At 35.6% G+C, this 144179-nt stretch overlaps 2 protein-coding genes across 4 annotated transcripts; one reads left to right on the top strand and one right to left on the bottom strand.

Annotated features, from left to right (window-relative positions):
• The first annotated feature begins 51595 nt into the window (after window positions 1-51595).
• Window positions 51596-96776, top strand: LOC121425969. Its single transcript, XM_041622101.1, has 7 exons — window positions 51596-52437; window positions 56902-56990; window positions 69650-69791; window positions 88941-90751; window positions 91401-91649; window positions 92371-92584; window positions 94870-96776. Exons 1-7 carry the CDS (start codon window positions 52374-52376, stop codon window positions 95136-95138), a joined length of 2838 nt encoding a protein of 945 aa, XP_041478035.1. The 5' UTR covers window positions 51596-52373; the 3' UTR covers window positions 95139-96776.
• Window positions 96777-110556: 13780 nt separating this feature from the next.
• LOC121425948 (nuclear receptor subfamily 1 group D member 2-like) lies at window positions 110557-136024 on the bottom strand. Of its 3 annotated transcripts, none has more exons than XM_041622091.1 (6): window positions 135368-136024; window positions 119584-119696; window positions 118969-119113; window positions 118222-118436; window positions 117357-117765; window positions 110557-113635 (listed from the first exon to the last, which is right to left on the bottom strand). In XM_041622091.1, exons 2-6 carry the CDS (start codon window positions 119689-119691, stop codon window positions 113436-113438), a joined length of 1077 nt encoding a protein of 358 aa, XP_041478025.1. In that variant the 5' UTR covers window positions 119692-119696; window positions 135368-136024; the 3' UTR covers window positions 110557-113435. The 3 variants fall into 3 exon arrangements, with proteins under 3 accessions (XP_041478025.1, XP_041478012.1, XP_041478018.1); XM_041622078.1 differs by having other exon boundaries at window positions 135375-136024; XM_041622084.1 differs by lacking the exon at window positions 135368-136024 and adding an exon at window positions 131931-132054.
• Window positions 136025-144179: the final 8155 nt, after the last annotated feature.

Here is a 144179-nt window from a genome sequence, read left to right as displayed (position 1 = left end):
TAACGATTGATACGAGCGCGAAGCGCGAGCAGAAAAAAAAATCGAGATTTAGACCTAAAAGTGGGCCACTCTGTTCATGTTTTGTAAATCATCAAAAGGATGATTAATATGGCGTCTACCTACATTAATAATGCGAGCACAAAGCGCAAGCAGAAAATTTTTTATATTGTGATCTGAAACTAATTTAAATTAGAGAACAAGTTGGGTATCTGAATAAACATGCGCGATTGTGTTTCATATTTAGACCTAGAATCTAGGCATTCTGAATACAACTTTAATCATGAAAATCATGAAACTTTGATAGTCCGATCTGAAAAAAGGAGTCAATTTCAGCTTAATATTTCTAGCACTTAGTAGAAAAATTGTAAGGTTGATATGGATCGCACTTAAAAAAGAGCTGATATTATTATTACTTTGAATTTTGACATAGGACCGGGACATCCTTACGACATGCCATCATATGAAAATGATGACTATCTTCCTATTCATCTAAATAAGCGCGAGATGAAACAAAGGGACAATTCAATTATTAAATTGATATCATATTTATTAATGCCTAATGAGGGCGCGAAATCTGATGATATCATGGCATAAAACTGGACATTTCACTTTTGTGATTATGAATAGAATGCATCAGTTTATATATTTTTAACCATTAATGCGAGCGCAAGTCGCGAGCTATAATTTTTGATAAACTGTCATGAAAAGGGGATTTTAAGTAGTTTGTTGTATAAACAAAATTGAAACATTTATATAACTCGCCAATCAAAATGCGAGCGTGCAGCGCGCTAGCTGATGCGTCTTAACAATCAGACCAGAAAAGGGATATTTTGAAAACTTTATGGATTACACAAAAATATAGGTACCTGATAAATCAAAATTTGCGAGCGCGTAGCGCAAGCAGCAAATGTTAACATTCAAACCATAAAATTGACATTTTTACAGAGCACTTTTTAAAAACCAATTGTAAATTACACAAAACAATGAAAGTTCGATTTCCGAGGTGAAATATGTGTTGTATATTGTTTTCCAAACTTGATATTCGAACTCCATATTGAACAAGATATGTAAATCACCTAATAGGCAATGTGAGCGCGAAGCGCGAGCGAAAGTTTTATATAGTTGCACGAAAGATTCTTTTTATTTTCCAAGTCTTCCCCTCATCTTATTTTATGCCTTCGTCGTCTTTGTCTTCCTTTTCTCCTCTCTTTTTTCATCCTTTTTCCCTTTCTTTTCTTTTTTTTTTTTTTTTTGCTCCGCCAAGGGGGGGGGCTCGGCCCCCTTGATCCGCCTATGGGGACAAGGGGTGGGGAAAAAGGTTATCAACGCCAAAGTAAGGTCATCTCGTCCCAAAATACATGTTTTATTTCGATTTAGAATGATGTATTTCTATGATTATCAAAGACCAAAATAGTAGGGGGACATTTGATATTGTGTCCCCCTACTATTTTGAGTAGGTGGGACACGTCCCCCCTGGGATTTCCGCCCATGATGTAATATCAATGGGAGTGCGAAGCACGAGTGATTTTTTTTTGGGGGGGGTTCAATTTGGTTAAACTTCTCACCAGAGTAGGCCCTACTAGAATATTGTGAACGGGAGCTGTAGTTTCTGTACTGTTGTTTTAGTATACCCTTCAATATTATCAATGATAACCTCTAGGAAATATGCAATCTCGACTAATTATCCCCATCAGTAGCGTATTTATTCAGCATGGGTGCAGGGGGGGGGGCAAGGGCACCAAGATAAAAAATAAATGAAATGGGGGGGTAGACGTTAAAGAAAATCTGAGATTTTATTCTTGAAAAACACATTGCGGTTTCTCGCAAGGCCTAAATAAATAATGAGAACGCGAAGCGCGATCTGATTTTTTAAATAGAATTTTCCTGTATTTTATCCTGAAAAGCCTAAGTCAGGGACGGACCCAGCTTCCGCCAATAGGGGGAGGGGCATTTTTTCACCCCATATTTTCCCCGATCGCCGCTCAAAGTTGATTTGTCCAAGTGCCATAATGAGCCAACAATTTCGAGGGGGCTCAATATGGGCGTATCGCATAAAATTAATAAGAAGTTGGCAGTGAGCGAAGCGAGCAAGCAAATATGTTGACACTTTTATTACAAAAATACAAGGTTGTGATAGATTTTGACATAATATTTGGAAAATAATAGTATATTTCATCCTAATCCCTTTCCTTTTCTCTCTATTTTTTCTTCCTTGATTCTCTCTTTTGTTGGGGGGGGGGGCAAACGCCCATGTCCTCACAGTCATTTCCTAGATTTACTTTATAAGCAACATAAATGTGTTATAATCTCATAAGCCATATGCAAGCTAAAAATTAAATTTCATGTATATTGTCCTGAAAATTTAACATTCTGGGCAATGTTTGAGAACCTGAACAGGACGCGTATGTAACTAGATAATTACCATGAGCGCGAAGCGCGAGCAGAAATGTTAAATATTATGGACTGGTCGAAAAGTTAGTCATCAATACGATACATATTTCAACGATTAAAGTGAAAATTTTTGATATTCCAACCTAAAAAGATGAGATTCAAATCCCCAATGGGATATTCGACATTCATTTCCATCTCTCCTTTTTATCTTTCTTCCCATCTTTCTCTCTTTTTAATATTATTCTTTTTTTTTTCTTTTTTTTCTTTCTTTTTTTTTCTTTTCCCTCTTCCTCTTTTTTCTCTTTCCCCATTACTTATCTTTTTTTTTTTTTTTCCACTTCCCTTCCACTCTCTCTCTCTATATTCTTTTTTTTTCCCTCTTCCTCTATCTCTCTTTTTCGTAATTTCTTCCCATCTTCCTCTCTATTTAAAATATTCTCTTTCCTCTTTTTTTCTTCTTCTTTTTCCTCCTTTTCCTTTCTCCTAGCTTTCTTTTCTTCTCTTCCTTTTCCGTCCTCTCTTTTTTCTCTTCTTTCCCCATGTTTTCTCCCTTTTTCTTTGTCTTTCCTTTCCCCTCTTACTCTCTTTTTTGTTATCTTCTTTTCATCTTCTCTCTTTTTTATTCTCTCCTTTTCCCCTCCCCCTCTTTTTTTGAGCGGGGGGAAGGGGGGTGAGCAGTTCCCCCTCGCCCCCCCCCCCCCCCCCCCGTGGATCCGCACCTGATAGAACCCATGGTCTCGTATCCTTTGACCTTTGGACCTCTCGATGACATATGATATATCTGATCATAATTTTACACGCACTGCGGAATATCGGACCCGCGGTCTATCGGACCCACGGACTATCGAACCCGCGGACTAACGGACCCGCGGTCTATCGGACCCGCGGTCTATCGGGATGTCCCATTAATTCAGTTAGAATGAAATTAAATCACATTGTTTCATCCTCCCAGAAAGGCCTTTAAACATGTGTTTCTTAAAATTCCACTGATATCCTCTTGGGATGGTATAAGTAAAAATAGTGATGAATTATTGAAATTCATTTGAACTCCAACTGTTGAATAGTATCAAATAAGATTCTATGAAATCCCACTTTCTTAAGCATCAGTAAAACAGAAACAAACAGTCTGATTTTGCTTTGCTTTGGAGATGGCTTATAAATTGTAGGTACAGGGGTCCGTTGCAGAAAGAGTTTCGTTTAAACGCAGGTAAAAAAAATCAATTGCAAGTCCCAAATGCGCGCTGTTGATTGGTTGAAAATCGAGTTGCGCATGATCTTTAGAGCTGCGATTGATTGCAACTCTTTCTGCAACGGGCCCCTGTTCCTAATAATCATAATCAACTGCTATTTCATCAATCTACATGTTACATGTTACAGAGTAGGAAATATATTTTTTATTTTATAGGGGTAACTTTTTTTTTCCACTGGGACGATTCTGAATTTGGGGGCTATTTCTTTCATTTGAAGGGCTACTTTTTAGGGATAAAAATGTAATTGTGCATTGAAAGTGATTATTATTCTCTTCTGCCACATTTAGAACATTAATTTTCTAAATAATCTTGAATATTGTTTGGAACAGATCTTGTGGGTGAGTTGAGAAAGAATAGTCACCCCAAAGCATGCATTTCGGGGGAATTTCAGGGATGAAATCGCCTGTCATCCTTCTGTATTTCCTATGCTGTGCATGTATTACTAAAAACTTGAATAAAATCATATTTTCATTTCAGAAACCAAATGGATTACAATAGTTACAAACTGAAAGTACAACTGAGAGTCCATCTGTTTGAGATTATGTTCTTACAAGATTATGTCTCATATGAAAAGAATTATTTGTCTGTAACCAAATAAATCACCAAATCAATATGCAGTAATGCGCAAACTGCAATTTCAGCAGTATTGATGGAAGAGCAGAATGAAAGGCAAATGAAATCCTCCAGATTGGACATGGCAAATTGGCTGCTGAGTTTGATTTAAAAAAAAGTTCCAATTTTCTTTAAAAACTAGATTCCCTTGCTGATTGTCATACATCTAGTTTCCCTTGAGGATATATACCATCCAATTTGTTAAGAATAAAACCATAATTCAGAAATAAGAATCACATTACATGTTATCAGTACATGACTCTCCACTGTTATTACTTCACTAAATCCGGGATTGTTTAGCTTCATGATTTATTTCCTATTTTTTGGTTAACATGGTCACAAATCTGACGCCACTCATCTCAAATGGTATTTCTTTAGCATATAGCTTTACATAATTTGATATTCGTGTCCTTGGGTGCTACATAACCATTTTTGTGTAAATACCCATTTTATTGTTCCTTATGTGCATTTTTGGTATAAAATTGTGGTAAAATCTTTTATGTTTTTCCTGAGTTTCTTTGAAATCATGAGTGTTCTAAAATGCTATCACCATCATCCATAACATTATTAGTAAATAATACACATAAAATATATACCTGTTCTCTCAAAAGTAGATTTATAGCTTTCTTTTGTCTGTGTGTGTGTGTGTTTATTGAGAATTGAATTAAGATTCAAATCCTGTTCATGAACCTTAGCATTAATTACAATATGCAGCTATTTTAAGCAACCCAAATCCTGCATTTTGATTGGTCAAGATCAAATTTGTCACAGATTCCTTGCATTTTGTCATTGACAAGTTTTCTGAGAACAGGCCACATATCCTTTAATGAAACTCTTTCTCTCATCACTGCTGTCTCCCATGGCATGTGTAGTTGACAAAATGAGTAAACAGAAAGTGTGGTCAGAGAAAAAAACCGCCTTCCCCTGTTTGCCGCTGCTGCTGACGCAAACGATAAATTCTGGCAATAAACGTTTGTCCACGAGAGGCAAAGATTGCTTATCGTTGGATCGGAAGCGTTGGGACGGATCTACGGAAGGAGTGCTCGACCCTAGGTAAACATACAAACACCGTAATCGCTGCTTCCTTAAGACCGTCTACCCATCCTAGCTCACTCCTGACATCACTCTTTATATATAAATGGATCAATAAATTGTTGTGATTGCTTAATTCTTACATTTTATGTAATTTGTGTGTTTGATGTAAAGAAGACCACTGTTAGAGGGAAACTTTGTTCAAATCCGGAATTCCCATAGGCTTTGTAATAGAGCTCCAGTTCTAGTTGATGATAGGGCAACTTAATAATTTAAAATCATTTTTTTAATACGTGCAGACTTCAAAAAATTAATTATTTGCTGCAGTAAACTTGAACAAATACATTATATCAAACATCCAGTCTCTCTTGATGTAGCAGAATGTGATAGATAAAATGACTCACAAAGATTTATGATTGCATCTTTGCCTTGCTGCTTTAGTATTAGCCTAGATCAGAAAAAATTTAGCAAAAGTGTCATACCCATTGATCTCTGAATTCTGTAGTAATTATAGGTTTTATACATGTGACCACTGGTTTCAGTAGGCAATTGGTTAATTCCTAGTGCCCAAGAAGGCAAACTGTTTTGGTTCCATGACGTTTGCTCTAGGGACATTTGCTCCGATGGAAAATCTGTACATTAAGCCAAACATAAAACTTTACCTCGATAGCTAAACTAACCATAATCTTTATCTTTACATTATTTTGAAACATAAATTCTATTACAATCTTAACTCTAAGCCAATGCCCTCTGGGATGTTATTATGATTTGAAAAAGTCTTTGTCATTATGTGTTATTTTTCTTTGAATCAATTGAGCAAATTAACTTTGCCGTGGTATACAAGTAGCTGAAGCATCCTGGCTGTGGTCTCCTAACAAAAGATTATTCTTTGGCAGCACATTATTCTGAACATCCTCTTTCTTTATGATTTGTTGATGTTCAGATGACTTTCTTTACGGGTGGAAAACTGGGTTGATGAAGGAGGCTGGCCATTTTTCCCCGTTCATTTGCAATTTTCAACATTTCTAGCATTTCAAGACTAATGGATTTTTACTTCAGATAATGTTATCCGATACGCCCTATGTCCTTGATTGCAGGGGCTTATTCCCATGCTTTTCGTTCTCAAGAACTTTTCTGTTTCTCCTCGTCTAGTCTTTCAGGAGGGCTTCAGTGAGGAGAGTGTTTTTAGGGATGCATGATGTTTTAAGATAATGGCAGATATTGTCATTTCATCAAACTCATGAAGGCTAAAAAAGAACTTGCTTAAAGCCAAGTACATTTCTCCTTTTTCGTTTCTGCAATAAAAACCCTCTTTCTTGCCCATTAATGATAATAATAATATTTCGGATTTATATAGCGCTTAATACATCGGAACAACGTCTCTAAGCGTTTTAAGATATATTATTACTGCTGTCATGGGATCCTTGCATGCCCGCATACAATGTATGCACCTTCTCCATTCCCTGGGGAGCACTCCAACAAGGGTTCAAAGACTCAATTGCTAGGCACACTGCATAGGCTTTCACATCCTACCGGGTATTCATTTAACACCTGGGTGGAGAGTGGCAAATTGTGGATTGATGCCTTGCCAGAGGATGCTAGGCCATGGTGGGATTTAAACACACGACCCTCTGATTACAAGGCGAGAGTCAGAACTGCTACACCATGATGCTTCCTCTGTTCATTTCATTCCGCTTTCCATTCATCTGTTCTTTGTTGCCAACAATATAGAACCAACAATATGTGTTTTCTATCACAAGTGGATAACTGTTCTGAATTATTTCACTTAAGTTGCTCATTGTTATTCTGATTTGGTTTGAAATACAAGTTTTTAAATTGATGTGAAGGAAACATAAAACATTTTTTTCTCCTTCCACATATCATGAAGAAAAAAATTGTGAGAATATTCATTTGGGGGTTCCGCCCCCGGTAAATGTGAAGCGCGTATTTTTTTATATATATATCTGTCTTCTAAAAACAACATAGGAATGATAGATTTACTTTCTATATTTGTTTAAATAAATTGAAGTATTCCTTTTTGAGGGGAGGTCAATAATTAATTTGATTTGTTTCATTTGTCATATACTATTTTTTTAAATGTATTTAAGTTTGCTTTATTTAATCAATCTGATTGATTTCTCTTTTTTTTTTTTTGTTTATCTTTCATGTCCCTTCTTCACCATCTACCTTGGATAATCAGGTAAGACATGTTTAGTTATGACTCCATTGTTTGTGATGTCTAATGATATGCCAAAGTCATGTGGAAAAAAAAATAATTTACTTTATTTTTATATCGTCAAGTCCAAGGTGGTATCTGTCATTACTAAAGTGAAAATTTTTGAATGTTTGAATTAACCAGTTACAAGATGAATTCAATGATATGCCTTGTACAGGGACCATCAGGTTTCATTACACAACATAAAAAATTCTGAACTATTTAAGCATGTTTTCATTGTGATATTAATATTAACTTCTAAGTTCTATCACATAATTTGGGTGCAATGGTGCTATTTATTGAGAGCTGTTGAGTTTGCTTTCTCCTCACAAATGAAGAGATAAAAGTTTATATTAATTATCAGTAGACATTTTCTGACCTAGTTTCCTCGCTGGTGTAACCGGTGGTCAAAGAATCATTTATGTTTGTGCGTGTGAATAGGATTGATTATATGAAAGTTCTTTGAACATTCTCAGAGCAGAATTTGAACTCTTGTTGAACGATTTTACCTTAATTCCTACCCCGACAAAACACAGAACAAGTGATGTGTATTCAAATTTGCTTTTGATCTTAGATTTGCTGATACATTACCAAAAAAAATGTCTGATCTTCAATTCATCTATCTTCTTTACTCAAGACCATTCCTTTCTTTCGTGAAAAAAAACCCCCTTACGCTGCAATGAATATTTTTCTTCCTGATAATTCCCGGCGGAGACAGTATTTTGCTTAGTAATGCTCCAGTCGTGCTTACCATCATGGGTGCAAAAGACCGGTCTTTTAATGTGCACCCATACTGTCTCCTGATCATCATCCGTTGCCATGGTAATGAGTCATTTGACAGTGCATCTCCACTAACACGTCACTTCCTCTTAACAAGTGACATAACGTCATTGCATTTTCGATTTAGTTTGGGAGAGGAATAAGCAACAAAGCTGAAATGGTCATAATTATGGCTATGGCTATCTATAGGGGAAAAGTTAGTTTTATTTCTTTTTGCTTGGACAAGGTCAGTATACTCAGTACACATTTCAGTACCTGAACTTCATAAGAAAACATACATATGTCTTTTATATCTTAAAACAAGGTAAAAACATAAAAATAATTGCTTTTTGGTGATTATTACCTGAATTTGAATCACGTCATTTTGTTTTGCTATTCCATATTCTGTTTATAAAATTGATTATGAGTAGAAGTTGTTAGATTGTGACAAAACTAAATGTATAATGGTGATGCAAGACATGAGCAGGCAAAGAAGTATGTAACAATAGAGAGTCATTGCAATGCATACTACATATGTTTACAGCTCTTGCTTATGAAATGCACTCTGAAACTCATTAGTGTGAAACTAAAGAGTTGTATATTCTAAGGAAGCTGTATGGACGGGTGCACATTACTTCTTGTGACGTTCTTTCCACCGTCCACCATTCTGGTTGTATGAAGATTTGCGATATGTAAAGCCTCTGGCACACACATCGATCATCTCCCCTTTCTCTCTGTGTGATATATTGGACGTTGGTTTCAAAACCACTGGCCTTTCTCTGCGGAGGAAGAGAATTCATGATATTGCAGGGCATCGCCAAAGGTTGTCAAGTTTGGACTTGGCCAGAATGTTAGTTGGATTATCACGGTGTGAAACGTGATAGTGCCCTCTTTTGTTGATTTGTCACCTATCTCTGGTTCTGGCGTCGAGGCGAGCATTCGTGCGCTCATCCTCTCCGCATATGATTGCCATGGATTATAAAGATCGATAAATGGCAAACCTATAGAATTTCAAAAGGGTTATTACTCTGAAAAGGGGGGGGGGTAGATTTCCTCTTTGGTTATTGCAATTTCTGGCTGAATGTTACAATAGATGGGAGAGGTAATGATTTTTAATTCCTCAGAATATTTTCATGGCCATCTCCTATTCATTTGTGCTATTTATAAGTGACTGAGCTGAAATGTATTATAAAGTGCATGATTGATGTAAACTTATTTATGTTATAATGCGATGAGGATAGTGCCCTTATGAGATGGAGATGTAATAGAAATTGGTACACAATAGCTTGCTGACTTTGGTAGTGCCTGCCAATACAATTTGAAATATCAGCACGTTCATGATAGATAACATTGTATTCAATTTATTCATTTCTACATCTGAGAAAGATCAGTCTTTTCTTCAAATAAAGAATTTGTCTTAAGACTGAATTTCAATTGATTTGAAATCCACTATTGGATTTCAAGGATGCTGACCTATCAATTTCCTTGTTAATAAGCAGACATAAATATGAATTTAAGAATACATTTATAAGTTTATTGCCAGTATCTCCAACATAACTAGCAGGGTTAAGATTCCTGCATTACCAATTTTTCTCATTCAGATATATATAGAGTATATATATATTTTAAAGGGTTTATCGCAACATACCATTTTCATCATGAAGTCTGAACCACTTTCTTCCAAAAGTAAAAACCAATATCTTTATGGAAAGTTATATTCATGTAGTATACCTTAAAGACTGGACATTTTGATAGACACCTTGCCACTGAATAATGTAGGATATAGCCTTAACCCCTCCAATGACGTGTCAAATACCAAATTAGGTAAAATGGAGACTGAAGTTCGTATAACCCACTTCTTTCTGAACTTGAATTGTCGATTCAGATCAACCAGACATATCTGGCAAACGAGGAAAGACGTCCCGGGCATGGTTTGGCACCTGTTCTGAAGGTTGGGGCTAATTATTGTCTAAACTGTTATTTTTGAAGTGATACTGTGTCCTCAAGTGTTAATCACCTGTTGGGGTGTCCCAGGTTTTTCGAGAAGCTATGACTATACATGGAGTAACAGTCTCATGAGGTGTCTCTGATGATGGTGGTAATAGGATTATCCTTAAACCGTTTCTCTACAGAGTTGGCTGTAATGAGTTGGTATAGGCAATTAGGGGCATGCTCCAAGGTTAGCTTGCGGATGTTGCTGTTATAGGTGTCCTAGATTGTTGTTGTTGATGCAGCCATCGATTGGGTAACATGTTAAAACATTACCCCTGGCTGTTATCCCATGGAAATGATCCATGGCATCGTTCACACCTGGCTTCATGTTGCCCCACACGTAACCCATCTCTTCCAATCCCATCACCCGCATCCTGTCCACCTGGGCATTGACCTAGCTCTCCACCGGGGTTGAATCCACGTCCCATCGCCAAACTCCTCCCCCATCACAGATTCAACCTAATTGTTGGCGGCGCCTCCTTGTCTCGGCCCATTCGCAGCTGAATATCTATGATCATGATCAATGCGGGAACTCTCCAGAAGAGAAAGGGGTTCAGATGGGGGGATGGGGGGGGGGGGTTCTTGGTTGGGTAGGATAAGAAGGCAGGTCAAGAGTTGGCCCTTTTTAAAACTCTAATATTGTCTATCGTGTAAACCTTATGCTAACCTTGATAAAGGAAGTGTGATTCCGGGGGGGGGGGGGGGGGGGGAGGTCTTGGTTGGGTAGGATAAGAAGGCAGGTCAAGAGTTGCCTTTTTTTAAAACTCCTAATATTGTCTATCATGTAAACTTGTATGCTAACCTTGAGATATCTAATAATTCTAGACATGCTGTAATACACCACTTCTAGAATTAGAGTTATATTCTGTGGATTTGTGATCCCTGTGTTAACCATCTGAAAATGAAATCATATATACAATATGGTGATATTGATCATTAGGAACACGCTTCTTGTTGAGATTAAACATGTTCTATTTTCATATCTTATGCTGATATAGAGTCCCCTTCAGGTCATAGAGAAGTATAAGTTTCTGCCTTCCTTTTTTTCATCCTAATGATTCATGATAACCTTAACCTTGCTCTACCCCTGCAATAAAGGTCCGCAAAAGTGTGGACTAATAGCAATTATTCGCTGATAGCCTGACACCTATCCATGCTGTGTCATAGCTCACCCAACAAACGCCTCTATGGTTAACGTCTTAATTGAGATGACATGCCAATGACTAGTTCATGCCAATATTTACTTTGTCGAAAGTATCAGTTGAAAAACTGTATGTCCATCTGCAATTTTTGTGTCCTTGTGTAACTGTGTCTGCAATAGCAGAAAGGGGGTTAACTTTGCAATCGTCCGTTTTACACTAAAAACATATAAATAATCCCCCACTCTAAATTTCTAGGATTTTACATTAATCCAGAGAGGCTCTGAATAGTGGCCAGTTGATTATATTTTGTTAATCTCAAAGATTTCTATTTTAATTTCTTCGGATTTTGGCTACTCATTATTCACAGAATCTTTGGACATTTTTGTTTTAAATCATTCAAATTAAGAGTACAGCTTGATCTATTTTCAGTCATCAAGTTTACCTTTATCTTCTATTTTCATCCAATATTTTTGTCTCTCTATTGAATTACAAAAGTTATTTTGTTATAAATGAGAGCCCCTCCTAGTTTGCGCCTCACAGTAATAAGACTCTGATACAGATCCATCAATCCATATAATTATTAGCAGATCATCCCCATCATTATATTATCTTTTAACCTATAGAATATTGTTGATTCCCAGTGTATCCAGTCTAATATTGCTTTTCTTAGTTGATACATAACACACCTGCCTTGGATACATAGGAAATCTCCCAATCTTCCCCCAAAGACTAAATTCAAGGCTTTATTTTGCCCATAAAATCGTTTTCTGTTTCTTTTCACCCAGCGAGCCATCTCACCCGATATCCAGATAACTTTCTTCATTTTCTTTGTTGCAAACCTTTTTCATTCAAGGTGATATCTTAAAAAAAAAATGGGTTGAAGGACATTATAGACCAGAACAAAAGCTTAAACAAACTTCTTTCAAGAACCTCAACCATCATTGTAATATTTGTACACTTATAATATTTGTACAATTCTAAGTGGATTGTCAGGTGATATATTTGCCTGAATGATATCTAATATACTATATCAAACTCCAGTAAGGGCTTGCAATTCAAAGATACCATAGTTGTCACAATATCAAATATCAGTTGCGTGTCGAGAAAAGAGAGAACAGGATTTTGAATAGGACCGGGGATATATTACTAGTAAAACAATGCTGCCTCTTTGACAACATTGTAGAGAGACATTTTCTGGTTTTACAGTCCTTTTTTTTCTCTTAAGAATGATTTGGATGGTATTCAAAAGAATGAACATTTATAGTAGTTGACCTCAAAGTGTTATGAAGTATGTAAATAAGAAAAGAATCGTCTGCCACCCCTCGTTTTGAGTAGGATGGTGAATGTTAAATTCAAAAGGAAATATGATAACTTTGTTTGGTATTAATGCTTTCATTGTGAATGTTATTTATCTTCATCAATATCTATGCTATGCTCTGAGGTATCATTAGGCTTGCTACTTCTTGATTTGTTTTAATAAAAAGATTTTTATAATAAGATTTACCACATTTTTATAATAATTTTATTTCAGCCAATGACAATGATGGATTTTAATAGTTTTAACTGTGATTGCAAATCTGTTGTATCACTAGGTGTATAATGGGGCCCCTGAACTATATACATTTAGGAAATAATGCCTGATAAAGCATGATGCAGAGTAAAACTTCATAACTTATATTCTGATCAAAGACAGGTCACCATTTCTCTTTTTAAATTTTTTTCTCTGAATTAAAGTTGAAGAAATTAATCGGTTGTCTAACGATGGATCAAACATTTGATCCAAACATGTGATCCATCGTTAAACAACAATTAAACAATTAACTTCTTTCATCACCACGATGAACCTCTTCCACATCATTTTTTCAGTATTTCTTATTGACAATTATTCATGAGCTCCATTTAGCAATTTGCGTCCGGACAATATGAATTTTTATTGATAATATATTTGTGATAAGTAATGCTTTACTTTCACCATTTATTCAGCCTCATGTTTCAAAATTAGTCATTCATGAAATAACATATGTTTAAGCATTTGCATATCATAATTAAGGATTAATGTGGAAATTAGAAATTGTGATCATTCAAGTAGAAACACGCATTGTGTATGCAATTATGTTTGGAAACCTTAACACCGATTCTAATGTATTATGAATGTGCCCTCCTACCGGCATGTCGACCTTGATTAGAAATTAGCATATAACATTTAGGCTTAATTTATTAATTGGAACTAATTTCAGGGTCATCCAGGCCTCTCTATCAATGGATGACCTAATGCTGTACTTTTGTCAAAGAGTTTAACACGAACGTTTTATTTTGTTTCCCATCTAAGCCTGTAGATTTTATTTGCATTGCTGTGGTCTGGTGAACAATCAGTTAGGGGGAAGCTGAATAGGCATAAGAGATTACTGAACAATGTTGATGATGTTAGATAGCTCTTTAACACAGCATGTATCAGACACTCGACAATGACCATGTTTCTTTAAAATTTTACACGACACTAGAATTATACAATGACTTTGCATGTGTACATGATGATTCAAGGTGTTTCTTTAATTTCATGCAGTCGTGAAAAACACAGCCATTCCCTTTATGCTCTCATTATTGTATAAGGTTAATGTCATGAAATCCTTCAATGGAACAAAAGAAATTGCTCCAACATGGGGAAAAATAGTAATTTAGTGTATAGCTAATTTTAGTTTTAAGTTCAATTTGTGAAAGTGCCTTAACCATTCATGAAAATTAATCAGTATTTATTTAATTGGATATTCTTAGATGGTATAGGCCACTTTGTTCAATCTTTAATGAATACATTGTTAAAGTCTTGTGTTTGTGGTATAATGTTGATCAGCCAAACAAGTAAAGAATATTAAATAAACAAGGTTTGTATCAGGATATATCTCACCAGCTAATGTCATTTAAGAATTAATTATTTGTCATCCTTATAATAACACTGCATAATATAAAAAATAATTTAATTTTACAACTCCCATCACTTACACATGTTTGTATCTTTGAACCTCATAATAATACTTTTGACATGACCTTTCTGGGTTTCATCTAACAATTGTGCTTTTTCATGGCTTGTTGGATCATGCAGGTCATATTTTATGAATAGTTTAGATAGCTCTTAATGCATTTCTGCTCATAAAATGTTATAAACCTGAAGCTATAGTGAGAGAGAGAGGGGGGGGCGTTGGGACTCTCTAGTTGTAGGTTGTGTGATGATGGTTAAAATCCATCCTTGCCCGCATCTTGTTCTTCTCCCTGATCAGCAACATCTGATACAGTTGCGGGACAGGTGATGCCAGCTATCCTACCCCGGGATCCACGTGGCAGGTTCTGGGATGACGTTGCCATGGCAATACAGTCGGCTTATCCATGCAAAAGTGGGCCCCCACTCCAGAGTTCTGTGCTATTTGCATCACATACTGTCATGCTATGTGATTCGATGTTACGAGCTACTGCTTTCCTGTGTTATTCCTCACCCTTTTACAAGTACTTTACTCTTTCTTTTTCTCTCTTTTATAGATTGACTATTCTGCTTTTTTCTTTTCCTTTTGTGTTTTAGTTGCTACATTAGTTCTGTATTACAAGTACAACAATTTTTTGGTCTAATTTCAGAAACCAATCTTTTCCCCTCTTATCATGTACAACATCAAGTGGACAGTGCTACAGATATTCAATCTTGACTCTGAGCAATGTCAAGGTAAAGCCAATTCAGAACTAATGTACGTCTTGAATTTTGTCATGCAGTTACACCTTTAAGCTTTTAAAGTTCTTCTGCCATGTAATAAACCTGCATCTTTCCCCCACTTCTTTTCCTGTCTAGTATGGATTTAGGGGCACTTTCCCTACGTGCCACGTACGGCACTCGGGGATGTCTACCTAGCCAGTCACACAAAACAAATGTTTTCCTAATGGGTGAGATATTTTTGTTCTCCTTCTCTTTTCCGAATAAATCGGGATGTGGACGTGTGCTGATTGAAAGAAAAGTTGACAAAATCTAATTTACTCTTTGTGAAGACTTCCTAGTTTCCCCTTTTTTTATTATGTTACAAATTTAATTGAAATATGAATTGAAATATGAATTCCAAGCATTTATTGTAATATTTTGAAGAGGTTGATGGGTAATAAAACAGTATATTGAAAGTCAGGTGATTTTGTGACAAGGGACATGTAATGTGGTTATATATGAAGTGGTGATAATGTAATATTATGTATTATATCCCTTACTTAAGATTGTTGTATGGCGAGTGTACACAAGGCGAAAAAGAATAGTTTTACTACGAAAAATGGTTGCCATGAAATAGTCCTTGCTGACGTCACGCATAGTCCATTTTTTCCCTCGGGAAAAAGTCTGCATCTATTTTAATTCATCCAAAAGTATGAGGGATTCATTATGAGAGATTATACTTTGAACCTTTCTTTGTCAAGGTATGGAGTTTATTAATTATTTAGAAAGTACTATAGAAAATATAAGTTTATTGCTGCCTTATAATACTTTGAATTACAGCAGCTACTATGAGATCAGGGGAAACCCCAACTTTTTGCCGACAAATTCATATTATTATTCAAGGAAATTGCTTTGCTAGAATTTTCTGTAAATGTGCAGACTTTTGATCTAGCAAAAAAAAGTATTGTATTCTGTTAGCTTTGCATTCGCTCAAGTTGTCACTTTTGAATCTTACAAGAACGAATGCAGTTCTAAGAATAATCTTGTTTCTGTGGACGAAGACATCAGAGAAATGTAGAATGAAGTTGACTACAAACGGAGTCTTAAAAGAGACATTCTACTTGAGGTCATTCACGTGCCTCAGAGAATACGTTGACTCTTCCAAGAGGGAATATGTTTGGTATAATGTGCTTTCCACTTTGCTTCGAGCTGAATAGCCTCGCCAGATGAACTTCACAGTGGGAATCGAAGAGGAGAATATGCATAGGGGCCTAGACAGTTCTACCACCTTATCTCTTACCCTTTACTTTACTCATATTTCATTCATTCATTCCTTTTTAACTATTTTGCAAAAGGCAATCGTGTAGCCGTAGGACAATGGATAATATTGGATTTTGAGACTGTAAGGTAGATCCTGACATTTATGTCAGTGATGATTTTGCAAAGATCAGGAGTTTGTGACTTTTTCAAATCTGTACAATACTGTTACTGCATAGTTTTGTGAGAGGTTGAGATTAATGTTGCTAATAATGATTTTTTTTTCATCGGTTTTTATGTATTTATTCATATATTTATTTGTTTTTTTATTAATGCCTAATTATGTATATTATGGAGTACAATTAGGAGTAGGGCTGTTATGAAGTGCATGTTATTCATAAGCTGACAATTCAGACATAATTTGCAGAGCACGCTCCTTTCAGTGCTATAGGTAATATTTTAGTGAGACTCAAAATCAACGAAAGATGATATGAATTATTAAATACGTATTTTTAGCCATTTCAGCTGTGTGAACATGAGAAGTACAATAATTAAATGAATGTTCAACAGGAAAAGTGCTACAACACCATGACCAATCAAATGTTATAAGATTAACTTCCCATTGTTGGAGGCAGAAGGGCTTTGAAATTGAATAATATGCCTAAGTACATAATGTGAAGACAATTTGAAACAACCAATCTTGCCAATCATGACAAGGTAGAATTTGGGCTTTCCACCTCTCCTTCCTGTCTTTCTTCCCCCACTGTTATTCATGTTGATTGGCTTTGACCCCTCAAGTGCACACTCGAGAGGAAGTTAAGATGTGCAAACCTTGAAGAGTTTGGATTTGAAAATGGAGAGACACACATGTAGAGGCCTAATGGCACCTGGCCTTGAGTCTGTGTGGGTATTCTTACACCACCACCGTGACATGACTGCATTTTTGCCAATCTATAAATACCCTCACGCCCGCCGCCCCGTGAGGATGTGGGTACATGAGACTGTTTGCAGGAAGCGAGAACATGGACCAAAATGCAATGTATTTGTTATTCTGATTGAGAACGACATTTGAAGAATGGGTAAATTGATGGGTTCTTTACTCTGCTGTGATAATGATGTTGTTTAAGTAGATTGAGTGACAGCTTTTCAGAAGGGATGAACATCTTTTCATATCTACAGGCTCTACTTCTCTACATTTCATTTCAATGACTTTTTTTTCTGATTGTTCTTCCAAATGCCCATTCCTAATTTTTATTAATTACAATCTGTCATTGAAAAAGCCCTATTGATGTGTTCACCTATTGACCATCATCTGCAGAACATTTAAAAAACACCTTCATAATGCACTCAAGAAGCAATGGACATTTTTCACCTAGTATAAGCAAAACATGAACTGGTACTTTTTTAATAAAATGGTACAATGAGTTGTTTGGCTTCATCTACTTTTGTGTAATTCTTTCGAGAGCACTTGAAGTTATGTTTAGAAATATATGCACTTTCAAATGTCTTAACGGTGGGGAGGGAAAGATTGTCATCATGAGCAATATGTATGGTTGTTTGTGAGAGTTAATGGAACTATCTTGAAAAAGGGCCTTTGCCTCCTTGTAACCTTGAAGATGATTCTTAGTTTGCGGTCAAGGAGAAAGAAATTGGGAACATTGGGCTACGAAATAGGAAACTAAGATGTGTCCAGTTGGACCGGAGTTGATGGTACATGCGAGGGAAGGAGATAAGCGCAAAGAGTATCAAGTGATCTTGTATGAGATACATGTCTTTACCCTCCATTAATCGCCTCTTCAGTGCAAGTAAAACATTTTAGGGCAGATGCGCTCCAAGTCCCCTGAGGGCTTCTCTCCCGACAGTCAACTCAATGACGCCAAGCGAGCCAATAAGTTCCTTTCTGAAGTCATCTAGACTTTGTTCCTAGATCTGTTGACTTAGGTATGTTTCTTTCCCCCTTCTAGTCCCCATTCTTGCAACTCTATCTCAGTGTTCTTCTGGTATCTCTTCCCTTTCCATTTACGTCACTTTTTATCTTGTCTATCTCTATATCCCTTTTCCTTCAAAGCTGCTTTTTATCTCTCTCCTGCTACCTTACCACACACCATTAGGGATTTCATTTGATCTGCAATGCTATTTACTGGATGTATGCTAGAAATGTTGTTACATTAGTTGAGTCGAGTGTACTGTTTGGTGCTATGCATGGTGAATCTTTGGCAATCTTTAAAGGAACAAGAATTCGGTTTGTATACCTGCTCTCAGTCCTTCCATCTCTATAAAATCTCTTCACTCTTTTTCTCTCTCCTTCTCACCGTCTCTTTTTATCCCTTTTATTCTTTATCTCCCCTCGAGACCACCTCGCTTTCTTCATTTCTCTTTCTCATAATCTGTATGAAAATGTTCTCATCTGCATGCTTGCTCTTTACTTAATTGTCTCCTTCTATTTCTCTGTTTCTCTTTCCCCTATCTCTCTCTATCTATCTAGTACTATTCCCGTACACCCAATTTTGTCAGTTTCTTCCATTTCTTCGAGTCGCCCGTCCAATCCTCCATTTTTGTTTTGCCATGTCCGCCAGCCATTGCCAGACTCCTCTATTGCCTTGACCATACAAACCAAGAACATGAATGTCTCGGTCTCCCTGTCCAAACCTAGCTAACCAAGTTTGAACAACACTGGCTCGGCGGTGTTTGTTCAAGAGGGCATCCGTTTCTCTCCCCGTCTTGCAAACGGTAACGGAAGACGCGGTGGTGAGTTTTGTCTGCGCAAACAGTGCCCCCTCGCTATTCTGCGTTGTTTGAGGATCGTATTTCAAGGTTTAGAAACAAAGCAGGGATACGTTGTATATGGAAATTTCAAAACTGCTTTTTATTGCATCACAGGCTACAGTGAAGTTCTTTTCATTGACAAATAATATCATATTCTAACATACGGTATATTCTATAAAGATATAATACAGGTCATAGTAGTAAAATTGGTTTAAAAATATGAGCATTAGTGATTAGATGGTATTTCCTGATTATTTTTAATTGCTCATTACAATGCTGTCGTCATTGGACTTTTTAATATACACTCTATTATGATTTTTGTTTTTGTTAAACCCCCATCACAGCTAAATAAAAAAAGGTATTCTACCTTTTGGTATCATAGCCTACTGGTAACCTATGGCAAGCGAGCTTTCTCTGCCGCAGCACCTTCTCTTTTGAATAATCTATTAAATTTAAGAATCATATCATATTAAAAGACTTTCAAATCCAAACTGAAGTCTAAATTTTCTATCAGTATCAGTTCTTAGCAGTAAGACACTAATCCAAACTCCCTTTTCCTTGTTTTTCTGTATTAAATATTTTGAGATAAACGGCACTATGTAAATGCCTATTATTGTTAGCCAGATGAAGTATTCATACACCTTAAGTCACCACCATGAAAACCAGCTACCGAGTCTGAGAAGAGAAAACTACTGTCCTGGTTTTAAAGTTTAATTAGATTAGACTTCCAACCAGATCTCTTTCAGGTTTAGCCACCAGATCCCCAGCAGCACTATAACCTTGTTCAACCCTCTCAAAGTGTGGTCCTGGGATAAGATTACCTGGGACCGGCAACAGTGCGGTTCCAATCCCTCTGTCAAACATGATACCAGCAAGACAAAGTTGACCTTGGCATCAACCAGCCACAGGCCAATCTGAAAGGTTTGCCCAGATTTAGTCTTCCAACCAGTGGGGTGTTCCACAAAGATTTTAGTGTACTTTGTGCTTAGTGCCAATGCAAATATGATATTTATATTGCATGACATCATTAATGAATATGCAGTAGCTCAGGTCCTCTTTTAATGTGTCATAATGCATTGCAGTAGTTCAATTTTTCTTCTAATTTATCCTTCCAGTTCTTAGAACTTTGGACTTTCACCAGTTTGGTATAAAATTTGAAAATCAAATTTTTGACCATGGTCACCATAGACCAAGTACTTTTTTTCTGAATCATGATATTTCACATTTCTAGAAAGAAAAATAGAGAGGTTAAAAGACAATAACAAACCTGATCTGTGATGTGCTATAAATATTAAGGCATGGTCACACCGCCCGAGCATTGTTGGAGCGGTCGTGGAGCGGTAGGGAGAGGGGGTCGAATTTCGCTCACAAAATTGGGGAAAAATAAAAACAAAATAAAAACGGTGATGATTTTTTTTTCTCTGCTCCTCGACCGCTCCAACAATGCTCGTGCGGTGTGACCATGCCTTACATCCACAACCAGCCAGACTCCTCCTAAAACTGAATACCTTTAGCTTTTGCTCTATGTAAAGTAACTCAAGCCCCACTTTGCCTATAATTATTGTTATTGTGATTCCACGTCTGAGAAATGTGATGCACCTTTACCCTTTGGGTTTGGAGCTTGAAAAATAGATTTTGTCTACTTCTAACATGGTATTTGATAGTTGACAAAGAGACTGATATTGCAAGGTATTGATCAGATTCATATTGATGTGAGTTCTCCCAATTTTTTTTCTGTATCCGAGTGTAAAATGGATCCAATTATTTGTTGAACCATGAATTAAGTTTTAATCTTTTATAAGGAATGTACACCCAAATAGTCTAGATGAAGAACACCAAGTTAGAGAAAAACAATACTGCAAACAGTTGGTGGAAAATGGGGATTGTTTTTAGTGTACCTGCGATATACATGTATTCCCCCCAATTGTGACCTGAATGCTATGTTATGATCAGAGTTACTCAGTAGTTTTCAACTTCTCACTTTGAAAAAAAAATGTTTGTAACATCTACTGTATGTGCCTTTAGTTATTGATTGTAATTTCTTTACTATTTTATTTCAATTATTCCTGGTCTTCCCGTAGGCCATCACCAGAGTGAAAACTGTTGCAAAATGGATCCCAGCTTCCAATCAAAATGGCAAACCTTTCATATCCCTACATCTTTGCAATCTACTGTTAATCAAAATGAAGCCCGAGACATATGAAAGCAGAAGGAAGAAAGGAGAAAATGCGTTTGTGATATCAACCTTAATGGTTTCCCCAACAGATAACAACTGATAAAAAATAGAGAAGGGAATCAAAGGAGAAAAATCAGATTAAAATCTTCAAACTGGAAATTGGCAATATCTGCTGAATCCTGGTGGGAGTTCTGATATCCTCAAAGTGTTTTTCCATTCATGCGCAAAGTCGACTCTTTGGAGATTGCTTCCCGCGAATACATATGCATCTCGGCGCGGCCGGGTTTCAGTCCGATCGAAACTCTAGGAGGGGATGGCGGCTTGGGTTGCAAACATGAATGTGAAAGCCAAGGCGCATTCGTCAAGATCGAATCCATTCTCTGTCCGCTGTTTTTCTAGCTTTCTTCTCGATCTCTCCTCTTCCCTTCTCTCCTTTCCCACCCTCACAAATGGGATGCTCTTTCCTTTGCTTTCTGCTTCCCCTCTTTAACCCCCTCTCCTTGTCTCTTTAAGTCACCCTTTCCTGCGTTTTTCCGTGGCCATCTCAATTTCTACTTTCCCCTCTTTCTTCCCCATTTTCATGAAATGTTTAAAGCAATACTTGTTAAAGTAGGTCCTCCCCTCTTGCCAGGCTAATGTTGACTTGTTCTGCTAATGGATCCATTTCTTTTTGTTATTTCTCTCCCTCCTGTTTTTGTGTGATTTCCGTTTTTCGTGAATATCGGCGTACAATTTCATCTGATATTTTGATGGCAGTAGAGCTCTTCTTGCGTCATCGTGTGGCCTGTGAGTGGGTGTGTAGTTGTAAGGAATATATTCTCCCCTCCCCCGTCTTTCTTTTACTAACTCTCTCTCACATCACTCCCCTCTCTCTCTCTTTCTTCCCCCAAGTTTATTAGATGTATACCAATGTTTTTGTGTGATCCTACAAACCACATAGATAGAACTCAATCTTGAAATCACTTCAATGTCAATAGTTCTATTATTCTGTCTATTCTCAGTGGATATAAATTCTTTGGAAATTAGATTCAGCATGCACTTGTTTTCAGTGTATAATGTTACGTGTTGCTCCATGAATTATTTATCATTCATTCATAAACTTTTCTCCTGGACAACCAAGAACTTGCATTTGGCACCCTAGCCACAGTGTGCATTAGCCCAGTTCTTCTACATCAGCATTAGATATTGCTACAGTGTAACTTTGTACATTTGAATCGAGTAAATACCATTGTTAAGTTCAGAATTTGTCCAGTCTCACTTCCCAAAGCTATTATAAAGAAACTAAGAAGAAACTCCAACACTTTCCAGTTTAAGATGATAGGCAAGTAAGCTGTTGGAAGCTTTTTATGGTAATATGTCAGAAATGACTTACAATAAATTTAAACTTTTAGTTTAATTTTCAAGTTGAATTTCATTATTTCTAAACTCAAATTTCTCACCAAAGTTAGCAGTCATTTTATGCAATGAGTGATAATTATTGAAATATATTTAGGTTTTGATGCCCTTTTTGATATTCAATAAGTGTCATATCTGCTAGATTTGAATACTCTTCCTCAGTTTTACTTTACTTAATATATTCAAATGACAGTAAGGATAACTACATCATGTGTTTAATGAAATGACAAATTCTCAATCACTTTTATAAGTGATTGTTGATATAAAAAGTCTTGAATCTTTTAAAAATGCCCTAATGAAACACCTCATCAACCAAACTTAATTGAGGTGACGAACCAAGCATTTTCTCTCCTCCTCTTTCTCTTTTCTCTGTTAAGGTTTAAGACATGATCAATGATTGGTGTGGGACTTTTTTTTATTCATTCATTCATTGCTTTTGATGTTTTATTATATTATGTATTTTACTTATGTAAATATCTATGTTATACTCATTTCAGTTGTATGTTCTTCCGGGGAGCAACCCTGTACTGGTTATCTAACCTTTGTAATCTCCCCGAGATATGTTTATATATATATGTATATATGTACTTGTCTAAACAAATTCAATTCAATAAGATGAGGAAAAGGATCATTATAGTGCACTATGCATAATTATGATACTATCTTACTGGAAAATAAGTGGTAAGAAGGTTCAAAGGAGGTCAAAGAAGGCTGGAAGCAGGGAAAGAAGGACTAGGGAGGAAAGGCAAGGATGAGAAATTGGTAAAGTAATTACTTTGCCCCACCTTATTCAGGACTGCATCCCTATTTGTATCTTTTCTTGGCGTCATGTAGGATAATATCTTTATCAGAACCGTCATCAAGATGGAGCAAAGTAGAGATGTTCTTAGAGACACAAAAACAGACAGACAGACAAATATATTGGTAGATGAAGGGAGGATGAGAGGGGAAAGAATGGGATAGAAAAGGTTGAATTTGGAGAAAGTTAGAGTGAGATAGGAGGAATGAAAAGAAAGGAGTAGTAGGGGAAGAGATGGGTGGAAGAGAGAAAGGGGGGGAGAAGATTTGACAGGGTGGAAAGAGAGAGAGAGAGGGAGGATGGGAGAGGTACTTGGAATAGACCTTGGCCTAACATCTGAAGAAATTATCATTTTATAACTCAGAATGGTAAGTAGTGAGAACCAAATGAGTAAGTAGAAATCTGGTAAATAATAAGCAAAGTAACCGTGAATATATAAATCTTCTCCATAGAAAATTTATAATGTTGGTCAAGGTTGTAAAGCGTCAATGTTGGATAAAAGTCTATCTCTGAGACAGGAAATATATTCTTGTATGTGACTGAAATTTGCTGAAGAATGTCATAACAGGGTTAGCAAATATAGAAAGAATACTCCTGGCAACTGAAAGTACAGTATGGATAGCATGAGGCATGCGAAAACATGGAGGTCAAGATACTTGAAGAAGCACAATCATGACATGATTCCAATATGTCCAACATCATGTAAAAATCATTACTGGGCTGGATATTTAACCAGATATTTGCTGATAATTTGTTTTTTCCATCAATTCTGAGAAAATTCCCTTAAAGACCGTTCCTCCACGCACCCCATCACCCACCCTCCATTGCCGGGGTTTATTTTGATGCATGATCTCCGCCCCTCGTTATACGATTTCGTTTAATGCGAGCCGACATATCTAGATCATATGCACCCTCCAAACTCCAATTAGAGGCCATCAATCTCTACCGAGCATGGATTTATTTATTTATCTATTCCATCAGTCAAAGACGACATTCGATGATGAACAGACTTTCTGTAGTAGACAAGGACCTAAGTCCCCTCGTTCAGACCTACAAAATTTGCTGTAAAGCATTATGGATTAGACTGTCTAAAGATCTGTTAAGACATCCATTATTATGGATTAGTAGTCTGGTACTTAATTTATTCTTTGTGAAATTTGAATTTGGCCTCTGAACTGATTTAGTGCCCTCTGTTGTCGATTTTATTGTCTTTAATGACCTTTTAACACTGATCTTATATGTATATATCAAGTTACTGTATGTCTCAAAGACTTATATGGAGACTGTCTCATTCTATTTGTTAGAAGTAGTTTTATACAGACACAAGTCAATAATTGTGTCTTGTATGAGAATGAAATCTTGTGTATTTGAATTTTCCAGCTTTTTCTTATGTAGACAGCCTGAATTTATACAAGTTGTGTAGTTCTGCGTTAAATTTTTGGAAAATTGAAAAAAAAATGCCAAGCTTGTTATCAAATTGTCATTATCTAAAGGTCAATTAGGAATTTAAAAAATTATTATGGATAATTTTCAGCTTAATATCCCTGAGTTATTTTGAGAGAATAGAATACAGAATAACTGAATGGAAGAAAAACTATCAAATTGTGGTTGTTATTTGTGCTAGTAAGATAGTCAAAAACTTTTACGATGAATTCCATGAAGATAATTGTAGAAATAATGGAAATGTTCTGATAGATTGATTATTTATGTAGGTCATTTTCAATTTTTCATATTCCAAATGTTTGTTAGATTTATATTTTTATCAAATATTTTTTTGTTCTTTTCCATTATTGAATTTCATATGAAATTTTAGTGTTAATTAAGTGTCACAAGGGGGCATGATATATAATAGCTATATATGCATCCCATTTTCTATTTATTTTATATTCTAAAGAATATTTGGTAGGTTGTGTATGTAAGTATGGTGGGCAATCTCTGCCAGAAGACAAGTGCTTAACTAGCATTTGATGATGTTTACTGCTTAATTTCACTATATTGTTTCCTCCACCTGTAAGGTATTAATGTCATTAGGAAATTACATTTTATTGATACGTTCCGATGAGATGGTTCTAGATCTACAGGTGATTTGGATGAAATTCTATAAAAATTACTCCTCTCCAATCCTCATCGTCTTCTCATTTTGTAGACTTCTTTTTCTTTTCACCTGAAGAAGCAATAACCCAGTATTTTACAGACAATAATATACTTTTCTTTCTTCTTTGACTGCGTCATAGGAAGGAATGTGATTAGATGCCTATGGCTTGGATGGACTAACCAGCTTATGTTTCAACCGGGATGAGATTACCTAAAGAGTTTAATTTAGGGAGGGTTGGACATGGGTAAGCCTATACACTCACACCCCTGGGGCTAGGCAGCTTACGATGCTCGATTAGCTAGTTTCTGCTGGTTGCCCGACGGGGCAATCACCTGTGAAATGGAGTTGCCCCTGTTGGAATAGCAACAAGAAAAGTACCACCCCCCCACTAAAAGTAAGAATGGATATGAAAATTAAGGAAATACGAAGAATAGAAGAGGAGGAAAATATCGAATATGTCGTCAGGAAATGTGCATCGTCGATCCTATCTGACAAATTTATGATTCGTTCAGGTTTAAAGGAGATTGAAAATAGATTTCGGAGAAAAAACAGTGTTGCATGTAAGTTTGTTTTCTGGATCTGATACTTTTATCATATATTCAAGATGAAAATATTCATTGGATAGATAAATACATTTATTTGAATTTTCTAGGATCAAGGGCTTGGTGGGAATCCTACCCCTTGATGAAAATGTAATTTCACTTATAATCAAAAACTTATAATTTATTCATTGATATTTTCAAAGTGTGTCAGGTATGCTATCAGCTCTAAGTAATGTGTCTCATGTATCCAGAAAATCCAGGATCAATATTTTAATGCTTTCTGTACTTACTCTTATGGCTGAGCATAAATATAATGTTCCCTGCAGTTGGATATATGCATGGTATGTGAAGCTCAAAATCATCTTACAAATTACCTCCTTTCTAGTTTTATGTCTTAGGTGTTATTACTTGGTGGTAGTTTGTAAGGTTTCATTCCATCCGGATGGATTATTGAATTTCCCTATAACCCCACCTGAAATCTTATAATCTTGGTTGGAGACTATGTATTTCCCTAACATTGCTATGAATATTGTAGGGTTTTTATGCAATTGATAATGTTCATTACATTATAATTCAAAGAAAACCAAGTTTTTACTAGTTCGTCAGCAAATATTTTCACACATCAAAGTATTTTTTACTTGGGTGTTAGAAACTTCACTCTTTACTTTTATCTTCTGAATGAGTGTAAACTAATCAAGGGAACTAAAACCTCTACTAATATTTCTCAGAAATTAAAGTTTAACTAGTTGTTTTCTATTGCTATACTTTCAAAGTAGGTCATAGACAATCTTTCTAGATTCTAAGCTTGAAACAAATTTTAAGCTTTGGTTCCACCCTTCAATCTGAATTCATTCCATTCTGAATTTCATTCTTACTGTCAAGTACAGGAAACAATGTTAACACTTGAATGTAAGTGTCAAGTGCACTTGGGGGATTAAATACAAGGTCAATATCCTGGCACCCATACCAGAGTTTTCCCCTGCGTGGGCTATCCCAATCTGGGTCGAGTTAAAGCCGTGTGAAACCCTTCCTGCCCGCACCATCCTCTCCTGGGCGAAAAAGTTTGAAAGAATGCCAACTATGTCAGCAATGCTGTGAAGGTAATTAATGTGATTGGTTGATTGCTTGTGTCACATGACCACATTGATAGTCTAAGTGTGGAGAAATAGCTGTGATTCCTATTTGACCCCTGGTTTATATCCAAAGCAGGGAAAGGGATTTATTTCTCTTGTTTGGTTGTTACATCATGTGTATGAAAAAGATATGAAACTGTGGGATTCTGACTGATTTGTGATATAATAGCAAGTTAATTCTGACTTTATGCCCTGTTAAGATTCCGTTCGTGGGCAGATGAAATAATTAGTTGGTCAGTTTATTTGTACAAATAAATGATGTTTTGAAACTTCAAATATAGTGAGCTTTTTTATTTTTACCAAAGTTACATAGGGAAATTCTGTCTCTTCTCCCCTCTTCTTTCCTTAATGTCTAGTCCTTTAAGATTTTCTCACTATTTTTCAGACTCTTTCGTTAGTTTGTAACAATAAATGTGTTGCTTTGTTCAAAATTACATTATTCTATATCAATGTTGATAAACTAGAGAAAAGGAAAATGTTAAAACTTGAACTGATTTCATTAAGAAAGTTCTCATTAAAAAAAATCAGATAAATAATAATTTTTTCATTTTTGCTTTCTTCATAAGATATGAAAGAAGTATGAATAAATACAATGTATTTTTTTTTAAAGAGTCATTGTTTTCAAATTCATTTTAGTTTTCCAGTCACTGTAATACTGTAGATCCTATTTTATACATTGTTAAGTATGACATTCAAAGCTAATTGCATAAAGACTTGAAGAAAACAGAAATATAACCCTAAAGATTACCTGTGGTTATTGAAACTTATTTCAATTTACAATGTCATGGATTTATTATGAATGAATGCAAAATAAGACAGCTTTTTCTGTCTCAAGCAAGTTTTGTATGGGAATTCACCACTGAGGGTTTACTTAATTGTGTCTCCCAGTTTTGATTATAATTATACTGTGCAAATAACCTGGTCATTTAATCAACTTTCTATCATTTTGGTATTTCAAAGATCTTGAAGCATGCACTAGTTCTTCTTGACATTATGATCATCATTTTCCAACCACTTAAAGGTAGTTTCTCACACTCTTCAAATGAGTGATAAGGATTGTTCATCTTTTGAGATGGTATGGTGTCGCTGCAGCCTTCGGATATTGCCAAAGCAGTTTGTAAGCATGAAATCCTTTCTACAAACACCACAATTTCCACTACATTTAGGTGTTTTAATTACATGACATCTCTGAATAAGATTTCTTTCCTATTCTTTTTAGTGCAGTGCTATTTTTCCTTCCTACATTCACAGTTTTGTTCAAATGCTTTTTAAATTGATTAACTATTTATTCTCTTCGAAGTGGATAATGTTGATACATGTATGTTGTCACTCTATACATGAATTATATATATCATTTTCCTAGGTACCACAATTATGGTTGATCTTCATAACGTAATTAAGATTAGAAAATTCCTGGTGTTTGATTAAGTGCTGCTGGTTGTTTTAAACCTCACACTTAGGGGTTGCTGCCCGGGGGATGAAATCAGATCTTTGTTTTGGAAGGATAAGTACTAGGATGTCATGCACAGGAGTGTGTTATGTGCTGTCCAACATGTTAGTATGAGACTCCTCTGTGAGGTTCATCAAATTGAATTGTCTGTCTTTTGTGGAGCCTTCAGAACTGTGGCTCTGACGATCGCGCCGAGATTCCGCCTCAATTCTCGCCGAACTTTTCACTTATTCACCTCCTGCCCCCACCCCTCCTCTCTGACATTTCATGCTGTATTAGGAAGAGGAATATGCTTGTCAGAGAAGATAACTAGAGTCACTTTGTTATCTTAGTGTGTCTCTATTCATGTAACCTCCTCTCCACCTCTCTTTCTCTCTTGTCTTTATGTCTTTTTTTGTCTCTCTCTATCAATTTCATTTATAACGTTATTTCTCTACGAAAGTGCTTTTCCTCTCTTATTTTTTCTGTCCCCCTCCCTCTGTTTTTAAAAGTCTATCTCTTCCCCTACATGTCATCTCTCTCTCCCTCACTCTCTCTGTCTCCTGTCGCCATGCCATCACTCTTCGTTCCATAAATCAGACACCGATCCGTCTTGGAAGGCATCCTAATACCGGGCCATCAGTCACCATCATGTCTTTCTTATCTGCCCAAACGACCACCGTTTGTTTGCACACACTTGACTTTGTATGTGAAGCCGTGTTAACCCCCTCTCCGTGAATATCATTGTCTGCTGCGTTAACCTCAGCTCCCAATTATCACTGGGTGGTGGAGGTTGTTGAGGCTAAAGAGGCACCCACCAATCATCAATAAATGATGGATGTTGGTAGACATGTCTCAAACAAATGCTTCAAAGTTGCTGAACATTGTTGCATTTATAAAAATCCTTTCTCAGCTCCTGAAGTGAGTGAGCCGGCATCGTATATATTTCTAGATGCCACAAGGTTATCATGAATAACTTTTCATTATAAAACACATAGTTGAACTTGAAAAATTTATATTTTTTACAGCAAGTTTTGCTGATGGCTCGCATCAAAATGGAACTTAATTTTTCGGTATTAGCAGAGAAATAAATTTCATCTATCCACCTTACTATATATATTATCATCAGATTCAGAGGTTCACTAAATTTGATCAAAGGTCATTGCACTTTTTATTGTGCTTCTGTCAGCAATCTTTGCATCCAAGGCAACCATAATGTGAAACTGTTGAGATACAGTGTAAATCATCTGTTTGAAACTACAGATAGATTTTATGACACTCATGATTACATGTCAGTTTCAGTGTATTTTTAAATCAGTGATATTAATCATTTTTTATGTATGAAACAGGAGATGACCCCTACCTTCTTCCATGCCCTACATGCATTAATAATAATAATAATAGATAGTTCTTGTATAGCACATATCACATTATGAATAACGTCTCTATGAGCTTCCAAAGGACTTGGATATTGTTACCCCGGCTGTAGCTCAAGCAGTCTTCTAAGCACTCAGTGCATTTCAAGGAATTAATTCCTGCCAGGTACCCATTCACCTCATCTAGGTTGAGTGCAGCACCAATTTCTTTCTGAAGGAAACTACACAATGGCTTGGATTTGAACCCACGGCCCTCTATTTCAAAGTCCGGAGACTAATCCATGGGCCACAATTCTAGTGTGCTTGATGTGTGTTTTGTCATGATGATATTTCTTGTTAATTATTAACACATGAATGAATAATTCCTTGTCTGCATGATATAGAGGAAAAGTCTAATCATCCTTGCATATTTTGCTTCTTAGTTACTTAATATTAGTAATATAAAATTAATTTCTAGGTCTTACCAAAACTGGATTTGGCAGTTAACATCTAATCTGCAGCTGCAATTGTGCAGTGGATATTAGCGTTGTACTTGAGATTAAAACTAAATCGAATGGAATTGCGCTTTCTTGTTCATATGTATGTTGCTTGATTTTAAACTACCGACGGAAGAGCTCAACAGGGACTAACTGGATGAAATTCAATGAGAAGTCGTTGAAAAGGGATTTCTAGTTTATCTCCTCACACTTTCCGATCCTCACCATATTCATGTAGTAGTTCTAAGAAATTAGTTATCCCCATAGGCAGGGGCTTTAAGTCTGCTGTAGGGGGATGTTTGAAAATGGTATTTAGGTAGAGACAAAGCTCTCGCTTTTCTGTAAGCCCTCTACTGAGAGATGGGGTTTATCGTGAGATAAAGAATGACAGACAGATAATGAATTATTTCTTAAATGAGATATTGAGAAGTGTGATTGTAATCTCCATGATATCTATTCTCACAAGTTCTTGTTATTATGTTTAGTCACTCAAACACCCTTCTTCATTTGCTTCATCCTCATTCTATGAACACTAATTTGTTGATCATTGATATTTCATCTATTTCCTGTAAACAGTTCAAATATGATATTTTAAGTGAAGTCCTATTTAGGAAATATTTCATTATCACTTTCTTCCTTATTTCCATGAAAAGATTGAGGAGCCGAAAAATTATTTTTACCGCCAAATAAATAATTTCAGCTTTCATTGAACTCTATGGAAAGAAAATAGATGTCACAAAATCAAAACTTTTGTGTTACACCATAATTTAGGAAATTGGACAGTGAAATATGATAGGATACTATTTGAAGGATCTATCATTATTTACTTTTTACACATTATTTTAAAATCATAAATTTCATTGTAACTATTCGAACCTTTCTATCTCCACATTCACAGGCCGAACTATTCATTAGGGATCACAATTAGTAAGGCTCCATGTTGGTTGCTTTCTGAACTTTTTCACAATAATAAACTGTTAGCTTTGAAATCAAAATACCTGGGGGTATGGTTGCGTTCTATGAACAGGCATAAATAATCAATATTCAATTCTTTTCTCCTTGTCACATTCAGCATAATAACCATCATGAAACCAGGTTCAGCGCTGCTCAATGTAGGTCACCTTCGTTGCAAAGCAGAGCGCGCTCTTTTGTGTATGTGTGCAGGATTAGATGTCTGGCCTAGTTTATGGTATAAATCTGGCACGGCCTATGACAACGAGGTGTAAATCTTGACAAATATTACCAACATGATGAACCAGAATTCAATTCTTCCGAGATTAGGAATCGCAATCATATCATCGCCCGAGATGTGTGCTGCGAACTAGTTTAACATAAACATGCAAACAAGCAGTGCATCCTTGACCCAAATTTTGGGTAGTAATGGCGTTCTTTACCCCATTTGGGAGGACTTTGCTCTGACTAAATAAACCCACATATGTAGTTAGGGGTGTATGAGTGAGCAACCTAAAGGGGCTTTTCTCAATAAGAAAACAATCGTAAGTTTTATGAGTCCAATGCTAACTTGCTATGTCCTGTGTATGGCCGTTTCAAAGCACTGACCCAATTCTTTTAGAGGGCGCAATCCCAAGACTGCAATAAAAGATTGGTTACCAAAAGGGGGGATGGGGGTCATAAGATGTCACTATCAAAATCAGTTTGGATAGTTATTCCACTCTTGTGCATTGCTATTTATTTCCACACAAAAGCGCAACACAAGCCAACCAACAACGAGTCTGCTTTTATTATCATAGAGAGAGACACACACACAAAGGTTGTACAACAAAAGGAACACAAAATTACAGATCTATTATATGGATTTAGTACAAGTCCTGATACTACTGGGAAAAACACCGGGCTTCATCGTTCCCAGACCAGGCCTTCTTTGCCGAGGACTATACAAGTTCTGGACCTGTTTGTGTTAGCCCTAATGCTGTCATTGCATGAAGTAATGATCGGATCCAGCCAACAATGTTCGGCAAGTTCATCTATTTCATATCTCATTCCTTCTCCATTCTCTTCCATACATGCTGACTCACAATGCATTGGGACCCAGCCACCATAGATCTCGTTATCCCTCTGTAAACGAATTATTCTTTTCTTTTGTCGTTCAAAGCCAGTGCTTATGCAGCGGTGTTTGTTAGCTGTGAATGACAGATTTGTGGTGGAATCTAAATGTGATTTTTATGTGCGACTGTAGCCTGACTATAAGGCTTATAGGCCATATGCCATGCTGTGCCCAGTAGATCGTATACTGGGACAGCATGTGGGATAACTGCACATGTTATGGAATTATTTCAAACTCTATATGCATCATATATTTTATCAATGTGTTTTTATCTTTACCTGTTATTTCATGGTTTATTTGCCATGTCCCATGTGCATTCGGATTGTGTTAAGTATTTGTAAAGTTTTCTTTGATATTATACTTAATGCAGGGTATTTTACTGTCATTTTGGACTTGTCATCCGTATCACAATTTTTATGCTTCCACCCCTTCCCCTTCCACTTGATAATGAAAGTTGGCCCCTTCCAGCATCAATATAATGCTTGTTTTATCTATATGAGGAAATAGACGTACAATAGAGGCAACATGCTTAGAAAAAAGAAAAGTGGATGAGCATCATTCTTCAAAGGAGAATGTTAACACTAAATTAAGCACCCAGTGTGATATGTACGAACAATTATTAAATATTTTTGTACGCTGCACTTTCCACTTCACTTTGTTTTGATTAAAAGTTTTTTCAGCTGCCAAATGACTTTCATGCACCCGAAGCTTTTCATACTTTCTATTAAAGAGTCAGGGTTTTTTTTCTCTCTCTTTTTTTTGGGGGGACAAAAAAGCACAAAAGTGAATTGTGATATAAAAAATAAACCTTTTTAATCATTCTGCTTATGATTGAACCCTCTCAGCTTCAAACTTTTAGTTTATTTCAGTAATACAAAACACAAAGAGAAATTTCCTATAATACACCCATGGAATATCGATAAACTTTAGAATTTTATGAGGTATATATAAATATGTAATATTGATAAATTATACTGTCATCTGATGGTTGTTTGCATAAATCTGAATTTAATATAAGGCCTGAAAACTTTTTGGTTTAAACAATTGAATATCATAAAAATCTTTACCAATTATAATAGTTAACGAGTACAGCCTTGCACTATATTTTGAAAGCATTATGCCTGTGGTAAAATTGGTTTAAGGTGACAAAAGCTAGTTTTAGAATTTATTTGTGAGATAACAAATATAAATATAAATTCATTAAATGTTTCTGCATTTCACTATTCCCCTCATCTTTCCCATCACTTAGTTTGTTTTCTTTACTTTCTAGCACTGAAATATTCTTTGTTTATTTCTATAAGAGGAGTACTTCACTACTATTATATTATGTAGAGCTCCAGTACAGCCTTACCATGCTCACTTGTTGGTTTGTGTTTTTTGAAAATCTATTAATTAGCACACTGCCCATTTTCTCGGGATAGATGAGCTCAAGAATGAAAGAGTAGTATGTATAGCCTTGCTGAAACATAACTCCTTTCTTTAAGGTGAATGATACCAGCGATTTGTGTTGCCGAGCCTATCAGCAAGAGAACGGTTTGAATTTCACGACGTTGAATAATCCCTTGCAGCACCGGTGGGTTCATGATCAACAAGTTCATGATGGGCTTCACCAGGGATGTGAAGAGGAGGTTCTTAGGGATACAGTTCTAAGGAACATGGCCCTGAGGAGAGAAAAGGGGAATATCCCTTTGAATCCCCGGAGGTTAACCCATCCCTTGCTGGAACTGCTGTAGGTGGAAGGTAGGGGGAAGGTGTTAGTTGCTTCATGATGTCAGCATGTTGGACCCTGAGATGTTTATTTTTAACCCATCGCTTACTGAAACATTGAGGATAATGTATTGACTAATTGGATATATCAGATATATCTTGTAGAGAAAGGTTGAAAGAGTTTCATGACCCTGAGTTGTTGATTTTAACTTTTCTCTTGTGGTACCTTGAAGACCTTGTACAAACTCAATGGATGCATCAGAACCTCATAATCATAAGGAATAGCTTAACCCATTGAAGACTGAGCACAGATATATGCAGGCATGAGTGTGCGAAAAACGTGTTATAGCTAAATCATCCAGCCTCTATAAGGTTAAGCAGCATCACAATGTTGGCTTTTGCTTTTGAATCCTGCCTGAGATGTTAACCCTTTCCTTGCTGGAACCTCTCAATGGATATGTCAGAATTTCAAAATAGGAGGGTAAACCTCATGTTAGATTCTGTACTTTTCTTTCTGGTTTTCTCTTCTAGTAGTATTTTATTCTTGATTAATTTTTGAAAATATTGTAGAAAACAAAATTAAATTGAAACATTTCTAAATCAAACAAGAACTGTTTTTATAGCAAGAATGGTTAAGTAGTAGACTAAAATGAACTTTCAAGTTCCAGGTCCGTAGCCTGAATGTCTCAAATTTGAGTTGGCGAATTCATGTGAAAGTTTGAAATAAAGTGTCTTTTGAGAGGCTTTTGCACGAAGATCTCTCAACGTAGAATGGGAAGTGAAATTCTAGCGTGATACTGATCTGGATATAAGAATGTAGACTTGTTGAGCCAGGAACACCTAGTCAGGTCATGTGATACTCGGCAAGGAGTGATGGGATATATTTTATATGTGAGGTGATAGGTGAAGGTGACCAGTGAAAGGGGTCCTTTGCCCCTGTCATGGTTGGGGCAAGGACTTTTTAGTGAGAGTAGTACATCCATGGTTAGAGCTAAAAATGTATGTCTTTCTCCTGGGACTTTGATCTGATGTGACATTGACTTGACTGTTTTCCAAGGCTTTGCCTTTTTAACTTCCTACAACTTCACACAAAGTTAAATCAAGGAGCAATACCCCCCCCCCCAAAAAAAAAAAAGAATTTAGAAATTTATTGGCTTTCAATTGCAAATGTATTCGAGTCTGATTGAAAAAATAATCCCTCTTTGCCTAGTCTATGTGGTCTTTTTAAAATGATCTCTTCCCACTTTTGATATTGTTTATCATTATTTGGTCTGCATGTCTTCTTAGGTCATAGACTTACATAGACTTATCATTGAATTTCCACTTATAGTTATACAATCAATTTTTAAAACTCTTCAATTTCTCTATAGTGTCACAATGAATACAACAGTGATGAGTGAGAAAAATAGAAAAACTTAAAGACAAGTAACACTACAAACCATGGACAGAATAATATTAATTAGCCAAATTATGTCTAAAATCTTGTCGCAATTGCAAACATATGCCTTTACAATGTTAAGCTGCATTCAGTTGTGTATGTGGCCACTCCTAGGATGGATTAAAGACCCAGACCGGACCAAAAATGAAATTGACAATTATGTACCAATCGAAAGCTTATAAGCTACTAAATACAGCATTGTGAGCTTTATCATTTCACCCTTCCAGGTGAGTATTTTGCTTAAGAATATTCCAATTATCGGGCTTCGAACCGGCTTAGAAATAGGCTTTATTGTGTTTTCAAATGCCTCGAGACCGTGACGTCACGTTGTGTAAGAAGCGTCGCGATTCCATAGGTTTGTACACAGAAAACTGGGTTATTTTTTGCTTTCCAGATTACGCATTTCATTTTCTTCACTTCCATCACAGAGTGATATCACATATATTTTTTCCTACATGCTTAAATTATGAAATCTACAGTTTTGAACTAGTTTTTGCCATATTTTATTTCCTGCTTATTTGGCGTAGATTTCAAATCTATCTGCATTCAGATTATGTATCACAACTTTTCCTGACATAGCAATTTAGGCCCAATAAGAGCCAAACAAAGTGAATAGTTGTAGGTTTCCATCAATTTCAATAGTGAATAATTGTGAGTGCCATTTTCATCTGAAAAGGAAAAAAATTGGATTCATAATATAGAAATGGAAGAAAATACCCAATGCTTTTGTACACAAACCTATGGAATCGCAACCCTCCAGACACAACATGACGTCATCCTTTCCAGGCGACGTGGGGTGCTCAATCGAAGCGTACTTTGGAGGAGCAGTTTCTTTGATTTTTATCTAATATTTCTTAAAAATGGAAGGAGATGTATAGAATATTTTTGGTATATTTGTATTGTTGAATCATTGCCTTTTAATATATGATTGTTTTACACCGGTCAGGGTCTTTAAGTTTACCTCTATGGTCAAACTCACTGATCTTGGATATAATAATAATAATCCGCTTTAATATAGCACTTAATACATCAGAACGATTTGTCTAAGCGCTTTATATGCAGTCGGTGAACTCGATTAAGATAGAAATAGTCTGATTGAACGTTCTCCTCAATTTAACATGTTTTAGTTTGCATTTTGATTTGTGACACATATTCATGGATCTACCACAAGAAAATGCCTTTGGAGAATATAAAAAGTGGACTGACTGGTAAAAGACCAAGTAGTGCTTGAAGATCTGGACAGGGGCACCAACAATAAAGGGTGAGAGAGATGGGGGTAATAACAGTGAACGGCAGAAGGTGAGAAGAAAATAGATGTATATTTGTGAATGCCAGAACAGGAATACCCACACTACCAGGGGAGCCAGAAGTTTGAAGGTGAAGAAAGATTCCCAAATCTAGGTGTCACATACCGGCAGGTTAATTCTTTCCTGGTCTTTCTCAATGGATTGCTCTGAACCAGGACAGTTTCCAGTCATTACTAAGATGACCCCTGTGACTAGAAGATGACCTCGGAGAGGAAGGGGGGGACAGTGTAAGGAGAGAGATAGTATTAAGAGGGTTGGGTGAAAAAGAAAAAAAATAGGAGTAGGAAGGAATTGTAGAATTTTGATAATTAAAAATCAATCAAAATATTACTTTTTGAAAACAGGATCTCCTGTCATAATATTATCATGTTCATGTGCTCTAGGATTATGCAGTATATATGCTATTATCTTTATCATTCAACACTGGGCCTAAGGCATAATGTTATTATTTGTTTCTTGGCAAAATTATGTTTTATTTTAAGTTATAAATAGATATAAGAAAAAATTATTCATTACTACAGTGAGCATATTATAAAGCTAGGTGTTTAATGTAGCATTCTGGGTAAAGGGTTAATCCCACTGCACTTATGATGTAGAGAGGATGTAGAAAAGAATCTTGCCATCAGTTGGAAAACGTTATACATGTATCCGTTGTGTACTCTTTTTTTATACATGTTTCATACTCTATATATCCATTAAGCATCCGTCCATTGTGATTTACATTGTTCGGCCATTTTGTCCATTGTCCGGAGCGGCTGAGAACGGATGGAGCCACCATATCCGTTTATGAATACGTTTTGTGTCCGTCGGCCAGTGGGACCAGGCCTGAAGAAACAGAGAACAAATTGAGTAGTTTTGATCTAAGATGGTGCTGTTCAAAGTGGCTGTGGCATATTGGCCATCAACCCTCCGGAAAAAAAACTAACAACTCCCTGACTTGGGTCCTGTTTCATATAGACTTGTTATAATAACAAATGCACAATTTCTATTACAATTTACTATCAGCTCAATTGAAAGATTTCTGCAAATTTCTACTGTTATTGCAAATTTGTTATTATAACAAGTTTTATGAAATGGGCACTCGGTCTTCCATACCAGTTCCTCCATTGCATTATTCAAAACTCCCATCACACGCCCATATTTTCAACAATCTGTCAAGCTTCTTTTGAAAATGTAAAGGATGTGTAAAGTTAATTTAGTTATTGACAGTTGAAGGGATTAAATTTAATTTGATCTGTAAAAATGAAATATTAGATGAATCCATTTGATGAATTAGGATTCCATTTGGAGCAACACACATTTTAAGTGCCCAACCCATGCTATGTGGGTCTTTGTAGTCATCAAGTCAAAATTACCAAAACACATTCATCAATCTTAATCAAGGTGAGATAATCGTATGCATTGTTTATGTTAGTGATTACTGAATTATGAAGTATGTAAATGGGACAAGTGACCTTAGTGTATAATGTACTAAAGGGAGTGTTATAAAAGAGAGCAAGGCAGGCTTACAATGAGAACAAAAGCACTGTTCATTTACGACCCACTCAAGTGAGGAAATGTATTTTAAATACCATTGTTATAAATCGTGGTATGTGTAGAGATATCAAGAATTCATGTGTTTTTCCGCATAAGGCCAAGTTATTTTATTTTATTCTATTTCTATTACAATACACAATCAAGCAGTTGCATTATGCCAGAGTAATAGTTTTGTGCTTAGATTCATGGAATCTACTCAAATTCCATTCTCTGTGCATAGGAGGGGAAGATTTTCCATTTGTACACTATCATAGGCAATGGCAGAAGGACATTGACTCATTTGCTTGAAGAAGTTTATTGCCATTCTTGCTCCAAACTTATGATAATACTCTTCTGTTTTTAACTTGATTTGAATTTCTTTGAATTGTCCATGTAGCATGGACAAGATCTTGTCAAAGATAGCGGGCCCAATAAGCATGGCTTTGAGGAAAGTGCACAACTGTGTCAAGATCAACAAGGGGAAAAATATTGTGGAGACACATTACCCTAACATGCACTTTTACTGCTGTGGAAAATGTATTAAAAATAGTGTAGTGTGATAGCACTGTTCAAGTTGTCAGTGTTTAATGAGTTAAACCAGAATGGAAGATCATGCTCATTTTATAAATATACAATGAAATTTACATTTATTTCTAGATTTACAGATATCTTTTATGCAATGTGTACAAAGGTTACTATTAATATATTATTATTATTCAAGCATTCATGTTTTCTCTCAACTACCAAAAGTGTACATGAAATAAAACTGATGAAAATGACACTAAATTCTTAACATAATAATTGGTTCATTCTCAATGGTCAAATTTTTTACATTTTTCCTTTTACACAAATTTCAAGATCTGGTTCTTGAATGCTTATAAAAAAATTTGTTTCATGATGTAATGTAGTCCAATCTTCTATCTATTTGAGGTGTGATAATGATGAATCGTTAAGCACTTGGGTAGCGGGTGAAATCGTGTATGTAGAATTCTGTGGCTTACCACATACATACATTTTTAGAGCATGGTATGTGAACTGTATCACTATCCCTTCCAGGGTGTGAATTTGGGTTTTCATCAAAACATTGTGGGAGAATTACTCAATCCTTAAATGTGCATTTTTCGCATATTGCAACAATTTGTTGAATTGTGGGTTTTTTGTTTTGGAATGGCTTTATGTTTCAAGTTTATGCTTTATATAATCACAGATAGCTATTACAGCGATTGTTGAAATCTCCATCATTCGACTCGCTTGAACCTAACATGCCATCAGCAGATTGTTTGTATTCCTTTTTTTAGGGGGGGGGTAATGGTGACTTTGGGGAGGGGGCGTCTTTAATGTTTAAACTTCTTATTTACTCTCTTTGTGACTCTCTATCCCTGGCCTTTGTGTTTTGCTCCTTCTCTCTGTCTTTCTCTCTCTCTTCCTGTTTTGCTTTTGCTATTTCTTTCAATGGCCTACCCCCTCTCCTTTGCCTCTCCCACCCTTCACCTACTGATATCCTTGCTTCACCCCTCCCTGCTTCCCTCCGTTCATCCATCCTCCCTCTTAAAATAAATCCTAACTTTCCCTCCTCCTATTCGCATCTCCCATATTTTTCCCATTTCTATTTTCCTTTTGACAACACCCTCTGTGTTGGTTTTGTATCCACTTTCCCATCCCATTTCAGCACTAGCCAGCACTGTAAGCGTTTGCGTTGACGAGTCGCCTGTAACACATAGCACAAATATTTGGCCAGCAAATTACATCGCGTACTGAATTCCCTGCCCTCTAAACACAACATCTTGTGTCAGGCAGTGCTCAACCAATAGTGCCCTAAAAGATTGGTTAGTTTGAAATCTAACCGGATCGGTGGAAAAAAATGTAAAGACCCCCCCCCCCTCCTCCCCATTCTTTCATCCCATGTACATGCTCAAAAATATGCACACCCTGTTTTAAACATACTATTTCAAGCTCACCCCATCTTTTGTTTCACATGTTTTGATATCATTTCTACATAGCAGCCGTGTAGATCAGAGAAATATCTACGTGCTTAGCTGAGCCCAGAAAGTGTGAGTCAGCCTATTTCAAATTGCGCCAAAAGAAGAATAATTTCTGCTTTGAGCATGAGATATGCTTCAGTAGACCAATGGATTTATATTTGGCAATGAATGTCATGGCGTGATTTACAACCCCATTCTTTGTGTTTATCATATGAATTAATGTATTATTTGCCATTAGTGCCAGAAGGACTTTAATTTTATGCAATAATTATGTAAACTAGTGCCCTTAGGGAACCAAGATACAATTGCATAAAGACATCCATTGAAATAAGGAAGTAGCCTGTGCAGAGACACATTTTATTAAAAGTCATTATTTGAAAGGATTTCCTCAATGTCAGACATTTTATAATGTGGTGAAATGTAGTCAAATGAATGATTTTGCTCTTAATACAGTCAAAAATGCAATATATCAACTTGGAACAATTGAACAAATTCACAGGGTATGTATAAATTTGAGTATATGGGCCCTGCTCCTAATAAAGTCAATTCATGAAGCATAATGTCTCTAGGATTTAAATATCATCTTGACTCCTACCCCTGTTCTATTTCTCTTTGTCTCCTTGCCCCCCCCTCCTCTCTCAATCTCTATTATTGTTTATTGTTCATTTTCTTTCTCTCTCTCCTCTGTATCCCTTTCTTTTCACACCCCCCCCCCCTCTCCTTTCCTTTCTGCTCAGTACACCCCTATCTCTCCTTATACACCCCTTTCACCTCTTCTCATGCACCAAAATGATATTTTCATGATTTGTTTCCTTTGCTCCAACAAGTTAATTTAACTGATTATTAGAAATGACGGGACTGAGAGGGCACACGCCAAAAAAACTTAATCACGCTCTCAGTGATATCGGATGTTCCTTTGGAGTTCTCCTTTCCAGCCAACTTGCATTTGAAATGTAAACATTACAATGTCATGCTAGAATTTTGGAAAATGGAAATGAAAAGACTTTTATTTCTCACTCTTTTTATATAATATATATTCCCTTGGTCTCCATTTTCATTAGATGTGCCTTTTGTGTTTGTCAGAATTGAGTAAGATTGATGGAGTGAAATAAGTAAAGACAATCACAATTTATCTATTTAGTAATATGCTCTAAGAAAGATTATTTCTCTTGTCTGTTTACATGTTTTTTATGAATATTTTTGCAAGTTTGATTTGAGGATATGACTTTTTTTAAGTCCAAAGATGTTCAAAATTTCATGGAAGTAATTTGTGCACTTTTCATATTCTATGTAACTGTTGACCATTGAAATCACAATATTAGTTTCTTACCAACCTAATATTTCTAACATAGAGTATGTGGAGTATTCAATAGTTTGATATTACCTTTGTTCATGAGAGTCTTCTTTTTCTTTAAGAGTTAATTGTATTATTTATTGTTTCCATAGTTCCTTGTTTTATTCATACCTTTAGATAATTTTATATTTTTATGTATTATCCTGTCCTGACCAGTCTTGTAAGGCAAAATGTTATTTTTAATGAAACTGTATTTTTTTTCAATTTGTACTAAACCTAGCATATGAGAAGCTATTTTTTCATTTTAGGATTGTTGTTTTGGGCATTGTATTTCTTTTTTATTCTGGGCATTATGTACAATGTACTTTACTTTACTCTTGCATATTAAGTTAGTAACTAATTTAGTAATGCTTATGTCATAAGCCAATCGTTGTACATAGATTCTTTTTTTCTTGGATATTTGTGCAGTTTTGCGATATTGGTTATGAGGAGGTCAAGGTATGCATAGTGCAAGCATCAAGTGTTCCTGAAAATTTGAGGTGAAAGATACACTTCCTGTAAGCATGACTTCTGCCGAATAAACGTCACATTTTCACAGCTCAAATCATGATTCTTACACTTATCCACACTGACATATAGGTCACTCTGGCAGAAGATGAGTATAAGCAGATAAGTATGAGACATGGAATATGTTTAGCCCCTCTTTCAGGTCTGAGAACCCCCGTCTCAACTGATTACTGCCTTTCAAAATTGGACATAAAACATAGAAGCTCAAATCATTTTATTACTATCTTTTCTGACAAGTAGGTCACTTTTAAACCCTGGGTTTCACAAGTATGGACACAAATTTGGGTACAAAATTAAATGTAATATGACTTATAAGTCTCAGCTTGATGAATTCCTTAGGCTTTTCATGATATCATCACATGAGGTGACTTTATTGTAGCAGACAGGATAGTCACCTATGAAATGGGAATTTCATATACAATGTTATCTTTTTATCATTATAGATAAAAGGGCTCAAAGGGCTTTTTCGGTGTTCTGTATATTTTTATTTTTTGTAGGTCATTCACAGCTGATATATCAATAACAACATACTTAATCTTCTCAGAGTACATATCATTTTTTTACAGTATTGTAAATAACGGTAATTATCATGGAAGAATTTATTATCATGTAGCAGAAATTTTCACTAATCTTAAAAAACTACATGTAATTGTTTATACCATTTTACAAGTACAAGTTTATATCATTTACTTTCACAGATATCTATTTTCTTTACAGAGATATCTATCTTCTATCTTTACAGATATCTATCTTCTTTACAACAGTTTACTGTTGTAAAGAAGAAACTGCTTATGTACTTCAAATTAAATAATGATTTTTGAAAATCTTGTTGGTTTCAAGTGTTATTAAAGTACGAATTATCAATTTTTTTTTCAAGCAGTAGATTCCCATCACTACTTGATTTTGAGTCAGCATTTCCAAATATACAGCCATGTATCTGTGGTAGCTAAACTGGTTTTAAATTAGTTCAGCTTTTAAGAAGTAGTGAAAACTCAAGCTAGTGATAAAATAAGCTGTGATAGTTACCATTATGTACAATATTGTTACTTTTATACACAACATATACAATTATTGTTGCACTCCATCAACTTTTTAAAGCATCTTTTCAACGAAAAAAAATTGAAGATAAAATCAGGTCAGTCTTTTCATCAGGAATTATCAGAGTGAAACGTGAAATGAAAATGACTAAATTTGTTATGCTTCTCTTTGTGTTTTCGAATGGAGCAAGTGGTCATTTTATCTTAAATATTTTCTTTCCATAACAGAAGCCAAGCACAAACGTATCAAAATCAAACAGATTTTTTTTCTAATTTTTCTACAATTGAATTACTGTAGATAAATAGTTATACCATACCATTCTTTCTAATAGATTTCAAATCCCATTTAAAACTGTAGACAATGCTTTTTCATTCATCCGAGAAGTTTGTAAAGGATGATTTATCATTGTATATTTGCCAAACAGGTGGCATTAGATTGGAAACTATCTTTGAAGGTATGATTTAATGACCTTTATATCTTGATAGGAAAGTCTGCATAAATGATACCTAATGATAATCATCCACAAATTCTATTAAGAAATATAATCCGTTAAAGTTTCATCTTTAATTAATAAAAATACCTGATGATTTCATGGAATCACAGTATTTTTGTTCATTGAATTGAAATCTGGTTCTGGTTCGAGGTATAAATCAAGGAAATTTTTTCTAAGCATTAAAAGTAGTTGACTCTTATTCCATCTTATTCCATCATTATAAGACAGTTGACTATTATCCACCTGAGAATCAGAAGAACTCAAGAGGTTAACACACTGGCTCCTGGAACAGGATTGGAATCACAATATTCAATAGTCTAAAGGTTAAATAGAAGTTACATGAATCTCAACAGGAAGGTTTGGTCATTGGTAAATCAATACCCAATCATTCTCTTAGAGTGGCAGGTAGATTGATTCTTTGTGAATATGTCTCTCCTCTTCAGCACCAGATATTCTGGCTCTTAATGCCATAGTTGTCACAATGTTTCTTGTACATTTCTTGTGTGAGGTAATCCCCCCTCCCTTCCCCTTCACCCCTGTGTAAAGTACATGAACTTTCAATGATGTTGCTGACAGAGAAGAGAGATAGGAATGATAAGAAAATGATAAGGATGCTCTAAGAGGCGACATCTCATGGTGGTGGATGATGATATGATAGCACAATCATTACTTCTCAATTCTACAAACCACCATATCCCCTAAATATCCAAAGTTAAAGGGGAGTCCAACCAAAAATTCATGTCTTGGAATAGTGTTACTGGAGGAGAGGGTCATTGAGAGTTTTGAGGAATTTTTATTTTAATTGGAAAAAAATATATTTTTTTCTTCCAACAGATGGTTAATGTAACATAAAATGGTGACTATAACTTACAAGTTCATCCTTAATTTCTACACTAAAAATAAGAAATTTTGCTGTCTGTAAAGAAAATGTTTGATTGTACATGTACTCTAATCATAATAATTCTATAGGCTCTTTCTTTTTAAAATGTGATTTTACACAACTGCATTAATTTCTTCTCCGCATAAAATGAAATGTGTTTTGACAGAAATAATTTGCAAGTATTCATGATATCACATTTGACATGTTGAAATAATTCTGATTTGTCAATAGGATAATAAGAAGTATTGTTGCATTGAATGGGAAAGTTCTTAAAAAACATTTTATTCACGTTCTTCAACTGTTCTCTTCTCAGAAGTCACTAATCTTTTCTGTCAGTTTGATTGAAAACATTTTTTCTCAGTTCTGGGAGGCCAGATCCAACTCCTAGAAGAGACGTTATTGTAGCATAAATAATTCTTATTCAATTATCACAGCTTAATGTTGGTAAGTCTCTCATTCAATCGTCCCTCTCTTGTAAATTTTGCCACCAGTTATAGTCGGACGGCCGTTGTTTCGTCCACAGTATGACAGGCTCAATGGGTAATTAGTGCTAGTATGAGGAGTATTTCAAGCTCCTCTCAGACGATGGTGTGAATTGGTTTAGAGGCCCCCTATGTTGGTTGAATGAAGAAACTTGAGGAGCTTGACATGCTCAGTAGGATATTGCACTTTCTGCCAACCCCCCTCCCCTCCCCGCTGTTCCCCACCCTCCTTTCCAGCATGAATAAAAATATGTGATAGGAGGGTGGGGTGCATGCCCATGCCACCCCCCCCCCTTTCCATCATGTCTATGAGATCCCTCCCAGTCCCCTGTGCATTCCCCTCTTCTGGTGACTTTTATTTGGCTGGTTTAAAAGGGACAAGATGCCTTCCCCCACCCACTTCCCACCCCTTCTGATGACATGATCTTCAATCAAATATAACTATTGAAGGCATATGAGGCTACTATTCTCCTGCCTGTCCATGCCTCCCCCCCCCCCCCTCTCATCGTCTTCTGTATTGGATTGGATACAAGGGAAAGGATGCCCTGGAGATGACACTCATTAGGTGGTCTGTCTATGACAGATCACCTATTGATTTCGTCAGAATTTTCTTTATTTCTTTCTTCCTATCTTTATTCATTGTACCTATTTTTTGTCGCCAACTTTTCTCGAAATTGGCTGAATCAATTTTGCTGATTTTTTCGTCATATATAGAATCTATCATAGAGACGGCAAAATAAGCTTTTGAAGGTCATATGGTCATGATGACGTCATCTACGCGCCATTTTGTAAAATTCTTCATTTGATCATATCTTCATTATCAATTATCAAAAATTAACAATATTTACATGACATTAAGTTCATGTCAAGGGTCAAATGTCAATGTCATCAAAGGTCATGTAGAGGTCATGACGCGCGCGTACGCGCGCGTCAAAGGTAAAAAAATCGTCCAAATGACCTATAAAATTTTTTGGGTACGTTTTAGGTCATTTTAAGCATTTCGAAAATTTGCGCGCGCGCATATGCGCGCGCGTTTCCGCGCGTTACACCTTAACGCAACGCAGAAAAACCGTTTCTTTTAATATCATTGCATTGCTAATAAAATTCTGAGCAATTTGATACCTTGATCAACCTTCTACAACCATTAATAACGAAATTAACACCCGTTAAACTTTGCAGCACGTGTGCGCGCGAGCTCTCACTATAGGCCATATATGGGCAAAAACATGCCTATTGCAAATTCACTGTAGCTCTTTAAATAGTCCGTTGACCCCCAATTTTTTTTTCATATATCGATAGATTATGAGTTGTAGATTTGATATCATGTCACCATTGTCCCTAAATTATCTCGTGACGTCATCAAATAGGCGCCCAAACTAAAAATTTCATTTATTCAAAAATGACGTCATCAAATTTATGCAAATTTGGCTGTAACTTCTCGAATATAGATCATTTTTCGCCCAGATTTCGATATGTCTTAGTTTAGAAGGTACTCTTTCTCCTCAGTTAACATGGATATTCGTTTTGAGAAACGCATCATTGCGTAAAACAGCGATGAAAAGAGGCATGTCATTTGTCCTCATTTTGCGTGTAATCTCTATGGGACATGACTTTTTCCCAAAACTAGATTCGACATTCCTCTATTTCGTGAGCCATATCTCCATTTTTTCTTGTCAGCTTTCCTTGAGCTTTAGACATGTTGTAGTTGAGATTCTGGGCTATCGGAAATGTGCCCTTCATTTTTTGATCAGATGCCGGGATCATGCCCGTATTTCACTTGCAAAATTGGAATTGTAATTTTCAAAATTGCTTACGTGTAATCTCTATGGGGAATATCGTGGCTCAATGGATAACGCATTTGACTTGCTTTCTCGAGGGCGCGGCGGAGGTTCGATTCCTGGGGTAGAAAAGATGATTTTTTTTTCATTTTTTTTTTCTTTTTGCCACCTCTTACATGATCCTTTATGATAATTAAAAGGTATGAAAGTTAAAATTTAGCAAGATAAAACAGATTATAATTGTTTTTTTCATATCACATGTATTTTGTGTGTAATCTCTATGGGACATGACTTTTTCTCAAAACTAGATTCGACATTCCTCTATTTCGTGAGCCATATCTCCATTGTTTCTTGTCAGTTTTCCCTGAGCTTTTAGTATGTTGTAGCTGAGATTCTGTGCTTTCGGTAATGTGCACTCCACTTTTTGATCAGATGCCGGGATCATGCCCGTTTTTCACTTGCAATATTGGAATTGTAATTCTCAAAATTGCTTACGTGTAAAGTCTATGGGAAACATTAATAATCACATTGAGCAATGGTCAAAATTTATTCTTAGGATGTCTAGAATCAAGATTATCAATCATATCTAAATTATTCATTTTATACATTAGCCGACTCTGAATGAAAAATCATGACAGACCACCTAATTCGTCCGCATGACGAATTAAATTCTAGTTTGAAATGTATGTTATATCACCTGCACAGAGCCAGAAGGGCTTTAATCTGTACTTTCTATTGGTCGATGCATCATTCAGCTACCTTCTTGCAGATACTTTTAAAAAGAAGAGTTCCGTTACCATCGGACATCATTGTCGGAGATAAAGAAGAGTTCCGTTTCCATCGGACATCATTGTAGGAGGTATGCTGATGGATGTATTGACTTATCAACGTCAATATTATACTGATGTAGCTATAATGAATTAATAAAATATAATTTTCATTTTAAAATCACCATAAGCTCAATTTCGAGGTTGCTATGAAGGAAAATTGTCTGTCCCAAATATAAATGAATGCATCTTTGTTTTTCTCAATACTATTTCCTCCCTTTTATTGCCAATTTGATAATGCTATTCATGAGTGATTTGCCTGTATTTCAAGGTTTAGATTTTGCCTGATTTTCACTATAAATAAATATCATTTTCCATTTTTGGCCAATACGATTGATGAAAATGATCAAACAGGAGTGCTAATATTTTCTTCCATATAGTGCCAGAATATTGAGCAGAAACCTCTGTTTACATTTCGATTGCATTTTATCACATTATATCGTACAAAAGGACATTATTTCCTTTTATTATTGGGTAATGCCTTTTTCTCAGATTGTCAATCATTTGGAATTAATCTCAGCATACAATGAACAAAATATCTTGCAAACGACAATGAGATCAATAAATGAAAGTTAGAACACACTGCAAAATACATGTAATAAACAGGAAACCAAATTGTGATTTTTACATATTAATAAATTGTATTTGATTTAAATTTGAATCATTGTCAATGTAAACTCCAGGTAGTTCAGCCTTGGGCTGCCATGTGTGGTTTATTGAATAAACACCATTTTACTCTGATACTTTTACCATAATACACAAGTGAGAATAATGTAATACTAATAGTAAAACTTAAAGAGTGATGCTAAAAAAAGTTAGTGAACCCCACCTAAAAGTGAAAATATTTAAACCATTCAAGTTCTGCCATGTTTTAGATATTTCATTGTGAAGTCAGGTGATAAAATATGACATTCAATAAAGTTTGTTTATCTATCTTGGCTTGTGAAAATGGCAGTGTTGTTGTTTACAGTTAACACTCAGCATGAAAGAGAGCATTTTGAGGTGGCCGGGTTCACTAACTTATGAGCGCAACTGTATTCATGGGTGAAATTTACAATTAAAACAACTAGTTGTCTAGCTTACAGAACATGGTACTTGATAATTTGTTTTTTTCTAATAAATGCACTTTTGATTGTCATGAAAGCTCTTGTCATGCTTGAAATTTCTTGATGTAATTATCTTTATATCAAACCTTTCAAAAATTCTTTAGACAGGCTTTGATACAAAGAAGATAAAATTTTCTGTCTTTGAATCATGACTCCTCTGTGACAACCAACAAGGTGAAGGATGAAATCACAGAGTAATTTTATTTCCATGATTGCATGTTCCTGTTAGAGGCCATCTAAAAGAGCAGTTACTCATCGCATTGAACTCTGCAGTGCTCTGAGCTGCAAGAAACCAAACGCCGGATGAGCTTTGCCTGAAACCCTCCAGAAGAGATGGCGCAAGAGCCGACATATCCATTGTCCAGCAGACATTTTATGTTCCGTAGATTGACAGGGTTTTCATCGTTCTGTCCAAAAAAATCAATCTAATTCTATTGCCGTTACCCAAGCGGCGGCAGAGCAAGTGCGTCTACCTCCCTCTGTTGATGCGAAATCAGATAAGGGGGGTGGAGATATGATGATGGTAAATAAAGCGAGAATAATTTTGATAGTGAAACAAAAGTTGAAGAAAAATTGTATGAAGACAAAACTTTACATCTGATATGGAACATATTTTAGTGAGCTGGAAAATTTCACATTTCATATTATTTTTTATTCTAATTGTAAGTGTAAGTGATTGATAGTTCATGCAATAACACTTTCACTGAGGCTTTTAATGGAATCAATAATAGAGGTCATAACTTCACTTATATATCCTCCTATTTTGGGGTGCTAGTTAGGAAATAATTTTGGTCAGTCATTTTCATTTCAATCAGAAATGAATGCACTTGATGAAAAACAAGGAACTCTTAATAGATACAGATATTTTTTTTCAATAACAGTTTGAGTGCTCTGTTAAATATATATTTTTTTTTATTAAAGTCATCTCTCATGCATTGGCAAGTATCAGGATAATTAAGTTTTCTTAACACATGTATATTGAGGTGAGTTAAATGATGAGAGAATGTGAATTATTTAAAATATTGTTATTGTTTTTAATAATAATAATGGCAATAGGCATTTAAATAGCGCCATCTATCTAGAAATATTTTAATCTGAGGCATGTACTTGTTATTGTTATTATTATTACCCCAACTTTAACTCGAGCTGCCTTTCTACACTCATGCATTCAAGAAATCCTAGTACCCATTCACCTCACCTGGGTTGAGTGCAGCACAATATGGATAAATTTCTTGCTGAAGGAAATTATGCCATGTTTGATATCAGATAAGCAGGCAGAGGTGAAGGCAGAAAGAGAAGAGAATGGGAGAGAGAGAAGGAAGGAAGGATGAGAGAGAGGAGGGGGGAGAGTGAAAAGAAGAGGGTGTGCCAAAAGGAGTAGAGAAGATGATAGGGCAGTGTTCTTTGTATGAAAAACTACTGAACATGTTTACTTTGAGAATAAGTGATTTGCAGTCAAACCAAATCAAATATACAGCATTGTGTGTGTGTTTTTATTATATATATATATATATATATATATATATATATATATATATATATATATATATATATATATATATATGCATGCATGAGAGTGCATTTACAACTTTGAAATCGAGCATTTATCACTTTCATACTATAGACAAAAAATTGAAAGTAGAAATGTGGTTTACCTGATGCAGTGAACAATAATCAATACTGCACCAATGTAAAGTGTAAGAATAGAAGAAAACTTAGAAGGAACGGTTGCTATTATTTCACCTAAAAAAAGTCTATTTGGTGTTGAAATTTATTTCTGTGGATTGTAGCCTGATAGAAGACAATAGATATAAAATGACTGAAAGATAAAACTGTATAAGAAATATCCAATTGCATGTAATCAACCCTGATAAATTCATTACAAATGTAAAATGTGTTCATTGTCGATATCAACTATTGACGTGATTTCCTTGGAAGTAAACTCGGCTTGAACCCATGAATTCATGAAAATTGAAGTGGACATTATAAAAAAATTAATGCTTTTTGAAAGAGGAAGAGCTTATATCTGGGTGCATGTGACTTTGTAACAAGAAACTCAACCTTGAACTGGAATGGCCTTGCAAATGACATGAAATAACAAGTGCAACTACCCAGCCACTGCCATGCCAGTGTTGGACGTGAGAGACAAACGTGATAACACACTCCATGTGAAGTTTCCCCACGCAACTACCCAAGCGTGTACGCCCAGCTCGTCTGCTACGGCAGCAGCAGCAACGTACTTTGAGCCCCCACTTCAGTCATCGGTCATCCAATGACACTCCTTTAGCCTCTCTCTTTCTCTCCCCTTGATCGTCCCTCTCCCTTACCCTTCTCATTCATTCATTCCTTTTTGGTGAGAGGAAAAGTGTGTGGTAATGTTATGTGAATATTGGAAATACAATCGACCAGTGAGTGCAATTCTGTCTTTCTATTTTCAGTCGTACATAGGTTTATTACTCTTCTGTCTCCCTTTCTGTAAAGTTTTTCTTTTCTCTTTCTCTCTTTTACTCTCTTTACGCTTTAACTCTCACTTTCCAGCTCTTTTTCTCTTTTCTCGCTTTCTCTCTGTCTATTTTTTTTTTTCTCTCCCTGCTCTCTTTCTATTGACACATTTCTCCTTCAGTATATCACCTTCCCATTTTTATATCTTTCTATTCCCTCTATCCTTTCCTCTTGTTCTCTCCATCTCTTCTGACTACATTTCTCTTTTTTCACTTATCCACATACTGGCAACAACACTATACCTTTTTTAAACACAGGATTTTTCCCTAATCTGTGACCGCGTCCATCAACACTCGGATATACTCGTAGAATTCTCAAGGTCATTCTCTAAGGATCTTTCATTCAGCGTTTGTCACTGGCATTGGTACGCTGCCGCCCTGCCGCTGCCACCGATTGAGCAATGAGGGGACGCCTCATATACCACCGGTACCTGTAGCTTCATGAAACAAATGGATTAATTCCTGGTTGATACTTTATAATAGGAATGGATCATTCCAGCGGTGTTATTGTCAGTCAGCCAAGGGCTTTGCCTTCTTTCACTTCCACGTGGACATGCCTCTGACATAATCGCAGCATAGTAAACAAAAGCGGTGTTTCTTGGGCCATCCCGACCGAGATTACCCCCTTCGGTTGTTGTCTTCTTGTGCATGACGAAGTGGCATATCATCCCCTTTCGCTCTCTCTCACTCTCTACCAGCGACTGATTAGTGTTTTTGTCCCCGGTCGGCAAGAATGTTTCCTTATCCAGAGTGTGTGATTATGACCCGGGAGCTTTGAAATAGGCGGGAGAGAGGAAAAGGGGGGAAAGCTGGTGCCTCAGGGGGATTCTAGGACACGTGCGGAATAAGTTTTGTGGGGATTGTCATCCCTTACCATTGATCGATGATCCCTCGTTACTACCGCAGTGACGGTGCAGTGGTGAGAATGAAGACCTACTTGCATGCAGGTAATGTAATAACAAATAGTCCTATCATATTAATGCTTCATTCTACTCTTCTATGTTCTTTCATGAGTGGGCATCATGGATCATATGCATAACCTGTAAAAAGAACTGAACCCATAGGCTATGAGAACCGAGCGGCACCTGTACAAAGTCTATGGGAATTAGAGAATTCAGCATCCAAGAGGTTAAAAGAATCCACAATGTTTAGGAAAATATAAGAACATTCATAGATCCAATCTACAAAATTTCATTACGAGAATAGTGTATGTATTGTTTTCTGAATAAATGTTTACATTCATCCCAAAAGGTCTTCATTTTTCATTTTGGCAAAAAACAAAAATTTGAGAATCGAATCAGTGTGATTTGTGCAGCTATCTATGTCTTGTGAATTTTGTGGGGGCGATATTCATCATTCTCAAGATTTAAATGCCATAATGGGGTACTTAGGTACAGGTGCAGTTCTAAGCAAGTCCGCTTAATAGAAGACATTTGATTTCATTTGTCAATCACATTTCAAAATGTAAAAAATAAATAGGGGGAAAAGGGGGTATGCCTGCCCAATTTCACTACTGAATGATCATTGTGAATTACACGCAGCATTGCGTATCTTGTTGCCCCTCGGGCTAGCCAAGCAGGTGCTGTACAAAGTAGTATTTGCTTTACTTAAATCAATAATGTTTCCTGTGCTTTTATTGTCCAGCCTCAGACAGCTTTAACAGACCTTGTTTTTATACTTTTAAAATTGTAAATTATTCAGTACAATTGGTAAGGATAGAGAAGAAGATCAAATTGAGTTGTTTTTTTCATGAAAGTCTGATATATATAGTAAACATTCTCAAATCTTAATATTTATCTGTGCAACTTATTAGACTCATATTGTATTGTACTGCTTATATAAAAATGTTGATTTATTCTTTTAGAATTGCTTAATCTTGCAATCTCTTTGAAGATTTAATGACTTATTGATGAGCCACAAGCATGGTCATTGCTGAGATATTTCAACAAATTGCTTTACAAAATAGCATAATATATTTCAATGACCAACAATTTCAGTAATGTTATGGCAGGATTTTTTACAGCACATTGTTGGATTTTTGTGGGTTCTAGCTGTTTGCGTACTTCTCATGTATTTCAAAAACTTCAAGCTTTTGGTGGTTGTGGGAATTGTATTTAAGCAGTTTATTTCTGAAATGAGTAGCAATATTGATTATTCCATGAACAAATGCATTTTTTTCTTAACATATGTATTGATCTATATCGATGGAAAAATTTAAGAATTAGATGCGTTTTTAAGTTTTGTTAAAGTTAACATTCAGATAAAAAAAATAGTGCATATCAATATATGCAGACAAGTTTAAAATCAAGAAAGCTTGTAGTTTCTTCATATAGATTTACATCCTTGTTTTTGTTTTTGTTTTCACTGTAAAGAGAAATGAAAATGTGATATAGAAATTTATAAAGTTATAATTTACAGCATACTAGCATTGCATGATTTATTTTTATATGGCATATAGAGGGCCCCCTTCCACTATCAAACTGTTTGTTCAGTATCATTCATGGGAAACCTGTACACAAATTCAAAAGGATGAACGAAGGGGGTAAGAATAGCTTTGATAGAGGATATTATTAAAATCTTTTTCAGGAAATCACAATTAATTTCTTTTCTTTCCTCAAGGTCACATCTTAGTTGTGTCACAATTAGCTGCTTTTTCTAATTTCAAGGTCAAGAACACATGATATAGATAGTATCGTCATACTCACTTGAACAAACAGTGTAGACATCTCTTTCACTTAATCTCATATAATTGCCCATATTTTCTTCTCTTGTGGTCTCACAATCCCTGGATTAAAAGTTTAGCCGAGTGTTTAACGCTTCTTCAAAAGGTTGGCACATACAAATCCCTGTCTAATTCCCCTATGAAACAATTTCATCTTTCTAAAGTTGGGAAATCTGTATCTATATTATTTTCCTCTTTCAAGTTGGTTAGGTTTGCTGAATGGGTATTAAGGGAGATTGAGAAATAGGAAATGAATCTTCATTTTCTTTGGACAGTAGTATTTATGTCTATTCAAACGCTTCTTTACTGACAAATGACTCCTGACGTGAAATGCGGTGTGAACGGTTTAGGAAAATAATACCTGTGCTTAAAAATCTGTGCAACAGATAACCACATGAATGTAAAAATCAACTCACAGGTTGCAGTTGTGTAAAGAAAACATGTTTACCTTCATTCCTATTAATATTACCGAACTTCTCAAAATATTTCATATAATTTTCTACATATATATTATACCTTTTTCGCAGTATGCAGCATTGCCTTAAAGGTCAAGTCCACCACATGAAAATGTTGATTTGAATAAATAGAGAAAATCACACTAGCATAACACAGAAAATTTCATCAAAATCGGATGTAAAATAAGAAAAGTTATGACATTTTAAAGTTTCGCTTATTTTTCAAAAAACAGTGACATGAAAATGAGACAGTCAATGATGTCCCTCACTATTTCTTTTGTTTTTTATTGTGTGAATGATACAATATTTCATTTTTTACAAAATTGACAATGGACCAACTTGACTGAACCATATAGTATTAAATAATGCTAATTCCATATGTTTGGGGAGGAATCATCACTGTTTCAATTGACAATAAGGAGAAAATGAGAATATTTCATATGATAAAATACAAAAGATATAGTGAGTGGATGACGTCATCATATCCTCATTTGCATACTGACTAGGATGCGCAGATAACTGTTTTGTGAAATTATTAAGGGAAACTTTAAACTGTCATAACTTTCTTATTTTACATCCAATTTTGATAAAAGTTTCAGTGTTATGCTTGTTGGATTTTTTTTATCCAAATAAACTTTTTGTTGGGGTGGACTTGACCTTTAATATAAAGACACACCCTCACTGCTCAAAATAAATGATAAGTTGTGTTTGAAATTGATGGATACAAAAGAATGATCTGACTCATCACATTGACATTTTCAGTCGTGCAAAGTCAAATTGTAGGGGAATACTCGCTATAAATCAAAATATTTTTGCTTCTTTCCTCCCATAAAAAGATCTTTATTCATTTTTCATGGACAGTAACCAAAGTATGAAGGTGCGTCCTATAGTGCGCCATTTAGATTTGGCTCATTTAACTAAACTTCATTGATAATTTATGGTAAATTCTGTTCGTTCAGTAAAATTATGTCCTTGTGTCAATTGATTTGCTGGGGGAGGCAAAGGAAAATAAGACAAAACAAATAATCATTGATTTGATACTTCAAAATGCTCTTGTATTTTCTTTACGCTGTCCAGTTATAGCTATCATTATCATGAGATGATGGTGTATAGTTATCTAGCAGAATACTACCTCACCCCCACAAAAGGCATGAAAGGTGAAAAGGGGAATAGTAATAATCAAATTGTATTGATAGATAATGAATTTACCTGATACAGTTTGTATAGTCAGAGAGGTGATAATGTTCATACCATACCTCCAGTCTGATCGGCTGGGATGACCTGAACCCATATCAGAGTGTACAGCTAGTAATGTCACTGTTTGTTTGTGCAACTGTCTCATTATATCTTATTGAGAGGCAGAAGGGAGTTAGGGAGTGTGAAGCACATATCAAACTCATTAGTAGAAGCGGTAACCGTATTCAAACCATCCTTCATATAATATAATTAAGCCTATCCACCGCACATCGTACTGCGCAGTTTTGACCCAGGAAGACTAGGTCAGGTCAACTTGGGGTTTTCGCATGGCATGTTGGAATTGAAAGTCCATCATTGAATCAAGATTGAGACGGCCATCGCATTCAAGCGATTTTTAACAACCATGATTCCGCAGAATACCCTTTGGAAATGCAAATTCTTCTGTCTTTCATATTTTGATTTGAAAGATGTTCATGTTTAATCATCATTTATCACTGGAACACATCCATGATTTGACCTGAATCTCGAAGAAACCAACCTAACTAGGGTTAAAACATATTTATTAAACACAGCCCTAGAGTATGGATCCTAAAATTGATGTTAGTTTCACTAGACATCTTTATACTATTTGTTGGAACCAATGAATTAAGCTCCATATACTGTAAGCCTGTTTGTTTGCATGTGTTCATTCATTGTTATTTGATGTTCGTTTATTTTCATTCATGAAGCTGCCATGTTCCATCACAGGTCTGAGTTCTTAAGAGTTTCTTAACCCTTTGGATACTGAGCCCACAGATAAACAGGCTTGAGGCTTTGGAAAACATGTTTATAGTGAGAATCATTCAGCCTCTAATGGGTTAATCTATCTCTAAACTGACTTCACAACCAACATCAATACCAATTGACGTTATAATGCAAAATAAAATGTGTCAATGTTTTGAAAATGTCTGTATTCCAATAATCTCAATTGAATTAAGAATGTACTTCTGCATAATGGTGTCATTGGTTAAATATCTCTTTCTTCATTGTCATTACAGATGAACTGAATGAGCTTATAAAGTGCATGGTATGTGGAGATACATCAACAGGTTTTCATTACGGGATACACTCATGTGAAGGCTGCAAGGTAAGCCTAATCATTCTTTCATTTATATATACATATATATATGCTACGTAAGGGTGAAGTATATGAATTCCTAATACTAATTCATAATACACATATAGATGTAAAGAAGGTAGAGGCCATTAAGGCAAAAGACAAATAAATTCACCTTAAACACAGATGTAGAAAAAAAAGTATATATATATAAATATATAAATGTGTGAAGCTATACATGTACAACAGCTTTGGCAACTCTTTTATTTAAATATTGTAAAGAAATGGATGAAGAGAACAATGGTAGACGTAGCTTAAATCAAGGTTCCCCAGAGCTATCTACCCTTTGGAAAAATTGGTATATATATTGAAATGTATACATATATTTATCCAAAATCTATTTCCGGGTTGCTAATGCATTGTTGCATAAATCAAGCACTCTTATACCTTCAAGGATTTAAAATAAATCCTAAGAATAAATCCAGATTGGCTTTGAATAATGACCAGCTGAACATCAGATTTAAATTTTAAGATTGAATTATAAACCTTGTGGATCTCAATTCAAAGGTGTACAATTTGATTATCACCAAATCTAATGTATTCTGAAATGAAGGCAGTTCTGTAATTGTTGATAATTGTAGCCATTGCGAACTGGCCCCTGTTTCTCCCTCTCGTGTCAAGGCCAACTTTTATTAAAGCACTTCTTTATTAAATTGACTAATTACATAGTAATTTTAGACCAGTTTTGTTTTAGCAGAATTTGTTGTTCGGTTTTGGCTTAATTGCTATGTAATCTGAAAATAAACTGCGTTAGTAGTAGTCGTAGAAGAAGTAGTAGTAGTAGTAGTAGTAGTAGTAGTAGTAGTAGTAGTAGTAGTAGTAGTAGTAGTAGTAGTAGTAGTAGTAGTAGTAGTAGTGGTAGTAGTGGTAGTAGTAGTAGTTGTAGTAGTAGTAGAAGTAGTAGTAGTAGTAGTAGTAGTAGTAGTAGTAATAGTAGCAGTAGTAGCAGCAGAACAACAACAACTCCACTTAACAATGCGGTTCAATAGATTTTCTCTTGACAAAGAGAAAACAAATTGGTACATTTGGGCATTTATTTACAAGGTTTCTTCCTCACCTTTAAAGATATACCATGCACAAATTGAGCATTTCTCTGCTTATTTGTATTTTCTGCCAAACACAGAATTTACCCACTTAATTTTTCTAATGTTTCGCACCGTTGATCCGCAACAGAGCAAGACCTCTCTTTATTAACAAATTTGCATATATTTTTCATAAATGATAGTGATTAATGCTATTTAATTATTTCATGAAATCAGTTCATTGTGTATTATTATCACTTAAAACATTTGATGCAATTATAATTTTGGTAACACACACTTTTTCTCTAATAGTTCCTCCTCTGCTAACTTCTCTAAATATACAAGATACGGGTTGGGATTGTGAACTTGTGGTATTTGGTTATGAATAATGTCAGGATTAGGGTTAAGGTTAGAGGTGAGTTTGAAGTTTGGTTTACTGCAGGATCAATTGTTGTAGGGGAAAATGTTATGGAATCGTAATTTTCCTGTTATATTGTACATTCCCCATGTTTGGGATTCTGCACCTTTGGGGAGTTTCATTTTTTGCCAAACAGAGGATTTCTTCTTTTTTTTTTAATCTTGCAGAGATGCTTTCAGGTTGGGACTATTTTTTTGTGATTCCAGAAGGCTTTTTGAAGCCCATGCATTAATCAACTCAAAAAAATCCTCCAAAACATGTTTAAAAACCTTTATTCTACCAAAAAAGAGGAGTTGGTATATGCACCCCAAAATCTCCCTAAGAAACAAGGTTTGATTTGTCACCTTTTGTGGTACTTTTAGAATTGCCTGGGAATGACTAACATGATAATTGAAGGTTTACTGAATAGTATGAAGGGATAGGATGAAATATTGGGGAAGTGACAATTGCTGCTTGTGTGAGGTAAATCCAGCTATTATCCATTTTCACAGGAATAAAAACAAATTTAAAAGAATTGCATTTTTTCTGCTGCTACTTTAAGTCCAGAAAACATCAGAAGTCTAGTAAACGTCAGAATTCTGTTTCAGAAAGGAATAGTAACTTTGCCATTATGTGAAGAGACTAACATTTCTCAGCTGCTCAGTAGTCAGTAGCCAATCAAAATTGAGGCTTCCACAGTATCGTTAGTCTTTACATAACAGGCCCCAGGAAAGTAACATAATAGACACGGTTGTCATATTCAGCTACAGAGAGTTGAAAATGCAGATTTGAACCATGGTTTAAAGGACAAGTCCTTCCCAACAAAAGTTGATTTGAATAAAAAGAGAAAAATCCAACAAGCATAACACTGAAAATTTCATCAAAATCGGATTTAAAATAGGAAAGTTATGACATTTGAAAATTTTGCTTAATTTCACAAAACGGTTATATGCACATACTGGTCGCTATGCAAATGAGGAGACTGATGACGTCATCCACTCACTATTTCTTTTGTATTGTATTATATGAAATATTCTAATTTTCTCCTCATTGACAAGTTAAACAAAGATTAATTCCTCCCTGAACATATGGAATTAGCATTGTTTCATATTATGTGGTTTAGTCAAGTTGGTCCTCATTGTCAAATCTGTAAAAAAATGAAATATTTTATAATTCAAATAATAAGAAAACAAAAGAAATAGTGAGTGATGGACATCATCAACTGACTCATTTGCATGTCACTGAGTTGTGCATATCACTATTTTGTGAAAATATGCGAAACTTTATAATGCCATAACTTTCTTATTTCACATCCGGTTTTGATGAAATTTTCAGCGTTATGCTAGTTTGATTTTTCTCTATTTATTCAAATCAACATTTTTAAATGTAGATAATAAAGCAAGAATACAAAAGAAATAGTGAGTGGATGGCATCAGTCTCCTCATTTGCATACCGATCAGGATGTACATATAACTGTTTTGTGAAATAAAGCCAAACTTAAAAATGTCATAACTTTCTTGCTTTACATCCGATTGGATTTTTCTATTTTTATTCAAATCAACTGTTTGTTGGGGTGGACTTGTCCTTTAAGGAGTTCTAGAACTTGTTAACCCATTGGGGACTGGCTGATTATGTTGTAACACCCATTTCCATAGACCCTAGCCTACATCCAGGCTTGGGTTGGTTTTCACTGGGTTAAAAGCAGATTAAACTGAGTAATGGACATTAGATCGCTGTGTAGCAGTTTATGTAATCTAGACTTGATATGAACTAATTTTGGATGTGTAGGTTTCCAGGGATCTGACTGTTTGTTATTATTTTTCTGGCTTCAGGCTCAAGATAATTTATTCATGGTACCACACCATTAGATGTTATTAAATAGGGCCAAAAAGTTAGCCAGCTCTTCAGCCCATGGTCAGGCTTCCATGCTAAGGCTTCCATGCTAAAATGAGAATTCACACTATCATGAATAACCAAAAGTTCCTGGATGTATGTAGCATACAGCGTGAATTTGCCCTTCCCTTTGTGCACTGAACCAGAAATTCTGCTTCCTATTCAGTGATGTGTGACTCAACAACTTCTGGTCTACTTGTACTGTAGCTAGTCCTGGTCTAGTCGCATTTGCTTTCTCACCGCATTCTCAATCTATTCTTACATTTTCAGGAGGAACCATCATAAAACTTGTTACTTTTGTTAACCTTGTTGCTGTATACATACCATTCTTACCTTCAAGCTACCCGAAGTTACTAGGTCACACAAGTATATGCTATTTAAGCTACATTCAAGAACTCTTGGTTATTTACAATAATGGGGATTCCCCCCACCCCCTACCCACTTGAGCGGATGGAAATGGAGTTCTTTTTAAATCTCAAGATTTATTGCATAAAAGGCTGATTGGACTAGAATCTTGAGACTTTAATGGAGGACTAGGTATTGACCACAAACCAATTTTATGAATTTTCTGGATTGTGGAAGGGACTTTTGCAAACCATGATGAGAGTAGGATATATATATGCTGATATGGTCAAAAACAACAAAAGTCTGCATCATCTTGCCTCTGAATGAACATAAGCCTGGTTTGTAGATATTGTAGAAAGTTATGTTGAAGATCATATTAAAGAGATTCAATGAAAACAAAAAATTTGAATTACTAGAATTTATATTCTAGTGCAATATTTTTTTTATCAATACACTCTAAATTACACTAATTTAGATTTACTCCAGATCAGCTGTGATCAATGGCAAGTTGATATTTGAACTTGACTTGAATCCTGAAGATTTTTTTCTAATTTTAAGATGGACTTGTCACCATTTAGTAAGGTTATAAAATGATGAAGAAAAGAAAGAAGATGGCCTTGAAATATAATCTCACAAATAAGCGAGCTTTGTCAAAAGTCGGAAGGGTGTCATGGTCTGTGGGTTCAAATCCATGCCATGGCATGTTTTCCTTCTGCTAGAAATTTATCCACATTGTGGTACACTCAACCCAGGTGAGGTGAATGGGTTCCCGACAGGATAAATTCTTTAAATGCACAAGGCTGACATCTCTGAATAGAATTTTTCTAGATGTCACAATTTCTTTTATTATTATTAATACTACTACTACGATTTTATTGCCAGTTCTAGTTTTAGAGTTTGGAAGAGGGCGCAATTTTGGTGCTCACCCTAGGCACTGGTTGTCATAGACACCACAGTATTGCCTTTTCTGAAATTATTAGTCAGTCTAACCAAAAAAAAATCAGAATCCCAACTCCACTTGCCTTGAATCTATTAAAGGGTTGCACCAATACTATCGCAGAGTAGAATGGACAAGATTGGGGATGGGTTTACTTTAAGGCATTATTACCTGTATCATGATCCATAGAGATTATGCCAGGATGATAATTGACCTCTAATCAAATCCGCTAAGTCTTGCCCAAGTTCATCCTTTCAAGAAATAAAAACATGGATCTATCCAAACAAAAGATATATTTCGATAAACACATCAATATTGTTAATACGCAAGAAAAAGCAAGGTCATGATAGAGCCCGGGATGTATTAAGGTAACTTACTTTAAAACCCATTTTCCTGGCCATGTTTGCCTTTAAATCCAGCAACAATCTTATCGCAGCTCATAGTGGCTTTGAAGCCGTCAGGGAAATCATTGGATTCGTCCTCCCGGCGATACTTTATCCTCTATTCTTACCTGTCAGAATGTAAGGTATTAGGTGACTTTATTCTTTCAACACCTTGGTGACATTGGTCCTGTTCACACACTTGAGTAGATCTTGGGGGTGTTTCACAAAGGTTTAAGCGTGACTTAAAATCACTCTTTAAGTTGACTTGGCTTGGTTGCAACGCATGGTGGGTCCCTTTGCTCTCCTACAGGTGATCCTTTTCCATTCAGTTCTACCCTGTAGGGGGAGTCCTATGTCACTTCTGACTTTGTCCCTCCATCTGGAAGGGGGACATTCTGGTGGTCTCCTCTTTTCAAAAATCATTTCTTAAAGTTGCATACTGGGCCCAGTCTTACAAAGTGTAACAATTGATCCAATCAATCGTAAATCTATGGAAACCATCAGCGACATATTTTTTTCTACAGGAAATTTTGTAAGCAAAGGCGAACACACCAAATTTTCAAGAAAACCATGAATGTATGTATATACATCATATTTAGAAAAAAAATTGGAATAAACATGCATTTTAGATGTGAGCATGGCTGGCTTCCATAATTACAAGAGATCTGATCAATTGCAAGTGTTTGTAAGACGGGACCCTGGAATACAGTGCCTCACTGCATTAGTAAGATAAAGCTCAATGGGCATCCAATAAACTGTATTCAGACATCATTGAGGTTACATGATAATGTGTGCATGTGGGAATTAAAGGATAGCTTTAATCACACTTAACTCTTCCTGATAATTCCAGTAGGAGGGGGTGGGCATACTACCCCTATAGGACTTTGCAATCAATGAAAAGGAGGTCTGAGTCATGGAATTCTATATTATCCAAGTTATTCATGACTTGAGTGAACATGAGGAGTGCCCCCCAAAAAAAAAAATAATAATAATAATAATAAATAAATAAATAAATAACTAAATGAATAATAATAATCAAGATTAAATCAAATTATCAATAATGATAATACTACTAATGATAATAATAATAATAGTAATAATAATAATGATAGTGATAGTAATAGTTATAATGATAACAAAGATACAATGAAAATAAAAGAATGAAATTAATTACATTGATAATTTATAAATGAGTAGGGCAAAAATATGATATATTAACTTAAGATATTAAAATCTAAAACAAACAAGATAGACAATAACACAATGGAAATAAATGAATAAATACATAAATGGTGGTCTGCTTATCTAATGACCAATTTCAGTTGCTATTACAAGTTACTCGATGCAAAAATAAAACCTCATAGAGGACAGTACAATTTAACCTGATGCCATTTGCATGATCAATATTCATAGACCAGTTTAAAGAAAAATGAATTATGAAAACTTGATTTACAAGCAAGCATATCAAATCAATCAACTTAATTTCAGTTTGAAAGATTTCCTCTGATAAGTGAAGTTAGTTTTTTTTGTTTCTTTATGAATGTTTGAGTTATTTTGAGATATTTCTTACATAATCTTGTACTATGACTCTATATTCCCAGGATTCCTGAAAGAGTGATGCAGTAAATACATTATACTAGGAAACTAGTGTTACTTGTGAATGGGCTCTTTTGTTGAATGTATGTTAGCTTTACATTCCTTTCAGAGTACTATGGATATATTGATGAAACCAGGGAGAAAGAATAGTCGATATAAGACAAGAAAATGAGTGAAGAAATTGGGAAAGTTAGGCAGTAATGTATCGTGGGGTACTCGCCGACATGCAAGGGACGTCGATAACGAGTCGCACAGAAGGAAAATATCAAAGGAAACAAGATACAGAAAGAGAAGGAGGAAGGTGGAAAACATTCAACGAAGTTCAATTTGGCATCACATACAAGCACCTCTCGCGTTACCATCTCACCCACTCTTCAAGTGTGCCTCTCTTAACGTTCTCGTTGGAAATCGAGTTGTACATTCCATTTCCCTTCCGTGACGTGAGTTCCTTCCCCTCGCTCAAATTCGCTAATCTTTTAGCCCGAGCATCAATTAGTTATCTGTCGGTGGTCAGAGATGTGTGCAGGGGGAGATGAGAAACTTCTCCAAGGAAAAAAAAAAGATGGATGATCCGATAGCAAGGTGATAATTAACATGTGACTCGTTTGAACTTTGACATACTTCTCAAATATTTATTTTGTTAATAAAGTGCAAAAATCATCTCTGACCAAGCCCCTAGATAAGACACGGAATGGAGCAGCATCAAGAAAAGACCATTAAATGTAACGTGAAGTGATACAACTGATATTTGTCAGTTGTAACTGTGGCCACAATCCAACAGATAGAATAGACTGTACAATATTTGTAAATCCATGGCGTTGTACCATCGTGAGTGGTGTTAGAACGCACATTTGGATGGTCTTACTCCTTAGATAGCACGCAGTTGATGTCAGCGACATGTTATTGATCATGACTGGTTGTAACTTGGTAAAGGTTAGGTCACATGCACGAAACAGAATGAGCTATTTTTTTTTTCATTGTGGCATATTGTATGCAAACAAGGACAATGTGACACATCATAGGTCACACTGCTGTTGATTAGAAGCAAAAACATGCTACCTTTTCCAAGTGGCAATAACGTCTGTCTGAATGACCTATTACTGATCGCCTCTTGCAATCTATCTCAAGTGAGGACTAACATGTGAATGTCATGTTAATGATCATCAATACTGATAGCACTATCCATTATTATGTCTTTCACACTGCATTTCCTTAACCCCATGCTATCCTTAACCCCATACTATCTTTTTTTCGATTCACACTGCATTTCTTTAACCCCATACTATCTGGTCAACCATGGTTAACGCCTTAACCCCGGACTATTATTCAGCTCATGAATATTGATGATTTTACCATACAGAGGGTGATTAACATGCAATTCAACTTCTGTGATTGGCTAATGCTTAGCCCTACTTTCCTTAGCCCTGTTACGTTTTCACACTGCATCTCTTAGCACCGCAATTGTGGTGCTAGTTCCACAATAAGCCGGCTAACCCTGCTTTTTTGCAGGGCCAGATAGTACCGTACTATTTACCATGCCAGCCCACTTTGCTAAAACGTAGTGTGAAAACGAAGCGGGCTAAGCTTAACCCCGGGAAATTGGTGGGGCTAAGACCCCCCCCCCCCTTAGCCCCACCAATTTCCAACAAAAAGTGCAGTGTGAAAAGCATACATGACGAAAAACTTCCATTTGGGATCACTATACCCTGGTTTCCCTTCTCATCAATTCTCTTCTCCAAATACAACAAACCCTAACATGCCCCAAGCAAGCAATTTAAGTTTCAAAACACCTGTTTCTTGACGTCCGTCCGAAGATAACGCAAGAGCCCGGCATATACAGTCACAGTAGGGGGCCACACACGACGGGATGCATGCGCAGCGCTGAGCTCGGTTTCTGCAAAACATGCCGTCATTTTTATTCGCTTTCCTTATTTAGAGGTCGATTTGATTTTCTTCGTTCGAAATTGAAAATGGACTAGTATTGGATGTCTGAATGTAATATGCCTTTGAAAACGTGATTAATATCGAATACAATAATTTTCATTCCGAAGATCCTTCTACAGGCAGACAAGTCTTACGTAATAGCACAGCTGTTGTTTATCATTTCGTCCTTGGCTCAATGCTCGTTTGGCTGGCCCGTGGTGGTGAAATTGAGACAAGGGGATTACCTGGCCAAGATGGGTTTATCGGGGTTGGAAATGTTGTTTGAGAGTTTCCAAACGAAAAACGGGGTATCCGACCACAATTTGCAGTCCGAAGTGCGGTCGAGAATCAAACGGGAAATTTTCGTAATGTATGTTTGAAAATGCCCAAAGTGAAATAGGGAACCTAACATGCAGCCTAATGAGAATGGATGATACCTCTTTTGATCTATTAATTTCAGAATTCAGTGGTTAATAGGTTTGGAATTTATCTTTAATTCTGAATTCTGATTAGATAACAATATCAGAATTCGGAATTAAAGATAAATTCCAGTTGTGGTAAAGATTTCAAAATGAGTTCATACAGAATCCAATGAAATGACCACAAAGTGTCTGTATGAATAAAAATATGTGTCAAAGGATTCTGGAAGAAAATGTGTAATTGCTGAGAAATTAGAAAATAAGCACGGGATTCGGGTCAAGCGTCGGGCCGACATTCAAACCAATATTAATACACTGTCCCACGTGTGCTTATCTGTGTTGGTGATCTTCAGTGTGAACATTTTTCAGCGTAGATTTCAAGATTTCACAAAGTTCAGTTTATGTAACAATTATTACAACTATGTAACAATTAAGCTTGGTTTCACACACTTTCACGTGTAATCAGTGTTTACTGCAACTATTTTCATTTTCTTTAAATGCAGCAAAACATCCCACTTATATAATGCTTTCTCTTAATGTCAATGTCTCCTTTTCTGTGAGGGTGTGTGTTTGTCTTTCGGACTGTTTTTCACAAATGCAGCCTTCTAAATTCTTGCCCTTGTCTATATTTTTTCTCCCCCTCTTATACTCTCCCTTTGCTACTTTATCCATCTTTTTCTTTTAGTATCTTTCATTCTCTATCTCTGATGTTCTCTGTTGCCCTCATTTTTCTCAGAAGCAGCAAACTAGTGAATTTTCTTTATGTGAGAGCACTCATAACTACTCATTCCCTTTCAAGTCCCACTCCTTCCAAGTATGTGCATAAGAGAAACCTGAGAAGGGTCATATACAGTTTTTTTGCAGCAAAACATACATGCCTTTCAAGCAAGTCTGCAGATCTAATTGCTAGCCCATTGAAAATCATCTTTTATTCGCCTTGAGGACTTGTTATTTCCTCATTTTGAGGATAGTATCACAGTACATTTTAGTTACACCACTGCTTTACTTTTTCCTTCACTTTCTGTAACTTTTAGGCATTTATATTGGATTTTCTTGTTTTCCCCCAAAGTATGCCCAAAACATGTTTTTACCTGTTGAAACTGCATATAATAGTAATGCAGTTTCAATGGAAGAATAATTTACAACTACCTTTTTGAGTTATTGAAGGATTATGGACTTTGAAATGTTCCTTTATTTATACCATTTATTGTTGAAAATTGATTGCATTTTTATGACTCTGAAAATTGCTTTGTAACATGCTTTATCATTTTCTTTAATCTCATTCACTTGAAAAAATAAACACTTATACATGTTAGGATCTGTCGTTTGATCATGTAAAGAGCTTTATTTCATTTTTTTCCCCAGAATATTTGTACTTTTGTAGGGGGGTGTAATATGAGAAGCGTGATATATCAGTTTAAGCTGCCCAGTCCTTAAAGTGGATGTCATCCAACTTCTGGCTGTGTCAGCCCCATAGCCTTCAAGACACATCAGGGGCTTCTAGCATGATTTCTGTAAATGTTTGTGTACATTTGTAAAGTGTTAAATACATTCAGTATGTTACCTTAATAGGTGATCACCTTCACTTTGCATCCCCGCTGATTGGCAGACTCCTCAAAATAAATGCCCGCTGACAGAAGTATCCTTTCTCTGTCACGTTGAATTGTTGACGGAAAAATGTGAAGCGTCATCCCCGGATTAGAAAATTCTGATCTTCGGGATTAGCAGCGGCCAAATCGCAATCTCGGAGGAAGAGGATCGAAGGCCGTTAGAAGTTCAATCTTGGGACAATTACAGGAAACTGGTTTTCACACCCTCGGAGCGTGTTGCCTTTGAAGCAGCCCGGTTACCGTCGACATGACGGATCGTGAGAGAAGGATGCGCACAAGAAGCAGAGGGTTGCTGATAACGATCGCACCTTTTCTATTTCAATTTTCCTAGTGTTTGTTAATGTGGTATTGTGCAAGTGACACCTGGAAGTGTGTAGGAGGCTCAGAGTGATGGATGTCTTGTTGGGTAAAGAAAGAAGAATGTGTTTGTTAAGAACCAGAGCCACATGTGTAACAATAATGATTAACATCATTGTGGTGATGGCATTATGGGTGGGAGTTGAATCATTGTATTACATTCTCTTTTCTTAAAGTTTAACAAACTTCTTTTCATTCCCCAAAAACCTGGAATTCACAGATTACACTAAGAGATTACTTACAATATATGAAGTAAATATGGTAATATGTAAGACTTAGCTCAAATTTTGATGAGTCCAATTGTAAATAAGATTGATAAAAGTTAGTGTCATTCTGCTCCCTTAATTTTGTTTTGAGAGAATATATGCCTCCTACCCCCATTGTCATGACTGTCAGTATTAATTCATTTAAAAAATCTCACACTTCTCATATATGTGTTCCATTCAAAATATATATTTTGAAACAGAACCACACCTTTAAGCCTGCTTTCTAGTGGTAATTACCATAGTTACATCAACAGCCAATCAAAATCAAGGATTCCATGGAATGTACTATTGGATAGTGAAGTTACTATAATCAGGTATGCCAGTTTTCAGGCAAAAACCTGCATTCAGGCTCTGGCAATTTATTTTCAGGCCATAGTTTTAGCATTTTTGTGTACATGTGATTTTCAGGCCCTCTGATCAATCCCAACTGGCATCCCTATATAATAGTAACTGTTTAATATGGAATGAAACCTTTGGAACAAATAGGCTTGTGTAGGTACAAAAATCAAAGAATAAGAATAAAGGAAGTTTGAGAAAAATCGGACAAATAATGAGAAAGTTATGAGCATTTGAATATTGCAATCACTAATGCTATGGAGATTCTCCCATTGGCAATGCGACAAGGATATGTGATGTCACTGATGAACAACTTTCCCTTTGGTGGACTATAAAATACCCTCAAAATGTCTCATTTTGCTTTTACTTATGATGATACAAACTCTTTATCCATGATGTACATGTATTCTTAAAAATGTGTATTACATGTACATGCCCTCATGTAGAAAGAACACATTATCTATGGATAGATGTGATAAAAGAGGCAATTCAAGTGAAATATATACTAAAATAATGGGGAGAGTTGTTCACAAGTGACGTCACACATCTTTGTCGCATTGCCAATTTGCTATCTTCATAGCTATAGTGATTGCAATATTCAAATGCTCATAACTTTCTCATTATTTGTCTGATTTTTCTCAAACTTTCGTTGATCTGTTTCTTTGATTTTTCTGTTTTCACACAAGCTATCTTGTTCCAATGGTTTCATTCTCCTTTAATATGTAATGGCCCTGGGGTCTTTCCTATTACCTCATTATTTTGTTTTATTCCTGTGTGATGTGGTTCCTTTTTAAAGTTTGTGGTTTTCATAAAAGATCCTAAAGCAGCATCTAAATATAAAATTTGTATGTTAATTTTTGATACATTCAAATTGCCATTCTCAGTGGAGAAATAGCCAGTACAAAATGATGCATGCCACATATTTTATAACATTGGCTCTTTCCAATAATAATTTTAATTTTTTTTTGTTTTCTTCAGCTATCTTTGATAGTTTAATCCAATCAAATAATTTCCTAAATAATAAAATATCTGTAACATGCCGAGAGACACTGTTCCAGTTTATAATAAACTACATAAAAACAATATTCTTGTTATCATTTCAGTTATATATTCTTTTCTTTGATCTATTTTTATATCCATTGCAGGGTTTCTTCAGGCGGAGTCTCAACCAACATGAATCCTACACATGTTCAAATAATGGACAATGTGAGATATCCCTCTACACGAGAAATCAGTGTCAACTCTGCAGGTGGAAAAAATGTCTTGGTGTTGGCATGTCAAAAGATGGTACGTATAACCCTTGTCATACCAACCCATGCCGCATCCTCCAATGCCATAAGCCTACACCCTGAAGCGCCTCAACCCCAGTTCCTCAGGCAGGCAAAAGTCACAGCACTGTCTCACTCACAGCAATCCAGCAAAGCTGCAAGCGTCTTTTCATCTTTTATCTTCACATCGTCGCCGAATCCATGAAGTGGCACACGCGACCGTTGATGCGCAAAATCACTTTTCGAGATAAACGCGATTAAAGATTTTTACATTTTCAATTGCTAGTTGCTATAGGATTGTGAAGTTTAGCAGAATAAAGAATGTACATACCACTAGCCAAGTATTTACTCCTGCTTCCCATGTAAACATTTTATCAAATGAGCATCAAATCTTGACATAGCAGTGATTCAAACACAAGCATGATAAGTGTCGTTTTGTGGAAAATATTACTTCAGCGTGCGTAGAAATGGCACGCACGTGCATGCCATTTCGTGGATTATTTTACACCGGATTTTGAGGCTAGTATGTTTTTTTTTTCACTTTAATTATCTCATTAACTACAGAGAATTTGGTTCTAAAATTTCAGTGAAATGATAGACCATAGCCAAGGCATACTAAAGCTGAAAGATACTTGAAATTGAATACTAAAACAGAAAGATACTCACAATTTACTTTTCACGTAATTTTGGGACGTTGTGCCACTTCGTGGATTCAGCGACGTCACAGAATCCACGAAGTGGCACACGTGACAGTTGATGCGCGTAATCACTATTCGAGATAAACACGAATAAAGATGCCCATTGCTATATGGTTGTGAAGTTTAACAGCATGAAGAATGCACATACCAAGAGCCAGGTATCTACTGCTGCATTCCATGTTAAAAAATGTATCGAATGAACATCAAATCTTGACGTAGCAGTGATTCAAACACAAGTGTCGTTTTGTGCGTAGAAATGGCGCGCACCTGTGTGCAACTTCGTGTATTTTTTTACATAGGATTTTAAGGCTTGTGTCGTTTGTTCGCTTTAATTATCTCACTAATTTGAGAGAATTGGGTTCTAAATTTCAGTGAAATGATAGACCATGGCTAGAGAATACTAAAACTTAAAAAAACTAAAAATTGACTTTTCACGTGATTTTGGGACGTTGTGCCACTTCATGGCTTCACACTGTATTTCCTTAACCCCAGACTATGGCACAGCTCATGAATATCAATGATTTTGCCACACAGAGTAGGATTAACGTGCAGTTTGACTTCCGTGATTGGCTAATGCTTAGCCCGGTTTCGTTTCACACTGCATCTAACCCATGGCAAGAAACCGAAGTGGGCTAAGCTTAACCCCCCCCCCCCGAGTTTTCCGGGGTTGTGGAAAATATGTGCAGTGTGAAAAGCATAATAGTGCCTTTAAAGCAAGATTCCTGCTAAAAGACGCAGACTTTTGGAACCATGTCTAATCAGTAGGCTGTTTATACCACCTCAATGTCAGCAAATTAATAAATGAAGTACATGTACAAGCTCTTGTATTAGGGAAATATTTCTTCTCCCCCCCCAAAAAAAAAAAAAAAATTACTTCATCTCTGTTTTGTTATGAAATGTTCCCACTTTTCGTACAGTATGCCAAAAGGCCAATAAAAAGTATGATTGGAACACAAAATGAATGATGTTACTCAAAGACACAAATTACCTCGTTGGAATCATATTTCATAACTTCCTTTTCTGCAGTTTATCTCTGTGAAATCTATACTATTTTCCTCTACTCTTTTGTAGCAGTAAGCATATGCTCTGTGTCTTTTTTTTTTGTTTTATAGACATTTTAGTCACATTTTTGTACCAGTGCATAATCAGACACACAAAAACGTTTTCAGAACTATCACTGATATATAACAAAAAGTATTTTGTTTTGTCATTTTTTTACTGAAAGTAAAAACCTTTTTTGACCTTTGTTGAGTTTAAAATCAACCCAGCATATCCCTGAACTGTCTATGTACACGCAAGCTATACTTTTGCTGGTATTTCGTATATGTTCTAAAGTGGATGATAATGTTTATTAAAACATAAGTTCATATCGCCTGAGATATTTCGAAATTAATATTTCCTCTCATTCTCAATTATTTTTTCTGGGTGTAGGAATTGTAATGACTCTCTTGTAGCAATAGGTCCATGATCGTAGCTACACCAGATATTGCCAAGATTGAAACAAATTGTGCTAACGCCCCATTCCCTGTAAATTGGAGCACTTTTTTTTCTTTGTCTTTCCCTTTATTTAGGGAGGCCACCATTGAGCAATGGTCAAATGGTCAGTTGATCAAAAGTCAGAGTTTGTCCTTTCTCAAGATTGTAGTCAAATTAGTCCTCCTTGATTGATCTTGGAGTTCAAGAAACCCTGAATCTGGGATTCTCACTTGAGCTTGAGGCATGTCCTCCCCTGAGAATTGGGTTGGAAAATTTGCTGTAAACCAATGCTATTTTCCATAAAAGCCTTGAGTTGACTCCCGATTGTTATCTCGAGATTTGGAGCTTATCGAAAAAACAAATTGATTGCATCTTCATTAGAAATTATCTGCAGCTCGTTCTAAATTGGGATATTTTGCTGGATCAGAAATAACAGGATGATTTGGAAACGTGCAGGTGTGATTGTCTTACGTCCTCAGTTCCAGTGAGAGAAGCAGATTACCAGGCCCTTATTGTAGGCATGTATCACAATGATTTGTGATCAATTGCACATTTGAAATGGCAGTTCACATTGTTTATTGGAATGTGTTTTGAACAAAATGAATATTCAACACTGGGGATGGGGGGGCACTCACAGTATCGGTGGTAAGAGGACGTGCCGCTTTGATGGCCCCCTTTTTCAGACCTAACTTTCAGTTCTCTAGATACTCCGAATGACAAAATTTCCATTCAGAAGCCACCTCACTCGCAAGACCCCCGTTACCATGGGCGGAAATCCCATGTTTGACGTGTCCCCCTTACCAAAAATAGTAGGGGGGACACAATATCAAATGTGCCCCTACTATTTTTGGTCTTTTATGATGGAGAGATATACATCATTCACTATTGAAATAATTCATGTATTTTGACATTTCATTTTAAGTGCCCGTCACAAAACATATCAGTTCCTTAGCCCTACCAAAATTGTCCAGCACGAGCACCACATGCGAGAGCTGCAAGCACGGCTTCACAAATCCCTCTGTTAGTAGCTCCACGCACGGCTATTGCCCACATCTACATGCAAAGTATTAGCCTGCACCGAAGCTACTGTACTGAAATCCCGTTCCGCAGACCTTGTTTTTCACATTGCCCAGTATGTACTTAGTTCTGAAGACCCCGTTATTTCACCCTTGTGGTCAGGCTTCTGATTGGTTGATCATCAAGTTAGGTTTGATTGCAACTCCTTATGAACCTGCCCCTGATCATCTGGAGTAGGTCCATCAGACCTTTGATAGGTGATGCCATGACAGAACATTCAACTTCATTGCGGTTTTAAAAAAATGAAAGTCAAGTCTAATAAAGTGTTTATATTTATATATAGGGTCGACACCAGCCATTTTTATGCTGGTATTATCATTTCATTCATTGGTTAACGATCATGAATCTATCATTGAATGTTTTTCAGAAGATCAAAGATAACAGCTGGTATGCAAGTTCCACTTAGGGCCCTTGAGGCTCAGGGGTTCTAGATGCTCTCATGTGCAATTTAACCCATATTTTGTGAGCACTTTATCAAACAAATTCATAAGTTTTATATGAAATACAGGCAAACTTAGGCAAGATTTCAAAATTCAGTGAAAGTCAATAGTAATCATAATTTTGTCTTTAAATAGCTGCCCAGACTGAGTTAGTTAGGGACTTCTATAACATCAAGTAACAAAGAAGGACCAGCAGAAACAACTCAAAACTCACTGAACTTTGTTTGAAAGCCATATTATCTTGACTGCCATGAGTTTTATTTCAGTTGCGGGGATACACAATATAATGATATTGAGGCATGTTTCATATTGTGACATATAAGTGATTTAAAAAATAAAAAACTTAGCAAAGTGTCACTGGCCAAATGGAAAAGTTCTGAGGGCGGAATTGCCATACTTTGAGGGCATCATCATGGGTCTTGTACCTATGAATTTTACTAACCAGAACCAGATTTTGAAAAAATTACATTTTGCATTGTGGTTTAAACATGTAAATTTCTTGATAAATTTGTAAGCAGTAGCGTATGCAGGATTTTGTATAGGGAGGGAATTCAAGCTGAATGAAATATTGACAACCCCCCCCCCCCAAAAAAAAAAGTGTTCACCACAAATTTTACATTGTTTCGTACCTCAAACAGATTTGACAAGCCAAAAAAAAGGTCTTCACACAAATTTTTTTGGGGAGGTGGAACCCCTGGAACCACACCCCTGTTTATGCCACTGTTTGTAAGTGATTTTTCACTATCTACCAACTGTTACAACCGACTAGAATCTGTGCGTCTGATTGGTTCAGAGCAAAGTTGTTACTAATGATGGAATCGATGCTTCCTGAAAAGCTCCTTTGAACCTGATTGATGCTGTCTTTCATAAACCAAGATGAATTGGAGTAAATCTCAATTTAGTTCAGTTTCCACATCCTTTTGGAGGTGCTGACACTGATTTATGTGATAATTACCCATATTATTTTTAGTGGACAAAAAAAATCCAACTCAAATCCAAGCAGCGTTTACAGGAAAAAGAAAGGAGGAGGGGTCAGGATATTACCTTGGCCTTTATTACAAAATTTTCCAGTCCAAATTGACATTTATTGTGATAGAGTTGTAACCCTGAACTTTGATGGTTTTAATAAAGTGCTGCAGCCCTGTAAGACTGAAAATAACCCAATAGGAAGGAAATGTGAGTTTTCTGAATGATTCTATAGTATTAATGGTTAATAAATGATCTATTCTCATCCCCATTACAGCCAACTTCTATGCAATGTTGGTGCTCCAGTCAGGTACGGGGAGGGGGCAACCACTGGTGAAAACAAGGGTATATATTACAGTCTCTCCCCCCCCCCCTTCACACTCACATCAAAATACTCTTGCATCTGGCATTTGTACCATTTGAATAATAGATGATGTGGTTTCTATTGTTTTGTACTGATTCAACTGTTTTGGAAGGATAAATTTGAGATGTGTTTGGATTATCCCTTTTAAAAACCAGCATAACTGAAAATTTATGGAAGAAATGGATAATGTTTAAAAGAATAAACTGAACAGTTACTTTCCAAAGCTCTTAGTATGATCAATAGGGTTTTTTCAAACATTTATTCATTAAGAGTCATTCTTTTTTGTTTCTTTCTTGAGTTTTTTTAACCAATCCCAACAGAGATTTTTATGCATGAGCGCTGAAAGGCAGCTCGAGCTAAAGCCGGGGTAATAATAATAACAACGCGCCTCGGAATAGAATATTTCTAGATAGATGGCGCTATATAAATGCCTATTATGATTATTATGTCGATATTTTTTATAGGTAAAAAATGATAGAATTAAATGTCTAGAGTACAATTTTCAAGTCACAAAGGCTAACCTAGTGTTTATTAATTGATTCATGAATAAAGAAGAAATAGTTATAGGAACTCATTGTAAGAGACAGTGTCTATATTGTGAATGCAAGAAAAAGGGGATACTATGCCAAATACAAGAATTCCTTTATTGATGCTGGTGAAAATGCGTCTCATTTCATTTGATCAGTAATATTGGTTTGTTAGATTGCAGCTGAAATGTAATAATTCTCATTGTCTCATGGCCATTATATCAAGGTTAGAAAGATGAAATATAAAATGCACCTGCTAAATTAGCAGCCATATATACTACTATATACCTTACCGGGTGCAAAAGAAATCATACAATTTCTGTCAAATAAAATCATCAAACTTAAATGTATGTGGGGTTTTTTTTATCCTAATTGGGCTTAACTTCCTAATGGCCAGTTATATTTCCCCTACAGTGGCGGTACTGTGAGTCGAAAACAGCCATGTTAACATTTTTGCACCAGCTACATATAGGTAGTTTGAATAAAAATAAATAGAACAGCTGTTTTTTACTCACCATGCGGGCACCAGAGGGGAATTGTGACTGCAGCATTCAGGAAATATAGAACAACATTTTAATTTTACATTTCACTTGGTATAATTTTCAAAGTGATGGTGTTTTAGAGCAATGAAATGGTTGGTTTCGACCATCTTTTATATCATTCTGTTTTATATAAGACCTGTGTTTAAGCTTTTTAAGTGAAGATGAAAAATCAATGTCAATTGATGGTCTTTGTGTAATGAAATGATATTTCACAATTTTTTTCAGAACAGAACTAACTGTTGTCCCATGAATAGGGAATCATTGGGGGAAAAACATGGTAATTTGTTGTTCATGGTGGCTGCCATTATTGCTGATATCAAAAGTCTAAAATTGTGTCTATAATCATCTTTTCATAAGGTATTTGAAAAAATAATATGCAAGATATCTGTCAATGTGGACATACATCTGTGTGTGTAGCATGACGCATCAAAAATGATTTCTCAATTCATCATTATGTTTTTGCTGTAAAGACATTTGTATTGGATCAACCAACAAGGTCTGTAATGTTAGTTATTAGATTCCCCCTTTAAATGATTTTAATATCTGATTTTCATCCATATTTGATCCTCCATCATGATTACATTTACTCGCATCATTGCCTCTGACTTAACATCCTGCTTGATTTACATGCCCTGTTCATTATTTGCATGAATTACAAGTTTAAGTACTCAGTCATGTTGAAGCTCCAGTTTACAAGGAATTGGTCTTATATTTCTCCCCTTTGGAATGTCAGTCTCCTGTGAATTGTTGCCTCATACTGGCCCCTTTCTGGGGACACTCACCAACAGGTTGTCTGGAAAACCCGAGCTGAAACTCCACACAGCATGGCCTCCCGCTCATGGAAAGAGTAGCCTTCGACGGCGACCATGAACCCGGTTTTCGTTGCACTTCGCCTGATGAATATATCATAGGCTGGGCTCTTAATGAAAACCCGTAATTGAGAAACCTGGCATCAATTATTCATGACATCATCCTCCAAAACTCCTCCCTCGTTTATCTTTTCTGTTTGTGTGCCCATCATCAGCCATGTAGCAACAACAAACAGAATTTTCAATCCCGCTTTAAGGCTTCTTTTGTCTGTCAGTTTGTCTGTTGCACTCCTTCCTTTCTCCCTCTCCCATTCTCATCTTTTGCAAAAATTTGTGTCCAAAATTCTTCTCTTCTTGACTCTGCCTTTCTCAGTCTCTGCTCTAATTCTCCTATATCTTCCTGCATTTGAACCAACATATAATCCTCCTCCTTCTCCATCTTCACTCTACTTATGTCTCCTGTTTCATTCTCCCATGCATAAAATGTGTTTAAAATCATTTCAAAGTTTAAATTGTCATGTGATTGAAAACATCACACACCCTTGTTTATGATGAAAAAGATAATGACTGAATTGAGAATATGTTCCTGACATAGCAATTACAGCTGTTACAAACTTTTGACAAATTCCTCTTAACAAAACACTGACACTTTGGTTTAACTATTCCTTGTGCCATTTGGGGGTTACAAAGTCATGTTACAATCTCTACCCATAGATTTCTTTCTATTCTTGTATTTTTTTTACCTCTCTGTAGCTAACTTATAGTTTAATGCTCTTATTTCATGTTTTTTAATCATTTTATGCATTAATCTCTTTTGATCTTTCTTATCTGATCTCTTTGCAATTCCTGTACATGGATTTGAACAAAGCCTATCCTCTTTACTACTCTGTATGTTCTTATTTTCATGACAGTTATCAGGAAAGCTAAATTTCAGATCTCTCTTCTTTTTTTTTATTTTGTTCAATAAAGCATCAAGTACACCCAGATTTGTCAATATTAACGGACCATCACACAGCAAAAACTGTGGTGTTAATCGGTGTACATAGAGGACCACACCAGTTGTTTTACACCGATGTTAAATTGGTGGTGTTAGTTTTACACCCATAGGTGTTATTACAACTCCTTTGGTCATATTTACACTCTTTGGTGTTATGTTCAATCTCTAGGGTGTAGTTTTAACACCTCAGGGTGTGGTCCTCTATTAACACCAACTGGTGTCAGTTCTAACACCACAGTTTTTACAGTGATGCATTTGCAAAAGTTTAAGACCACCTGAGTGTAAAGTATAGGTAATAATTGTTGTAAACTGTAACATTTTTATCAAAAAATTACCTAATATAGTGTGATTGATTTTGTTTTTTATGTGAATGGTTGAGGGGGAAATTAGTTCAAAGAAATTGTCAAATAGCTTGACTAATTCTTTTGTTTTCAAAAGTATTTTTACTTCAAAAAAATTTTTTTTAGCAAAAGGATTGGTCAAGCTCTTGGATAATTTCTTTAAACTTATTTACTCTTAACCATTCAAACTAAACATGGAATCAACACTAACAAATAATATTGAGATCAGATTCAATGATTCCATTACATCATATTATATCATGTTCTATGCACACAATTGTCAGGTGGTCTTAATCTTAAGCAAATGGTGATTATATTGAACAGACTTATTTGATACCAAATTTACATATCATTTTATATATCCTTTTTGTTGTTTTTTTATCTTTAAATAAGTTACGTGTTATTTATGCAATGGTTCATATTTTTTGTATTTCAACGAGCAGGATAAGATGACAAGGCCTTTGAGTCAATCACCAAGAATCACTGACTATGTAGTAGCACTATGTAGTAGTAGTGGCGGAAACAATTTATTCTCTATAGTAGATGAATTTGGAGACAGATATTTTTGTTAGGTGATAAAACATGCCGCAGTCAGACTTATTGACTTCTCCAAAAGGCTTATTCAAATTATATTGACATTTATTTGTTTACTCAAAGATGTAAATGAATGCCTCATCATTGAAAATGAAATTAGAATTGGGATATTAATGTTTTATGGTTTATATTGGAAATAAACAATCAAAAATATATACTTGTTTGTTCTATTTATAACAAATACTCCAGAGATGAGGTGTTAAAAGAAGAAGAAATACAATTTTAGTATTAAAAATATTAAGGGGAGACAATAAACTTAGGCCTATAAAGAACTCTGTCTCCATCAGATATATCTTATTATATCTTTTAATTTTTACTAAGTTAAGTTCTTTGTCAATAAATATCATGAGAAGAAATCAATATAAAGTTTGCTTTCACTTGCAGAATTACTCCAATGATCATATTTACGGGAAAAAAATACAATTTAATTTTTTTGCCCTATTGTTATTAGGTGATTCAAGAATTGTAAAACTTAGAAGAGCATTTGTTTAACACAAAATACCAAGCAGTCTGAGATGATGATTAAAGTGTTTTGCCATATCAAAATACAAAATTGGTAAAGTTTCTGTCTTATGAATATTTCATTCATTCATACTTGTAGGTTCAGAAATGAAAGTGGAGTAAGGCCTATTGAATTGTAACAAAGTCAGCATAAAATATACAAGTTTGTCTGAACTACCATACAAAACTCCTTGAGTCATTTGTAAGAACACCATACAAATCTCATTTCATATGAACACCAACCCTCTTTGAACAACTTCAGGCATTCTTACAATCATTGTAAGAATTCAAGACTTCTAGAATTGTCTCTCGATTGTACAAAACCTACATGGTTCTTGCGATGTTCTTACAATCACTTGTGCGGCATTTGTTTAGTGGTTATTAATGGTATTTGTGACTGAGCCGTTACTTCTTATTTTCTTATATTTTATGCTGACCATTACCTCTTGTTCTGAGTCTGCTACACAAAGTTTTAATTGAATGATGTGGCTGATGTTTATAATCAATCGCATTGTTCATCATACTGTGCAATTAATTGAACAAAAGAACTTTGTGATTAGACAGCAAGCTGTGTGTCACAGTCCTTAGATAATTGTAACCATCTTGAGCATTCTTAACACTTTGTGTGTTTAAATTGGCAAATTCATGTCTAAGTTGTTCACTAATCTTTTGGAGAATTTTTTTTAAATTGATATAATAATATGCAACATTTATATTACACTTACTACAATGTTTCTAGATGCTGCCTACTATTCAGTGTTGGGTGTCTCGAGATGTGTCTCGTCTTAAGACATGTCCCAAGACAGTGTTTCTGTGTCTAGTGTCTTATCTCAATCTCGAATGCTAATTGTCTCGGTCTCGTCTCGGCTGAAACTGATCAGACGCTTCATGCATTCAAGGAATTTCTTTGTACCAGGGTGGAGAGTGGCAAATGTAGATAAACGTCTTTCCAAAGGACGCGAGTGCTGTGGTGGGATTCAAACCCCAGACCTTGTGGTTCAAAGTCAGGAGACTTTTCCACTGAGCCAAAACAGCTCTGCTAATTGCTGTGATGTTAAGGTGTAAAAAGCGAAATCCCCAATTCTTTGCCCCTGAGATAATTCATTTTTTCATGAATACCTTTCAAATTGATAACTTGTAATGTAAAGATTAATCTTACACCAGAACCACTTATATTAACAAGCTGCTTCTATTATGAATGTGTAACCATGTACTCTGCATGATCAGACACCAGCTCATTACTACAAGCTTTCATTTCACCTGGTTTCTTTGATCAACTTTTTATTTGTATAGTAAACGACCTTGTTGATTATCTCATAAGCCAATTCATGGAAGAATACCCCATCTATTAATTATCTTATTCAGGACACAGACTTTGCTCACATTTCTTCTGAAATATGAATTGTTTCATTAACAATGAGTCGTTGTGTAAATTAGTTAAATTGGCGCTGCAAATCAAAAGCATGACACAATAGTGTTTCATTAAGATGAGAGGGGTTTTGTGTGAAGCTATTTCAAAAGAAATGTATTTTTAAGTGGTCATTAAAAAGAGGTGAAAATGGGTCATGGACGTTCATGCAAGAACTGGAGGGCCGATAAAGAAAGGAGTATCGAGTTGTAGTTCGTTTGATGTTAACTTAATTTCCAAAATTTCTAACACTTCAAAGTTTAAATGGAATTTTAAGTGCATTTCAGATTTTTAACAACTTTTTAATCTTGCAAGAAGGAAAATTTTTATTAAAAAATTTCATCACTGATGTTTAGAGCAGAATGTGATTTTGTATATGACAAAAATATATTAAATAAGAGGGGAAGTTTCGAACTTGACTTCAGATACTTTAATAAAAAAAAATCAGTATATTGATATATAGATTTCCTCTTTGCTATTAGAAATAATGTATTAACAAATACCTGAAGTTGTGACAAATATTTGATGCTTGAAAATAACATTATGAATTTTGGCAAAGTTATTTTCATCAGCAGAGTAAAAAGTCGATGACTTAACAAAGATTTGTGCATTAAAATATGTCATTATTTGTATTACCATTAGATTAGTTCATAGCTTTTCCTTTTTCCAGTGACCTGTACTAACCATCAGTATTTTAAAACAGGGTGAAGTATTTTTGTTTTCCTTTTTCATTCACAAGAAAATATAGGTGACTTGTGATTTGTTTTTTTAATTCATTTTCTAAAAGAGGAATACATTCAGGAAGTGAAGATAGAATGCTTTAACAGAATAGTACAATTCATGCGTTGTCAATTCAAGTTGGGCACCTAGAAACATCCATGTATATATATATATATAGTTGATCAATGAGTCTCGTTTGGATCAAATTTGTACAAAATAAGTGTGCTGTGTCAGATGAATCTTTGGAGTTTCATGTTGATGTGCTTTAGGTTTTTGCTCAAAAGACTTTCACATGTATATGTTCAGATTATCTAGACACTTGCTTTATTGCAAGTAGAGGTTATTCACAAATAGCATGTATCCTTTTAAGTCCCAAATATTTTTATTGACCTTGGCATTGACGAAGCGACAAAGAATTCATTAGCTCTCTGGTGATTAGCATCGGACAAGACCAACCTTCGGTTTTTTCAACTCAAAATAAAAAAAAAAGTTTTGGGACACATGCTGTAAATTAATTGCTAACATATAACATTCAAAAGCTGAAAACATTCTACACTCTTGATTACCCATGTGTATTTTTCACTCAAGGTCATGGGGAGTTTCATTTGTCTGTGAAATTAAATGTAATTGTGGATTGTTCCGTGTACCTCCCATCTGCAGAATGCTCTTAAAGCAAAGTATTCGTGCATGGGTTGATTCCGAAAGGGTCCGATCATTCTCTATAGACAATAGAGCTTGTTCAGTAATTACAATTATGGGAATTATTAGGGTCCCACTTGGCCTGTTTATTCCAAAATTGTGCAGTATTAGACAGCAGAAACAAATGCATAGGATGCAAGTTTGCATTATATATTAATTGCGTACTGTTACATTATCACACCAATAACTTCATTCTTCTCAGAAAATTGTTTTTTTTTACAGTGTTTATTTATAATTATCCCCTATCTAACCATTGAGCGTTTGGTGTGGCGCCTTTTTCCTTGCCGTTACAAATTAGGTGAAAACATACTATCTTAAAGCAATTGAAGTACCCAAATAGAAGGAAAATAATGTACATGTTTATACACATTGTATATCCCCAGAAGAAATTTTGAGCATAATATTTAGTAATATAAATAAGATGTTAGGAAAGCAAGGAGGTTCAGAGATTATGAAATATTGGTGTATATCTAATTAAATTATCAGGTAAATGAACGATTCCATTTTTCTTAAATTAGAGCAGCCATATTTTGTTTAGATATAGTTTAAGAAACAATAACACACACCATCATACAATCATTATAAATGTTATGGTGTAGTGGTTTTAATTCACATCTCTTAATCAGAGGGTTGTGGGTTCAAATCCTACTGTATGCATTAATTTCCTAAGGCAAGAAATCCATGCATATTGTGCTGCACTCAACCCAGGTGAGGTTAATTTAGACTGGGAAGGATTTTATACCTTTAAACACAGATCGTGTAAGAGCTGTTCTACTAAAGCAAGTGTATATTTCCACCCCATAATTGTTGAAATGAGCATTGTAAAAAGAAGTGATTATTATAAGTCTGTATGAATATTTAGAAACCTATGTCAAGTCTTGGAAATAAGATAAAATATTTGATGTATTAAAACATTTTAATATGGGTTTATTTGTAATGTTTTTACAATGTACAGGTGCTATCAATCTTCACAAAATGAATGAATATGGCAAGTGATATCAAGGTCATGCTCATTAATTTCTTGCATGTTCACACATACTAGATAATTGTTGGTGAAGTATACCATAATTTAAACCTATTATGAAAAGTTATAGAGGAAGTTGCGTTTCAAGATACTGATTAACAAAACAAGTTAATTGAAGCATAAAGAGAGATTAAAGAAAGATTGCTGCATCTGTATTAATACTACAATACACATTGCAAAACAATCCAACTCTTATACATAGAGAATCGTAAACTTAAAGACTTTTACAATTATGGCTGTATATACAGTACGTATATATCAAAAAAAAGTTTACACTTAGAAAAAATCCTGTAAAATTATATATTTGTAATATCCTGACGATTTTTCCACATTTTAGCATTGGTACAGATCCATTTGAGCAAATGACGATATAACTGTCAAAAAATATTTCCGCTTGAGTGAGCACCACTTACTTTTGAAAAGTTGGTGAAAAATGATTTGCGCAGAACTTTGAAATAGTTATGCGAATAAAAGTAGACCTTAATCATGAAGAACACGTGGAAATTAGTTAGTAAAATTGATTTGAAGATATCTTTTACCTTTTTAAACTTGTTTCCTTCCCCAAACACTTCGAAGAGTGCATTGCGCCCCATCCCACTCCCCCACACACCGAGTCCATCGTGACGATATTTGCTTTACACTGAGCTGTGATTTACATGAGATGGCTTAGGCTTGATTTTCATTTTGTTAATCATTGCCAAGCTTGGGAAAAGTGTGGAGAAACAAGTAATGTAAACCAACTTTAAATGATAAAAACTTAGTGAAAAATGCTGGAGATGTCTGATATAAACTTTTGTTCAGATTCAGTTATGTCCTCAGATCCATCTGGCACAAAAAGGGTAAAGGTTGGGCTTACTAAGTGTTGAAATTTCAAATTTGGGCGGCAAAATTGTTACAAAATGCTTGAATGTATCCGTTTTATGTCAATTGGCTAACAGCACTAGGGAAATTTATGAGAAATGCTTCGCAGGTTAAGTTTGATTTCGCCCTTTCCCCTTGACACAGCGTGAAAACAAGCATTTCTGCCAGCTTTACAAAAATGGACAGTGCTCACTCAAGTGTAACATTATGTCAAAACTTTTACCTTCATAGGATAGATGAGACCCAAACCCATAATTATATGTGAAAAAATTACCCACATGTTGTATATTTTTTAATTCCCAGGGCTTTTTCAAAGTGTAAACTTTTTTTGATACGCTCTGTATATCTACATACGAAAGTGCAAGGTACTGTATGTCTCAACCGTGGCATTGTACATAATAAGAAATGGCATCTGAAGTTGTACTATTCATACTGTGAGAGTTCATGACATGGGTATGACCGCTTCTTTAACTGTAAAATTATTCTCTGAATTTTCTTTATGAAGTTGTGAGACAGGATTACTAGTATTTTTTCTGTAGTATGTGTAAGACGTTCATTTATCACACGACCTTGAACATTTATACATTCCAGTTTTAAAGCTATTTGTGATAAGACCTATTGTCTCCCCCACCTCCCAGTTCAGAGGAATTTGTATATTGCATATATTATCTTGGTAAAAATTGAAGGTTAAAAGAATGCCAAATGAAAGTTGTCTGGAGAATTTAGATTAGAGTAATTATTTTTTCAAGGGAATTAGTTTGCAGGCTCTAGTAATGGCCATGATTACATATGTACAGCCGACATTTAGATTCATTTTCAGAAGGGGATAGAATAGTAGAACAATCTAAATAAAATATTTTGGCTGAGTGCCATGTTGCTGCATAATATTGTATTTTGGGATTGTAAAGAGAGAATTTGCTTCATTGCTGTGTGAATGTTGCTTTAATCTTCATTGTAATAGTAGTAGTAGTGGTAGTAGTGGTGAGAGTAGTAGAAGTCGAAAAAGTAGAAGAAAAAAATGAAAACACTTTTTAAAAAGTGTGGAAAACGCTGTCATTTTACACTCTACTGTGTTTTTAGAGAGAAAAAGTAGTGATAATAGACCTAGTAGTAGTAGTAGTAGTAGGAGTGTTAGTTGTAGTACTAGCTGCCATCATGAGGTAGTGATAAAAGTAGTGAGATTGCCATTGTCTTTTTTTCATAATTATGGATTATTGCAATCATCATTCTCATAACTTAGTAGTAGTGTGTTGAGTAAATAGGAGAAGTGAGCCATAATTACCCAATGAAAACTCAATTTTCCACTGTATGGGTTTAAGGTAGTGAACAATTCCTCATTCTCAAAGTCACAGATATGGGGCAAAATGGTGGGGTAATTTGTACTTTTTGCGTTTTGTAAAGTTTGTAAAAAGCATGAGATAGGAAGAAACAGAGAGAGGGAGATTAGAGAAACACAAAGGGATGGATAAAGAGAGAGAAGGATGAAGATGAGAGAATGGGAAGAGAAAGAAGAGGGTTACTTATATTGTTACATCTATACATGTAAGCCAAGCGTGCATCCATTGGAATGACAAAAAATTGTGTATTATATATCACATGGATAGAAGAGAAAATGATCATGAGATGAGATGACAATTCTTGCTCCAGCAAAATCCATGCGCTGTGTTTTCACATCCAATTTAGATACCCTTCCTTTCGACTCCCACTGCAAATTACCAATGGAGCCACTGGGATGGACCACAACTTTATTACTGGTCAATCTTCAGCCACGGGACCTGAGAGGGAGACGGTCAAGAAAGTAGCCGACAAAAGGATGATGGGAGTAGATGAATAGATAAGGAAAGAGTGTATGAGGGATAATATTGCCGAACTGATGTAGATGGATGTATGATGCATAGAGAGAGGAGAATGTAGCAGAAAGAATGATACATATTGCTAGGACTGGAATGGAAGTTGGGGGGAGAGCAGTATTTGCAATTAGTACAAGGGTAGTGAATTATGAAAATGTGAGTGATATACATGTATATTGTGAAGGTAAAGGAGTAGATTTGTGAATGAAGGGGCTGGAAGTTGATACATAAACCCTGGCTTGAATCATTAAAGAAAATCATTTGTTGATATTCAAGGAATATAATCACACCTATAGCAATTTAGTTACAAATATCAGGGGCCGCGGAAAGGAGGGGGTGGTTGGGTGGACTCCAGCCCCCACTTTTTTCAAAACCATTCCGCGGCCCCTGAATATTAATTATTTTTCATGAATTGTTGTAATTTCTTATATTGCTGCTTGGCTGCTGTGGAAGGTTCACTTACTTGTATATGTGTTGGTGTAAATAGAGGTTTCCATAGTTTATGTTACAAAGGCTTTGCCTTTGCGACCAATATAGACTCCCAGTTCAACTTTATACCACTTTTGAAATTCAGAACTTTCTTACTGCTGTCTAATTTTCATAAATCCTTTTTTTTCCAAACAATTTTCATTTTGGTTTTATTCTGTTTGAATACTTGATCTGCATAATCAATAGAGAAGGTTAGACAATATTTGGGATTTTGATGTTGTTTAATTTGAATGTATTATAAAAATATGAAAATTTGAATAAAATTATAAAGAATATCAGACAAGTGGCAAGACATCAAGGAGATGGGTAGAGGCCTGGGGCGGTATTCTGAACATTGTCTTTTCTCCATATTTTATCTTATCTCAGAGATATGACAAAATCGGTATTCTGGTGGATGTCATAACTTTTGTCACAAAAATTGTCATAAATTTTGTCTCTTCTCTTTAGCGCGCAGCAAAAATACGCGGCTTTAAATGCGCGTAATCCTTTTATACAAGCAAAAGATATGACAAAAGTTATGACAGGGGGGTAGCAGTCATAAATTTTGTCATATCTTTTAGTACCAAATATCCCGATACCCTGCCGACTGAATGTCAAGGAAATAATTATATTATTTAGATTAGATTATGGTATTAGTTTCACTCATCTTCCATGACAATTTTCAAAATTATTTTTTCATGCTACAATTACTTAGGCCCTACATATTTATTCCTACTTTTTTTCTCTGTTTTCCTTACTTTTCTACCTCTCCTCTAAAATTCTTCACAGCTCCCTGTCTCTCTATGTAATTAAGCGCATCAATATACGCTTAGTTGCGCGATGCCAGCAACTGTTTTGGGGATACGCCCTACCTGCCACGGGGCTTTCCTATTGGCTAGAAGGGCTCCAACTGGGAACTAACGATGATTTTGATTGGTTCGCTTCCAAAAAGATGGGTGGGAACTTTGAGAGATATGACAGGGAAAAGACAATGTTCAGAATACCGATTTGTGACAATCATAGCGGTGTCACATCTCGAAGAGAAATGACAAAATTTATGACAAAAGTTATGACAAAGTTACAGAATACCACCCCAGGGTCATAAGTATGGTATATGAGAAACAAAGCAGAAGGGGAAAGCAAACTGAGTCAGACGTGGTATAATGGAGGTGAAGGCCAATGCGACTGTTTTCACATCCAATTTAGATCTCCCTTCCTCCCAACTTCTTGGTCTCTTGTTTGGAAATTGATTAAAGTAGCTAGTAGGGTGGTGGCTGCGGATCCCTTGATTACTGGTCAATCTTGGGTTAATATCGGAGCAATCAGGAGATGCTAGTCAGAGATCCATCAAAGATATGTCATCTAGGGTTTAGACCGGTCCCGTCGATGGATGTGTGAGGCGGGGTTGTATTGATGCGTCTCGGGTTAACAGCAATGCAAGGTTTACTTTTCAAATCTTCCCTTATTTGTTTGTCTATTCATCTCTTGGTTTGTCTGTCTGCCTTCATTTAAGTCGGCTGTCTTTTCTTATTCTAAGGTTGTTCTCTCTCTCTCTCTCTCTCCCTGTCTACTTTCCCTTTTTCATTTCTAATAAAGATGTTTCGAATTGACTTTTTGATCTATAGTTAAACCTTCCTACCTTAGACAAATTTTAATCTAAATTAAGTATTGTCAGTCATACTATCTATAATCAGTTTGTCTTCCCTTTCTCTTGTTTCTTAGTTATTGATTTTTATGAATTTTCATATTTTTTTATTGTATTAACATAGCTGCATTTCATTAAAAAAAAATTAATTTTCTTTCTGTAATTATTATTGCAAATGAAAAAAAGAACAATGCTACTCTCATCACATATCCATGGGCTCTTTAAGAATGGTATAAAAAAATACAAGGGAAGGAACAATCTCCTACTATACTTCCAATGTCTCTGTTGTTTTTAAATTGTTTAGATAATATATTATCATTCTTTGAAATAGAGGCTTAACATCTGAAGAACCCACCCCCCCCCCCCTTGTACACACACACCCACACACTCATCACAGTCATTCTTAAAGTAGTGTAACTTACCCATAGAATGTCCAATCCTGATCCGTCTCACTTTATTGAGCTATTTCAATATGCCGAGCATGGGCAGCCCCAATTAACTTCCAATTGAAAGAGGAAATGTCTAGGAATGCACAATAATCGGAACCAAGGGGGCGACAATCACACCCATTAAGTTCAAATTTCCGATCTGAGACCTGGATATTTCTCACTTTAAGGTCAATTATCAAGTTAATGGAGTAATGTGCAATGTGTATTCTGTTGTTTAATGAAGGTATGCTGAGAATCAACTCCCTAATATGAACAAAATGTAAGTGGGGAGTGAGGAGCCCAAGAACTTAAGAAAGGGATGATCCCACTTTCATATAAAAAAAAATATTTTGTAATCAAAAGAAATTATTCAATGATATCTTGTTACCCAGTCTTGCAGAGGTATTTCATGCAATTGGCTTCTTAGTCTTCTTTCAATACCAACTTTCTAGCAGCTCATTTTTGTTAAACCTTTTACATTATGTATCTGTAAATCTCTAAGACTTCACTCTGTATATGGCCAATTTCAAATGGCTATGGGTTGATGTTAAAAATGTTTGTTTGGTCTGCCATGTCAGTAGAAATTGCCTGCTTTTACTCATCCAATATTTTTCAAATATTGACTTCTGAAACGTGATTGTCGAGGTTGACATCAAATGATGTGTGATTTTGTCTTGGGATTTATTTGGTAATTGTTTCTTTGCACTTTTCTGTGTTTTTATGTTGAATGCAGGATCCAGATTAGGTCGGAGATCAAAACGGATGATAGAAAAGATGCATGAGACCATCGCCAAACAACGAAATCAGGGGGACATGACAGTGAAGCCAGCGGGTTTCTATAGCAACCATCCAGACCTGTTTGCCCAAGGGAAGTACGGACCAGGCGGAATGCCACCAGGAGGCATGAACCATCCAGGTGGTCCTCAGGGAGCTATGCTAGGACACCATATGCCTCCAGGGATGGGTGGTATGCCTATGGGAGGCATGGGTGCCATGTACGGCCATCCTTCTATGGGAGGTGGAATGGGGGGATTCCCCATGGCAGCCATGTTGGGAGGAGATGGGCAAGTCAATCCACAGGTGGTGATGGAACATATGCGCTCCATCTCCACCATCATCAAACAAGAACTTGAGCAAGGGGGTCAGGAACGAGACCCTCCTTCCTTTAACGAAACCTCAACACCACCTGAGGGCTCCCCACCACCGATCCACAGTCGACGATCGTCGGTCACGGGATGTCAAGACACATGCCCATCAGCCACCATGCAGCAGAGTGCCATGCAATCACCGACAATCACGAGTTTATCAACCCCACCGTTCAGGGCAGGAGATCCCAGAGGCAATGGCGTCGATCTGTATTCAGCTGTAAAATTGAGTTCACCAGGTAATAACACTGCACAGAGGCAAGACACCTCACCGAGCGTACCCCAGAGTAAGTTTGATAAGTTTGAGGAGGAGTATTCGCATTGTGCATACCGCTCAGAAAGTGCCCCTAATAGTAATGAGCCGCCCACCGCCATGGAGGTGGACGAAGCTGCGTACAGCAGGCTACCTATGTCTACCATCTCAAAGATGCTACGATCAGGACAACCTGTTATATTAATACCTAAAGACGTCTCCCGGGAAGGGAGGGAAGGAGAAAAGGGGCACAGGGATGTAGTTATACCACCAAGTCCAACAGTAGTGGTGATTGACAATCAGAAAGAACTCGATGCAGATATGGACGATCGTGAACGTGATGATGACGAAGAGAAGAGTAACAGATCAGACAGCAGAGATTCCCCGTCATCTTCGAAATACGCGCACGGGGTGTCAATGAAGCGACGCAAGTCACTAGAGGAATTCCCGCTCCCACACGGCAAGCAGATCACTTCATATTCACCGCTTCAGGGCCACAGTGGCCAATTTTTTCAAATTCCCTCATCCTTCCCTCAGGGTATGTCCCCGGCAACATTCCTGCCCTCCCATTCACCTCTGGGTTCTCCCTGGTCTCCTATTGCCATGACCAGACCTCCTCTTGCAATCTCCTCATCCTTCATGCCAGCCTCTCCCCCTCACCTCTCCATGGCCATGTCCCCCATGGGTAGTCCCTTCATGGTCCACAACGCCAAAATGCACCATGCCGCCTCCATGGATCGCAAGAGCAACCATTCACCTCTCAATCCCAAATCTCCTCACAACCCGCTCCATCAAAGAGTCCGGTCAACGCCAGACCCCGATAAGTCCGAGAGGTCGCCGTCCTTCTCTCCATCCCTTCATCCGTCGAAGTCACCGTCATCTCCTCATCAGAACCACAAGCCATTCATCAAGGAGGAACCTGGCCTGCAGGATGAACCAAAGATTGACGCTCCTAGAAGTGGAATGCTGGAGAACTTCAACCCCAATGAACCCATCACGCCAGAGATGAAGACAAAGCTTGAGAAGATCATTCATGATGTCAACAAGGTCTACCATGACACCTGCCATTATACCTTCAGAAGAATTAAATTCTTGAGGGAACGATATTTCCCTCAGCTTGGAGAAGATGAAGAACTTAATGGAAGGGTGAGTATCAAACAAAGATTGAAATTCTTGGCTTCCATCTGAATCTGGTCTCGGCTTGCATGTTTCTCTTTTCCAGTTCTAAATTGGCTAAGACTTCCATCATTGAGTGGGAGAAATAACCAGTTGTCTCACGATGTATCAAACGTAGTACGTTCTAAGTGCATTTTGAGACAACTGGTTATTTCTCCTACTCGATCCTTCACCACGATAAATCGCTTCCACATCACTTCCATCATTTTTCTTATTCAACTCATTTTGACCTTCCTCTTTCTTCTGTTCTCTTTCAATTATCCATGACATACTACCTGATTCTATTCTGATTTTGGTTATCTATGTGTCATTTCCAAATTACATGAAACATACATTTAATTCAATGATATTTACTGTATGAGCTTTTTGCCAGTAAGTAATTACATTTAAGCAAAGAAAAAAACATAATTTTCCTGGATAGACATAGAAGGGTAGTTCATAGCTGAGCTTTCATTATATCACTGAATAAAAAAATAAGGTATGACTCCACTGGCATTCACATCAAACAACACTATGCCCATTTCTTTCTTTTTATTTGTATGTTTTATTATGTCATAAATCATAATCAATCAACTGTTCCAATAAAACCTTTCTTTTCCCCCAACCAATAACTATGCAGTTACACTCCAAGTACGACCACGACTGCAGCAAGTGTGACCCTCCTCCAGGATTCCCCACCGGTCCCATCCCACCCAGGGAGTTGGATCCCGCTGACGGCCCCATCGATGGTCAGAAGATGTGGACCTTCTTCTCCAACAAGTTCACCAGTCAAATTACCAGGATTGTCAACTTCAGTAAGATGATCCCTGGCTTTAAGCAGCTGGACAGAGAGGATCAGATCACGCTCATCAAGACAGGACTATTTGAAGTAAGAGCACAATAAATATTCTAAAATCAAGACAAGTTTTAAAAAGAAAATCATTCATACTGTAGTGCCTCTTTACCCATTTCTTAGGGAGATCTGTTTTGTGTGTTTCTTATAATCACATAGCTTGAATGAAATTATATTTTCTCATGAAATTTAACATACCCTCATTTGTCATTTTTAAAATGAAACTGGTAAGGTAAGACCCAAATTTTTATCATGGCTACATGATATTTTGAACATCTTATTTTGATTAAATTTAAGAGTGAAATAAGTTCTTATATCAATCATTATAAATATAACCTAGATTGAAGATACAACCTGACGCAATCAGGAAATCACTTATCCAGACACCTTTGTTAATCACTGAAGTCCTCCAGCCACCTGCATCTTATACTCTGTACCTGATTCACCTATAAGGCCGCAATTTCCAATCTTCTTTCGTTTTGCTGTCATCTTTCAAAACAGAAAGAAATATATTAAATATTTCAGATATAAGCCAATCCAAAATACCATGGAAACGACAAATGACCATTTTACCGTGGACCATTCTACGTAGTAGGGTCCATGATTTAACCATACAGCTTTTTGTAAAGTAGTGTCCAAACTTTTCAAGGGATGAGGTCAGACCAGAATCAGATATTCTGTTCCTCTTTATCCTCACCCCTCATTGGAAGATCTTACTTACTTCATACCTTCTCCCATCCCTCCCTCTTCCTTGCAGGTTTTGACGATACGATTCTCAACCGTCGTTGACGTGGCAACCAACACAGTGTACTGGTGGACGACGGGGGACACCTTCAGCCTGGTCGACGCCCACAAGATGCCCATGGGCAATCTGTTTGATCTCCTCTTTGACTTTGGTCAGAGGGTTAATCGTATGATGCTGGATGATAGCGAGTATGCTCTGATGTCGGCAGTGGTCATCATGTCAGCAGGTGAGAGTTGGACTTCATACACTTCAGTTATTGTCAGCTGTCAAACTCTTTTTTTCAAATGTGACCAGCCACCCCAAAACAAACAATCAGTGCCAGGGAATGTTCCCGGTAATAGCCAAAATAGTACCCGTAGTTTGGTTTTTAAAATGCAAATATTAGAAAATTACCTCATCTGAAAGAGTAATTCTTCATACTGTCAAAATTTTATATGGTAAAATTGAATGAAATACAAGATACAAGGATTTCTTTGACATCATTTTTTTTTTTGGGGGGGGACTGATTGGAAGTTTTACTGAGCTTGAACATTGTGCACATCTTATGCTTGAATAAACCCCAAACCAAAACCTTGCTTTCTCCTTATTTTTGTACATCATTTTAAAGCCTATAAAACTTTCAAAATTCAATATCAGAGCTGCCAAATAGTACGATTTTGTTGTATTCCATACGATTTTTCACTTTAAATATGACACTAGGATTTTTATGAATAAGATATGATTTTACGAAAATATAGCAATGGCAAGGCTCGACATTACAAAAATCCACCTCGCGATTATTGAAAAATGTTAAGTTTTGGTGGCCCGAATAGGGCAACCAATAATTTTCAAAGTAGCGCAATTTTTCTCCCGATTTTGTACGCATTTATCAACTTTCTACAGTTTAAATTGCAAACCAATTCGTCATGCACCCTTTTTGTTGATCTACACACAAATACACACACACATGACAGTACATAGGCTTACCGCTATATTTTTTTTTGACAGTGGTTAAACCATATACCCCTTCCCATTGAATAAGCCTGATCAAAGAATATGTTTCTACTAAAAAAAGTAATAATACAAACTAATATAAAAATAGAAATGCGCCATCCCCAAAAGGTGAGTGAAAATTATTTGCTTAATTGGCTTAATAGACTGTTGCCACATACAGCTGTTAAAAAATATTTTGATGGCTTCTTAATTTTTTCCCCATTTTTTATTTATTTTGTTCTATTCATTTTTTTTTCGTTTTCTTTTGCTTCTTTTTTTTCTTTAACTTTTTTCTGTTTTACTTTTTTCCTGTTCTGTTTTTCTTTCTTCATTTTCTTTCTTTTGTTTTATTTCACTTATGTCTTTTAATATTTTTGTTTTCGTTTTGTAATATACTTTTCACGAATTTTTTTTTTGCTTGTTTCCCCCTTTTATGCATTGTTCTAGTTTTGCAGGATATTTTTCTGTGATTTTCTCCAGCTATTATATGCTGCAAAAGAGAAAAGAAAAATACATGGGATTTGGAACCTGCATAATCTCGGTTTTAGGATTCAAAGAGGAAGAAAGGAAAAAAATCATTATTTTGTACATTTATCATAGTTATACACTATTTACTTTACTATTATGAGTGTGTGTCTATAAGGAGATTTTTTGAAAAAAAGTCCACACACCCTGCATGCATGGGAACAATACATTTTATTCTCTTTCAATAATTTCATATTTATAATGATTGAACAATTTATATTTTACCACAAATCAATTAGCAAAGTAAAATAACAGCAAACAAGATTTACATACAAGATGAAAGTGACTTAGTGGTAGTGGCTGCAGAATTAATATTTCAGAAGTTTGTTAAATTCATTTTTAATTAATGTTTTTCTTTATATTTTTTGAGCCACCAAACTTTGATATTGGGCCACAAAAAAAAAATTTAAAGGTTAAACGGGCAACCACCAAAAAAAGTTATTGTGGAGGCCTTGCCTGTCGTATACATTATATACATGTAAAAATTACAGTGAGCACAACAAAATAATGAGATGTATAGTAGGAAAGTACACGACGGGTATGAATATGATTTTTTGTCTAAAAATATGATTTTGGGGGTGAAATAATATGATTTTTGGTCTAGTGTGATTGGCAGCTCTGCATTATGAGGACTTATTGTTAGTTTTAGGATGGTAGGTCACAAATAATTTGCAGGTCCACTGCAAATGATTGTTCTTTAAGCACACTCAAGATACGTGTATAACAAATAGCAGCTGAACGGTCAGGCCAATCATTTGTTTGCAGTCCCAGTTATTCTTATCTGTATGCAGTGCAAGTGATCTTTAACTGAATGGTATAAATTTGCATCAGTTTTAGTAATTTCAATGCCTTTCAGCAAATGCTTGTTAGGTATATAAAAATGCACCATCAAAATAACTCTTGAGGTTGTCTTGATCAGAACTATGTGTCAATCTTTATTCAAAAGTCAGTATTTAGATTAACATTACTTTTATTTGCTCACCAACCCCCTTTCTTCCCCTTATCATCATCTAGATCGACCTGGTCTCAAGAACCGTAAGCTGATAAGGGAAGTCCAGCTTGATCTCCTCAAGGCCCTACAGCTTGAGATCAGCGACAACCACCCGGACGACGACCAGCTCTTCTTCCGGCTACTCACGACCATCCCCAAGCTACGTGAGATCAGTCCAGAGCACACGCGCCGCCTGATGGACCTCAAGATACGCCAACCTGGTGTCAGCTTTCCGCCCCTCCATGCCGAAATCTTTGATCTGGATAAAGAAGATGCTGCTGAGAGCAGTTAGCGTGGTCCAAAATTGTCCAGGATATATCAGAATTTACTAAATTTTGTCTATTTTTTGAGATTTTCAGTTGATACTTATATGTGTATGCAGAGAATGGTGTTGCATATGATACTCATTATGACAATACTGCCAGGGTGAATATATCTTTTTTTGTGGCAGCTATCACAATTGTAAATGGGTGTGTTTACATTTTACCGTTTTTTTTTCCTGATGGAACAGAAAAAATTCTATCTTGAATAAAGATAATGCTCGTGTATCTTGTAACTTTTGCTAGAAAGAGGTTACCCTACAAAGTCTTGCTTATTTATATCTGTTAGAAATGATCATCATGGCATTTCTAAGAATTATCAGGCCACTCTCAGAAAGATTGATTTATTGTTTTTTTAACCCCCTTTGGGTGATCAAAAAATATCTTCATGGTTTATTAAACAATATTATTTCATACCAGTAATTTGGTTTTTATCTGTTTGATTTTAAGCTAACCATGTACATGTACCATAGACAATTGAATTATCCTTTTTACTGTAAAACAATCTTAACCTTCTTCAAATTTTCAATCATTTGACTATGTCCATAATCAGGAAATTTTAATTGCATCATTATTATTGAGCTAATTTCAAAACTTTTTTTTTTATTTGAGCGAAATCATTTTCAAAGTAACTCTCCAACTGCCATTATCATTTTCTACAGTTTGTTCCATTCTGCTTATTCAACAGAAATTAAAATTGACTTGTGTATGGCCCAATTTGTGAAAATATAGGATTTATTGGGTGAACACATTTTATACTCTTTATATCGCAACATTTTAAAGTATATTACATGAAATGAATAAGAGGATCAAATTATCAAATACTGCCTGATGCAATTTTTCCCCAAATTTTATTTTCCTTGAAAGTGTTCTATCCAGTAGTAGCTCTTGAAGCTATTTATGATATTTTTATGATGTTAAAAAGAATCACAAATCTTTATTTTCGGAAACGAGATTGAAATAGAAGAAATATCCAATAAATCATATACAGAGTACAACTGCCTGGAAAAATACAGCTCCAATGCAAAACAAATTATCAAACCTAAGTAGCATCCATATAGATTTGATGTGTTAATGAATTGTATCAAAATATCCAGTGGATAGATTGATTTTAACTGTTGACTGAGTTGTTATTATTATTGTGCTTTTGAGTGATTCAAAATTTTTGATCAATTACTATTTTTTTTAATTTGTTTTATTTAACTGATTCCTTCATCTTCAAAATATTTTTTGTGTATGTTGTTTTGGTAGGTTTGAAATTAATTACTTTGAGGTGTTTGCCATATTCCATATAATGAATTTAAAGATATCAGGCAACATTAGACTTTTTTTTTCTTTCATATTCATGGCATTAAACAACCTTTTCAATCAATATGATTCTAAAACACGTGTCTCGATGACGTTTTTAGTCATGATATGTCATATTTTGTTTGATTTTGATACTATCCATATTTTTTGCTTAAACCTGCAGCTAATTTGTATAATACTAAAATGAAAGATTGAGTAATAATTCTGTGTGTGATAGCATCATACGTTTTGCATTGAATAGGTTAATGGACACCAGGGTCACTTTTATAGTAGCTTGTAACTGTAGCTTATAACAGAGTGGACAAAACTTGAAAAAAGCCTTTGTAGTCGAATGTGTGTTGCAAGTTGTTCTTTGTCAGTTAATGCAAGGAGGCTGTATACTTCCTTGGTTTGTGTCACACAATTTCTCACAAAATTCAGATAAATGAGTGTTGTAATTTATTTAGAAAATTTCTATTGTTGTATCAGACATTTGAATTTAATACTTGATTGAGAAAGTCATGATATATTTGCCATTCTAAATTTTATTCAATTTTTTTTCTGAACCAAATTTATTCATGATATATTTTTTCCATTTTATGTAGGTAACACTTAAGCTAGTATCAACTACTTTAAAAGAAAATGGGATTTTGAAAGGAAATATAGAATATGGTGAAAATGATAACACTTTTTCTTTGATTTGTGGATGTTCTAAAATCCCTTATTTGTTTATCAAATAACTTGACTATTTAGTCACTTTGCCATTCTTAATTCAAGTGTTGTATTGTAAAATCCCTGTCAAGACAAAGGTAAATATTTTTTATATTTTGATCAATTCACCCAAGAATTTCTGTGTATTTGTCAAGACATGAAAAAGAAAAGAGTCACTTTAAATCTCAATCTCATGGGCAATATTTTTGGCAATTGATTTATTATAATACTACTTTTGCAAGACTTTAATATCGTATTACAGTTTTATTCATGGTGACAGCACAGAGGGATTGATATTGCAACCGATGATGTATGTAAATGCTTAGAAAACTATACATATTTTTAAATCAAAGTTAATTGGCAATCAATGAAGATTAACAGCTCTTTTTTTTTCATTTTTAGTAAACTAAGTTATATACCTTTTTCAATAATACACCAACTCATTTTTTTTCTTATCATTGCCAACAATTTTTATTCTTGCTAAACAAATAAGATGCTGTTTTGAATTCATGTTTGTCATGTATCAGCACTTTAAATAAGATGCACAATATTTCTTTATGAAGTGTTTTTTTTTCTTTTGAAATATATTAGAGTGAAATAACTTTGTTATCCAAACATGTTTTACACATGAAAACCCTAGGTATACGTACTGAAATATTTGCTGGGTAGACGCTTTTTGTAGTGATTCCCATTTTGCCAAATTTGTATGCCCATTTCTTTATCACATTCATGTGATTTGAGTATGCCTGTGTTTATTGAATTCAGCTGTGTCAAAGTGGAAAAGGAAGTTTCTAAAATCATTTTCTCTGTCATCGTGAAGACTTTCCTAGTTCAACTAGAAAACACTTGCGTGTTGTAAAAGAAAGTAAAATGAAATATATGAGTTACTGTAGCTGAAATAACAAATGCTTCCCCTTATCTCTAAAGTTAAACTTGCAGATCTGTAGACTGGACTGCCTAAATTGTGATGTGCTTGTGATTGTATAGAAGATGGTTCTTGAACCTTACATTGAATAAGATGTAATAACTCACTGTAATATATAAAGATATACGGCATATGTATGTGGCTTGTTATCACGAAATGCACAGATTCTATTGTTAACTCAAAGGGATGAAACCCAACATTTATGATTATTTAACTTTTTTTATATCATGCATATCTTGAAGATGTCATTGAAATATATCACTTATTATTGTCCTTAAACAACCTCAATTTTAAAAAGTCAAGGACTGCACTACCATTTTAGTCTTTTTTATATTTTAACAAAATAGATTTATATCTTTCATCTTTGTGTTATCTTGCAACATGCTTCTTTGCCAAATGAGCACTAATAACTCACATGATTTCTTTTTATTACAACATTCCTAGTGTATTATTGTTACTTGGAAATATGCAGTTCATATTTACGCAATTTTGCTAATTTAGATGTAATCATAAAAAGAAGTTGAATTAAACCTGGTGATAAAATCAATCAATTACACTCTGATTTTAATATTGTTTCTTATGTGAATTAATGTCCTTCTTACTTTTATTAACATTGTTAAAAACAGTTCAATTACACAAATGCTGCTAGATAATTTTTTTAATACCATAATAAAAAGATACCTGTTTTGTGAGTCTTTAAACACAGTCGATGATGAATTGATATAGATTTATCTTGAATAATAGCAGTGTATAATGTCATGTTGTGTAATAGTAGCCCCTTGTTTAATTTGATGTGAGGTATATACATTTTTGAAAGAAGCTATTAATGGGATGGGTGGTATGAGTAAGGTGGGATATATTGTGTGGAAGGTAGAAATTCTGATTCATGGTCATTTATGTAATTGATTTGCCGATGCCGAGCTTTGTTTGACGTGTTACTCACTGAACACAAAGGAATACACACCTTCTGACACGAGCCACTACTTGTAAATTATCTGAAATATAATCTCAGGCATTTTGAATGTGAATGTATAGATCATGTAGAGTTAAAAACATAAAAAAAGAGAAATCTGTGTGATCTTGGATGTAAATATGAATATCTAAGCATTTTTGCCACTACTTGTATGTAATCTGTGCTTTGACAATTTACAAATCTTGAGTGTGTATAGTGTATTAAAAAAAAGAAGAAAAGAAGAAATCAATTTTCTATAGTAGATGCATCACTTGGGATCGTTGAATTGGAACAGTGCAAAACTTACTTATAAATTGTACTAAAATATTTTGTTTTCTCTCTTTTTGCTCATGCTCTCCTATGCTCTTTGCATGGAGGTTAGCAGAGCTTTCTTAATTTGTTGTTGTGGTTGTTGTTGTACATGCACCTTTATTTGTCCATTCAAGTTACAAGGGTGCATTGTCTGTATAAAATGTATTTTATGGGTTAATTCTGCCAGTTGTATTACATGGACTGAAAACATGTATTTTTGCATTTTCTGCCAGTTGTGTGTCGTTCAATGTGTAAACTGCCAGATGAAAATGTTGTAAATTACTGAATTTTAAAAGAAAAAAATAATTGCTGACTGTTTACCTCAAAGAGTTTAAAAGCTTAGGGCAGCCTCTGGTATGCACTAGCCAAGTGTTTTCATTTTACCAAATGTTGCCTATTGACATTTGCAATGATTGCCCTCAGTTAAAGGGGCATGTTAGCTTCTGTAGAATAATGCACCTCAAATAAATGGCTTTCATTCACGAAGCAGCCATTGTTAGTCTGTGGACACTGAATTTGAGTGTATCTGGAGTTTTGATATATGTCCTATTAGTCTAAACCATGTCTTAGTGTGTCGTTGTGTCGTGGAGAATGCTTATGTACGACTGTATAGAAATGAAATAAGATTCTAAAACCAGCTGAAATTTGTGACATGTTTAAAAAAAGACAAATTTAAAAGATTGTAAAAAATGTGAGTGTATTTTCCTATGCATGTTTTGATGCATCAAGTTTTATGTGTTTCTGCATTAGTTGTCCCGTACAACAAACCAAGTGGTTTGAAATCACCACGTTATTATTTGTCAGAAATAGTCAAATGAATTGCAACTCATGAGGAGATTAATTATGTTCTGAGAAAACATATTTCTGTTTGTAAATATAATATTTTGGAAATATTAGACTAAATTAGACATTCAACAGAATAGAAGTCAAATACTTATCAGTAAATATTGTCCATAATTATGGAAGTTTAATGGGTATTTCATTTAAACTCCATGACTTTGAAGCATAACAATCATATTGTTGATTATCAATAATTATTTTTCTCTATGTAAGTATTAAATGTATCACTGCTGTTTCTCTTTGCATAAGCAAAATTTATTGGGAAAGAATTTATTTCTGTATGTTTCCAAATGTTTCTCTTGTTTTATTTTATTTTCTGTCGTCTTAGTTTCCCTGAATTGTATTGAGAATGAAATTAAAAGAGGAAGAAATGCAATCACATGCGAGTTCTTGCAGCTTTGATTACTTTATTCATTGTATTTGTTTTGTTTGTTTTTTGTGTTTTTTTTTTGGGGGGGGGAGATTATTAGAACATATTTTGATTGTCCTGTGTATTGTTAGTATTTTTGTTGTTTTTATTTTATTTCAAAAACAGCTGGTTGATAACTGTGTAGACAAGTTATGAGGAGAGCAAAGAAATAGAAAGGAGAGGGGAAAGACTGATCTAGTGGTGAGAGAAGGAAAGTTATATATGAAGAATTAAAATAGAAGAAATAACATGAAAGGGAAAGGCACACTCAGAAGATAATGGACAGAAGTGTTGGAGAAAAGGAAGAAAATTTGAAAAACATTGGGAGAAAGTTGGAGATCAACTAAGGCATAATTAGAGAGAGATTGGTATTGAGAAAGAGAAAGAAAGAATATGGAAGGATGAGAGAAAATAGGAGAAGGGGTGGAGGATGGATTGAAATGGGCAGAAGCTGGAAAACAAAATGATGAAAAAAAATTTAAAAAAAGGGTAGGTTCAAGATCTCGGTAAAAGGAGTTGTGTATATGGGGTGGACAGGGATAAAAAGTTGTTGAAGGTGTAAATTGTATGAATGATACATGATTGAGGAAAGGCAAGAAACCAAGATTCTTGCAAGCTTTATGATAAAAAAGGGTGCTTAAGATATATTCTATATAGAATTGAGAAACAACTGATATGAGAGACCTTATAAATGTGGCTATCCAAAATCTTTATTAACAAAAAATGTTATTGACAAGTCCACCCCAACCTAAATTTGATTTGAATTAAAAGAGTAAAATAAAACAAGCACAACACTGAAGATTTCATCAAACTCGGAAGTAAGATAAGAAATAATATATATTATCACCCGTATCAGACATCTGAGCTGGTCATTTACAAAACCGTATTGCCCTACATTTTCTGAATATCGGGAAGGGTAGGTATATTGTTTGTATTTTCCTCGGTCTCAATGTGCGCATTTACTTTGCATGCAGAGACGACGCAAAATATACCTTTGTATTTTCCCTGGTCTCACATCCGGGCATTTGTGGATGCGTATAAAGAGATACGCTTCATAAGGATCCGCCCACCAACAATATACGTCATAATAAAGACAACGCTGGATCCGAGCGCTTGCAAGTACGTCATAATGGTAAAGTGCAGAGCCTAGACCGATATTAACATGACACAATAGAACTCTATTTTTAAAAGAAATTAAATATCCCCATTATCATGATTTTTGCTCTAGATATCTGATTTGGATGATAATAAAAATATTGACTGGCTCTTCTTTCGGGGAACATCAAATATATTGCCCTTAAAAGACCCATATTGCCCTCGTCTAAAGACTCGGGCCAATATGATTCTTTTGCTGGCAATATATTTGATGTTCCCCTCAAGGCCAGTCAATATTATATAAGTATTTCAAGGTTTTGCTTAGTTAAATAGAACCTTCATATTCACATCCTGGGGCCTGTTGCATAAAACTTTTTACCGGAGAAAACTCAGGTTGTTTTTACCAGAGTTTTTGCCCTGTGTTAAAGTCGATGGCAGAAATCAGACTAACCTTAGTTTTCAGTTTTTACCAGAGTTTTCTCAGGTAAAAAGTTTTATGCAACAGGCCCCTGGTTGGTATGGAAGCGCACACCTTACGACTGTTCGCGATCCGATTTTGGAATAATCGCATTTTACTCTTTTTCTGAAAATACGAATGGAACATATCATTTTATTTGAGGCTAAAATTAATTGAAAGAATACATGTACTAGTATAACCATTTTGAAAGATAGCAAGCCTTTATTTTGGAGTAAAGTCCAAATTAGTTTCAAATCGTAGCCAATCGTACGACTGCTATGACGTCATTACGACTATAGATACCAAATTTGCTTTTATTCATAGTCACAAATTTGAACATAGGTATTCGTACGATGATTTTGAACATTACACAGTAAGATATTACAAGTCTCAATATTAGCATCAAACTCTACTATGTTTTATTCTAAAATTTGATTCGCAGACCAATCGTAAGGTGTCACCCACTCACTATTTCTGTTGTATCTTATCATAATTATGACATAATTTTTTTTTCCTTTAATTCCTCCATCGTCATCATCATGTGAAACAGAATTTTATTTATCCCTGAACAATGTGGAATTACAGCTTTTTAACATTTTGTGGTTAAGTCAAATTGGTCCTTATTGTCAAATCTGTAAAAATTGTAAATATTGTATAATTCACACAATAAAAACAAAAGAAAAGGTGAGAGAGGGACATCACCAGTCTCTCTTGTGCATAACTTGTTTTGTGAAAAGCAAGCAAAAATTCAAAATGTCATAACTTTCTTATTTTATATCCGATTTTGATTAAGCTTGCAATGTTATGCTTGGTTGATTTTCCTTTATTGATTAAAATCAACATTTTTCTTGGGTGGCCTTGACCTTTGATAAAAAAAAACTTACCATCCTCAATGATGGCACATGACTCCTGTGCCCCACCCTTTGATATGAGCATCGTCGTTCTTTTCTTTTTACCTTGAAATGATTCATCGAGCAATTATAATTATCTTCACAGTATTTCGATCAAGTTGGGTCTTTTCAAGAAAGAAATCATTCAAAACGCATGGAATTGTAACGTCGCAGATATCATAATAATCCTAAAGTAATTATTATTTCAAAACACTCCTTTTAAGTTTCCGGAGATAAAACGCATGGGCGCCACGGGGCTCATTAAGAAAATACTTTTCTAATAAGGTTTTAATGGTGTGAGAAAACGTGCGCATCGATATTTCATATTATAATGTATTATTTGCTTGTTACTGTTGCTGGTCCCATGATATCCAAAATATTCTTTAAGATAACACAGTATAAAGAAATTTCGAAAGGGCGATCTATACTAATGCAGTCGTTATGTAAACAGACAGAGGCGTAACTACGGGGGGGCACGCCCCCCCCCCATCGGCTGGCAAAAAAAGGAGAAAAGAGGGGGAAATGGGAAACGTAGTGGAAAGAATATTGTACATTATGTTATATTATATATGTTATGTTATATTACATAAAAAAATTTCATAACTTTATGAAACATTATTTGCTCAGAGACATTTGTTCATTATTCATGGTACTCCCATGTTTGTTTAACGAGATATATACATATAATCATATCATGTTGTAATAAAACATCCTGTTTTCAAGTCAATATGCACCAAAAATATTTCATCGCACTTTGCGTTATTATTGTTTTATGTAGTGACATATGCAATATACTTCTTTTTCATGACTACTTAAAGTGCCCCATTTTAAGGTCTGCATATAAAAAAAATCCTGTCCGTGCTTACGTTAGAATTAGTGGACTGATGAGATAATTATGTCTGTTCTTCATGAATTCCAAAAATCAGTCCTTAAAATGTCTCTTTTTCTAATCTAAATATTAAAAAATTTCAGCTCGCGCTTAGCGCTCGCATCATTTGTTTAGCATGTTAAGTGAAATACGTATGGTCTTCGTAGATTCCTACAAACAAGCCTTAGACTGCCCCTCTTCAGATCTGAATTTCCTACATTTTCAGCTCGCACTTTGCGCTAGTGAGATGCGTATGATAATCATGATTACTATGAGTACAAAAGCTCTTCATGTGTTTGGATGTGATTCTAACAAAATCAACAATCGATTGGCACTCGCATTAGATGACTATGGTGAGATATGTATACTCTTAATGGATTCTAAAAAAAGAAATAGTCCTTAAAATGTCCCTGTTTGGGGTCAATATATACAAAATTTTCAACTCGCGCTTCGCGCTCGCATCATTTTGTTAGTGAAATACGTATGGTCTTCGTAAATTCCTACAAACAAGCCTTCTCTTCAGGTCTGAATTTCCAAAATTTTCAACTCGACGTTTGCGCTCGCAATTTTTTATTAGTGAGATGCGTAATTTTTAATGAGAACTGAGCTTAAAATGTCAGAGCCCTTTATGACATATTGTCCAGTTCCTTTTCAATGAATTACTATAACAGGCGCGTATCAGGCCATCTCAATGCAAAATAAAATGCCAAACATTTTATACTAAGCCTTCTCTTCAGGTCTGAATTTCCTAAATTTTCACCTCGACGATTGCGTTCACAATTTTTGATTAGTGAGATGCGTAATTTTTAATGATTACAACGACCACAAAAAGTGTTTTATGCACTCAAATTAGACGAGTATGGTGAGATGTATTCTCTTATTTAATTCCTAAAAATAGTCCTTAAACTAAACTGTCTCTGTTTGGGGTCAATAAATACAAAAATTTCAGCTCGCGCTTCGCGCTCGCATTATTTGATCAGTGAGATACATTACATATCCGTTAATGTCACAATTCTTAAAATGTCTCTAAAAGGTCAATAGGCCTATACCTGGCAATTGAGCGCGCTCTGGGCGCTCACTGAGTGACTCAAAATTTTTGCTGGTATCCCCCCAATGCCGTGACCCACGGTACGCCACTATAAACAGAAGAATATACGTGGCGGAACTTATTCGATCGGAGAAACGTGTCGAATGTCCATCCATTATTGGCCCATGATCTTTGGTTTTCTTTTGGTCTTAAAAATTATGATAGTGTAACGTCCCCCAAGAGATAGTTCTTTATGTGCATGATATTGTCAGAAACGCGGCCGGTGATCCTTGATTTTTCTAAATGAAAATAAGACGCCCTTTATTTTTTTTTTACTGTTTACAGATCATGTTCAAGCAACCTAAACGTTTGCTACACGAAAGGGGAGACCACACATCGCCAGTTCACGGTGCCCCCCCCCCCCTCCTTCGATTTGAATGATGTCAGAGCCCTTTATGACATATTGTCCAGTTCTTTTTCAATGAATTACTATAACAGGCGCGTATCAGGCCATCTCAATGCAAAATAAAATGCCAAACTTTTTATACTAAGTTTCCAGAAAAAGAAGAAATTCCTTCTATTATTTACCTTGATTGTAAACAAGGGGGTAGACGTGACCCAATTCGATTTGCAGAGCTCCAACAGGTGAAGCATTTTTGTATTCGGATGGGATGCATTACTTAACTTCCCCGTTATATTACTAGCTGCATAGATTCTGCTTTACATAAACCAGGACCTATTTATTGGTCTGAGAGCTGAAGGCGATGGATATTTCAGGTTTTTGCTGAGCTCAAATTTATGGCTGAAAATTTAACATAACATATTTAATATCATGAATGTAGCATCCAGATCACCATAGCCAACGACGAAGCCTTCTCGATCCTTACAGTTTGTCAGTCAAGCAAACATGTAAGTTGAAAATTCCCATGTTTTACTTATTTTTTTTTGGGGGGGGGGTCACCTAATTTAGTGTTGATTCTGAGTGGTGAACTACCTGTTTCTATGTATCGTTAAGGTTACAAATTAAAATTCGAATGAGAGATTTAGTAATAATGGATGAAATTGAAGCAAATAGATAAAGCTGTATGTAAACTCACATATACCTAAAGTGAAACTAAAGAAAAACTGAGGTGAATCTGTGTTGTTGTTTTTTAATCTAATGCGAAGCGGCAATTTATCTCCCCATAATTTAAGAAATCTCCAGCACATGAAGATATTCAACAAGTTTTCTGTTGGATGATATTAATCGAAGAGAAATTTACACTTCAAAGGAAAGCTGTGATGGTCAGTATTGAAGGTTTCCCTAGAAAAGAATATTGAGCAAATGGTTTTGCTTGGTTGTGTGCGTTTGTATTCAATGAGGAATTTCCCCATTTACATTTTCGACTTTAATTTCAAGTCATTGACAAACATAACCGAAGATAGGACTAACGTGCACGACGCATTATTTGCAATAGCGCCATCATTCCGAACTCATGATTTGCAAAACTAGAATTACAACAATTCTCAAATCCAAAATCTGAAACAAAAATATTAATGACAACCAAATCCTATATGCAAATTATTATTCTTTTTATTTTCATTCATGACGGACCTGCTTATATGATGGCAATCCTTCTCCTGCAAATTGTAAATGTTTTTACTTTTTGTTGGTAGTAGATCATATTAGTTTAGAATTACTTTTTTTTGTATTTTTTTCTTTATGATTCATACCAAAATCAATTACCAATAGGCCCTATATTATGTTTGTTACGTAATGAAAATTGTATTGCATACGAATATTATTAATGAAAAAGAAAACAATAAATAAAATAAAATAAAAAAAAGAACACAAATTGTTTCAATGGGCCTGTAAATGAAAATGTCATTATCCCTTTTTTCTTAATCTTACTGTCCAATTAATTAATTAAAGAAACGGACATTAAAGAAACGGTCTTGTTTATCTAAATAATTTCATTTCTACTGGTATCATGGTTTATTACCTGGGTGTACATAACCATGAAAGAAGACATAACCGATGCTTAATTGGTAGCCTTTGTATATTTATAGTGTGGTCGAGTGAAGGACCTATAATTTCTACTTAATCAAACGCAGTATAATGATGTAATAATGATGACAGCAAAATAATGAAAAAACGAAGTGAAAATAGTTAATATCCAGATCTGTCATAGATGACAATCTTGGCGCAGATATCACAGAACGGACAATGCCCCGTATGCTTATTTCAATCTTTACGAAATGTTTTTTTTTATGGGGGGGGGGTCAATTTGAGTGTTCGACATACAGATTTTTAAGCCACAACTTTGACTTTGCTTGCAACATAGCATATATTGCCTTTGCCCCCTAAAAAAGGGGAATAGTGATGAAGACGAGTTCCATGGACATTTTTGCCAAACTATGCGATACAGCCTCTGTACCCCGGCTCGGCACAAGGACTGTGAATCTTTGTGCATATTGAAGAGCGCCATCATAATTATCTGAACAAGAAGCTCCGTTTTTGTTATTGACGTTTTTTATCAAATTTTGTAAACTTGCAAGGTGTGAAATTAAGCAAACAACACGAGTGATTTATTCCTGGTCTATCTGTAGTCATGCAATACAAAGAAATATATTATGAGTATGGAACCAAGGGATATAAAAAGAAAAGAAAACAACAAAGAAAAACAACACGATAACTGTAATGAGATTCTCGGTTGACAGAATCTGCAGAAAGAAAGACAATTGAAGAATTGTTACCTAAAAGGTCAAATCTACCCACGAAAATGTTGATTTAATTGAATTAGAAGAAAAAATCAAACAAACATAATAGTGAAAATTTCATCAAAATCTGATGCAAAATTACTTTTATAAAGTTTCGCTTATTTTTCACAAAACAGATAGCCTAATATGCACAACTCAGTGATATGCAACTGAGAGGGTCGATGATGTCCCTCACTTTTTTATTGTTTGAATTATACAATATTTCAATTTTGAAAGATTTTACAATAATGATCAACTTGACTGAACCACAAAATGCATTCCCTGCTTATGCCATATGTAAATAATGTTGATGTTATTTAAATGTTATTCTAAGAAATTACTTAAGTTGTATATTCCATTTTTGTAAAGTACATTGAGAGTCCTTGCAGGTCTGAAATGCGCTTTATGAGAACTTCATAATTATTGTTGTTATTATGCTAGAATAACGAAAAAAAAATCAGTGAGGATAAAAAAAAATATTTCATATGCCATAATAATGAAGGACATAGAAAGATTTGCGTAACAATTTTTCTTGGGGCTGACTTGTCCTCAAGTATCCCTTTTTATGCACATAGGCAGATCCAGGGGGCCAATGCCCCCCCCCCTTTATTGGCAGAGCAAAAAAAATAGGGAAAAGAAAGAAAAAATTTAAAGGGAAAAGAGAGGATAAAAAAAGAGAAAAATAAGAGGAAGACAAGCTAATGAGCTAAGATGAGGGGGAGTCTAATTTGAATTAAAAAAAATCTTCCATAATATACAATTTTCGCTCGCGCTTTATGCTCACGTTGCCTGTTTTTGCTCAATAGATTGATTTGGAGTTTAAAATGTCAAGTTTTGAAGGCAATGTACAAAACATATTTCTGCTCTGACATCGAACTTTCTTTATTTTGTTTTATAAATTTGATTCTTTTAAAAGTGCTCTTTAAAAATGTCCGTTTCATGGTCTGAATATCAACATTTTCTGCTCGCTCGCAAAATTTGATTTGTCGAAGACCAATTCTTTTCATGTATTCCATAAAATTCTTGAAATTCACTTTCCAGGTCTAATTGTTAAAACGTATCAGCTAACGCTGCACGCTCGCAATTTGTTTAGTGAGTTTAATTAGTATATGTTAATATTAAATCTATAACAAACTACTTAAATTCCCATTTCATCATTACAGTTTTTCAAAAAAAATTCGGCATCCGATTTGCGCTTGAATTTATTGATAAAGAAATATACTCATGCATCCTATTCATAATTCTAAGATGCCCAGTTTTCGGGCAATAATATCATTTCGCGCTCTCAATAGGCCTAATATTAGATTAATGAATAAGATAATATTTTCATGAATTACTAATAATTAAATTGTTTTTTTTTAAGAATAGAATATCGACATTTTTTATCTCGCGCTTATGATTACAAGATGTCCTTAGAATGTCCCGGTCCTAGATCTCCTCAAAACTCAAAATAATAAAAAAAAAATAGTATCAGCTCTTTATTAAGTGCGATCCGTATCCATCTTACGATTTTCCAACAGTGCTTGAAATGGTGCTTACCCTTTTCAGATCGGAATATCAAGTATTTTCTAGGTCTTTATCTGAAACACACGCACTCGTGATTATTCAGATACGCAGCTTATTCTTTACGTAAATTATTATCCAGTTTCAGATCAGAAGATCAAAAATTTTATGCTCGCACTTCATGCCTGCATTATTAATGTAAGAAAATCCACAATTACTCATCCTCTTCATGATTTACTAAACCTTTATATATTATAGAGTGCCCCGTTTTTAGGTCTAAATCTCGATTTTTTCCTCTCGGGCTTCGCGCTCGCATCAATTGTTATATACCTTTCCTGTTCATGATTATAAAAAGTGCTTAGAATGACCATTCTTTCGGTGGGAATGTCAAAAAATGTTAGCTCGAGCTTCGTGCTCGCATTTTGATTGTTGAAATATGTATCGTATCCATGGCTAACTACAAACAATCCTCAACAGGTCGCTTTTCGATTGTTGATACATCTATATTCTGAACTGAATATAGATGTATCAACAATTTCTGCTCGCGCTTCGCGCTCGCAGTAATAATTAAGTTGCATACACGTTTTCGGATAACAAACATTGCCCAGATTGTTTAGCTCGCGCTTCGCGCTTGCATTATTTGAATAAGGCTTATGAGATTATTATATATTTGTTGTTTTATCAGAATAAAGCTAAAATGTGACTTAGGAATACCTCTTCAAAAGAAAAAAAAATCCGAGCGGCCGATCGGGGAAAATATGGGTGAATCCCCCCCCCCCCCCATAGGAAAAAGCTGGATTCCCCCCTGATGCATCTATCTTACTCTTTCGCCGCACCCGCCCCTCTGCCTCCTTCCTCTACCTCCCTTAATCTATTCCCCACTCTTTCTCATCCCCTGCCTCCCCCTTATCTCTGTATCGCTCTGTCCCTCCCTCTCACACACATCCACCCCTTTCATTGTCTTCATCTACCCAATCTTGTTCCCTCTACCTATCCACAACTCCATTCAATCTAAATTATTGTAAGAAAATTATTGAGAAGGTTCAGTTTTTCAAGGACCACTCATGATCATCCCTCTATCTTAAGTCAGTCTCATGTTTTCCCTATTTGTGATTTTCTTTGATTGTTGGTAGATGTGATTTAAATTGCAATGTCATACCACGATCTTTAGGGATGGTGGGAGAGAATCTCTCTCCTTGTTTTGTAGAAAAGACAAATTCCTATTTAATCCATAAGCCCCCTACCCATGATCATCCAACTTCATTCCAAACCACATGCTACATATCTTTTTTTTACTTATTTGAAATATGACGCAAATTAAAGTTTTCCAGAGCAACGAACACAAAAACAAGGTTAGACATTGATTTTATACTTCAATTGTTTATGTGCCATTTTAATAATATTATATAATCTGCTGTACAATTTTGAAAACATACAATTTACACTATTTCATAATATGATCACGCAGGTAACGTGCACAAGAATTATTATATCTTTCGACATTACAGTAACAATGTATGTATATTTAAAGTCTATAAAGCATTTTTGAAAAACTTATGCACAAAGTCACCAAACATGATGCAGTCATCACAAATTACATATCACTACAATTTTTCAAATACATTCCACTTTATAAAAGTTCATCTCCTGTATTATTTATTGTCCCTCTTTAAATAAAATATTGTTCATGTCATTTTCTTTTACCTTTTTGGATACATATTGCACCCTGTTTGATCATGTAATTCTTAGTAGTACTTAAATAGAAGCAGCAGGGCAAAACATGGTAATACTTCCTAAAGAAAATAGTGAATAAGTTAAAATGACCATAATCATTATCAAATACTTCTATTGCACACACTTGACGTCTTAGAGAGTTTTCTAAACCATGACAATTGGTAAGTGGAGGGTAAAAAAAACCCAACAACAGTGCGTAGAGTGGATGAAGTCATACTAACACAATCTTTCTCCATTTTGAAATCCTCTAATTGTCCTATAAAAAGTAACAAAAATTGTGTAAGTCATTAGTAATAACACCCATTGCGTTTTTTTACAGACATTTGTTTTCTTGGACAATTATTTGGAAAACGTCGTCATTAATTAACCAAGTGGGTATAGAGAATGCAGTATACTATATGGGTCATGGTGTACAGTGTCCCAGAAAAAAAAGGAAACTGATTTTAGCCATTATTTCCAGGAGAGGCAAATGATCTAAGATATTTATTTAACAAGTTCAGTGAATACTGTGTGGATGTGTGTATCTATCTACTTGTCTTTCGATGGAATGTTGGGTGAGATAATTGTTAAATAGTTTAAGGAAACAGCGTCAAATAATTGTTAAATAGTTGAGGAAACAGCGTCAAATAATTGTTAAATAGTCAAGGAAACAGTGTCAAAGTGATTGTTTGGAGGAGAACACAGGCTCAGATTTCACAAATTAACAAGAAAGTATAAAATAGTTTGAATAAAAAGAGGAAATTTAAAATTTGAGATGAGTAGAATTTGAATTTGAAGACTTAGTGGCGTCAAGCTTAAAAACATGCAGTAAAGAGATAGACAATATGATCTCTAGATGACACATTGGAAGAAGAATGTGATGAAAGAAAGATTGATGGACAGATAGTAGGTGATACATTAAAAGACAAAAATGAAGACAGAAAGCTAGAAAACTGGCAAAAGTAAAGACAATAAGATAAATGGATAGACAGATAGATAGAAAGACATTTAGATAGATTGATGGATAAAAATACTACTTCACAAGTTTACAACTGGCCCCATTCACACAAGGTGCTTTTATCCAGATGTACAAGGGTTCAAAATTGAAAAGGGTGTCCAAAATATAGTCAGAGATGCTTTGATCAACAGCGCAAACAATGACAGTGATATTGTGATATTGTACTAACAAAATAACATATTGATGATTTTCTAACCACATACTCAACTTTACATTAGTAAAAAAAATCCCTGACCATCAGTGGTCAGCACTCCAGAACTAGAATTACATCAAAAGCATAATTTTAGTCCTCTTAATTGATCACATGCTATATCAGCAAGGGAGAGGGTGATTTTCTTTGGTCTTCATAATATATATCTTACTATTATGCAGCAACAGAAAGCCACACACATGAAAAACAATACCGCAACAGCCAGAATACAGAAATATTAACATAGAGGGTGTGAAAAACTCCTACAACACAACATCCATTAGCTCTTTAATAGCCAATAGAAAAGCAAGAAAAGCACAAAAATTGTTTTCAAGGCCAAATACAACCATAACCCCATGATTATCCAACTTCCAAAATGGTAAATTTACTTGGCATTCATAAAAAAAAAATGAATTGAAATTCTAAAGGCATTTCCATACAAATATTGGTGACAAGAAGTGCAACATATAATATTTTTCATTATTCCAGAATGGAAAACAACAGTATTTATACACTATCAACCAGGGGGGTGTTTAAAAAAAAATTGTGTCGGACTAAAAATCGTACTTAGATTGTCTGTGGTTCAAAACACATCAATGATATTATTTAGATCAATCAGAGGGGACACACACTACCACACATCTACCAATCAGATTGTATGTTGAATATCATGTGTGCATTGGTATCTATGCATGACTCTAAGGGTCTTTCCACACGTGAATCTTGAATCATCATTGTAATTGTCTTTAGAATCATCGGACCTTTCATACAGAAAATTTGTACCATGATTCGAGTAAAACTTATCTGGAATTCACCTTCTGGAGTAGAATTTGAATTCATGATTGTGATTAGCGTTTGTGATTCTAGTTTGGTTTCACACATGCTAAAAATTTGTCATTAGCCTTATTTTTCACTGGATTCATCATTCAAATTACGATTTTTTTTTACCGTGTGAGAGGGCGGTAAGACACACTTAACTCTTTGTGAAACATTCCCCAGTTGCTCATTGATATCTATTCATAGCGCAGCTTGGAAAGAAATTGCCCTTATCAAAATGATGAGTCTTTGCAGTCATTGGGGACAAAGTAGTGATACGTTGAGAAAACCCTCCTATCATCGGACGAGACACACAAGTTGTCCAGACGGTTGTCTGTAACTATGTCACTATAAACACTATCTCTTCATTCTCTCGATGGTCCTTATGATTGACATGGCCACAATAAACGCTGCCCTCTATAGTCCGCACAGAGCAAAGAGCAGTCAGTTTTCTATCTCTTAATACAAAGTTCCTTTCAACTGTCTTTCATACATGATTGTTCTTAGGAGTAGTGCCTCATTTTCCCCCATCAAAAATATTGAGCATCTTGTCAGAGTTGATGACGCTGAATTGTCTGACGTCAGATAGTCTGGTGACGAGACGAGGGAAAACGGAACGGTCGTTGGGATGGTTGTGCATGACCTGGGACTGCAGGGCCTGTATGACCTGAAGCTGCAGCGGTTCTATCTGATGAGGGTACTTCAGCCCAGGACGATCTGTAAATGGCCAAAGAAAAATATGGGAGAATTTGTTAGCTGAATTGATTACCAAATCCACTCAAAGATATTAGTTAATGTAGCTTTGAAATGAAACATACAAGTATATAAATATTGCAAAATAGTCCAATATAACTTTTCAGACAAGCCAAGCTACAGGCTTTTGCCTGATTCAGTCCCTGGTAATTAACTTCTCATATCATGGTTTTCATGCTTTAATATTTTCAGGCTACTTTTTAGGCAAAATGAGTAAAAATAATGATAAAAGTTTTTGTATAGTGCAGATTACATAATGATTATAACATCTCTAGGTGCTTCAAAAGGACTTGTATATTATTACTCTGGCTTTAGCCTGGCAGCTGTAAATATTTACAGCGAACACTTATTTCAAGGAATAAATTCCTGCCCGGTAGCCAGTAATGTCACCTGGGTTGAGTGCAGCGCAATGTGGGTGAATTTCTTGCTGAAGGAAAACACGCCATAGCTGGGATTCGAACCCACGTCCCTCAGATTGAAAGACGAGAATCATAACCACTAGACCACAATACTGCCTTTATTACTGAATATTTGATGAATAAGTGAATGGAATAATCGAGGTATAAAAAATATCCCATCTAACGTTAAATAATAAATAGAATCTAAACAAATTTCAAGAAAAAGAAATAAGCTGTGACCACCCTTACATCTACATGTACAAAAATAACCTTTGATTCATTCTTAGTCACTTTTCAACACTGAAATAAAATCTTCTTCGAAACATGACAGTATAAACTAGACTCTCTGCGATTGCATTAATTTTCTGTTATTTTCATTTCTTGCGAAGATATACCATTGAATGTCTCTCCCTCCGAATACTTCAATGTTTATAAGGCATTGAATCTGAACTAGAACAGAATCTAGGTTAACCATTCTACCGTAAGGTGAATAATCGATAATGTGGTCTGTGTAAGAGACGACACAGACCACACACTCACACGCATACACCCATACCCAAATAAACAGAGCGCCCACAGCATGGCTAGGTCACAGGACGTTTTCTCCCTAATAGCTAAAGTAGGTCCTGTCATGACACACTTCTCAGCGGAAGTTCATGGGCATACCAGGGAGGGCAAATAGATATACAGTAATGAAAAGGACCATATACCAGTCTCCCCCTACTTTCTCATTGCTATTGAGCAATAGGATTTTTACTGTATGAGAATGAAATTAAAATGATTGTGAATTCCTTCACAAGGATATATATATATATATATATGTGAGTGTGCTAATGGTTATTTAGACATTGAAGTCTTATTAACTGTAAATGCAAATGACGAGAGACAATTATACCATTTTGGTACTTCATCAATAAAAAATAGTTGGAATTTGTGTGTTGCTGGCCCATATCATCCTCAAATTGGGGAGGCAGAAGTTAAACTTCCATCTCTCGGTGTAAATAATGCAAACAATTGTCCATTTTTATGGAAATATCATGCGTCACTGCACCATTAGGCCTACATCCCCATCCTCGGGGCATAAATAAAATACAATTGAACTTAAATGAACAGAAAAAATGCATATCTTGGCAACCATTCACCAAACAATGCACGGAACCCTGGTTTGCAAGTCACCTTTAGAAGCAAGCGCTGCGGCAAGGAAGGGACGACTTTACCTTTAGCCTTCCTTAAATAATGCAGAAATCAGAACAGCAAGACGTGGTATTTGGCCTGACTGACACACATTTGCCTTGGGTTCATGATCTATGGTGGCCTTAGAATAGACTATGAAAGGAAGCAGAAGTGATTGAATCATCGACGAAGCCCACAGTACCGGGTTGTTCCCTTTTTCTCTGTTTTGTTTTCATGACCCACTTCTAGCTCTAGTTCAAGTGCACCATGGTGCGTCAGTTAGTCAATGCACATCCCTAAACTATGCTTGAATTTAATAATCCTTATTGATTTGATATCATGGCACTACAGCATCCAATCGTTTTGTTATGTACTATACAGGTTGATATGAATCATCGCTTGTTTGCTCAATTTTCAGACACAAAGGTTCAATTTAAATCAATTATTTTGGTATGAACACGTCTTTTTACTATAATTTTCAAAGAATATTGGAGTCAAATTTAAAATTGAGAGGGAAATATAGTGTAGTAGTGCAGTAGATAGACAGAAATAAAAGATTATTTTATAGAAAAGGGAAAAAATAAAAGATCATGATAAAAGGAGATACATGTAGGAATATAATAAATAATTGGTAAATAAACATATAATTAATTAAATATGGACAACAATGTTTTGAAGAGAACAGGAGAGGTGAATAATTATGAGAGAGAGATTAATAGACAAAGATGACATATAAAGGAAAAGGAAAAAGCTAGTTAAAACAGGGAGGTGTCAAGAAACAGGATAGATATGACATAAATTGGAAATATCCTGGAAACAAAATAGAGAAAGAGAAAATAAGACATATCCAGAGAATTGGAAGACAAAGAGAGAAATAAGGAATAAAAAAATATTCAGAAATAAAGAGGAGAGGAAAGTTAGAAAAAGAGAAGGATTAGGATTAGAAGACATGGAAGGGTAAACTTGGAAAGAAGAGGCATCAATAGAAAGAGATGAGAGGAAAGAGAGAATAAGTAAAAGGAATAGATATGGATCAGATGAAGGAAAGAGGCAGAAAATAAAGGCTGAAAAAAGAGGAAAATTTGTGGAAAAGGAGAGAAATTAGAGGATATGAATAAGAGGAATGGAAATGAAAAGTTTCGAGGTGAACTTGCAAAGCTCTTTGTAAGGTCACTGCGAGCGACCTACTTTCAAGAAGGGGTTTAACCTTACCGATCTGTCATCGGATTCTAGCAACCAATCTTTTTTCCTTGCCTATCATGTATCTAGCAAGGTGGGGTGTTGCACTTTAACCAGGAAATGATAGCATGCCAGTGGGGTATGGTATAATGCCGACAGAGTGATCAGTTGAATTGGGTCTTCACACTTCTTTCACCAATGGATCAATAGAGCATGGATTGCCTGATATAGCAATATTAAGTAAACACCCCATTGCTTTGTGTTTTCCAAAGTCCTTAAGATTACAAATTCACTCTGATAATACATTACGAATGACAAATGTAATGACACTGTAGGCCTAATTGTTGGAGGTTTGCCCAGCTATGCAACATAAGGAAATGCATTTTTTTTCTTCATTTACCAAAATATTATGTACATATATCCAGATTCATACAGAAGCAAAGAAATATATGTACACTCTTTCATTCAATTCCTTTAGAGGGAATTCTTGCAACATCATATCTTAATAATTTCTTTGAGCAATATACCTGGTAATATTCTTGCACCTGAAATTTGAAATTTTATGAATATCAATTAGAATATAATATGTATGGTGTTACACCAATAGAAGTCTGCAATTTGCACTGAAATGCACTGGACCAATACGTGTAACCTAAACTGAATTCCTATTTTTTTTAAGTTAGTCTTCCGAGTGAAATCATTTATACTAATACCTTGGTCACATTTGCTCTACTGCTGTCGTACGGCAAGTTGACAACAGCCATTTTGAACATTTTTCGCACCAGCTACATCGAAGGTCGTTTGAAAAAAAATGAATAAAATGGCTGTTTTCGACTTGCCGTACGGTCGCCATAGAGCAAATGTGAGGGAGGTATTACTCTTAACTCTGGAAAGAGATTAAAGTTCTGTTTAAAAAGACAAGCAAAAGCATTTACCTGCACTGAGGAGGATAATTGCAGTGAAGAGTCCGACCTCGCTTGTCACGATCCCCAATGCCTTGAATTTCTCCGCAAAGTCAACCACATCCAGCATGATTTCCTTGATCGATATCAGGCCGCACTCCTCCAGCATCTGGCAAGCCGACTGGCAGCTCTCGATGAGTTTGGCGCCCTCTTCTTTGGTGTTTAGATAGTGAGCCAGCCGCACAAGGAGGATTTCCAGCGAGCCCTGTTTGAGTAGCGTGATCTGGTCCGACTTGTCTAACGTTAGGAAACCCGGAACCAGTTTGGCAAAGCTGATGATGCGGGTGATGGACGCTGTGAAGTTGTTGGTGATGAGGTTGTTGATGATCTTTGAACGGGTCGCCATTATGCTGTCTCCATTATTGTTATTGTTATCTGAAACCTGATTGGGACATGGGAGAAATAGGTCAACAATATTAGTATAACTAACATAATTTTCATTTATTTCTATTTTTTATAAATAATTCCTTCATCTTTGAGGCTGCAGAGCCCTCTAAAGTTTACCATATAACATAATAATCATCAATAATATTTCATCTCATGCAGTTATTAAAGATAATCTGCTATGCTGTTTTAGTTCTGCCACAGACAATGATAACGCTTGAGGGGTGGGTTAAGAGTGACTAATAGGTTATATATCTAAGGTAAAGTTAAATTGCTTTTGCCCTCACTAATCAGCAAGACATGAATGCTGAATTACTCCTTGGATCGGGGCCTTTTGAGCCAGGAATTCTCTACCCCCAATCAAACTGAACCCAGCTGAATCAAAGAATAATAAAATATCTTCTTGAAATCCCAGAACACATGTATGTGTGCTATGTCAGGCAGACCATCTCACCTGCGATAAGAGGTTGTAACTCCTACACTGTAGGATGCCCCAATCCCATAAGGTCTTCTTCTGTGCCTCATGGATGCTGAGTATTAGCTGCTCAGTCTTCATCTGTGAGTCCTCCAGGGCACTGGTGTCCCCGTCCCCTGCAGGAGAGCGGGGTGGGGAGGGCATCAACAAACCCTGGGGCTTGCACTTCTTGGGGCATCTACCAAGTCGGACAGCTACAAAATGACAAGAAAAGAGCAAAATAATGTAAAGATTTTTATCTATAAACACTGAACTATCTGGTGTTGATTGTGAGTGCAAGAGAGGGTGGCATGACAATTTTTAGGGTACTACTGTATATAACTTGGAATTGATTATATTGAAGACATCAATGGCAACTTCCAAAGAAAACCTGAATTTGATTGACCATTTCATCATACTGCTACAATTGGCCCTCATTAATGCTGCAGAGTTCTGGAGCTGACAAAGAGTTTGTGTGAATGCCATATATGTGGCAGCACATGTCCTTTAAGCACAGTCTAACCAATGAGTTGATACTTTGTTTTGATTTTAATAATTTAATAATGATTTAATCTTGAGGTCACAATTAACTTTTAGCAGAACAATGCTCTTACATATAACAGGATATTGCAATTTCATATAAAATACTAATACTAGATATTTTTCCCCTCAAGATAGCGGAGTGAATTTGCACTAATGAAAATAACAAAATGACTTGAGGAGTAAAGTTTTGTGTGAATTTCTTACCATCTTTGGACATCCCGACTGCAAGGCACTTTTTGAGACGACAGTACTGACATCTGTTCCTATTAATTCTCATGATCAGGCACTCGTCTCCCTTACTACACACCCGATATTTCACATTGTGTTGGATGCTTCTTCGAAAGAAACCCTATCAGTTCAAAGAAACCAGCAAGGATAAATGTGAATTACCCATCAGTCACGTTTAAGATCATATCGTTTAAGATCAGCATGAGACAGATAAACATCTATCTCAAAAAGATAGGCCTATATGATTGTGAATTGAAATTGGCAGGAATGTTGCTACATGAAAAAGTTGATACAAAATCAATTTACCCATCATGATTAATAGGTACCGTATTAACAAAATTATTGGATATTTTTCTTTGTAATCTTACATCGTGCTAGTGGTAAGTGTAGGGAAAGGGGTGGGGGCAAATATAAATCAATGTCCCTATCATATCCCTGCCCAAGAGAAATGACTACATTGTATCTCATACTCCATCCTTGAATATTTTTATGTTTGTCAGCCTTGTCAGACTTCAATTTGATCAATCAATAAAAAAACAATCTTTGTGCATTTCTCCTAAAATCCATGAAATACTGTAGAATCCAACTTGCCTTGCAGCCTTCGCAGGCATGCACACCATAGTGGAACCCGGAGGCTTTGTCTCCACACACCCGGCATAAGACTGCATACCCACTGCTTGATATCGACGTCATCATCATTCAACCTGTAACAATCAATGAGAGAATTCAATTCAATCCATTACAAAGTTGTAAAATATTGATACAAAACAATATTCATGATGTCTAATTATAATCCACTTTCTCATTTTACTTTAGAGTGAAAACAGAAAAAGTAGATAGAATAACTCAAAGGAATATGAAATCAAATATTAGGGGAAAGTAGGAATAACAAAAGGGATTCTTTCCTCCAAAATCTAGAGTGGATGCAAAATAATTATAAAATGAGGTAAAATGACAAGAACAAGTTCAAAGTTTTTGATAGAAAAAAGACAAATTAATGTTCAAGAAGCCACATGACAACAGGATTTATCTTATGACTGACGTCTTCACAGACAAATAGTTGTATTCCCTCGATCAAGTCACATGCTTGGACATGCGGCAATTGATTTAAGGAATCATTACAGCATATATCAGTCAATGTCATATATACATGTATTTCATAACTGTCCAAGAGAGCACACATTAAGAACTTTAAAAACTAAACCGAGCAGTAACAGAGAAAGAGTGGTACTATCAAGTTACAAGTAGATGCTTGGTTCTGATCAAGATATCTAAGCATGCTTGAATTGGCCATTAAGTCAGTGGAATAAACTGGTTTTGAAAGAACAAGAATGAAAGAGGCAATAATGGCAAAGTAGGCCATCATACTATAAGAAACAGGGACATGTTACCATTAAAGACTCATTCAATAAACATTTTATAAGACAATTGTTATCAATCAAAATTTTCATGTTTTAATGTTTCATATTTTTCAATATGTGTACTTCATGACAAGATACAATTTCACCATGGCTCCAGCCTAACCTACATTATCCATCACTGGCTGTATTTGTTTTCCAAGTTAGAAACTTGTTTCTAGGACACCGTTCTCTCTACCTTCCTAAAACTAGTTTACTGAAAACTAGTAGTTTAGTGGTAACTAGTTCAACGTGTAAAGAGAACGGTCAAAGTGATCTTGGAAGTGATCTTCCGAACCGGTTCATAAAACCACCTTGCGATGTAGTTTTATAAAGATCACTTTGCCTCATTAAACTGGTTATAGTGTGAGGACACAACTGTTCTTCAGGAAGCGATCTTTGCACATTTTGAGCATGTTATTCCACACAATGTGTGAAGAATGCCTACTCTATGGTTTCAAATTTTGTGCAAAATGTGTCACCCCACTGTGAGCGTTCCCGTAGCAACAAGATCGCTTTACGTGAAGTGATTTTGAAAACGAATCTTGGGTTATGAAATGGGAATGCTAGCAAAGCAATCTTCCAAACTGGTATCCTGAACCAGTTTCCAGTAATCTAGTTTTAGAAAGTATAATGAGAACGGTGTCTATTAAACTACTATCAAAATGCACATCTAAATATCTGTACAAAAGGGTTTACCGAAGAGCTGTCTTCATCATCTAATCACAAAGTTGGAAAACGGGACTTGTTACTGCACAGCTGCAGTGCACTTTTTGGAGGCTTCATGTACAGCCCTCGCCCTTTTTTTTTTGCTCATGGCTTTGGTGTGGATTGTATATTTTCTCAATAACAAGAAGCAGTTAAAAATGAATGATTGAAGTAAAAAAATATGTTTCAAAATGCCTTTGAGTTCATCTCTCATGCAGAAATGTGTTTCTAGCTCAAACAGAGATCGAATTGTGCAAATTTGTGCAATTAATAAGGCTTTTTGAACCCCATAATCGAACACCTTTGTGTTATTAACTGCGAAAAGTTCCTTAATATAATATAAAACCTTTATTTGACCCACAAAGAGATGATAAATGCAGACTTCAAGGGGTACCCTCTGTCGTTTTCACAATCTGACTCAGACCCTCTCCCAATTCATCCTTTAAAGAGAAATTCCAGTAGTTGCAGTAAACACTGATTTCATGAGAAAGTCTGTAAAACAAGGCTTAATTGTCAGTATATCATCGAGGATCTAGGTCTGGTACAGTTACATGTACATTAACTGAACTTTGTGAAATCTTGAAATCTACGCTGAAAAATGTTCACACCGAAGATCCCCAACACAGATAAGCGCACGTGGGACAATGTATAATTATTGCTGAGAGCGTCGGGCCCGACGCCCTACCCGATTCCTGTGCTTATTTGGTGATTTCTCAGCAATTACACAATTTCTTCCAGAATTCTTTGGCACATGCATTTTATTTATACAAACAGACACTTTGGTGGTCATTTCATTGGATTCTGTACGAACTCATTTTGATATCGTTACCAAAACTAGCATTTACCTTTAAAGGGATGGTCCAGGCTGAAAGTATTTATAGCTCAATTAATAGGGTAGAATTCACTGAGCAAAATGCCAAAAATATCATCAAAATCGGATAACAAATAACAAAGTTATTGAATTTTAAAGTTTAGCAATATTTTGTGAAAACATTCGTCATGAATATTCATTAGGTGGGCTGATGATGTCACATCCCCACTTGTTCTTTAGTATTTTATTATATGAAATTAGGTTTATTCAAATTTTTTCCTCCAAGAACTAGACAAATTGGATTCACAACTGATTTAGTGCATTAGATATTTATTTCTGCAACTTATTTCATTATAAGGGAGACATTATTCACACAAGTATGAAATAATGAATAAAATTATGATTTTATATAATAACATAAGAAAACGGAAAGTCGAGATGTGACATCATCAGCCCACCTAATGAATATTCATGACGACTGTTTTCACAAAATATTGCTAAAATTCAAACTTCAATAACTTTATTATTTGTTATACGATTTTAATGAAATTTTTGGTATTTTGCTCAGTGAATTTTCAGCCCAGACCATCCCTTTAAGACACAAGATAAGGGTCTGTATTTGGAGACTGTGTTAAAGTGGGTCAGGTTATTAGGACCAATGAGAAGTTTGAACTTGACCTTCAAGATATCCTTTCCAGTTCGAAGGGTGACCCATTTCCTTTGGCATACAAGATTCTACAACCTAGTCTTTGGTTCCCAGACTCTACCATAATAAGAGTGCATATCTTGATTACATCATGGACCTATATTAATAGATCAATGATTAGATCAACCATGGATATAAAATGAATTGAGATAAGAATGTAATGCTGCCATCTGTAGATCAAAGCAGGGCAATTCTTTTTCCTTCTCCACTGTTCAATGAATGTACTCTCCCCATTCATCTGTAAGCCCCCTCCACGCACTCACAATTTACATTAACAAGGTAATCATTTGGAAAAGGTATGGTCTTTTACGCTCTACATGATTTTACAGAGTAAGCAATAATAGCATCAGATCATATTAAAAAAAATAATCAGTTTTTATTCAATTAAAGATGTTTATTAGTGTGTGTGTATCGGGGGGGGGGGGGGCACTCAGTATATAATGCATAGTGGGTATGTGCCGCGGAGGGGACCCCCATTTTTACACTCAAATTTCCGTTCCAAGGCATATCATTTTTGTCTTATTGACAAAAAGAACAAAGAAAGCCACTCCAAAGCATAGCATTTGGTTCCAGCCGTATTGATCTGCTACAATGAGCCGCAATTTTGGTGAAAAGCGGCCGCAGAGCGCTGTCCGACCATCGCATCTGCGCTAGTGCACCCGGTGCCCGTGCCGCTGGGCTAGCTGCATGCATGTATGCCCGTTCCATAAGGATGAATTTGCAAACACACGCAGGTGAACATTTCAAGGACCCCGTTTTCACAAACAGTTGTTGTTCCAAAGCCTGTTCCGAGGACCCTCCTTTTTACAATAAGCCCGCTCCGAGGCCCCCGTTTTTTGTCTCCCTCATGGCACATACCCGCTACTTTTTTGGTCGAGTGCCCCCCCCCCCCCCGGGTGTGTATCACATCAAATAAGGGGCTCTTTTAAAGAATAAAATAAATAATTTTAATGTATATTTCAATGATCTTAATGTCTATGGTAATGTGAAATCAACAAAGCCAATGCTGCATTTGTTCACATGTAGCCATACTTTTATTTAATATCATTCAAGTGTAATTGACTTTGACTGATCATTACAATGGAGGAAGGAAGTTGGCCCCTAATCGCATGACAAATACGAACAGCATGTTGGGGAACTAGCTAGAATGTGGCATTATTCCCTATCCGTTTCTTTTTTTTGGCTTAATAATGTGTTTTCCTGAACATAGATTGTGAATATAGACCTATTGCAATCATGTTTCCTTGTTTATTCCCTCCAGCCTTGTATCACACTGTTGACTGTATGTTTCCATGATGATAGAGAGTAGGATCAATAATGAACTCTGCACTTTCACTGACCTCGCCATAGTCTTGGTAACGAGCATGTATTTGCACATGGAAGATACCTTCAAAAACCTACTTAACAGTACATGATCGAGAGCATGCATGCCTACATGGACTGTGGTGTGAGTCACAGTCAACCCATAAATGTCAATTTATTTTCTCTTTTCAGGGTTGCATTCTGGTTTGCAAGGATGCTGAAAATAAATTCTCGTGCTCCCGTTATATGTATTTTCGTCCCTTCTTCTCGGTTGACCCAATTATGAGTGTCTGCATACTCATATGCACATGATTAGGGCATGTTTTACCCCTTGGGTCTCCCTGTTGTGTGTCTGTGTCAATCTTGGGGTGTGTTCATTGTCGTTTTCCAAATTTAAACAGCAAAATAAATCATGATTACAAAACATGGATATAGACAAAGACAAATGTGCTATATTCCCAGTCGTAAAAATAAACATCTTTCAAATCACGATTCGGAGGAAAATTTAAACATCAAAAAAGATGCGTTCATAAACGCAATCAGTTTCAATTTTACAACCTTGAGAATCGCGAATGTGACATTGAACACAATTGAGTTGTGAAACGTCTTTAAATTTGCTCTTGCTGTGGAAGCCTATACAAGCAGGTGCCAGAACTGACCTTTCTTGCGATGGTTCAAACTGCGCACTAGAGCTGCACTAACGGAAGCAGGAAATTTAAAGATGATCAACAATTAAACTACTTAATATTTTTGACACTGAATAGTGCACCGCTGATCGTGTTTATGTTCGGTGTTTTCTAATTGAGTTTTTTTAGTTTAAATTTGAAAAACGACATTGAACACACCCTTGCATTCATGGGCCAATGCATGCAAAGTATATTTTGATCTACCCTCATTGCATCAAGATTTTTTTAAATGATGCAAAATTTTCTGAGAAGACTTTAAGCCCCCCCCCCCCCTCCAAAAGGGAGAGAGAAAAATATCAAGCTTAGAAACACTTGATTTTTATTCTTATCCTAATTTTCTTAATTTTAATCTTAATTATCTGAATTTTCAGGGGCTTTTTTTTGCAATTTGAGGGATAAATCAACGTTCGGACCAGTGAGATTTTTTTTCCACCACTACCCCCTTTGTTATTCTCATGCTTTTGTTCCTGTAAGCTCACTATTTCACTTTATTTCCCTCTTAATGACACACCAGATTAAGAGATGATAATGATCAACTGAAGCTGAATCCTTTAATAAAGATGGCCGCAGGTGACAAGAAAGAGCACTCGATCTGTTTCATCAAATGGCTTGACCTCCCCCTCCCTCTTCATCACCACCATAGTTAATTCAATCAATGAAGATTAATTCATCACATCCACAATACTCTTCCTTCATACAAGAGTTGAACACTCGTCGCAGAAGGGTTATCTAACATGTACCTTGAGGTTAAAACAATATCCAAACAGGATTATGTAATGTGCATGTATTTAGAATGACCGAGATGAACTAGAGTTCGGTGGTTATCGGGTGTCACGGGCTTCACCTGCCCAAACTCGATGAGCAAGAAACAAAGAGACAATGAATATGGAAGAATTGACGTATTCGATCAGACCACAAAACGATATTAAGTCACGATGATGTTACTTAAATAAATGTGCACACACATGATTCACAAATTAACAGTATCCTATTAATTGGGATCTGGCACATTGGGTGCTTGCTTTGAAATAATTGACATTTCTGAATAAATGTTACTTGTATTAATATACCGGTATCAGGGGCCGCGGAACCTCAGCCCCTCCACTTTTTTCCAAAACTGTGTACAAAAACGCAAAAATTACCATACGATTGTGATTTTTAGCATGGTCAGCCCCCCCACTTTGAAAACCGTTCCGCGGCCCCTGGGTATTATAATTCAAAATCACATCTTTTCTCACAAGCTGACTTTTGTTCTAAAGATGCTATTTAGGTACTTGTGCAGTTGGGTTCTTCATTTCTTTAAAAGGGAAAGTTCATCCTGAAAAAAATGTTGTAAAAACACCAGAAAAAATAAATAATAATGGTGAAGGTTAGAAGCAAAATAAATTAAATATTCAAAAAGTTATTAGAATACTAAGTTTTTGAATTGTGACATCATACATTGTATAAAAGCAGTTGGTCCATATGTTACGTACACATTTGTGTAATATAAAATGCCTAAATTTCCATTAATGGTTCAAGATAATTTGCTTTTTTTAGGAGCAGGAGTGAAATAATTTGCCTGTCCATATAGGCCTACTGAAGTTATACTAAATTTGGGGAAAATTTCATTTCATAACTTATTTTTACTACACATACTGATACACTGTATATGGGGAAACTGCTTGCATATGACATCACAAATCAAAAAATAAAATTCTTAAAACTTTTGATGCATCTTTGATACATTTCCCTCAAACTTTCACCAATCCTATTTTATGCTATTTTCACAATAAACTTTTTGTCAAAGTGAACATTCCCTTTGAATAAATTTGTCTTCACTTGAATAGTCAGTCCATTTGAATTTCAATTTAAAGGAAAATACACCTGGAACTGTTCTAACAACTTACTTTCTCTTGAAGAATGATACAATAAATGCAATTATTAATATTTTAGATAATTAGGCCATTATACCTGACGTTAATGAAAGAGCGTAAAGAGACAATGTCAGTACAACTCCTTCTATTGATTTATTACAATAAATGCAATAATTGATATTTTGGATAATTAGGCCATTGTACCAGAGGTTAATGAAAGAGCATAAAGAGACAATGTCAGTACAACTCCTTCTATTGATTTATTACAATAAATGCAATAATTAATATTTTGGATAATTAGGCCATTGTACCAGAGGTTAATGAAAGAGCATAAAGAGACAATGTCAGTACAACTCCTTCTATTGATGTGTACAGCAGAAGTCAAGTCTTTTTCTTTGGGAGCCCTGATAAAAACCTATCATTGATACACACTGTTCAATAAATCACTCAAATAAATATTGCCTATTCAGGTTTAGGTAAATACATCAAAGTGATTATTGAATTCATATTTTCGTCTTACTATTCATTTAAATCATTGAACACTGACATGTTTTACGTGTTATTGTATTTCCACATACCATCAAAACTGAAATACAAAGTTCCTTTTGAAAGGGGAAAGAAATAACTGTTGGTAAACGCATGCAGCGGTTTAAAAAAAATCTCTTTATTTGGTACACAACAGCCCACTGAACTTTTCATGTTTCATAATCTCAGAAATTTGATTGATTTATAATTCAAAAAGAAAGCAAAAAATAGATGTGCAAATATACTCACTTAAGTGACAAAGTCCAAAGGAAACACCCAAAATAGTTTGAATTCATTGATTGGGATCAGGACTGTTTGGGCAAACAAAATCGACTATCAAAATGCGTACTTTTTTTCATTCCAGCGCTCATTTATAATCATATCTTCCTGGAATTAATCAGCTCGTGCAGTGATTCAAGACTTATGGGATGAGAGAGATAGTGAAACAAAGCCAAGGACTTGAAGGTCTGCAGTGTAGACTACTGCATATTTGCCTAACTTTGCGAGTTCCTTTTTTCGTCAGAGTTTCAGGGCCAAGTACGTGTGACCTCTGCCATAGAATAATGTCAAGTATACTTGAACCGACCTTCTTTCAAAGAAAGCAGAAGGAAGGAAGGAATGAAACAGAAAGAAAATAGCGGATGAAGACAGAGAGGGGGCTCCAGAGAGAAATAGGGCCAAATGGAATGGGAAATACATAATCTTAAAAACATATATTGAAAGAGGAAATTTAGTGAAAAAGAATAAGATTAAGACAAATGTTTTGGTTTTTATGAAAATGATATAAATGAAAAAAATTCTTTTCAATTACTATTTACACTTATTTAAGCATACAGAGTACCGACAAATATCTGGTTCATATTAAAAATAAATGTGGGTATGGGTGTATCTATTTGGCAAACATACTTGTACCACTACCAGGAAGAAGCAAAATAAAAAGATGAAAAAAAGTAGGGAGAGAAAGAACAGAAAAAAGGAAGAGAAGAGGAAAGACAAGGAGTAAAGAAATAAAGGACATCAACATGCCTCCAAGCTCGGCCTCTATTTATGGAAGTATGACTGTATTGACCCGACCCACCTTCGACCAAAATAGAAATAGCCATCAAGACAACCAAACAAAGTCAAGATTACATGTCAATCAGTAGAGTAATAAGTGGACCCAGAGATTGCAGTTCAGCAAGGAGTGATGACAAATCTCTTGAAAATGATTTCAACCGAATTCAATGACAAAGATATGTAGGGCCTATAGTACCTGATTCACCAGTGCTAGCTAGTCTTTGATCTAAACTCAATCCAATCACACACAAAATTTTATTTTCAGCATTTCTGGTAGTGATACAACTCTTCATTTTTTTGACAGTATTATGAAGGTATACAGTTATGAATGTACTGTACATGAGCCCGCAATGTCAACAAGAGGTACGCTAGATGACTATTTTATGTTTCACTGTCTTTATTTTGATTTGAATAATGTACTTAATTTTATGTTCACCATAATGAGCCATTACCCCTGAAGTTACAACCCAGCACTTATCAGGTACTTACTGCTGTCTTAAAATACCACAACGAAGCTGAAACAATAATTAACCCCATAAAAAGAAGGTAAACGAATGAAACCTTCGATTCCAGGTCTGCATGACCTTTGAAAAAGAGCTAATAGGAGACCTACATTGTACTGCGCTATTGCAGGTTACTTGACCTAGTTACAGAGAAATGGCAATGGCAAAGCCCATATAAATTAAATTGGGCTCACCCATTGCGCATGTGTGTTAAGGGCACTGAAGCCACGAAAGCGATATTTGGAGCAAGCGGGGATCGCTGCTACAGCATGCATCCGCGACAAAAACAGCTCCTCCAAAATTCAACTCTGTTGACCCATTTATCAGCCTGGCTCGCATTTTGAGATTGAACCCGACCCGATTCTTGGCAATTTAGCAAAGGGTGTACTATGGCACCATTCTCGTTGGCAAGTTCATGATCTGGGACGAAAAACCTGTTATCCTAGAGCAAGGTTTAGAGAACAGAGAACAAAGAACACAGAGAGAGAGCTAAAGTAAAGATAGAAAGACCACTGTCCTCACTAAAAGGTGGCTTATCTCCCTATTAAACTATAATAGAGATCATGGTGGAATTATAATCCATATAGACTGAATTAAGATACACCAAAATGACCATAAACACAAGATAGTGTTGTTAGATTCAAATACATGTAGGCAATAAAAATTTTACTTAACTTAAGTAGGCCATATCCATAACCATTAATATGCACTGTAATTATTTGCATTTAACTAATAAAAAGTAACAGAATAGGTTGCCCAATATCAACAGTAAACAGTGACTTTCAAAAACGGTTACCATAATACAGGCTTATATCTATTCTAATCCAGGGAACAGTTACTGTTTATATATTGGTAGTGTAGTTCATTTTTTCTCCTACCCCTAAACACACAAGGTTTTCCTGCTCTAGAAAATAAAACATGGAAGGTTGTAATACAGAGCTCTCAAGCAAGCAGTGCAAGGCTTCAACTTTTGACTCAAGTCCAAGTGCAGGACAGAAATGAACTGCCCTAGTTTCTCCATATGGCAAAACATGGCCCCTTCGATTCTTGATATTGTTTCCCGTTGCCATAAACAGGAACTACATATAATCTTTTCCAGACTTGCTCCATGCTTGCACAATGTATGTTGCATCTAATCTTATTCTTAATTAATCCAACTGCCTGGAGGTTTAGACATAGTGGGCTAGAGGCTTGAGATTATTGAATTAGATGAATATGTGATTATCATCTCTTAAAGGACAAGTCTACCTAAAACAAAAAATTAACTTGAATAAAAAGAGAAAAATCCAACACCCTAAAAATTTCATGACATTCAGATGTAAAATAAGAAACTTGTGACATTTTAAAGTTTCACTTAATTAGAAAAAAAAGATATATGCACATCTTATTCGATATGCAAATTAGAAGACTGATGACATCACCTACTCACAATTTTTTTATATCATTACAAGGAACACTTGTCTTATGAAACAAAGTTTTACCCCTCCCTTAATATGTGGAATTACCATTGTTTTAACATTTTTTGGTTCAACCAAGTTGGTCATTATTGTCAAACCTTTAAAAATTGAGGTAGTGTTTGATTAAAAAAATAGACATGAAGATCACTGTTTAGAGAAAAATAAGTGTTGATTTGCCTCCTTTATCATATTAATGGTTCCACATGACATGCTCCAGTGTCCATTGATCTGGGAGGAAATCTAAACATAAACAAACATTAAAACCTACTCCTAAATCCTTCCACAATTATAAACCAAATACCCTATCACAACCCTAACCTTCACCTTGGCTTGTATGGCCAGAGATATAATCGGAGGAGCAATTGTCACAGGAGCAAATGTCACGTCTACCCATCAAAATAATATAGTGCCACCCCTATTTATAACAAATTAACTACATTCACATTTGTAATTTTGCAGAATTTATTTTTACAATCCTGTAAAGAGGGTCTCATATAAGAGACTATGTGTATTGTAATGAAAACAGGCCAAGAATAACTGCACACACGAACTTCCCATGAACTTGGAACACCACAAGGTCTGGGTTTCACTAGTGGTAGGCAAGCTCTATTTACACTCTAAATGCATCGGGTTGGCGGCCATCCAAATAAAGACATGCAAACAATCATTTTATTTTCACCCAGAGTGAATCTAATTCAATAGGCGCTTCTGCGAAATATACGTCATTTTGGGGGTTTTGACAGTTATTTACTTATTACACATGACTACATTTTGTTTCAAAGGATATTTCTAAAGGAAGATCAAATAAATCAGATCTTCTCTGTACTGATCAATATGTAGGCCTAAATTCATAGAAAATGCCTACCCTCCCGCTAAAATTGGGAATAAGTCATACACCAAATCTAATAACTGTTTCGTATTTACATAAAAAAGCAAAATATATTTCAAAATCCTCCTTTCTAAGTTTACTTTATATAAATATTCTTTCAAGTCAATCACCCAGTTCAATTTTAAGTTGAATGACCAACATCAAAGAGATTGATAAATATTCTCCATTTCATCAGGGAGTTGGGCTGATTTCATGCGTGTAAACACATTATCTCACATAGCGACACACAAATTGTAGCAGTAAACTAAATTTTCTATGATGGTGGCTGTCTGAATTTCCAACTAATACATGTATGACAGTGCTTTTCAGGGAGAGCTGGCTGTCTGAAAGATGAAGTCATACCCAACACAATCATACACTACTACTAGGGTCTATTGTATGAGGAAATAAAAACTGATATTGAAAATTATCAAGTGGAAAGCTAGGTTTTAAAAAAGGAATGCAAGATCACATGTACTTTAACTTTACCTAGGATTCAGGGAAATTTTTTTTATAAGCCTAGGGCTACTTTGCATACTTCTAGATCTATCACTTTCTAGTTAACAGTTACTCCCGCTCAACTAATGCTTTAGGATGTTCTCTACAATAAAATATTTGCAATCAATTGCGATTCAACAGTAAATAAATTTGAACTTGTTTCAACAGGCACATGCACCAGCCATTGAGTGTAAATTTATGATTAGGCTCCTACTTTCTTTTCAGCTAGACCTTTAATAATTTATATTCATTTATTCAACCATCGAATGTATAAACAAAACAAGATTAACAGATTCACAAAGTAACAACCCCCCCCAAAAAAGCAAATACAACAGGGTCTAACTTGTCAGTAGACCTAACAATAACAGAGACATAGATTGCTCGGAGAAGCGATGCTTCTACTGAAATTAAAAGGGGTCACCATACCGTACATTACAGTAACAAATTGAAAGAATAAAAATCATACTATTGATAATTAAAACAAAGTGAAATATCACATGATTACATACAATGAAGTGACAAGCAAGATAATAAAACAAGAATTTTAAACGTCCATCATACTTGCCTATCTATAACCGATTTTTATGAAACTTGTTTTAAATTGTTTCTTCTTGGATTTTGGTTTCCTATAATTAAGACTTCCAAAATATCAAGTGAAAATCCGTCTGCGACTATTACTGCATGCATGCACTGACTGACCTCGACCTCAGCTCTGAATTCATACGGTATATTTGTCAGGTCTCTTCCAACTTCCACGTTAAAAGTAGAAGCAGTCAGCCATACAGGGCTGTATTCTGAAAGCTCAATTAGCGGTCAATTAGCGCTCAATTAGCATTTGGTATTCTGAAAAGTCACTTAAGTGCCCCTTTCTTATTTGGCAGGGTTGCGTTGCGCGCAATTGCAATTCTACGCGTTATGACCGCGCGAAGACTTAATTGAGTAGTTACGAGACTTTTGGTATTCTGAAAAGTCTCATAGCGCTCAATTAGCGGACTTTCCAGTGGGGAAAGATAATGGTGATAAGAGGTCCATTAAGTCTCACCATATTTTGCTAAATGTTGCTTTCATTTCGTATAAATATCATCAAATCGGTTTGATACTAGGAGGAAGGAAGAGAATAAAGGAGAGAGCTAAAAAGGGAATATAACAAAGGGGGAAAAGGTGGTGTATAGAAACAAGTAAAATAAGGAATAGGGCCTAGGGACTATATTTGGTAATAAATAAATTAGAAAAGGGGGAAAAGGGAGACAGAAATATTTGTGTACTTATAGGGAAAACATGACTATACTTTTTCTATATTTTCTTTTATTATTAGCATCATAAACTGTTTTATTTTGCACACTTTTTTTGACAATAATGAAATTGCCAAATCACGGCAGATGCAGCAATGTGCAGGAGTGAATTAAACCTTGTTTCTGACAATGAAAAAATAAGCATAGACCCCTTTAGTATTTAAACGAATATAGAATAAAATACAAAAGAAAAAAATGATGAAGTGATACCATCGTTTTCTCCACCTATAAAAACCTATGTCATAACGTTTGTACATCTAATTTCAATAAAATGTCGGCTTTTTTAAAATTATGCTTGTTTGATTTTCAAAATATGTTTATTCAAATTTTGTTGGAGAAGATTTCTCATATAAATGAAAAGTATGTAGTTTTTAGAATAAGTAGGAATTAGGTTAAAGAAGACCCCCCCCTATCATGGCCCCGAGACAGAGGCAAATAAAATATTGTAAAAAAAAGAAAACGAAAGAAGCTACAAATGGATTCAATGGATAGGGGGTTGTGAAAATCAGAACGCGTTCGAAAAAAAAGAGAAAAGCACAAAGGTATAATAAATGAGAGACAAAGGGAAAATACAACAGATAATTTCAACAGCATAACGAACCTCTAATCTCCGATGCAAATATGCTTAAGCATTATTTTTCAGCAAAAATTCTTTGTATCAAGATCGTGGTGCAGTGCACCTGCAGCAGCGGGCGCTGCGCTGCAAGGCAGCAAAGTGAAGAGCGGGGTGAAGAGACACTGCGCGCTAGGAGAAAAATTTACGTTGTAAGAGCGCATTTGATTGGTTAATTCGGCTCAGTAGGGGAGTGGCCTAAAGGGACTTAATTGAGCGCTAATAGAGTTTTCAGAATACGAATTTGGAGGTACATTAGCGCTCCATTAAATGGGTAACTTAAAAGGATATTTAAGTGGAAACTTACGAGACTTTTCAGAATACCCCCCCAGGTGATATCTCCTTGGCCATACATGTAGGTGTTCATGTTACGTAACGTGCAATGTGTTTGCACTGCTGTGACCGAGAATTAAGAAATCAAACTAGTCTACATTGATCAGGCAAATTCGCTCATCAACATAAAACAAAAAAAAATTGCTTCGCTACAAACAATGCCAGGGGTCAATAATGGCTACAGTCAAATTACAATCATAGCTTAATAGTCTAATAATATCATTTTTTTTAATACACTACTCAAAATCTCTTGGATTTAGGGAATCCGCAAGCTTAATTGCCGAGTAAAGCCTACGAGAGACTAGACTGTATTTTATTGTTGACCTTCTAAAATCGTCCTCACGTGGACGAGCCACGCGACATGTGCTCTAGTTAAGACGGAGGTCGTTATACAGTGCAGTGAAGATTGGACATTTCGCAGGCGATGCGATGCACACCGCCCCGGCAGCGGCGCGCCCCGGCACATCGCCATTCCTTCACCAAAGCAAAGATCAATCAGTGGGTGGATCCCAAAGGCCCGAGAAATACCCCTCAAAATCCAATGTAATAAGTTAAAAAGTGATCATGTCATGATCGGAAGATTTATGAACAATTGTAATTTAAAAAAAGAAAATAGAGTAACAGGTGGTATTACCAATATAATTCATGAAGCTCAGCCTCAGCGAATCCCACCTCACTTGTTAAAAAATAAAAACAAATCATGACATGTAAGTAATCAAGTTTTAAGTTCAATTTCGTATGCCACAAAAAATGACATCAAATAAATAACAATGAATTATAATATAATTAGGCCTATATCTAGAGATCTCTAATATTAGTATACCGTATAAATAATCTTACGGGCTTTACTTTTCAGTAGACCCCTCTTCTTTTTTTATATTTCATTGAGTAAGTTTCAACCCTGCAAGTGTTATGCAGTATAGGCCTATCTTTTCATTGTGAATGATTTATAATGAAATCCAGAATGAAATGTAGGCTACTTTGAGGATTTGTGGAATATGAGTAGACGTCTAGATTCGGGCAGTATCCTGGAAGTAATATTAAGCCCCACTTCTTGAGTAAAAAATAATCAACAATTCTTGACCCTTACATACAGTTACGTTGCTCTGCTTTATAAAAGTTTAATTAACGAACCTGTAAATGTTAAGGCCAAACAAACAAAGTTTGGCCCACCTACAAGTATGGTAGTGGATCGTATTACCGAACACTTTTCATGAATTTGATCATATCAAACACATTATTCCAATAAAATTAACCAAACTTTCACCATAAATACACAAATACCTACCATATACAAGTAACAGATCAAAATCAAATTAAGAATCCACGCTGAAAGTTTTAACCATGGACCTATTCTCTGTAATGTAGGTCCATGGATTAACCAAAGGTCTCACTAGATCTACATGTACTTCGAGTTTATGATGGCTAAAATTATTGTTATTTGCCGATAAAACTTTATGTATTGTGTTAATTGCAAAATCAAACTAGATGATCTCCAAGCAAGATATTTGAGGTGAGTTTGTCAGGCAATAGATCTCGACAGAATAGAGGAGATTTCTGCAGCGGAGCTTCCTGACCCTGCATACTTTGATCTACTTCTGCCTTGAAACTTTACCAGGGGTCGAAGTGGGAGCCGGGAGGTAGAAAACCATAGGCCTAATTTTAGTTTAAGTCTAGGCATTATATACCGATTGTGTATACTTTCTTGACAAGAAGTCTAGATTCAAAGAAATGCAATTCAATTGCAATGCTATGAAAACTCACCACTCACCACTTTTAAACTTCAAAAACGCCAGTCACAACAGAATTAAACAAGGATCACCGACTGTTGGTAGTGTTTGCCTTTAAAGTCCTGGCAGTTATTATATGTAGCAGACGACACTTGGCAGTTCCATCCAAGTACGATGATTCAGTCTTCATCAATGTATACAAAATAGCAGACGACGTAAATCAGTCACCATTCCATCGAAAATCTTCCGAAACTGAAATGTTGATAAACTAGACCCTGCCCCTGTTTGACTTTCCCTGCTGAAATAAAGATTTTAATGTTCGACAGGTGCGTTGCATGCACTGGATGCGAGGCTTTTTGATATCGATGGATATCCGACGAGTTGAACTGGTGACCGAGTTTTGCTCCCGAGCAAGCGACTAGTCGTGGACCGGAGACACGTCTGATTACTTCGAGAGCGAGAAAGATTCTCAAGACTTTCTTGTAGATTTATCGCTCTTATACACAGACAATTGCATCCTACTGCAAGATAGTACAATGCGAGATGTTTCTTGCCCGATATCTGGCAAAGAGGGCAGTTATCTATCTCGAAAGTACATCGAGAAGGAAAATGCGCAATATTTATTATTTTCTAGCTATGCCGCATCCATATCCCTACTTTCAGATATCGTCTGCACCCCAACGTGAGTTCACTCTAAAATTAGGTCGCTTAGGTAATACATAACTGCATTTCGAACTCTGCAGACTTTAATTCCACACACAGAACGAAACCCATCAACACATTTGTCAGATACACGTGCCTCGGAAGAATACATTCTTCAGCGGGGGTTATTTTGTCATCGCTTTTGAACGCTACACACGCGTTCATTGTATACATTTTTTGCGGGGAAACATACAGACATTATAAAGTTAATGAAAACACATTTCATTAGGTTTTCTTACCTGTAAAATATTGAAAATGATATTTTTTGTGCCAAGATTTTTAAATACAAGAATTATTTGTAAAGCTCCAAAGGAATGATCCCGGGGAATAATCGAATATGACAGCAGAACTCACGTTTTTCGATACCGTGAGCACGGAGCTGATTGTTTGTTGATTATTATGAGTTATGTAATAATAGGTCGGTCAGCGTCCGGGGTAAGTGGTTGGAAAAGTGCCCCAATTTCGATCCATCGGGGTCATGGGGTCCGAGATGGACGAGATCCTTGACACAAATATGATCATACCGTATATAGTAGGATCCATGATTATACCTATTAGACCAGAGAATTAGAGGTTGGGACTTGGGAGTAGGACCATGGACCTACTTGCAAATCTCAGACGGAGAGGTCCACGGAATCCAGAGTTGGTGCTCATATGAGGCCCAGTATACCAGCAGAATTAAATCATGCGTGCATCACTACACAAAAACTAAAGTTTGCTCATAAATGTTGTATAAGTGTCCCCATAATATACCTACCAATTGACGTCTCTGTGAAATATTTAATTGAATTGACGCATGAGAGGGAAAATCGTCAGTTTCTAATTTTCAGAGGGATATAAGTTATTGTTAAAAAAAGTGGTGTGGACACTAGCATTACTGATTGCCCTTTAAACCAAAGAAGAAGAAGCTCTTCGTCACTGTCTCTTGGTCATTAAGTGCTTACCTTTTTACTGTGTTGATTTATTATTCACTTTTCATTGATTAATGTCAATTCGAATAATTGTTCGATTTTTTGTGTAAAAATAATTAACAATAATAACAATATAACAATAAAAACAATAATAATAATAATTGGAAGCGTCGTGGTGTAGCGGTTCGCTTGTAATCAGAGGGTCGTGTGTTCGAATCCCACCATGGCCTAGCGTCATTTCGCAAGGCGTCAATCCACAATCTGCCATTCTCCACCCAGATGTTACCCGGTAGGGGCGGATCCAGCCTTCGCCAATAATAATAATAATGATAATAATAGCGGTATTTATAGAGTGCCTTTTGCCTGAGGATACAAAGCGCTGCTATTATTGCCCCGGCTTTAGCTCGAGCTGCCATCACCGGCGCTCAGTGCATGCAAGGAATTAATCCTTGCATATAGGGGGAGCCCAGAATTTTGAGCCACATTTTCCCCGATCGGCCGCTCGAAGTTGATTTTTTTTTTTTTTGAAGGGGTAGTCCTATTAAATAGTCACTTCTAAGCTTTATTCTTTTAAATCACCACCTCATAATCCTTATCTAAATAGTGCGAATGCGAGCTAATTTTTTTCATATATTTTGTCCTAAAATTAACACATTCTTAGCAATGTTTTTTTTTATCCTAAACGAGATGATTGTTTGTTTTATTTTCATTTCTGCGTTCATAATACATTATCAAAAATACTTACATAAATATTTACGAGCGCGAAGCGCTAGCTAAAATTTTGATATTTCTACCCGGTGAAGAATTGAAACTCTATGCACTTTTTGTAATCGTGAAAAGGATAAGTATATAACTAAACAATTTATTGGGGAAAATTCGAGATTTACACCTAAAAATGGAAAGTTCTATTTATATTTTTTTAAATCATAAAAAGGATGAGTAATTGGAAATCTTCCTTCCTGAAAAAATGCGAGCGCAAAGCGCGAGCAGAACATTATTGATATTGTCATCTGGAACTTGATAATGATTTAAATAGAGACCAAGATGTGTCTGAAGAAACATATGCGTGCATGTTTCAGTTTTTGACCTAGAATCTGGGCATTCTAATCACCTTTTTTATCATGAAAATCAATAAAGTAGCTAGTCCAGGTTATAACCTTGTTTTTTTATATACAATATTTTTTATGGTTTCTTGTCAATTCGAGGGTGCTGATTACGAATCTGAATGATGCCACTCGTGTAACCTTGAGCATTTTCCGCAAATTGGCAAATCCAATATGGCCGCCAAAATATGCAAATTACCCATGAAAATCATAAAATTGTCAGCATATTGGCTGTGAAATGCATGCAATTGTGTGGCAGCTAGGAGTGAAATACTCTCTGAAAAAATAATTTTTAATAAAATATTTATTTTCCTGATATTCAAAATGGCCGCCATAGGTCATTGTATACCTTATTATGTTCAATATGAATAGGGAAAACTAATTTTCACAAAAGTGAGCACTAAACTGCAAAAAATCGGGATGTATGAACAAAGTAATATATGCAAATCATCATTAATAACGAGATATATCATTTATAAGGTTTGGTCAATTTTCTATGGGGCCTATCCTGGACTAAAGCGAGTGCGAAGCGAGATCGAGCTTAAAACATTTGCACCTAATCCATCGATTTCACTTTCAAAAATGCAAAAGCACTCCACTGACAAGCTTGGGCGCTTTGATCCCTCACTTTCAAGTTTCTTCGAAATATTTTACGCATCCTGCCCATCACATAGTAAAAAAGAAACTTCTTGTGAATTATCGTTTTGACTTTTTTTCTGTGTGAGCAAACAGAAAATATATACGCATCTTCTTGTGCGCAATGCCAATGATTTCATATTCATTTTTGCACTGTTAAAAATAATTTAAACAACGCTGTTTACTATGTGAATCACAGTAGTTGTTTAATAATTTTTTACACATGTGTTCGAAATCTTACACAAAGTTTTAATTCAAATATTTAATTATTAATAATTTAAGCATGGACGTTCAAGAATTATTTAAACACTTGTTTAAAATGTTTAAACAACTCCTATGCGATTCACATAGTAAACATAGCATTGTTTATTACTTTTAACAGGGTGGGGGTCATACAATGTCATTTTATCCACAAAACATCCCCCCCCCCCTTTAGATTAGATTCTCTTTCCACTTCAATCCTTACAATCTTTCAACTCAGATGAATAGCAAAGTAACATTTTTTTCATTTTTTTTTCAGGGCAGGAGAATATCACACAGGAAACTTCATAGAATGTCACAAATATTTCTTGAGTATAGACCCTTTTGGTACTTCACTCATTTTAATGTGTGCTTTTGATCATGAAATAACTTACATTTGTTACTTATTTATCTTTATACGAGTAACTATCGTATCAATGTCTTTTTTCATGTAAATTCTGTAGGGGACGAATCGTTTTGATGTTATTGTAAATTTTGAACTATTGAAATTATTAGACTAAAAATAATATGTAGCCAGAGAGTATACGCTGCTCTGCTGGTGACGATATGAAAGGAGTAGAAATGCTCGAGGCGTGGGATAAAGGCTGAGCTATAAAAGAATCGGAGATTAGCTTGTATGATTTAAAATCATTTCTAAAAAAAATCGAAGGAAACATTAAAATTCATATTGCACAGTTACATAGATACGGAATAGAGGGCAAATTAAAGGTATATCATTAAGGTAATAAACAAAAGTTCATTTTAATCTAAAAAAGGAATGAAATTGTTTTTATTATTATTCACTGAGTAATACGAGTAAAACTTGTTGGAATTAACATGTTATTATTATCAATGCATTTTCAAGATATTGAATAGATGATGACCGATGCTCCTTTATATTACCTACACAATGTTTGTTTTATAGGAGAACTTCACCCTGAAAAAAACTTTGTTGTTAAAATTGCAGAAAAATAATAAAAAATATTGCCGAAGGTTTAAGAAAAAATAATCAAGGATGTAAAAATTGATCAGAATTTCAATTATTTGATTTGTGACGTCATGCAAGCAGCATTCCTACATGGCGAACGGTAAAAAATTAATGAAATCTCATTTTCTCAGAAAATTGAAAATGGTTTTCTGATAACTTTCTTAATCTTTAATGGATTTTCCTCAAACCTTCGGCAATATTTTTTATTATTTTTTTTCCTGCTATTTTTACAACAAACTTTTCTTCAGGGTTAAATTCCCCTTTAATACATAGACTTTTCTTGATCTTTATTACATGTTATATGTTTATTTTGTTATTATTATTTTATTGTTAACAGGTTCTCGTGGAAGACCACAATCGTTGGTGATGGATGATGAGTCACCCTGTCTTAATATCAGTAATAGATAAATCTAAACATAGAAAACAATTGTATTTTATAAACCCGACTAGTCGGACTTTTATGTGTCAAGTGTGCTTTACAGAAAATCATTCAATAACTTTAAAACATAAAAGCCTTTTTTAGACAAAAATATGCTCTTTTTACGAAAAAGAAAAAAAATATTTTAAACATTTTTCTTGACATCTACAGGTACAAAAATAAAGAGAGAGAGGGGGGGGCGGGGAGATGCACAGAAAAGGTAAATTTGCCAATTCGGTCATTGCCAACTCGTCCACTCATTTTGATCTAATGCCATTCCGTCCATCAACATTTCGTCTAACAAACATTTGATCAAATAACCATTTGGTCCAATCATCACTTAGTGTAATCACCAGTTTTTCTAAGACCGTTGGTCTAATAACCAGTTGGTCTTATATCAATTTTCTTTTCATTCATTTCACCCAATTAACACTTTTCTAAGTAGACCAAATGGTTTATAGACTAAATGGCTATTGGGCCAACTGGTTATTAGACAAAATGGTGAGTACACGAAATGGAAATTAGACAAGGTGGATAGTGGACGGTTGATGATAGACCGATTGAAAGTAGACGAGTTGGTAATTAGACGAATTGGCATTAGACCAGTTGGAAATAAACCACAGAAAATACAGTCTAGTACTGTTTCAGGATTAAACGTAGATGGCGCATATGACATGATGTGGCAAACTGGTAAATTCGTTTTTAGATTCTCCATGTACGGCACGAGCCAGGAGGTGATTATAAAGTAACTACATTTTGGGGAATCGAGTTTTAGTTGACAACCATGATTGGACGTGTTTCTATGGAACTTAATTTTATGTATATAAAAAACGACAAATCTCTTTAACTTTGTTTTGTTTGACAAAAGATGAATTGGCTTAGTTACTTGGCTGAAAGCAATGAAGCTTCGTTCATACTGTGTTTCCAGTGGCCTTTTTCGGGAGAGTGGGGGGGGGGGGGGGTGGTAGAGGCAGACAGGGGCGACGCTCGCTCGTGGAATATAGTAGAGCCCTTCAAAAAAAGGATGTACACACATCCACTTCAAGCAGAAACATAATCTGGGCTCCGTAACACAAAGGTTTGTGATGGATTGCAAATATGAAAGAACCGCACTGGTTGGTCCCTGGTCAGCATTTTAAACCAAATGCGTGTGTAAATTTGATATTGATTGGTCAGTTCATTTAGCGATTGATTTGTGTTACGGAGCCCTGATTGAGAAAATCATGTTTGCATCCAATGCCTCTTTTCAGATAAGTGCCCTTTTTACTTTGCATCCAAAACGAAAATACGTTCCACTGCCCCACATATATATTGGGAGGGGGGTTCACTCAAAATGTTGTACAATAAGAATCCATCCCCAATACAAAAAGAGTAGAAGCTGTTATTTGCCTATACGAAGATGTGTGATAAAGAACATTAACATAGAATAAAACAACAATGGCAAACACACCCTCACACCCATCCACACACACGAAAGAGACTGTTGCATTGAAGAGCAATGTTAAGCAGGCGAAAGTAGTGCATGGAACACAAAAAAATCGTTATAGAAAACCATGGAGATGAATCATGACCGAAAAACAGGTAATTAAGATGATTATAGTAAATGAGCATTTTTTTTTTGGAATATGTGAAATAAAAAGTAATTGATTGGGTAAAATTAGTCATGACGACCTTGGTGTCTTTTTAACAAAAATGTTCTGTTTTATTTTTGAATACTTAGACGATGGCTTTATAATTTCAATTATCAATAAGTTCAATGTACTTTACCAGAAAGTTTTCAAACGTCGTGATGTGAAATTAAATGCATTGTCTTTTTTGGCAATCATGAAATGACCAATCAAGAAGAAATTGAACGGGTGTTCTCTTGATTGAGGCACGCTAAATACACCTATTTTAAAATACAAGGAGAAGACTCCCTTTTAGCAATATACCCAGAAAAAAAAAACGGATAGGTGTATTAACCTGTTTATAGTCTGTAGGTCTGCATGGGTACAATGGTTTGATTGGTATTGCCCCAAGCAAGTATCTCATTATTCAAGTTGAATCAAGCAAACGGAGAAAAGAATGAAAAATGCTATTTCAGTTTCTTGAATATGCGAATGTTCCTCGAAATAGTCCTACAGGTACTTATGCTGATCCCACAAAAACTTTTTATCAAAAGTAAAACAACTTAAATTCAATGAACTTGCAGGTGGGAAAATTTATGAACTCTTAACATTCAACAAAATATTCATGGAAAGTAAGAGCTTTTGAGGTTCAGAGACAAAGTATTAGATCTTATTTTGCATGTGTAACTTTTAAAAGCTCAATTTGCGGATTACTATAATGAATTTCTGACTCATGATCTGCTGAAAAATATGAAAGAAATAAATTCGCCTTTATAATAATAATGATTTGCAAATTCTTGTAAATCGTGTATCACGGTCTGCAATATCGTAACTAGGGTTTTTTGTACCTAGAGAGCAGATTGCAGAGTAAAATCGTTTCAAGCGATTATTAATTCCTGCCACAGTCTACCTCAACATAGATTATAAAACACAAAGGACCTAACAAACTGCATTGTGGGACTCCACATTGTAAAGTTACGCAAGACTTTACACACGACTGGTGACCTTTCTTGTGCCACTCTATCCCTATGTAGCTCACTGAACACCTGAGATCATGTTCCAGTCATGCGTAAAGTTGTGCGTAACTTTACGAGCATCTTTATGAAACACCCACCCGGTCACTGGGTTCATAGCATTCCAAGCAGCCTATATAATAGCTGTTGGGCGCAAACTTGCTAAACCAACCACAATGACGGTTGTTTCCTACCGGTACCCAATTAGGACCTGGGTGAGAGTGGCAAAGTGTGGGTTGACGCCTTGCCAAAGGGCGCTATAGGCCATGGTGAGATTCGAACACACGACCCTCTGATTACAAGGCGAGAGTCAGAACCGCTACACTACGGCGCTTCCACATGTGTAACTTTTTAAACGCTCAATATACGGATTGCTATGAATTTTCAGACTCATGATCTGCTGAAAAAAAATTGTAGAACCACTCCTTCCGGCACACGGATCTCTATAAAATAAAACAATACAATGAACAATAAAAAGTCTTGTTCGGTCTTTCCATAAATAGACCTATCGCCCCCCCGCAAAAAAAACGGGGGGGGGGGTATATAGATGAAACAAAATGTTGCTGCTTTGTTGTATCCGATTTCGATTATCCCGCCCCCTGTTGTAGTTGGTTGGATGATAATAAAATGATTTTTAAATACAAGATTCGGGGTTCGATACCCACTATAAGAATGGATGACCAGAGGCATTAGTAAAGACCTACGTTTTCTCCACGAAGGGACAAAATACCCTTGAGCAAAATACTGAATTTAATGACAAAGCATGTGTGCGGAAAGATGAGTGCATGTTCCGGTGCAAGATAAAAAACGACAACATTAAAGTGAGGATATCTATATAAGGCCTTAAGAAGACCTATAATTGAAATTGAAGAGTGATGACAAAAAAATCATATGACACGTGATCGTATTGCCACATGGCTCTGGAAAATAATTCAAACGTTCTCTTTCCAGACATTCTTCCCGTTTCAGCGATGTTAATTGCTCGTAAATTCAATATTTTTCAACGTAAAAAATTATCACAACAATGCAGGTACATGTCCAATTGAATCCACAAAAGGAAATTATTTGGTTTACCTTTATTCTGTATTCTGTCTATGTATGGTTTGGCGAACCGCGTTTTACTCGCGATACCTGGACTGTTTTGGGTGCGAATGATTCTTGATTTACGTGACATTCCAAAGAAATTTAAAGAGAAATGAGAGATATCAGGGGTGGGAGAACGAACCAT

This window comes from Lytechinus variegatus, chromosome 1 (genome assembly GCF_018143015.1).
Source record: "Lytechinus variegatus isolate NC3 chromosome 1, Lvar_3.0, whole genome shotgun sequence".
Taxonomy (NCBI): domain Eukaryota; kingdom Metazoa; phylum Echinodermata; class Echinoidea; order Temnopleuroida; family Toxopneustidae; genus Lytechinus; species Lytechinus variegatus.
Note: the sequence above shows the minus strand (reverse complement) of the source record. Positions and strands in the feature narration are given on the sequence as shown.

What these genes read in the sequence shown, in the direction of transcription:
- LOC121425969 (XM_041622101.1), top strand. Translation starts at nt 52,374, where the DNA reads ATGATCCCTCGTTACTACCGCAGTGACGGTGCAGTGGTGAGAATGAAG. An exon ending in ACTCATGTGAAGGCTGCAAG is followed by an intron (nt 56,991 to 69,649) that starts GTAAGCCTAATC and finishes TATCCATTGCAG; the next exon opens with GGTTTCTTCAGGCGGAGTCT. An exon ending in AGTGGTCATCATGTCAGCAG is followed by an intron (nt 92,585 to 94,869) that starts GTGAGAGTTGGA and finishes ATCATCATCTAG; the next exon opens with ATCGACCTGGTCTCAAGAAC.
- LOC121425948 (XM_041622091.1), bottom strand. Translation starts at nt 119,691, where the DNA reads ATGATGATGACGTCGATATCAAGCAGTGGGTATGCAGTCTTATGCCGG. An exon ending in GTTACAACCTCTTATCGCAG is followed by an intron (nt 117,766 to 118,221) that starts GTGAGATGGTCT and finishes TGTCCCAATCAG; the next exon opens with GTTTCAGATAACAATAACAA. An exon ending in AATTATCCTCCTCAGTGCAG is followed by an intron (nt 113,636 to 117,356) that starts GTAAATGCTTTT and finishes GGCCATTTACAG; the next exon opens with ATCGTCCTGGGCTGAAGTAC.